This window comes from Hemibagrus wyckioides, linkage group LG20 (assembly GCF_019097595.1).
Source record: "Hemibagrus wyckioides isolate EC202008001 linkage group LG20, SWU_Hwy_1.0, whole genome shotgun sequence".
NCBI classification, from domain to species: Eukaryota; Metazoa; Chordata; class Actinopteri; order Siluriformes; family Bagridae; genus Hemibagrus; species Hemibagrus wyckioides.
In genome coordinates this window covers 9,205,509-9,349,687 of record NC_080729.1, presented here as the reverse complement: position 1 = coordinate 9,349,687, position 144,179 = coordinate 9,205,509, and the positions used below count along the sequence as shown (strand labels likewise).

General features: G+C 39.0%; 3 protein-coding genes across 6 annotated transcripts in view; 1 reads left to right on the top strand and 2 right to left on the bottom strand.

Moving 5' to 3' along the window:
* adcy8 (adenylate cyclase 8 (brain)) overlaps positions 1-36,721 on the bottom strand; it is a 58,600-nt gene extending 21,879 nt beyond the window's left edge. Inside the window, exons 1-7 of one of the 2 annotated variants that reach the window (XM_058372690.1) lie at positions 34,872-36,721; positions 16,421-16,570; positions 13,821-13,951; positions 9,946-10,057; positions 6,053-6,180; positions 1,391-1,549; positions 938-1,208 (exon numbers count right to left, since the gene is read on the bottom strand). In XM_058372690.1, coding sequence (XP_058228673.1) covers positions 938-1,208; positions 1,391-1,549; positions 6,053-6,180; positions 9,946-10,057; positions 13,821-13,951; positions 16,421-16,570; positions 34,872-35,741 — 1,821 coding nt within the window. In that variant the 5' untranslated portion in view covers positions 35,742-36,721. The remainder of the gene's footprint in view (positions 1-937; positions 1,209-1,390; positions 1,550-6,052; positions 6,181-9,945; positions 10,058-13,820; positions 13,952-16,420; positions 16,571-34,871) is intronic. The other variant, XM_058372689.1, reaches the window with a different exon arrangement.
* Positions 36,722-71,996: 35,275 nt separating this feature from the next.
* On the top strand, positions 71,997-135,750 carry efr3a (EFR3 homolog A (S. cerevisiae)). 3 transcript variants are annotated; one of them, XM_058418328.1, is made up of 24 exons: positions 71,997-72,083; positions 72,466-72,577; positions 91,578-91,654; positions 94,400-94,527; positions 94,634-94,784; positions 97,322-97,443; positions 97,669-97,818; positions 104,882-104,989; positions 110,777-110,855; positions 111,172-111,307; positions 116,165-116,332; positions 116,563-116,677; positions 117,373-117,424; positions 118,381-118,553; positions 118,682-118,757; positions 125,422-125,583; positions 125,700-125,831; positions 126,807-126,874; positions 128,088-128,215; positions 129,414-129,499; positions 129,759-129,807; positions 129,935-130,038; positions 130,377-130,426; positions 131,215-135,750. In XM_058418328.1, the coding sequence occupies exons 2-24, from the start codon at positions 72,568-72,570 to the stop codon at positions 131,318-131,320; spliced, it is 2,430 nt and encodes an 809-aa protein (XP_058274311.1). In that variant the 5' UTR covers positions 71,997-72,083; positions 72,466-72,567; the 3' UTR covers positions 131,321-135,750. The 3 variants fall into 3 exon arrangements, with proteins under 3 accessions (XP_058274311.1, XP_058274313.1, XP_058274312.1); XM_058418330.1 differs by lacking the exon at positions 71,997-72,083 and adding an exon at positions 72,250-72,269; XM_058418329.1 differs by lacking the exon at positions 71,997-72,083 and adding an exon at positions 72,304-72,324.
* Positions 135,751-136,223: 473 nt separating this feature from the next.
* oc90 (otoconin 90) lies at positions 136,224-137,025 on the bottom strand. The gene has a single exon (XM_058418331.1). It carries the CDS (start codon positions 136,745-136,747, stop codon positions 136,337-136,339), a length of 411 nt encoding a protein of 136 aa, XP_058274314.1. The 5' UTR covers positions 136,748-137,025; the 3' UTR covers positions 136,224-136,336.
* Positions 137,026-144,179: the final 7,154 nt, after the last annotated feature.

Sequence of the window (144,179 nt, the reverse complement as noted above, 5' to 3'; positions counted from 1 at the left end):
AGTCAATGGTTGTTCCATTATTTTCTTCAATTTAATACAGACAAATCTGAGCTACTTGTAAGGCTATAAGCACAGAAATATAACCGCATCCAGCTACAATGTCTTTTAAACATGTCAAAAGACTATTATTGCTGTTGCTGATCTTTCTTTCCAAAATTATACTATGAATTACAGATATATTTTTAATCATCTTAAGAATCTCCAAATAGCTCCAAAAAGCTTTCTTGCAAGTCTGATGCTGAAAAACTAATCCATGTATTAGAGCAGACAGTAATGCTCTTTTTTACTAGAGTGCCACAAAATCAATAAAAAAAACCCCATAAAGCTCCAACTTATCCAAAATTCTACTGCAAGGTTGTTTACCCATCACAGTTGGATCACTACACTAACTTCCAATCAGTTACAGTATTGATTTTAAAGTGCTTTTTTCTTGTTTACAAGGACTTTAATGGCAATGCTACCAAGACTTGCTCACTGTACATACACCCAGCAGAAAGCTCAGATCATCAGCCACTGATCTTTTTCACTCAATCCCAGTATTACAACAAGAATAAAGTGCTTTTATTCGTTATAGTATATTCTGCAGAAGATGCTGACACTACTGTATCCTAGTCAAATAAAATGTATGTAACCAACTTGCTTTTATTACGGCTAGGCTACTGTAAATCTGATGTCATAACTCCAGTCTTCATTTGCATTGTCCTTTTAAATATCGGCTTTAAACAGCAGTGCCTCTCAAAATATAAAATAAGCACTACACTCTTCAACACTTACATGAGTGACCTCTGTGACCTTCACTATACTAACAAGTTTAACAACTTATTTAGACTATGGAGATTATTTTAAAATCAGAATCACTGTGTGTGTGTGTGTGTGTTTGCATGTCTGTGTGTGTGTGTTTCTGTTCCTGTCTCTGGAGAATATAGAGGTCACTCACATTCTGCTTGCCCACTATATTGTGGAATGGTAGTTCTGGACTCCATGTGCCCTCAGTAAATGTGGTGGTGGATGCTCTGTGATCTGATTGGTTGGTGGCCTCCTTCATGATATCCTCAGGTAGTGTGAGGAGGCTTTCCTCAGGCTGCTTGATCAGGAACGTCTCGATGTTGTGTCGCCGCAAGAAATCGTTCCGGTCTTTGCCGTGGCCTGCCTCAACTTCATAGTCTCCATTTAGACAGTCCAGTGCTGCTTTAGAGATGTGGATCCGCCTATCATACAACACACAGCCAGAAATTAAGCCAGGCATAACCGTAATAAATTGAAAATTTTCTGAAGTGCTTTTTATTTGATGTTTATTTGATTTTGTCATGAACTATCTCTCATGTCTATTAAAAAAGATATTACACGGACAAGAATTTTGTTTAACAATGTGAGTATATGTGTGTCTCACCCTGGTATGCCTCCAGACTCAAGTTTATTGGCGATATCGACATCCCAGGACCAGACATCAAACTGCCACTTCCTCAGTCCCAGAACCCCGCATAAGACTGAGCCAGAGTGAATACCAATGCGCATGTCGATGTCGTGCTTCGTACGTGATCGCACATACCTACACACACAAATAATGCAATCACACATACACCATATACACAAAATAAGTATGTACACGCAGGTGCACATATTCATTTACACATGTTTTTCACTCTTTGATTATTTTACTAAATCAGCAGTACAACTTCTTCCTTCTAATTATTCTGAATTATACACAGAAATAAAAAATATTCACATCACATGCATCAGCAGCAAATTACTGTACAGGAAAGATGGTAGCATACATATGGAGCATTAGGTTTTTGACAGCTTCTGGACATTCTTTTGTGATTTATGTCCAAGTTATTAATACATAACATTGTTGACACCCTCAAATCTGTGTGCGATTTGTTCATTAAACACAATAAAACACCAACACACAAAGTCTGGCCTACAAAATCACCAGATATAAATCAATCCCTGAGAGAAACAGTGGAATTATTTGAAATAACAGCTGAAACACCAGAATAAGCAGCATAGAAGACCAGTGAAATGGTCACCCAAGTCACACTGGTATCATCATTACCTGAAAGAAATGGTGCTGTTATTATGACAAGACATGTTAAGACTAGTATTAGAAAAGTACTGAGATGTGAGAAATATTTTGTCTGGAGAGCTAGCTGAATTTATTAATCTATTATATGCTGGATTTATTGTGATTTTACTGTGTTACTAAACACTGTGTACAGTGTATTGCTGAACACACACACGCACACACACACACACACACACAGGGACATTGTCCTTGCCATGGTCCAGCTCAACCTCTTAATCTCATTTAGACAGTCCAGAGCTATGGCTGAAATACTGCATGAATGTTTTAAAAGCCTTATGGTGATGTTCCAGATGTTAACATCATTGTGTGTTGTGAATGGTGCAGTATTTGTAGGTTATGACAACCCAGTCTGGCTGACAACTGAAGAGTGGGAGTAATGCAGGAACACAAGCACAGCTCCACCAGGAGTCTGCCAAATGACGACATTTCATATGGCTCACATCTGTACAGCCAGAGCGATGGCACAACACAGCCACATCTCTGCCAAAAGTGAAACATATTAAGAATCTGATATTTGGGCAGAATGATCTTTGGCACTTGTGTGGCCATCGTATGGCTGACCAATCGAAAGCTTATTATTAAATCTTATTTAAAATTACACAAAGGCTACACACATATTTAATTTGACCAACTCATACTAACAAAACTATGTTTATTTTCGATATATAATATTATACATAAAAATATACTTAGAAATAGGAATAAGTGAACAAAGGAATGTTTTTGACTTTTTATTTTATTGGAAAAAATCTAGATAATTAAATAATATCTATCTATCTATCTATCTATCTATCTATCTATCTATCTATCTATCTATCTATCTATCTATCTATCTATCTATCTATAATCTATATCTGGATTATTAGATTGTCTTTCTTCATAATAATACTGTCTAGTACCAACTATAGAGCAAATATATAATCTTACAGTATTGAGCTTATAGTAGCATACAATAATCTAGTTACTAGCTGATGTACTGTTCATTCCCATTAGTATCTGAGTTTAAAGAACCTAAAGAGAAATATTTAGGTATTTGATTTAGATTTTTTTTTTAAATAACTATATAATAATTATTAAACTGCCAACAGTGGGGAAAGTATAAAAAAAAACAGAAAAGAAAGAAAGAAGCAAAAGCATGCAATGAATCCCAAAAAAACCTCTATTCACATTGTGATTTTTTGTGTACAATAATTAGTATTATTAAATATTATTACATATTCAAATGCAGCCACAGTTCACAGTCACCTGACCTCACACACCTGTACACAAACAACACGCCTTATATAAGGGCTTCACAAGCAATAACACATTGTGATGTAAGCTGTGAATCTGCTTGAATGTACTAAGGCTTGTTTTCGTGTATATTGTTATTTTGATTCTGACACTGTTTGTGTCTCATCTGTGATTTTAACCCTACTTTGCTGATCTCCTGACCTCTGCCTGTTTATGACCGCTGTTTTGGATTTGTCTTCCAGTCTCTTCAATAAAACCTCATACTGCACTTGAATACGGTTCAGCAATCTGTACCTGACAGTCACATGCAGTCTGAAGATTTAAATGTGTGTCAGTCGCATAATATTTTGTCATGTTGTTGTGCCAAATAATAAAATGACATTTTTTTAAAAATTTATTATACTGTTTTTTCAAAGTGAGATGAACACACATGAAATGACTGTGGCACTATGGATTTCTCTGGCTCTTGACCAGAGTTCTCTATGCTATCTGCGATTATTCTTGTTATCTTGTTAACCTGGACATTCCTAAATCTGTTTAATCTATAATGCGGGACTTGCGTCGGGTGACATGGACTCGTACAAGGCCGCGTCACACAACATTCAGAAAGCGGTGAAGGAAGCGAAGCAGCGCTACGGGAGGAAACTAGAGTCACAGCTTCAGCAGAGTGACTCTAGGAGCCTGTGGCAGGGACAATAACTGACTACAAAGCACCAACATCCTGTATGATGAACATCTCTGGCAGACGCGTATTTTATTTTATTTTATTTTATTTTATTTTATTTTATTTTATTTTATTTTATTTTATTTTATTTTATTTTATTTTATTGTAACAAAATTGCATATTTTATATTTTATATTTACTCTTCCTATTGGCATTTTGCCTCCTTATTTCCTTTTTCCTTTTCAAGGTCACAAACAGTCGTGTAAGCATTTCACTGCATATCATACTGTGTATGATTGTGTATGTGACAAATAAAATTATTGAATTTTGAATTTCCAGATCCATAAAATCATTGTTGTGTTTTTTTGGACACTGTAGTCAGTCTTTGCCTCAAAGCACAGTACATTTACATTTACACAAATAAGTAAACATTATTTACTGTTTAAAATGTATGGTCAGTTTAGTGTAATTCTCCAAACATTACCAAACTCTGTCTATAAACAAAACATCCCTTAGAAACTTTGAGTATCATAAATAAATGAAGCGATTAAACATGAACACAAGCACAATAATACACTTTACATTTTATTTAAACACATGCTTTTGCATGTATGCATAATGTACAAATTTAGTGAGTATACAGTATTTGGGAAAACAACTTTCTGATAAAATACAGATTCTAAGCAATACATTTGGTTGTAAGTTAAATCCGTTCACAAAGTAAATAAAGTGTAACCATTTTTTAATGAAGTATAACCAAAAGACATATTTACATTGCATTTCCATTGTCTTCCTTGTAATATCATATCATCTATAATATCTTAACATTTCTCAAAATTCTATTTTAAAATATGTCAACACACACATTGTAACACAGATTTACCCAACTGAGGATAACGGCAGGTCACTCTTCTCGCCCTCGCACTCGTCCTCCACCATCATCTTCATCATCCTCATCATAGTCATCATCATACAGTTCCTCATTTTAGATATAAAAGAGCACAAAAGCATCAGAAGTATAATAATAATAATAATAATAATAATAATAATAATAATAATAATAAAATGTAGTAATAGTCAGTAATAACAATACTCACCTCTCTTTTTTGACATTTTGTTTCTCAGGGGGTGTAAAAACGAATCCATTCTCGTCAGTCTCCTCCAGGTGCAGTGTGACATGTGAAGGCTGAACTTCTCCCATTAACAATATTTTCCATTTTAAAAAACAATTCCTTAACCACTGACATTAATTTCGCTAAAGTGAAGTCAGTGAATTGACAGAAATAAAGGACCTTATTAACAGATAACAGAAATGGATATCCACCCACCATCCTCAATTACTGTGGGCCAGAGTAATGTACTGAGTTCTGAACTGCAATTCTCATGCTCAGCTCCAGACTACATGTGGCTTTCCAGCATTAAGCAAAATATAGCCGTATACACACACTATATACACTATACACACTTTTAACTGTGTGCCATATCCACACCACATGACCACCCCATAGCTATGTGTTCTTATCTCAGCCATACCCCTCAACACCAGCAGTGATCCTAAAGAGAAATTCTCACCACTTTGCCAAAACAATGGAACTCAAATTTGGCCAAACGTATATAGACATATATATACGTATATAAACATATACATAAGCATATAAACAATTACACCCATATGTGGCTTTTGAACATCTCATTCCAGCTTTGCTGCTATAACCTCCACTCTTCTGGGAAGGCTCTCCACTAGATTTTGAAGTGTGCATATTTTGGAGTGTGTTCATTCAGCCACAAGAGCTTTAGTGAGATCAGGCACTGGTATCTAGTGAGGAGACTGGTGTGCAGTCAGAGTTCAAATTCATCCCAAAGATGCTCAGAAGGGTTGAATGCAGGTCTCTGTGAAGGCCACTCAAGTACTTTCACTCCAACCTTAGCAAACAAAGACCTCGCTCTGTTCACAAGGGCAATTTGTCAGTGAATGTCCACTTATCACTGGCCATAAAGTGTACCTTGGCCAAAAGTACAAGATAAGAGCCACATGTGGGCTGAATATACATGCATCCCAGGAACATTACCTGATAGTTTTGATCATGCTGAGACCCATTTCAACACAGCAGTGGGCATGATCTGGTCTGGGTTCAGGAAGGCCTGAGACACAGTAATAACAATCTCCAAGAATCTTTATCCTCAAACAGTGGTGTTCCTAAAAGAGAGGAAGAAAGAGAATTCAAGAAATTCAATGGCAAGTGAAAGCAAATACATTCAGATTTATGCTTAAAAAACAAACAAACAATATGACGATGTTGCACAAACTAGCACTCTTCCTCTATTGCCTGAGAGACGTGAGCCTGACCACATTTTTTTAAACAGTATGTTAACATTCTTGACAGGAACAGACAAGGCATTAAAGATAATGTCACTTAGTTGCACTCATATCGATTACTCATGCTTGCTGTGCTGTTTACATGCTCTCACGACTCTGTAAACAACTGTGCCGAAACAAAAGACCAGTTAGCACTGCTCATCACGGCTAAACACTACACACTGCCACAATTAGCCATGCTATGAGTCATAATTGCATGCTTCAGCTGCTAGCACTAAATGATATAGTACAAGAGCAGACTGAGATCAGTGCTCAAGTGTAGAAGCTACAAGGGTTAAAAAGAGATTTAATCACAATAATATTACAGTATTACACACATGCAATTATTATCTTTTTAAATGCTAATTTGTCTTTATTTTATGACTTCTGCTGTATTACTGGGTCAGTAAAAGAAATTAGCTTTCCAAACATTACTTTTTGTACATGACTACTATTTAGACACAGAAGGAAGAGTCTTCAGAGGAACCGTAACAGTTTCTCCAATCTGTTCAGAACAACTTATCAGCCAATTTCCTAATACAAGTACACACCAAATATCCCTGAGACCACTGATGCTTTTTTATGATGCCAAATGTTGGCTTTGCTTTTTTATATTAATAATGTCTACTGCTCTCAATAGAGTATTTTTTTATTGAAAAAATGTTTAATTTTATTATTTAAGCCATCTTTGCCTTTGCACAGTTCCTGAGGCACTAGAACTAGAAGGAAAGGGGTAAAATTCCTCTTTAGGGTATGATGACATTAGAATACAAATCTTCCACCAAATCCTATAAGAGATCTACAGTATTTGCTATTTAATCATCTTAACAGAAACACTAATAAACATTTTTATTCCTCAGTGTGCCACCCAGACTCAATCCTTTCCCTTATAAGAAATAATTCCTTCTGATGCCAAATAGAATTCATTAGCATCTTAGCTCAAACACACTAATGAGCTCATGCAGTAATACAGTACTAATGGCTCATTGCAGCAACCTACAATTGTTCCAAATAATTTTCAGGATATATTAGGCATGATTTAGGCTAATTTGAAATAATATGAACACTTCATTGTTTCATCCAAGTCGAACCCTTCAACACTGTTTAGTCAACCAACGCATTCAAGGTCATTACAGTTTTCTATAAATGTCCTATAAATCCTATAAATAAAAAAAAGTAGTTTCACATTTCAGGATAGTTGAGGATTGATTTAAGATTACCAAATTAGTATGAACATCAGTTATTACTGTGCATCATATCCACTATGCAGCAGTGGACCATCTCTACATAATGTCATGCTCTATGATTTCAGGTAATAAGTAAATTTGGTTTAAACCCTTTTCTGGAATAATAATAATAATAATAATAATAATAATAATAATAATAAAACCCCTGGATGAGATGCTGTGGCCTCTTCCATGTATCCATAGTCATATAGGACTCATATGTTTGACTGACAGGTTCCTTTTTTCTTTTCACAAACACTCATATTGAGTTTTAAAATTCACATTCTAAGGATAGTTTAGCCTGACATCTCTAGCTGCGATATTGAAGCTCATCTTTGGTGCCTGAACACTACCATAAATATCAAATGAAGCTTATTTCAGGCTCATGTGAGTGCTGCAGCAGCTGCTGATTGAATTACTGGCTCCATCTCTGAATCTGTCCTCACAGGTTTGTGCAGAAACAGAAGGCTGCTTATTTCTCTGAGCCATATTCAGAGTTACGTACAGGGAGTGAAGGGTTGTTCATACTGGTATTCAGAGTATGATTTGACAAAAAACAGAGGTGGATGTCAATTATGTATGATACTGACCCTGAATTAAAGCTGATTTTTCTTGCAGCATATAGGCTAGAGCCAGAAACTATGAATAGATATGATTCATTAATCCACAAAAGTCAACAAAGGTTTTCTTTTGCCCAGAGGAAATAACATCTGAAGGAGACATTATCTAGAGGATCGAATTTTATGTAGAATTTGTTCGTGAGCATCACATACTTAAATTTAGATGAAAGCGTAGCAGAGTCTTTGGTCGACTTTAAAGCATGGACACATCAAATTTGATAAAATAGATTACATAATATAATGACCTTGATTTAATATCTTGTGGTCACATTAAAACTTGGGCACACTCTCGCAGTCGACTCAAAGTTTTAAATATTAAAATAACAGCAGATATTTTCATGAACATACTCATTAACTCAAAAGCACACAGAAAATTATTATTTTTTCCCCATTGACAGAAAAAAACTATGACAGGAATATTTCAATAAATGCAATGACTACCCTTGGACAATTAAACCAAACATGACATTACCATATCCGTATCCGAGGAACACAATTCAAATGCAAGCCATCTGCCTGGGACACATGCAGGAAAAAAGCCAGACCGATCCTAGAGCTAATAGATTCCACTGATCAGCTACATGAGTGTACAGATGCCCAAGTGCACTGGCAACAAGTGGAATGTCCAAGAAGAAGAGGACCTGGCAACCAGCAATCTCCACAACACCAAGAAGACATTGGCAGGGTCCAGGCAGGATGCACCAGGCTAGGATAGAGACAAGCTTTGCAGCTCTATTCCAAAGCCAAAAGGAAACAGAGGAAGGAATTGGCAAGGTTAAAGTGGCAGGATATGAAAATAGCAGTATAAGTGCAAATCTCTGTCTCAAGGCCAGTTGTTGGTCTGACCTGTAAGCCTGACTTGGTTTCCTGACTAAATCCACTTATGGTACCCTAGGGTGTCATAGCAACCTCCACCCATAGTTTAGCACAGAGGAGCATTGCACTCTCTCTCAATCTCTCCAAGACATTCTTACAGGCTACAAGACCATGCTAGCTCAGGGCCGGTGCAGGTGGTGACACAATCAAGTTCTGAGGAAGCTGGCAGAAGCGTTGGAGATTGCTGGTAAGTGCAGGGTGGCCAGCTGGAAAGCTGTCATATATCCTGTGGAGGTTGGCTTCATCTGCACATCAACATCACGCCTCCTCAGAGACAAGGGGGTTCTGTGAGCCAAGCTGCTAAAAGCTGGAAGAAAGCTGGCAAAGGAACTAGAAAAGGTCTGCTTTTGGTTATGGATCAGGAGAAAGGATTGAAATCCGAGAATTCACATTTGATCTGAAAGCCAGCTGCAGGGGAGGCAGGGAGACACCCCACTGTTCCACAAACAGGAGATGTACTGTGGTAAGGAGTGAAACATCAGTGGTCTCCTGGCTGAGGACCATGAATCTGGCATCACTGGTGGAGGTGTCAAGCAGAGATGGCCAGCAGGTAGCAACATCTGTCTGTACACTGCAGGGATTATGACTGAGTGACGTTTAACTCAAAGCACAGACTGGATGCGATTCACACCATTTAACTTACTATAAAAGCAGTAGTAGCTATAATAAGCATAGGTCTATTAACGTTTTTTTTTTTGTTTTTTTTTTACAAAATTGGTCATTAAAACATGAAACACCAATTAATATTACAGTTTCAGTGGGTATTTTTTCCTTCCCTTTCTATAACACTGAGCTAGACACACACATATGAGACAGTCTACTACAGTTAGAAAGTATGTGTGTGTGTGTGTGTGTGTGTGTGCGCGCGTGTTTTGGTTACTCACATGTGCGAGACGATCAAAGCGGGCAAAGAGCTCGTTGAGCATCCGGACGAGCTCTTGAGCCGAGAGGGTGGTAGACAGGTTTGTGAATCCTTTCACATCAGCAAAAAGAATACTGCAGGCAGGAGACACACACATCACACACATAAACACACAGATTATCCGGTTTTATGCACCTAAACAATTATGTACTAGGTAAAGATGTAACTGGTAGTACAACACACTGACAAACTGCCAGTAATTGATTTGTTCTCCAAATTGCAGCCTATTTGACCTCTTCTATAAACCCCACTGTAATGTAACTGATCATGCTTTATTCAATAATTCCCTGATGTGCCTCACCCTCTCAGTGTTCATCATCGAACAGGATCTCAGCTGACAAGCAGCCCTTTTTGTCACAGCAGCATCAACAGGATGTCTGATGCCAAAGTAAAACAATTAGAGAATTTTTAGAGAATATTAAAATAGTATATGTTGACTGTATATTTCTTTTAAAACAAAGTGATGCGTAAGTTGTGATTTGTTCATTCATTTTCCTTCATTATGCTCTTTTAAGTGAATCAGACAAATTGATTCATAAACATGAGGAAATTAAAAGATACTGTTAGAGCAGCAAGAAAAAAAAAAGAAAAATGTGCAAATATGCAGCAAAGATAAAGAAATCTATATAAATACAGAAGAAAAATAAAATAACAATAATAATTTCACAAACAAACAAAAAACAGTTCAATTCAATTCAATTTATTTTGTATAGCGCCTTTTACAATGAACATTGTCTCAAAGCAGCTTTACAAAAGACGAAAACAGAGAAAGGGGAGGGAAAAATGAAAATTAATAATAAAAAATAAAAAATAACTAATTAACTAGAAATAAGAATAAATTATTAAATTCTATAATTAGACTATTTTATCCCTAATGAGCAAGCCTGTAGCAATGGTGGCAAGGAAAAACTCCCTGGGATGGAAACAATTGCACTTGGTAACTATTATATTATTATTATATATATTATATTATTATAACTATTATTTAACTATTATTGCACAATATCTTTTTTTCTCTGTAATGTCCTCCCAAGGTCATCACTGCAACAAAGTTTCAACACATACTGTTCTCTAAATTACTGTAACATGGCCAGTCCAGCCAGCAAGCTGACCTTTTCCAACAGCTCACAACACCACACCCTCAGCAGTGCGAACCCAGTGCAGAGGATTTCACTTCAACATCATTTCCCACTTAGCACGAGTTCCATAAAATATTCACCATTCCATCAGTTCCCTGTACAGCATTTCACTTACCCGTGTGCTCTTACTCCATCATGTCCTCCATATACAGAGGATATAAAAAGTCAACACATCCCTGTTAAAATGGCAGGTTTTTGTGATGAAAAAATATTAAAAATAAATGAATAGGCCAAGATTTTTTTTGCAAGATGTCAGACCTCAGTGTAAAACTGCAACATATAAAAATTAAGTGAACCACAATCAGAAATCTTATGGGAAAAAATAAGAAATCTAAAACTTACAGTAACCTAATTTCATAAGTAACCTAATTGCACACCCCTGAACTAATATATTGTTATGATTTCATTCTACATCTTTTTTAAGAGTCTATCAGCATGGAACATCTTGACTCCTGGCATTATTTTCCCATTCTTTCTTGTAAAATCGTTCTAGATCCATCAAAATGTACAGGTATCTCCTGTGCATAGCTTGCTTCGGGACACAGATTATAAGTTGGATTCAGGTCTGAGCTCTGACTACATCATTCATAAACATCGATCTTCTTTTGGTTGAGCCATTTCCTTGCTGATTTGGATGCATGCTTTGGGTTATTGTTCTGCTGTAATATGAAATTCCTTTTCATCTTCAGCTTACTAGCAGATACTGGAAGGTTTTGTGCTAAAAATGACTGGTATTTGTAGTTATTGATGATTCCTTTCACCTTCATCACAGTTTTGGCTGGAGTAAAGCAGCCCTAAAGCATGATACTGCCACCACCATGCTGCACTGTGGGCTTTTATTGCACCAAACAAACAAACCGTTTGGAATTATATAATTAATATAACTATTGGATTTGGTCTCCTCAAACAACATGGTTTGGGTGATTTAGTTGAGCTCTGATGTGTCTTTTTTTTGTTAGAAAGAGCTTCTGGCTATCCATGATACCCCATAGCCCATGCATCTGAAGAACATGAGAGGTTGTTGTCACATTCAAAGAGTAATCAATACTTGTCAGATATTCCTGCAGTTCCTTTAATAGGTTTTCGTCTTGCCCTTTAATAAACATTGGAGGGCTGTCCTGATGGCCTTTACAGAGTTTCATTGCACATCTAATGTTTTGGAAATTCTTTTATATCTCTCTGCTGATTGATACTTCCAACAAGTGAGATACCATGCATGCTTTGTAAAGCTCTTTGGAGACCATGGCTTCAGCATGTATCCATGAAAATTATTTATACATGGTACATTTTCATGAGGATGGAAAAAATTCTAAAATGATTTATCTTTTTCATCACAAATACCAGCCAGTTTTACAGGGTTGTATAGACATTTAATATCCAATTTAAGTTCTTGCCTGTATCATGTTGTTCTTTGATAAGATTCATAGCCATCTATTGTTCAGCTATGCTCTCTCTTTTTAAATCTTTTTTTTAATTATTATCATTATTATTTGTTGTGTCCATTCAAGTTTGCTATGTTTCCCTTTCTGCCGTAGCTAAGAGTTATTTTGTTTAATATGAGAATGTTTTTCCTAATAAAAACTTGACTCATGATCCTTACACATTCTCTCAGTCACTGTTTAAGAGCGTAGTATCAATGGAAATTTAAAATCATATTATGTGAATAAAGTATAGTATTATAGTAAAGTAAAATGTTTTGTGAATAAAGAAACAAAGACTAAATGCCCTGCCTGCTGAGTTAAACGGATCAACACAGCAACAATTGTTTAACAGATTATAATCCAAAGGGTCTGAATCATTGCAATGAGTCATAAAGCTCATCACACACATGTGTGTAATATACAATGAGTTCAGTGCAGGGTTAGTCAAGGTGTGTGTGTGTGTGTGTGCAGTGGCAGGCCATGCATTTCACACCTTGGCCTTCACCGGTGTCCTTCCTGAATTAATCCACCTCTATACCCTCATTATGACGCCACGGCAATAGATACTAATCAACCATTAAATAGCAAAGTAAAAAAGAAATTAGGCTGCAGTATTTTACACCTCACAAGGAATAGTCACTTTTATTACAGTCCGCCTTGAAAATGCATTTGTAAGGATGTCTGCAACTAAATCAATTTCTTCTCCTCTGTCAGCCATTGTGAGTTAAAATATATATATATTTTATTTAGTTTCTGCAGTTTCTGCCTCTGACTACTCCAATTATCCAATCAAAGGACGGGAAATTGCTGACATAATCGTATGCCTGCTAGATGGCCCCAGTGACGCCAACTCGAAATCTGTTTGGTTAATGTAACAATTTCATTGCCACTTATTTTAAACTACGGATGCCTGCACTATTTATTCTAAAGGCCTTAAGGCAGATTTCTTTCACCCTGGCAACACATGATGTCAGCCACTGGCTGAAATATGATTGGATAAATACTCTTAACATAAATATACACTACTGGAAGCAGCGCAACCAAGAGAAAAGCTATGAAATGTAGAGAATAGACTATTGGGAATAATTTAATACACATTCATAAGAAAATATATTAAATATATTAATATGTAAGTCAGTGATTCAGATCACTGCTGTTTAGGCCAGCAGAGAAGTCCTTGTTGGCCCTGACGGTCCACCACTGTGTGTGTGTGTGTGTGTGTAAGAACACTGGAAAGGCAGGGTCTGCTGTTTGACCTGATGGCCTGTTGGAATTACCTGACGTTCTCATAGCGGTGGATGTAAATGCGGTGAAATTGATGCTGGAGATTCTCGTCTTCTACATTACTCATGTCATTAATCATCTCCAGAACCACGAACCGTGGCAACACTGACAACACCAGACGCTCCTGGCACAGGGGAACATGGGTAATCAAGTTCAGTAGCCTTCATTATTCACATGCACATAATAGCCCTTATTCATCAAAGTTGCACAAATATAAGCATAAATTTGAGCACACATGAATAGATCTACAACAATGATTCATGAAACTACATTCAAATGAGCACTGGTTTGAGAACAAATGATTAATCAGTCTCAACAAGCCTCTGCACCCTTCTCCCTTATTTACCTGTCATATGCATACACCACACCCTAATTTAGCCCATTATACTTCATACAAAAGTGCCTGTTACTCACGTGAAGGTCTAAGACCTTGATAAAGATTCACATCTGAGGATTCTGATTCCAACTAAGCCCCATCACCTACATTTTAATTTGAGATTCCTGCATATGCAAATTGTCTCTATCATTGTTAAAGTTTATTCTTATTGTTAGAACTTGCACTAGTCTACTAAATTATTATTATTATTATTATTATTATTATTATTATTATTATTATTATTACTGATTTTGTTTAGGTGTTTAATATGGTGTACTCAAATATAAATTATCATCATCCTACAGGGGGCACAGTGGCTTAGTGGTTTGCCTCACAATGCCAGGGTTGGGGCAAGATTCCTGCCATCATCCTGTGTGCATAAACAGTTTGCATGTTCTCCCTGTAGGGAGGGAGGGTGATCGACATCTTTAGATAGTCTTTAAATGGTCTAATGATTGGAAGGTTGTGAGTTTGAATCCCAGGCCCACCAAACTGCCACTGCTGGGCCCCTGAGCAAGGCCCTTAACACTCAGTTGCTCAGTTGTGTAAAATGAGATTAAAATTTCCCTTAAGGCCCTTAACACTCAGTTGCTCTGGATAAGGGCATCTGCTAAATAACAGAAATGTAAATGTTGTCTGTAAGTTAATTTGTCTTTATTTGTCACATATGCATTACTGCAAAGTGAACTTTTTTCTTCACATATACCATCCATGTGGGTTGGAGTCAGAGCACAGGGTCAGCCTTGATGCAGTGCCCCTGAAGCAGGGTGGGTTGGGAGCCTTGCTCAAGGGCCCAACAGTGGCAGCTTGGCGGTGCTTGGGCTTGAACCCACATCCTGCAGTCAATGACCTAGAGCCTTAACCCCTTGAAGCACCACCACCCCTGAAGAGTGTGTGTGTGTGTGTGTTTGTGTTTGCTCCTGCAATGGGTTTGCACCCTGTCCAGGGTTTCCCCCACTTTGTGCCCTAAAGATGGTAAGTGCTCGAGGTCTCCCATGACCCTGTGTAGGATAAGCAGTACAGAAAATAGATGGATTGATAGATGGATTATTCTACAGATATGGAGAATAAAAATTTTTTATTGTTTTTTTGTCATTTCAAGTGTTTAAGGCTCTGGGTTGTTAATCGAAAAGATCAGGGTTCAAGCCCCAGCACTGCCAAGCTGCCACTGTTGGCCCCCTGATCAAGACCCGTTGTGCTCTGACCCCAACATCAAAAGTTGGGATATGTTTGGATTTGTGCTTTCTTGATCTTTAGCTGTCTAATAGAGTCCTTTAATTTTTGTGCCTAAAAGCTCTATCTTCAAGAGAACCCCAGACCCAGGTGAATAGATAACACTATTCCTACAACATGATGCTGCCACCACCATGCTTCACTATGGGTATGTTCTTGGCTGCTAAGCTGTTGTATTTTTGCCCAAAATGTTCTATTATGGTCTCATCAGTCCATAACACTTGGTTTTAAGAAAGCAGATATGTGAAGAATATGAGGGTTTAATGTTGCATAAGGAATCTTGGCTCTCTGATCATTTTTCATGTTGTCCTTTCATCAAAGTCACTCTGGTGCCCAATTCTTTCCACTAGTTAATAATGACCTTCACAATGTTCCAGAATACTAATGTTTAGAAAATGATTTTGTACCCCTCTCTTAATACAGACCTTCCAACATTGAGAAAGGTTGAGAATACACACACACACAAACACACACACACACACACACAAGCATCTAGCTATATCCTCTCTCTTCTAGGAATTCCTGGCCCAGGGGAGGGAGAAAAAGTAATTGATTTAAAGATGAGAGAAGTAATCTCATGAGAAAGTCAGACAAAAAGAAAAGGTACTCAGACTCCTAAGGGAATATTTACCTTCCCTTTCTCACCGTGTTTCTCCTTTTCTCTCTGTCTCTTCCCCTCCCTCTGTCTTACAGAGAGCTCTCAGGTGATTTGTTGAAGGGGGTTCTATTTGCCAGTCAAGTGTGGCCTGTGTAAGTGTGTGTGTTTGAGTGTGTGTTTGAGTGTGTGTGTGTGTGTGTTTGTGTTTGTGTTGTTGCCCCAAGAGTGTTCTTGTATGATAATCTTACTGATTTTGTGAATATCAGCAATAGATACATACACAGAGTGATTTTCTGGTCTAGAGGGTCACATGAACAGTTATCTGTCAGGATGCTTTCCATTCTGTTCAAACACGTAAACACACAGCTTCATGCAGACAAACTAACCTGTCTCTGATTCTCAGTCTCCAGGCGGAGGCGAGCTTCAATGCACCTGCGTGTCTCCAAAAAGGCCTGCCGTTGAGCACGGTCTGCCAGGTAACTGATAAACACACCCGCAGTGTTCATACACAGGAACAACAACACCTGGGCACAGAGCTAGAGAGAGAGAGAGAGAGAGAGAGAGAGAGAGAGAGAGAGACCAAGAGAGGGACACAGAGACATATTTATAGCTTATATATATATATGCTAGCATTGAGCAATAAGAATCAGCCACAAACATCCATGTGTCTATGAGAATTAGTGTATGCATGACTGTGTATGTTTTTGTTTTGACAACCAAGCTGTACAAAGATAGAAATATCAGACATTGTCCATACACTTGGTCTCCTCATGGTAAAATAATGCTAAATTAAAAATTATGTAAATGGAAGGCCTTGACAATGACAGTAATATGTGTGTGTGTGTGTGTGTTAGTTTGTTTGATAAAGAGGGACAGATGCTTGTGTATTCCGATGTGTACTGTGTAATGATAGAAATCTTAATTAAATATTTAATTTGGAAGCTTCTCTCATCAAAACATTATAGTTGCTTGCAGATCCTATGAGCTAGACTATTTTTATTATTTATTTATTTATTTATTTACAGTATTTCATTATTTCATTTTTTTCTGGGTTACATCATAAGATGTTCATCACAGGGAAAGTCCATGTTCAAGCAGTATCAGGGTGACCCACTTCAAAAAGCACCAAAGAGTGTCTTGGGATTTCTACCAAAAATTCGCCTGAAATGTCAGCATCCATGCAACTCCACTCTCTTCTAAACAACCTCGATCTAAGTTCATTCTTCCAACAGCGGAAGAATGGTGACATCGGTTGATGTGAGCCAAACACCCATTCATTTTCTACAACAACAAGAACCTCAAATACCTCAAATGTCACTCACCCTAAGATGAGCTTGATGGACACTCTTCTTTACTAGATTAGAAAGGTAAGAAATTAGACAACTATAACTCTTTTATTAGCCAATTTCCAATGATTCCATCCCATCCCACCCATCTGTCCATCCATCCATCCATCCATTCTCTACATTGCTTATCCTGCTGGGTCATGGGGAACCTGGAGCCTATCCCAGAAGACTTGGGGCACAGGAAAGAGTACACCCTGGACAGGATGCAAGTCTATCATGGGGCACAATTGCACATTCTGATTTACACACTAGAGACAATTTAGAGATGCCAATCAGCCCACAATGCATGACTTTGGACAGGAGGAGGAAGCCAGAGTGCCTGGAGGAAACCCCTAAGGCACAGGGAGAACACAAAACTCCACACACACATGGCAGAGATGAAAATCAAACCCCTAGACCAGGAGGTATGCTAACCACCAAACCACCAGGAACCACAAAGAACCCAATTATTTTCAAATTATTCTTGTTACAATGGTCTTAGCAAACAATGTATCTTGCATGTGCTCCACTAACCCCAAACCTTCCTAACAACACCGTCTTGTCAGAGTTGTGGTTCATCACTGACAAAACTCAGGACACTGACTGCTAGTTCACCTAGGCTCTGCCAGATGTCCCTTTCAATCCTTGCTATGCTTTGAAAAACCTGGATGAATCACATTCTGCATTAATTGTCCAGAGGAATTCCTCCCATGGGGTAAATATGCCACAAACTCTCTGAGTCATTCAACCACCTGGCTCATACCTTTCCATTGTGTACTGAGCAACAACCCATCTTTGTTTCTCTGGATAGCCACACCCATTAATGCACCAGTTGTTGAGAACTGGTTTTGAAATGAACTCCAGTTTATGAACTGGCTGACTCTGTAAAGATGTTGACAAAGGAAATGAGATTTCTCAAGTATGGAATGAAACTCTTGCCCTGTGAAATCAGTCCTTCCACAATAATTCTGTTCTACTTCACCCATGTTATTAACATATCCCCAAGCTTCCGTGTTTCCTTTCTTAAGTCTTTTATTCCTAGAACACCCACTCTACCCACAACCTCATCCCATGTGTTTCAGTCAAATTCATATACTCATTTATGGTCTTCTGATTTCTAATGAAAATCAGTCATTTTACATACTTTACATAACCCAGAACCAGTGTCACTTCTGCTCACTCTGGCAAAGTATCCAAGTCTCATCTCCCTGTCATAATTTGTGTTTTGTCCATATCCTGTTTTAATAAAAACAGAAATACAGTCTGAAATTTTTAACGCAGTTTCTTATTTATCTTTGAGCCTATTTTGACAGATCACACACATTTCCCCCAAATATATTACATTATGTATGCTGCCTAAAATGTAAAATTCAGTGTTACACTAAGATTTTTATACAGCTGACTGCATCCATTCCTTACTCTGTGGTGTGTGACTGTTCACTGGAAACATGCCCTGTCTCACATCCATAGCCTTCCCAAAAAAAATGGCACTGGAACTTACAGAGAATTAAGCCCTCAGTCTCCTCTCCAATCACTCATCGGTTCACTGGAAAATAACAGACTTGCATCCAATTCCAAGCAGATTTAGCAAACAATATGCTCTGAAATCTGTTACAGTGAACAGCATTAGTGATCACAGTTTATGTGGAGAAGATCCATGAATTTTTTAAAGGATCCCTTTAGTCTGCAGTATAGTCTCTATAGTGTGAAATATGTAGCTGGCAGAATGACCAAGCATCATAAATGAAATTGTAGCAAAGGCTGGGATTTAATCCAAAAGTGAAAAGCTATTTATATGTATTTATATGTCATTAATTATTGATAAGCTTTTTAAAGATGCCATGCTACTGGTCCTGTTTCTTACAGACTTGGCTTGAAGGCTATTTTATCCAGTGTAACTTCCTCCAGTGGGTTTGCACCTGGAGCTAGGTATTTGGTAACATGTCAGAGGGGTAGTGAATACATAAGCTCTGTCCCTCCCCCACGTATATGTGTGTGTTTGTGTGTGTGTGCGTGTGTGTGATCCATCGCTCTGTGCAAGAAACTGATTGCACTGTTGCAGTAGGCAAAGTAAAAGTAAAATGTGTAAAAGCTAAGCAGGCAGTGGCAAGCAAACTGTAATACTACAATATTTGTTATGAAAGTTTTTTGTTACTGTTTTTCTATTCTGCACAAAAAACCCTGGGGTTTTACCCTGATTCTACTGTATTCTCTGAATGGCATACTGTTGGGCTTGTCACAGTATTGTTGTGGTCTAAAAACATTGTGGCCCCTCTTCATTGGAGTGACTTCATCTGAATGGCAGTGCTTCACTGCTTCTCAGTGCTGAACAATCAGTTCTGGTGCTTGCTGTACATCATCAACATAGAAATTATGCTTTTTTTCGAGTAGAGTTTGGGACAAAACTTTTCTATGATTCCATCTGATTTAACCAGACTATGCTTTAACTGTAGGAGGAATATAAGAAACATATAATCTTGAGACTTCTTCTTTGGGCTTTTCCCTTCAGGGGTCGCCACAGTGAATCATCTCTCTCCATCTATCCCTATCTTCTGCATCCTCAACACTTGCACCCACTATCTTCATATCCTCATTTATTACATCCATATACCTCCTCTTTGGCCTTCCTCTTTGCCTCCTGCCTGGCAGCTCCATGTCCAACATTCCTACCAATATACTCACTCTCCCTCCTCTGAACATGTCCAGACCACCTTAATCTGGCCTCCCTAACTTTGTCCCCCAACATGAGCTGTCCCTCTGATGTACTCGTTCCTAATCCTGTCCAACCTTGTCACTCCCAAAGAGAACCTCAACATCTTCAGCTCTGCTACCTCCAGCTCTGACTCCTGTCTCTGTCTCAGTGACACTGCCTCTAAACCATACAGCATGGCCAGTCTCACCACTGTCTTGCACACCTTCCCCTTGATTCTCGCCGATATTTTTCTATCACACAGAATCCCAGACACCTTTCTCCACCCATTCCAACCTGCCTGCACTCACTTCTTTACCTCTTTCCCACACTCTCCATTACTTAAGACCAAGTATGGTGTGACAAACTGAGGCAGAAAATCCTGTGGTCTCCCTTACAAAAGTGCCATTATGTCAAAAAATCTTTTTAGCATCAATTTGCCTGCAGCTTTCTATGAATCAAGACCTCAGTCAAGTGGATCCGTCATGGTCTGTGAGTGAATATCAACAAATGACGTCATATAACAGGTCAGCTGATGTGACCTTACCGTGAACTTACCAAGAATCATGAAATTTTTGTTTTGTTTTTGTTTTGAGTTTCTAAAAATGAAAATTAATAATAATTAAAAAAAAAAACATTGAAAGACCTTGGTGTGATTATCAACTTGTATTCGAAACACATTAAGTGGTATTAAATGTGACAGCATTTTTCCAGATCAGAAATAAACAAGCTCCAATGCAGAATGTAGAAGCCAAACTCCAGGAGAACCAGAAACTTTAAGCATATTACCCTCAATCTACCAACATTACAATGACTTCCAGTGAAATATCACGGTCATTATAAAACCTTATTTACTCCTCACAGGGTACCAAAGGAAACTTTCAGTCTATTCTGATCCAACAATCTGTGTGAATGTAAAGGTTTTCCTAAATATGGGATATCCTTCCTGGTAATGTTTTGGACCCAGACACACTCCCAGTCTGAAAACCTACTTGTTTAGTCATATAAATAATTCTTCTCTCAGATAAAGATGCAGATCTGGGCATTAATGAGTATTCAGGTCATCATTTAGGAGTATATGGAGTTTTAATATTGGGTGTGAACCTAAACTACAATATCATTGGGAGGTCTGGAATATATTTGATGTTATACGTGAACTTTTATAGCACTTGATTTAAATACGACTTGTGTGCTTTCAATCAAAATTAGGTCTAATAACATTATCAAGGCTCAAATATGCTGTTTGAGCATGATGAAGAGGTTTTAGACTGGAAAACAGCCGTGTGAGTGATAAACTGGTTTGCATAAAAAGGAGATTTTGTTCATAAGTGTTGATTGTGATTTAAAAAAAAAAAAAATAAATAAATAAATATATATATATATATATATATATATATATATATATATATATATATATATATATACACACTATATTACCAAAAGTATTCGCTCACCTGCCTTGAATCGCATATGAACTTAAGTGACATCCCATTCCTAATCCATAGGGTTCAATATGATGTCGGTCCACCCTTTGCAGCTATAACAGCTTCAACTCTTCTGGGAAGGCTGTCCACAAGGTTTAGGAGTGTGTTTATGGGAATTTTTGACCATTCTTCCAGAAGCGCATTTGTGAGGTCACACACTGATGTTGGACGAGAAGGCCTGGCTCTCAGTCTCCGCTCTAATTCATCCCAAAGGTGTTCTATCGGGTTGAGGTCAGGACTCTGTGCAGGCCAGTCAAGTTCATCCACACCAGACTCTGTCATCCATGTCTTTATGGACCTTGCTTTGTGCACTGGTGCACAGTCATGTTGGAAGAGGAAGGGGCCAGCTCCAAACTATTCCCACAAATTTGGGAGCATGGAATTGCCCAAAATGTCTTGGTATGCTGAAGCATTCAGAGTTCCTTTCACTGGAACTAAGGGGCCAAGCCCAGCTCCTGAAAAACAACCCCACACCATAATCCCCCCTCCACCAAACTTTACACTTGGCACAATGCAGTCAGACAAGTACCATTCTCCTGGCTCGTCCATCAGATTGCCAGATGGAGAAGCGCAATTCGTCACTCCAGAGAACGCGTCTCCACTGCTCTAGAGTCCAGTGGCGGCGTGCTTTACACCACTGCATCCGACGCTTTGCATTGCACTTGGTGATGTATGGCTTGGATGCAGCTGCTCGGCCATGGAAACCCATTCCATGAAGCTCTCTGCGCACTGTTCTTGAGCTAATCTGAAGGCCACATGAAGTTTGGAGGTCTGTAGCGATTGACTCTGCAGAAAGTTGGCGACCTCTTCGCACTATGCGCCTCAGCATCTGCTGACCCCGCTCCGTCAGTTTACGTGGCCTTGCTGTCGTTCCCAAACACTTCCACGTTCTTATAATACAGCTGACAGTTGACTGTGGAATATTTAGGAGCGAGGAAATTTCACGACTGGATTTGTTGCACAGGTGGCATCCTATCACAGTTCCACGCTGGAATTCACTGAGCTCCTGAGAGCGACCCATTCTTTCACAAATGTTTGTAAAAACAGTCTGCATGCCTAGGTGCTTGATTTTATACACCTGTGACCATGGAAGTGATTGGAACACCTGGTTCTGATTATTTGGATGGGTGAGCGAATACTTTTGGCAATATATATATATATATATATATATATATATATATATATATATATATATATATATATATATATATATACATATATATAAAATCAGCATGAAACATATGTGATGAAGTTTGGTCAAAACAAGTTTCATCTAAGAATAAATAGTTTTCTTTTTATATTAATTATTATTATTATACAATTATATGACAATATGGGGAAATAATTGTGGTGAGAGATCAAGGTATGACCAAAAGCAAGGGGACATCATTTTAAGACTGTATAAAAGGCTGCTTCATAACTGTATTGATTCAGATGATCTGCAGATGTCTCGGCTTTGTTGCTTCTCAATAAAGCCAGATTTTTTGCCATCCTAAACCCCTTGTCTTCAAAATGATTTATTTTTCTTTAGAAACATTTTCCACAACAAGGAATGCGAAAGAGAAAGCAACACAAGCCAGAAGGAAAAAAAACTTTCCAAACTGGAACATTACCTGGAAATGCTTTGGTCCTAACGGAATTGATGTTGCTTACTATTACATCAGTAAACTGGTTTATACAGCATGTGTCATAGATGTAATCTCTAGTACAAATTCATAAAAGCTCTTGGCATGAACTGGCCTTTAGTAGTCACCACCGTTGCTGTCACATTTTTGGAAATAGGTTTTAATACTTCACTGCTCTGGGAGATAATGTCACACCACCTTTTGCTCTGCTCCATGGTGCAGCATTAATTTAGAACCAAAATAGCAACAGCATAAAGATGTGAAGAAAAACCACGACCAACCAAAATGGCAAGATGTGAGAGTTAATTAACATTTAGTGACATGAAAATAAAGTCCTGCTTTTGTTTGTACATACTGAGCTTAATATCAGGTCATGTCAACTGATATTAGAAAAGTAATAAAGCAGTTTTCAATTAGTTCAAGTGTGATCTTTGCTATTTAGATTAATGAATGCTAATTGGTCTTCGTAGTTAGTAATGAGTAGTTGATTAGTAGAACGGTATCGCCGGCTCTAAAGTACTCCTACTTATTGTTCTAAGCTCATTATTTCACACTCATATCCAAGGAGGTCTCAGTGCTTTTAGAGACTGTGCTTTCAATCTGAGATTTCGATATCAGTCATATGGCAGATGATGTTAATTGTAAGTGAAAAGTGTTTGAGTACAAGCAAAAAAAAAAATTCTGGAATGACCTAATTGGTTAAATGACATGCTTGGTCATTAGTTGTTAATACAAACATCAGTTTATGGTGGAAAACATTTATATATAAATAGATCTTATGTGTTGGGTTAAGCAACCATGTTTTGGGTTTAAATAAATCAGCTGAAATAAACAGATAGGTCCATGTTCCCAATTATTATTTTTTTGTTACATCTATGGTACATTCAGATTAGATGTTGGTGAAGCTATTGCTCCTGCAGGCATGACTGATCAATGGTCTTGCCCCATATGTTACACACTTAGTCATGTGCCTCAAGAGATCTCCTAAAAATATGCCTCGACTCGAAAACAGCATGCATTTTCTTCAGGGATTATTTTGTAACCAGCTGCAATCATTACCTACTGAAACAATTACATCTTACAGAGCAACAGGTCCACAGATACACATGCTCCAAGACACTGGATAAACAAGTCCGAACGTGCCTCAGCACCTGCTACTCTAAAAGCCCCATAGGATGTGTGTGTGTGTGTGTGTGTGTTAAATAATTCCCTGGTGAGGAGATCCAAAAGATAACACACACACACACACAAACGAGCAGAAATAGTAGAATCGAAATTCCACAATGTATCCCTTTCTGCACCATATCTTCCTTTATGTTTTTATCTTCCTCCTCTTCCTCTTTCTCTATCTTTCTATCTTTAATTCTCTCCCTATTCCTCACTTCCTCTCCATGTCTCTTTCTCTCTCCTACCCTCCGTCTCTCTCATTCCACATCCATCCATCTAAACGTAATAAATAAAAGGGAACACTGCGTTCCAGACAGCTTGATAGATCAAGTCACATAATGGATGAAATGAGCCAGGAGCATGATGTTACCATTGATGGAAAGAGATACAGTTACTGTTGTATGTGTACGTGATGCATGATGGGAAGAGAGATGATTTGAGCTTTGTTGCTTTACAGCAAACAGCACTGACACATGACGTCCATCGATTAGAACAATCATAGTATCTGTCATACTCATAGATGCATCACAGGAATGTATTACATTGGATCATATTCAGAGTTGGTGTTTATAGCATGTCAGTATATGACATCATATGTCAGCAAACTAAAACACAACATTATTTATTCAGACGATGTGCACCTTGGTGCTTATCTTTACTTACTAGGCAGCTCATTCAGATTATTAACAATAAGGTGACTCATAAACACACAATGAAGCCAGGAGATCTGTTCTTGATTTGATTGATTTGTAAAGCAAAAATAAAACCGAGTCAGTTCTAGATTACCACAGAGGGCCACTTACCACTAATTCTCACATTAGAGCGGGTGTAGACAGTTCTGCTAGATTCAGTATCAGTATGAGAAGAACACAAGCACAAGCCATTCACTGATAGCTGGGTGAAGAGAGCACATAAAATTATCCAGTTGCCTGATTTATTTATTTATTTATTTATTTTTATAAACACTCATGCAGGTAGGCAAAATTCAGATACTTTTTACTTTCTTGGAACATTACTCACAAGAAAGAAGACACACAATCTGACCAGGGACAGAGAGAGAGAGGGAGAGTTACCCTGAACAAAATAATTTTGATTTCAGTTTTTCAATCATGAAGCCTGTTTTTCGAATCAGTTGTGTTTAGACCCTTTAATTTCTATAAATTTCTACAAAGTTAGCACTTGATTCTTTTGTAGCATACAGCAGGCTTGAATATTAAACTTGAATGAAGCATCAAGTTTAACATTCCTAGCCTATATACTGTATCTCTTTGTAAGTCTTTATCCAAAGATTCAATCAAACCCCCAACTCTACACTTTCCTATTCTGTTATTTCGAGGCACATAGAATTTGTTGTCCTGCCACTGACATCTAAAGGTGCAGCAATAAGTTAAAGACTGCCCAAATGTCACTTTATGAAACACAAGACACTGATTCACCACCTAGGGAACTAGGGAGCTGAGTGAGACGCACCCAGTTTATTATTTTGAGTGCAGTCCTGGATTTAGGGTATACACAATGAAACCAGAAGTATATCAAGAATATCAATATCTAAAGATTTAAGAATATCAAACCTAAAGATTTAAAAATAAATAAATAAAAAGCAATAAAATGAACAGCTACCTCTTGGTGAGCAGCCCATTACACTCACACAAACAAATACAACAGTGCAGTGTATAATTCATGAATTCCAGTGAACTCCAAACACACAACCACAACAGCTTGTACAACTTAGAGATCTCAGGACAGATCTATATTCAGCAGAATAAATGCAAAGTATTATAACAAGCCAGAGTCTGGTTTAAAAACAGTTCTGACCTATATTAAAGACAGATCCTAAAACTACATCGAAGATCTAAAGACACCATACACCAAACTCCATCTCCTGATGAGTTCAAATGGGACTGATTAATTGTCAGATTTATCCACTCTGATGAGTGCATCCCAGATGAAGTGATCAGAAGAAAAAAAAAAAAGACAGCTATGATTGCTGATCCATAAATGACATTTAATCACTTCAGCATCAGATGTAATCACTCCCGTCATTAATCCAAGCCAGAAGACAGCTTCACACAATGACAGGAAATTATCAGCTAGAAAGGCAAGCACAAAAATAGACTTTCGAAAGGTTTAACAACACTGGCTTCAAAATAGCTCTTTTATGAAGAACATTCCATGGCAGAAAATCACATAATGACACCAGTCAAATAAGGTCAGATACAATACAGACACTAGAGGTTTTTTATTTATGACATGCAGAAAACATGTAACACTGAAAAGAAAAACCATTGTTATTACGCCGTTTAATTCTATTTTAGATAGAAAATCACCTGGCGAAAAATGTTTAATACAATACACTATACAAATCAGATTAATGACATGCAAAATTAAACACTCTGAGCTAACCATTCAATACAAAAAGTGTCCTTTTTTTCTCCCAGAAATGAATGTAATTCACGTTGCACACACACGCTTTTAAGGGGTTTGTATGTGGACAATCTGACATCTGCATTTCATTGTAGCACAACGTCCATTCTTCTCAAACCATGAAGATGTGACCAAACGCTAATCAAATACTGTGTGTGTTTGAACCGAACAAGTGTGGTTTTGGATTGTGATCGGACAATCTCACAATCGCATTTCATATTCGCATACGCAACATTCACAACTTCCTCCCACTGACAGCAGGGAAATGCAATGCAGCTAAGAATAACATCTGCCTCTGACATGAAGTGAACCTTTATTTAAAAAGCAATATTCCTCACATAAGAGCTCAACTGGCATATGAGCAATGCATGTTACAAAGAAAAGCAATGCTGTGTGTTTATTAGTGCGTTATTCCACATTATTTGACCAGTGTGATTTCTTCTGACTCTGGCACAGAATTCTCCATACAGGTCAATTGGGTTCTTTTGATTATTTTCTACTATCCATTTATTTGACAATAAATTCCAATACCGCTCTTGGGAGTTTCCAAACATATAATTTACTTACTGGACAAAAAGCAACCACATCAGAGACAAGTTACCCCGTGCACTGAGTTTCTAAATATACGCGAAACCTCACAATGCACATCTCACATTGCCTGATACTGTTACAACTTTATTATTACTGTTGTTGTTATTGTTGTCCTTCAGCTGCTCCCTAGGATTGCCACAAAAGATCATCCGATTCACATATTTGATTTTTGCACAGGGTTTATGGCCCTTTCTGATGCAACCATCCTATTTTATCTGGGTTTAGGACTGATACTGAGAGTTAACCCCTCAGTGTCCAGGAATTGAACCCTGACTGTGGCTAAAGCATGGGTTCCTGCCACTGGACACCAGTCTTACAGAATTAAATTATGCTTCAAACTTACATTTAGGCTTGCTTATTCTTTTGAAATGACAACACTTTCTTTTTTAGATTCATTTAATGAAATACTCTTGTTACTGGACATGTCTTATTAAATATATTTCTTGCATTTTTACAGTGTGTTATAAGCAATAACGCACAGTATTGCATTTAAGTACACAAGACAGCAGACCTATATACCATTTTATTTCAATTGTTATTTTAATTGACATATTTTTGTAATTGCCCTCACACTGTACACGTTTGAATTGAATGCTATTTGTTGCATTTAAAAAGGTTGTGTTGGTTTTGGACCCAGTTATAGTTTTCTACTAAAAAACACAAACTCTGAAAGTTGCATTAATACCAAGTAGTGATGGACACAACAATCACTAAAAACTCTACAAAGTGTTGCTCATAGATGTGAACATTTAAAAACACTACTGAGGTCGGTTCATGTAATATTAGTGAGTTAGATATTTGTTAGAATTACAGAGTAATATCTACTGCATATGCTTTAACCACTAAAGTCTTCATTTCAATGTTTTATAGTCATGTGGGTGATGACTTGTCATGTGAGAGCTTTCGATCACCAGCATTTCAGAGACTTTAAGGAGATAACATTAAGCATAATTAACCATACATTCATGCTATCAAGCAACAGCTAATATTTCCCTTTCTATTTAAGCACTTGATGTGGATTTCCCTGATTTTCTCAGATGAATCCTGTAGCACAGGTTGCCTGCTGTCCCCAAAAACTCAACTTTTACTACAGTACCTGCTCTTAGTCCCCTTACAATGGCGATAGATGCTCACAACTGAGATTAAAACAGCGTGAAATCCATTTACGCATTTGTAACACCGTGATATACACAGTGTATACAGTTTAGTTATTACTTTCTCATGTCAGAAGCTAGGCAGTCTTACACACACAAGTGTCTGTGAGAGCAGTAACCATACACACCCACAGGAGACAAACTGCAGGTGGCCTTATCTTTCACAATAAGACCTTCAAATTGTAATTAATTTCCTGCTCCTTTATTGCTTGGTGGCCTAGAGACTTTCGCTAAGTCGTATCTTGCTATTGTTAAGGAGATATGTGCAATAAACATGTAATAAACCTTTTAGCTGGTTAAATGTTTAGAAGTTAATAGCTTTGTATTTAAAGACTCGTGACAGGTTGTTGATTTTGAAGGTAAATTTTATGTTTGCAGGATAAGGTATTAATGAAATCACGAGAGAGAGAGAGAGAGAGAGAGAGAGAGAGAGAGACAGAGAGAGAAGGTAAAGAAGATGATGTAAAGAATAGGATGGAAAGGAGGAGGGATGCAGTGTGAGTCAGAGAAAGCTTTTTCCATATCATCTTCCCACGCATGCTATTTTTACAGTCTCACCTACACACACACACATACATACACACATATGTATATATATATAAGACATCTTTGTGCCACCCAGCTGCTTTCACAAAAAATCCAATGACTTCCACTGGGCATCAGGGTCAGAAATTCATATCTTCCTAAAATGAAAAAGAAAATCTGCAAAAAAATAAAGATTTCATTCACTGCAGTGCAGGGGTTATGTACATGCTACACAAAGGTAGTGAAGGGCATACATGTGTGTGTGTGTGTGTGTGTGTGTGTGGAGTTTTCAAGTTCTACCTGTGCCTCTGGGGTTTCCTCCGGGTTCCCCGGTTTCCACCCTTTCATCCGGTTTATGAATGGATAATACTACTCCTCAGACATAGTATAAACAATTAAACTTAAACCAAACACTGCTGCCCTGCACTATAAACCACTTTCATATGTGCCACACATGTTGGCCTCTCAAATATCTATAGACACACATGTACATATGATGTTTGCTCAACCTCCATATCTGCCTTATGCAGCCTTTTGTACATTTGACTCACTCTCTGCTGCTGAAGGTCCCACATGGATTCCCTGAAGACTGATGATCCAACATGGACAAACTAAAGGCTGCACTTCCTGAAAACCAGGTTTACACCCATGTGAATTCTTATACCCAAGTGAAGCTTTTCTTCAGTGAATAATCTCACTTTGATACTGTAGACTTTTACTTCAAGATTCAAGATTCAAGAAGCTTTTATTGTCATTTCAACCACATATAGCTGGCACAGTACATAGTGAAATGAAACAACGTTTCTCCAGGACCTGGTGCTACATAAACATACAACAACAAGTTCAACACAAAACAACACTACAGAGCTAGGACAGAAGTTTGTCTTAGCCACGTAAAGTGCACAGTGTGCAGCTAGGTGCAAACAGAGCATAGACAAGACAGTGCAAAAGACAATAAATACAAGAAAGACAACACAAAAGAACACAGGACACTTAGCACAGAAAAGAAATAAAAGAACGTGTACTGGAATGTAAGTGAAATAAAACAGATAAAGTGAAATGATGTAAAAAATAAAAAAAAGTATTGTGCAAAAATATTGTGCAAAAATACACAGCAGCGGTTGAGGTAGTGCAAATAGAATAAACATAAATATAACTTACAGTAGAAATTTAAAAAAGTCTATATAACCCTTAAAGGTTTTTGTGATATAAAAAAGAAACCATGATAAATCATCAGATCTTTTTCCAAATTTAATGTTATACACATTAGCAAGCAACAAAATTCCAGTGAAACATAAATATAGAATTTATTTAGAATTGATATGTTTCAGGAAAACATAAAATACAAGAACCTGGTTGCATAAAAGTGTAAACTTTTCTAATGGAGAATGTGACCTACCCAATGACATTCAAACTCATGTTCACACCATCGTCAGTGGAGTGATTCATATTAACCCCAAATAAAGATCAGCTCATGCTATAGGATTTTCATCCTTTTTGTTCTACATTTCTCTAACTGCTGAAGCAATGGTCCCCAAGCAGCTCACAAATCATGAATAGGATCTTATTGCTGAAAAGTATCGATCAGGAGAGGGGGTAGAAAAGATTTTCCAAAACATTAGCTGTACCATGGAACACTGGAACAGCCGCCATTAACGAGTGGATAAAATGTGGCACCACAGAGACATTGCCAAGAACAGGACATCTCTCCAGATTTGTCAAAAGAACAAGAAGAAATCTAATCAGGGAGGCTGCCAAGAGACTTACAGCAAAATTAAAGGAGATGACGAAATAGCTGGGAAGTGACGGTCACTCCCTGCATGTGACAACAATCTCATTTATTTATTTATTTATTTATTTATTTATTTATTTATTTATTTATTTATTTATTTATTTATTTATTTATTGTCGGGGACAAATAAAGTTTTTTGAATGGAATATTCTGTCTGGCTATTCAGCCTTTTCTCATGAAGTAAAAAGCATACAGATCTGCTTACAATCAGCCCAAACCATGCAGTAAAATGTGTTATGCTCTGATAAGACCAAGGTAGAACATTTTTTTAGCATTATTTAAAAAAAATCTACTGAGTATTTTGGTGCAAAATCAAGATATTTTAATGCCCAAAGAGCACCATACCCATGGTGAAGGACGGTGTTGGCAGCATGCTATGGGCTGCTTCTCTTCACCTGACACTGAGGCTCTAGTCAAGATAGAAGGAATCATGAATAGCACAAAACACCAGTCTATTTTGTCATAAAAACCTGCAGGCTCCTGTTAGACAGCTGACTATTAAAAAAATTCTATATTTCTAGCAAAGTAATGATCCAAAGACCAATACCAAGTCAAGAAAGTAAGGTCAACATTTTGGATTGGACAAGCCCAGATCAAAATATTGTCAAAAACCTGTGTAATGACCCTCTCCCAATAGGATCGATCTGAAAATCAAAATTAACACCATAATTATAAAAATTCATTAACAAAGTATTTTTTAAAAGGCTGTGCACAATTATGCAACTAGATTATTGCAATGTTTCACTATTGCTTTTTTCCTCTAAAACATTTCTGTTTTTCACTATATTGTTGCTTGCTATATCACATAGAATGCGAAAAAAAGATCTGATTTAACTAGTTTACAATTGCTTTAATTACAAAAACCTGCTATTTTAATTAGGGGTGTATAGACTTTTCATACCCACTGTAAAAACTGCTGCTGTAATTGATGAACATCAGAACCACTGAACTTTCCTTTTTTTTATTTCGAGTTTGCTTCCTTTCAGTGTTTCTTCCTCATGCTATTTTAGGGAATTTTTACTTGCCGCTGTCACCTTTGGGATCTAAATATAATTCCCCTCGCCCCCTCATAAATACAAATCTGCATATGGTGTTCTCCTCTGTGACAGTTTCTATTGTTAAAAGTGTTATATTGTACAAACACAGCTAAATTGAATTGAACACACCAACCATTACTGCATTATCCAAAGCGCCTCCCAACCAACCTCATAACCGCACACTAATTTAAATACACACAAAGTATAATTAATACACAAATCATGTAAATTCAGTACTGGCCCAGCCAGACTAAATACACTTTATAGCCAAAAGTATGTGGACACCTGACTTTCGTCCTGTATGAGTTTAAACAAACAGGCATGAGCATCTCATTTCCAAACCATAAATATGGAATATTTTGCATTTTGCATAGTTGGCACAGTCATGCTGGAAAAAGTGTTATCTTAAATGTCTTTGTATGTTTATCTATGTCTTTGTATGGAGCATTAACAATACTCGTCAGTGGAAGTAAAGAGTAAAGTCCCAGAAAAACAGCCCTGGACCATTATCCATCCACCACCTAATTTACTATTGACACTCTGCATTTTCCCTTGACTGTGTGGTTTATTGTATGCACTTGTTATCATTTTGATAGTGATTGATTTTCTAAGCTTTGAAATATCTGTCAATAATTGTGTTATAGATCTCGTGATAGCTACCTTCCTGATCAGATCAACTCTTGAGTGTTTGAGCTAGTTTGAACTTTGTATTTGTTAAATGACTTTATATTGACTGTATTGACTGTTTAAGATATTGCACACCATTTATATTCATGTAAATGAACTAGGAACTAAAAATTCAGTCTGCTAATAAAGAGACACGTGTCATAAGAGGCCATTTTACATCAAGCCTGGTTTGCCAGTGTGTATCTGTGACCATGTCATGGTGCTGTGAGAGGACACTTGCATAGGTGTCTACTTTCATACTTAAATGTCATGTTTATAAAGCGGGGCAGTGATGCATGACCCAAACCAGAATGTACAGAAAAGAGAATGGGGAAAAAGAGCAGTGGGTGTAGCTGAAACACCTGAACTCAGTAATTATGAGGGGTGTCCACATACTTTTGGCTATATAGTGTATTTCTTTACTACCCATATAACAAACAGCAGCCCAATAAAACACTAACCTAACTCATTTAATCTGCACAGTTTGTCTGTTATTTGTCTCAGAATACATTAAGTTACCGTTGTATTAGGATACACTCATTGGTCACTTTGATCAGGTACACATACCTAAGCTGTATTAATCAAGTCATAGATTCAGCACACCAGTGACACTGACATGGTAGTGCCCTGTCACTGTGTGAGGTGCTGATGCCAGTGTCGCAGGTGCAACAGCGTTGCTGCGGTTTTTAAATAGACATGCCCTGTAGATTTACAATTTGAACCATTTCTGTGTACTGCCTGTGTTGCCAGTGTCCTCGAGCCCTTAATCATCACTACTTTTTTGTAGTGCTTGGCTTAGATAATATCCGGTTAGATTCAGAACAATATACAATATGAAAATGAATGTAAAAATGGCCAGCATCTCAATTTATTTGACCTGTTATTTCTCCCTCCAGAGGGTTTGTTGCTCAGTAATGTGAACAGATCTACCACTATGCTGATCTCCTTATACATTTTTAACTATACTTAAAACCTTGCCACGCTTACCTTACAATCCAGCCACACATGTCTCCTAACTTGGGAACTTAACACTACATCTTCCAGTCACTTTTTTACCTAACACTGGCCTAGTCTGACACAAGTGAATGGCTGAATGGCTCAAATACATCTATCTATCTAAAATAATTGAGGTTTTGTTTAAGTGGAGAGTTGCTAAGAATGAATAAGATAGATTTATTTAAATGCATTTAATGTGCTTTCAATTATTGTAATAAGCAGGTGTATAAGAAAAACTGGAAATATAGACCTCTGCTTAGGTATGTATAACATTTTTATGTAGTGTACTTAATGGAATTTTAGAGTTTTTAATGTTTATTTCAATATACTATATGTATTTTATTCTGTGTTATGCTGCTACCACAAGAAATAATTTATAATGTTACTTACCTTAAAATTATCATTTTCAATTAATCTGTGCATACTGAATTTTAGAAACTATTAGGTATAGTCGTTTGGAAAATATGGAAGATATTTCTAAACCCTTAATATTGTTATTGCTGTAAGAAACTGTAAGTAACAAATTATAAAATGTTACTTAAAAAAGCCGACATCTTAATGAGACGTCAGTTTTACTGATTTTACTGTGTTCATACAATACTTGAATATGTTAATGAAGAATTTGAAGTCATGTTATTGACATTTTTATATTAAAGTCATGTTATTGAAATTTGGTCAATAAAAGGAGTTAAGAACTGTTATTGATAAATTGATTGATTAAATCTAAATAACATTTTAACGTTGTAACCGAGGATTAAAATAAAACCTAAATCAATTAAAATACTGAATGGCCAAACATGTTATTAAAAGAGATTACAGTAAGTTTTGAAAAAAGGCTAAGCCAAGCTTCTTTAAAAAAAGAAATAAATACGTTCCTTTACGTAAAGATGATCAACACGTTCAGGACTTTAGATATTTTCTATATATTTTTTATTTATTTACGCATTTATTTTATCTAACTAAGTGCATGAATTCATCTGAATTCACCCTATAAATTGGATGACTCACAAAAGACAAATGAATTGGTATTTGATGCTGGTGGTTCGAGGTTACAAAAGCAGATGGAAATACTGAGATCACGGTTTCAGCACGTGGACAGCGACCTGAGTGTCCGGTTATAGCACGAGACAGCAACAATATTTGAAAGAAGTGCTTATTATAAGCACAGCAATGACCTGAACACTTTTCCCAAACTATGCAAAGATTTTTATATATTTCCAAACAGTTTAAAGTTATATAATATGACTATATTATGCTATAGACCACACACCAGTGCGCGCGCATTTTATTTTTTAATCTCTACATTGTTTCATTACCGTGAAGTTTAAGAATGTGGAAATTCCAAACTATTTCCAGTATTACCTGATTGGTAGAAAGCTGCACATGGGGCGCCACGAGCAGCTGGAGTGCTATGTGCAGCGCGGAGGTCAGCACTCCCGCCACGATGGCCCACGTGAGCGGCAGCGGCAACATGCTGTAGGTCGCGAAGAGCGTGAAGAGCACGTAGCCCACACCGTCTCCAAGCAGCCCGTAGCCAAGTCCCGTGGCCAGGATCTGCGTGGCCATAGCCGCCCACGTAACAGCGCCGCTGTACTGCAGGTAGCCGTGAGAGCTCGCGTCCTTACGCACCACGACCAGCGCACAAATCACCACCTCGACGCCGGCAAAGAAGCCGAGCAGTGCGCCCTTTATTGGATCCACGGGCGTGGCGCCAAGAGTCAGGTGCAGCACGAGGAGCGTCAGCTTGGTCACCACGTCCAGGACGTTCATCACCGCAACAGATTTGCGCCGCTGACCCAAGAAATAGCGCTGGTACAGGCGCTCGAGTTCGCGCGATTTGAACGCGTAACGCAGGGTGGGGAATATCACGCCCCGGTACGCGCAGCCCCAGCTCACGAAGAAGTCCGAGTTGCTGGGCGGGCAGTCGAGTTGCAGGAAGCCCAGGTCACTACTCGAGCGCTCCGGGAACACTTTCGTGCCGCAGTTGTTGTGCCGCTCGCTCACAGATGTCCTCCCAGTAGACTGTTTGCGCAAGTCCTGTCCTGGTGTTTCATCCGCAGAAGCGACCTTGGGGTTGTTGTGTTCGTGGATGAATCGCTGTTCGGTGATGTGGCGCACTGCGTTCTGCCACAGCAGCCGCTTCGGTCTCCCGCCACTGTTATTCGTGGGGGTTTTGTTGATAGTGTACAGCTCCTCGCTCTCGCTGGAACACCGGACTTCGGATAATTCCATAGTTCCCGCACTCTATACTATTCTCTGTGACTAGGTATGTGTGCGTATGTAGGTATGCGGATGCGAGTAGGGGCTAATTAAACATGTTCAGTGCAGCGAGTGGGGTTTTGACTCCGCAGTGAGTCAGGCGTGCGCCTGGAACAGACAGGCTCGTGAGAAAACAATAGCAGTGCATGATCAGTGGCTCACCTATAGTGACCTTTGTCCTCGGGCGGTGTCGTTTTTGAACATCTACCCATCAGCTCGGGATTCCTCGAAGTCAGAAGGGCTGGCTCTTAGTGGCCCTGCCATGCGGCTCTGACGCTAGTGGATGTGTAGTCCTATAACGGGGTGCCGTTATTTTTCACCGCGCGACCCAAGTACATAGGCAAGAATCTGCAAGAGGCGCGGCGCCATTCCGCCTCCCACGCGCCGCATGAAGAGAGCACCCTGTCACTTTACGTTATGCGCGCGTGCGTGGGTGCGTGGCGTCCTGGGAAGTAAAGACAGATCGGGTCTGCTGAATGCACCTGCAGCATAAACTCCAGGTATTCTCAGAATCCTCAACTTAATGCTGAGTGGAAATCTGGTGCCGCCGGCATCTTCAGCCGCAGTGACGAGAACGTATGAACGTCGCCAGCGCAGTAACCCCAGGCGACGTGTCAGCCCCTTGTTTTGGGGGACAGGACCACCATGCAAGGAGGGAAAGCCTACAGAAGGCGCAGTATAGCGCTGATCCCGTTCTTCAATCAGTAGACAAACACAGCATGAAACACAGCCTCGCGCGGAGAGTCAGTATCAGCACAGAGCCAGTCGCGTGGAGCGCTCGACCTGGTACAGAGACGTCTTCACACTGAAATGACAACGTGTCAGCGAGAAGGATGTATGTCTGTGTTGTCTGTGTCTGTGTATGTGTGTGTGTGTGTCCCGGCTACATGAGGCATGGGGCGAGCTGTGTAAATATGACGTCACACAGCCCTAGCCTTGTCCGCCCTCCCCGCCCTACGCGCTCCTTTTGTCTCTCCGCTTTATGCACCGGCAGACAGCGAGCGCGTGCGCATGTGCGCGAGCGCGCGTCTGTCAGTCATATTTATTGCCCTGCGAGTTTTGTAGCTATTCAGGGTTGAGTATATCACAGGATCACAGCGAATAATACTGATAAAACCGTACGGTTATTGGTCAACCGCAATTTATTAAAATGATTAAAGCGCGACCACATCATCATGATCATGCTGCTGTATGTGTGAAGACAGAGTTGTGTTGGACAGCGGGAGTGGGTGTTTAAGTCAGTCGGAACTTTGCCGGTGCACTGACTCACCGACTTTTCGTCTTTTTCAGATATTTTAGACCGCGAGACTCAGACTGCGGCAGATCAGAGCTGATCGACGCCTCTCCGGTGACTCATCACGTCCCCCGCACGCGCTGCGCTTCTTACTTAGCCTATTTATTAATTTGTGTGTCTATCTGTCTCTTTGTTTTTCCGTCCGTTCTTTTTTAGAGTGAACGAGTTTTGTCCGGTGTCAGTGTAGTATTTCATGCCATGGTGTGATGGTGTGGAAAATAAAACGGAACTGAGCCGACAGACATCTTGTGCCCTAATATATGTATCACCTTGTCTCATTAATACTGCAGTAAACACACACACACACACACACACACACACACACACACGCTTTGTTGGACTAAATAATTTACTAGTCTACACGGTACCTTAACCCCAGTTAGCAAAAGGAGGGTAAAAATTATTATACATATTCATAAATATATAATATATGTAGACTACATAAATAGATCATTAATATCTCAAGCAAAATATTATTTTTTATTATACCGGATGCATCATTTTTCATGGTTCTGTAGAAGCCAACATTACAGCTGAATTTTTTTTCTTTGCATATCCCAGCTGCGGAAGTTGGGGTCAGAACACAGGGGCAGTTATGATAAAGCACCCCTGGAGCAGGGAGAGTTAAGAGCCTTGCTCAATTGCCCAACAATGGCAGCTTGGTGGTGCTGGGGCTTGAACCCCAATCCTCCGATCAACAACCCAGAGCCTTAACCACTTGAACTGTAATGTCAGTTATCAGTTACATCACGTATCTTTACTGTGAAAGTAAGTGTCTATTCTGGCTGAGTTGCCTAAGGTTATATTTGTCCTTCCTGTTCATTCTGGAGGATCTGAATACTCAATCAGAAGAGTTACACTCAGGAGTAATTACAACAGCCAATCAAAACTGAGGAGCATGAAGGTGGTGATAGAAGGGTGAGAGATGATCAACCAAGTTACTGTTGGGAATCTGTGTGATTAGGCGCGTTACCAGATTCCTTTGACTAATTGGGCTTTATATTAAAGTATCCTTCCTATGGGGTGCCAATTCAAGAAATAACTCATGTTTACTGTGTGCATTTAACTTGGTGTAATGCGAAACTAACGGGCTTAATGGTATATATTTTAAATTGGTTTCTGTCGATCCACACAGAATTTTTGCCATCATTTTGTTTTTAATTGAGTTTGTAACAGGTTTTGAAAGCAGTGTGTTAGCATTTGGAGAAGGTGCTGTGTTTTGCAGGTGGTGGAGTGTGAATGACAGAGGAAGAGGTGGTCATGGCATGTATTTTCTGTGAAAGCAGTGAAAAATGATTCACAGTTTGGACTCTGCCTAGACTTCATAGACTGTGTGAAGAGTTTTGAATAATGTGACTTCAGGTTTTTTTTTTTTTAAATGCATGATTTTGGGGAAATAAACCTTGCATTTCAGTGTATCTTTACAATACACTGAGAAGTCTGTATCTGAAAAATACCACATCAGCCAAATAAGCCATACACAAAGAAGACCGATTATTAAGTAAGAATTCCAATGCTTTTTAATGTCAATATGTAAAAAAGCAACCACAACAATATATATGATCAGAATCCAATAAATAAGTTCAAAAGCAAGTATACATGGATCAAATTCATTATGTGTTCTACAGTATAGTTCAAAACCAATGTATCTACCTTTTACACCATTAGCTTCCTATTAAAATGAGATATATGCACACAGTAAGTACAAATTATACCCTGCACAGCACTAAATACCCTCTCTCCTCAGACAACTGCACTTCTTAGGTCCAAGCTTCTCCATGGATCTTGTGAGCATCTCGCTTTTCATAATCATGTCATAAAAAGAGCTTTTAGCCCTTGTAATCCCTCTGCAAATAAGAAGACTCCAGTGTTTTCTTTTACTTAATCTCTATTTTTGCATCTGCTTAACATAGACAAAATGTCAGATTTACTATTTCTTTGGCAAGAAAAAAGAACAGAAACAGCCTGATATCTGTGAGATATATAATATATGTAGATTTATAACGTATTTGAGTGTAATCTTTGAAGGAAGAATTTTTCATTCATGCTTTGAGTGAATAAGTCTCTGGACTAGCTGGACAATCAATCTGATACAAACTTTTAATTCAATAGATTTAATTCATTGTCCCTCATCCAGAATGCTGTTTGCAGGTTTTTAATATACCAGCTTACTCTTATGGATACACATGAATTGAGACCATGTCATTCTCAATTCACAGCATTGTGTGTGTGTTTGTGTGTGTGTGTGTGTGTGTGTGTTCATGTGCATCTTGGCTGTATTCCAAAGCCCTGAGTGAAGTGTGTGAAGTGTATTTGAGGAAAGGAAGTGGGTTTGGAGATATATAATATATGTAGATTTATAATGTATTTGAGTGTAATCTTTGAAGGAAGAATTTTTCATTCATGCTTTGAGTGAATAAGTCTCTGGACTAGCTGGACAATCAATCTGATACAAACTTTTAATTCAATAGATTTAATTCATTGTCCCTCATCCAGAATGCTGTTTGCAGGTTTTTAATATACCAGCTTGCTCTTGTGGATACACATGAATTGAGACCATGTCATTCTCAATTCACAGCATTGTGTGTGTGTTTGTGTGTGTGTGTGTGTGTGTGTGTGTGTTCATGCGCATCTTGGCTGTATTCCAAAGCCCTGAGTGAAGTGTGTGAAGTGTATTTGAGGAAAGGAAGTGGGTTTGGAGGTAAGAGGATAACAGAGAGGGCTTGATGATCTGAATCTCCAGCTTTTAAATGATACACAGACACAGAACCCTTGAGAAAGCAAACAGTGGAGAAAGAGAGAGAGAGAGAGAGAGAGAGAGAGAGAGAACAAGGGAATGGAGGAGATTTGACACGGAACCCTTGAGATAGCAAACAGTGGAGAGAGAGAGAGAGAGAGAGAACAAGGGAATGGAGGAGATTTGACACTTGTTCTTCTATGGCTCCATCTCAGATGTCACTTTAATTGGAAGCCCTGCCCATGAACACACTCAGTGCAGCTGGTTCAAGCCAGTTTATACAATCTGTATAGTGGAATCCAAGACCCAGTCAGACAGAAGAAGATAACGACAGAGAGAGAGAGAGAGAGAGAGAGAGAGAGAGCGATCAGCAATTTTACTTTTCTAAAACAGCTCTTAAGACATTGCATTGGAAGTGAATAAAGACATTAGGCTAGATCATTACCTGCATATGCATGCACATACACACCCACAACCCCCCAACCACCCACACACACACACACACACACCACACACACACACACACACACACACACCACACACACGGTTGTCTTACTTGTGAGAACCTTCTATTAACATTATTAAAACAGCTCTGCAAAGTGCTTTGAGAGACTCATCATGAGACACATCAAGACCCCGCTGGCCCCTCACTGGACCACTTGCAGCTTGCATATCGTCCCATTTAATTACATCATCTCCACCCCCAGCCATCTGGTCCTCACCTACCTGGACAAATTCTGCTCATAGACTTCAGTTCAACATTTGACACAATCATTCTTCAGCACCTGACTGGAAAGCTGAGCCTGCTGGGCCTGAACACCTTCCTCTGCAACTGGACCTTGGACTTCTATCTCTGTGACAAATCTCTGCCGAGCATCAGTGGATCCTCCATGGAGATTGTCAAGAGCATCAGATTCCTTGATGTTGACCTGGTAGAGAACCTCACCTGGTCCCTCAACACTAGTTTGAACCGTCTTGGATCACATCACCCTGCAGCGGATAGTAAGGACAGATCATCAGTGCCTCTCTTCTCTCCATCAGAGACATTTAAACCACACTGCTGCATCCACAAAGTCAACAGGATGGTGGAAGACTCCCTCATACACACTCTTTTGCTGTCTGGCAATAGGTACCAAAGCATTCAGGCTCTTACAACCAGACTGTGTATTTCCCAAGCCATCAGACTCCTCAACACCCAGAGACTAGTCTGACATCACCCCCCCCCCCCCCCAACACACACACACACACACACACAAAGAGACATTCACATGCCACTACTTTGCAAAGTATATGCTCATTTTTTTCTCTGTACACCTTCGCTGTCCTGCTTTTGTCCTTGCTATGTCTCTTTCTTCACATTTGTTGTCTTTGCTCAATTAACCCTGTTTACCAATCACATAACCTCTGCCTGTTGTGTGACCTTGATGTTGCCTAACGCTTTGAATTTGTTACACTGTTTCTCAGCAAAGCTAAATGACCTGCAATTGTATTCATCTCAGCCTCTTTACAAGGCAGGGGGAACAGCTGTTCAGGTCTTCACGGTCTTCACAAGGTCAAAACTGCCAGATATTTCAAGGAAGCTGGAAGTTGGGGTGCCTTCTGGATTCATTCATCTGTGAATGCAGCTGCTACATTACTAATACTACATAGATAAATTAAAAAACAAATAAAATACCTTTTTGGGTATTTTTAAATAGTTTTTGATTTGATTTGATTTGATTTGATTTGATTTGATTTATTTATTTATTTATTTATTTATTTATTTATTTATTCATTCATTCATTCATTCATTCATTCATTCATTCATTTATTTATTTATTTATTTATTTATTTATTTATTTATTTATTCATTCATTCATTCATTCATTCATTCACAAAACATCATGATGTAACATCATAGCAGATGTCACATGTATGCGGCTTAAAATTCCAGCACCCCCAGTGTAACACAACCACCAAGATATAATAATATACAATATCTCATAGACACACATGGATGATTTATATTGTATATATTTGTATTATATTTTTAGGTTTGGTCCAGATCAAATATTTGAGTTAGTTTAACATGTTTCACTGACGAAACTACACAGCAAAAAAAGAAATCTTAGCAAATATCTTGAATTAAGTCACATTTTTCTAGCTTTTACTATTACAATACTACAATAAGGGGCATGGTGGCTTAGTGGTTTGCATCATGCCTCTGCCCTTTGTGCATAGAGTTTGCATCTTCTCCCTTTTTCTTTGGGTGTTTCTTCCCCCAGTCCAAATACATGCATTGTAGACTGAATGGCATCACTAAATTGTTCCATAATGTGTGAGATTGTGCTCTGTGATGGGTTGGCACCCTGTCCAGCATGTCCTCTGCACTGTGCCCTGAGTAACCTGGGATAGAGTTCCGGTTCCCTGTGAGCCTGTGTAGGATAAGCGCTATAGAAAAGAGATGGAATATTACAACAAACCAAATATAAGATTATTAAAGCTATTGTATATCTAAACATGTTTTACTGATTTCATGCTTGAAATAGTCTTGTTCTATTGGAAGCTCATTTTTATTCATTTTATGCATATATTTCCAGAAAGAAACAAAGATATACACCAGTATAATAAGAAGCTTGAAAAGAATTGTGTTATGTAGTACATGGAATAGTTGCACTAATGATGTTCCTGATTTTAGTGTTGCATCTGAGAGTGTGTGCCTTGTGAATCGCTGCAGAGTGTAAAATGCTTCTCTCTGTCAAGGAGCTTTCTCTAAATTAACATTTATTAAATCAAATAAGCAGCTTTTATCAACTCTTGCATCATTGTGACTTTAAATGTGTGTGCAAACCGGTCAAATATCTGCCTGAATAGGTTTTAAACTGGTATCCAAAGGTATTTTTCAGTATTCAAAGCCCTAAGACACAAGCTTGAGCCAAATAAGTGTAACTGTATAATAGACATCAATGAACTTGTCTAAGGAAATTTGTGATGCTGTCTGGACGTTTTCCACCTTTTCAGTCTCTGCTAGAAAACGACTTGCTTGTGTTGATACAAGTATTTTCACATGTTCTTCCTGTGTTTGTCTGTGTTTCATATCACCTCCAAAAAACATGCCTATAGATGGATTAGCTACACTAAATAGGCCTATAGGAACTATCACAAACAACACAGTTACTGAAGTTGTAAGAAATAATGTATATAAGCGCTCCATATTCTACCGCAGTCATATGGTCTATTGATTTGATGGACCATCTGCCCAGAAACCACGGCTGCTCACTGCTTAAATTGGCAACACTGAGTTATACCGAAGGGAAGACACGACTACTGCAGATATGGAACTGCAGTAACCCATGTGGGTTATATGACTGGTTTATGTAATATGAGATATTCTTATAAAGGGCAACTCCTCTGGGAGAGCTTGAACACTGATACCAAAACATTCTCAGCACTCTTCCTCTGAGTGTGTGTTCTTTTTTCTTGCTTTTGTGGTGATTGTTGAGCATTCTCCTAGGTTTGAATAGACTCGTAAGACTGTATCTTTGATATTCTGAATGTTTTATGACTGCAATACATATATTGCAGCTGCTTGTATTATCAGCTCACAGCTCCAGGGTCCCTGATTTGATTTAATAAGCTCATTTTACAGTTTGTGTGGCTTCACATGTTCCCATGTTTGCATGTGATTCTTTCAGGTTCTCCAGATTTCTTCCAACTCCCAAAAACATACTGGTATGTGGATTGTTGGCTCCATATTGATCATAATTTAAATGAGTGAAAGTGTATGATGCTCTGAGATGGACTGGTGTCCGATACATTTTTTCTGGAACAGGCTGCAGGTCCACTGTGAATCTTAGCAGTTAATGAAGATGAATGAATGAATGATTTAATTTATTCTTAGCACTTACTCCAATCACTTAGATTTGTTTGAAGATCTATCTATGTGTATATCTATATATGTGTAAGTATGACGTTGTGACTATTCATCGATTGTATCTTCCAATCGTTTCAGTTTAATTGGTGAAGGAAAGTATAGGAACATTTATATAACTGTTGAGTAGATTGTTTGTTTAGACTGAATTCTGCTTAGTTGCCTTTGAATAAATGTGTCTGCTCAATAAAGACATAAAAATGTTCAAGTGCAAAAAGCTCAGAATTAGATTTCTTGTCTTCATTAACAAAGTCTGTGCTGCTGGTGCAGGGCAGCAGAGTGCAATGGACAAACTTACAGACCTTGCACACAATGAGAGCAAAAGCTTTTTAAGTTAATTTATATGCACTTCAAGCTAAACAGATTATAAGCATTTAGTCATCCATACAAACTACCGTATGGAACTGCCGCAGCCATCAGGACGGTTTCATTACTAAAGCAAAATGCAAAAACTTTAAAGTAGCATGGCCTTAAGTAAAACATGGGATGCTTTAATTGTATAAATGTTGTGGAAATGCTGTGTGTGTGTGTGTGTGTTGGGGTGGTGCTCAGTTGGAGATCTCAATCTCTTGTGCTTTCAAAATTTGCTCCAATTAATCTCGTCTCCTAAGAAAAAGTTCAAGAGGTTTGGATCAGACAGAGAAGAGACAAAGAGAGAAAAGAGGACAGATGGAGAGAGACAGACAGGCAGATGGAAGAGATTGCTTGTTTTTTGGACAGAAGCCTTTTAGGTTATTTCTCCAAATTTGTCCCACTCTCCTTCTGTTGTGTGTGTTTGTGTGTGTTGTGTCATCCTGCCATTCTACAAGTTTTCAGCTCATTTTACTGTTGATGAGTTGAGAATCCACAAGGGTGCACCAACAGACACACACACACACACTAATGTTTATTATCTACATGGAACTGTAAGATTGTAGAGGTACTATAGAGGTCTATAGTTATTCTACATAGTGTCTAATGTACTTCAACAACTTCATTAAGCTGGTTGCTGAAATTTGCTCAAATATCAAACATGTGTCCGCAGCCTAGCATTAATACCATATGAATACCTACCACAAAATCCTGTGGAATACCAACCTTTAAGTTTGTATGCATAGAAAAACTTTATCATTTACAATAAAGAACTGTTAGGGGTCATTCAAACCACTACTGACTGACCACAACCAGTCTTTGACTTGCACGATTCAAATGCACTCACTCATGTCACTGGATATATTTACACATATTGTATGTACACTGAAGTCCAAAAGTCTGAAACCACTAGTGAAAATGCTTCAAATTCTATAACAAATTCTTTTATTGCCAATTTGACCAGAAAATCTGACCTTTTGTACAAAGCAGATAACATGGTCAATTTCACAAATTTCTTCACATTGATAAATTTAAAAGCTTTCGATTATTGAACCCCACTTTATTTTCAGTTGTACTGTACTGGACAAGACAGAAAGTGATGTTGACCTGGACTCCATTTAGCCGCGTCTCCGGCCTCATTTTCATGCATATATCGTTGCATAACATTTGCACTTTACCGCCATCTTACCTGATTTGTCTCTTTCTTGCACTACATCACTTGATACTACATTGCAGTTAGTACTTCTGGTTCATTTTATTGCCCTTGTACTTGTACTCTACACAATGAGAATATTGGTGAATCTATTTTTTATCTAATAAATGATAATTTATGATGATATATGATAATACAATATGTCATTTAAGACCTAAATGAGGAAAGGACTGTCTTAACAATCCACCTGAATGGACACTGTGATCAGTGGTCAATTTTTTTAACTATGGGAATGGAATTATATTATTCTGGTTTTCTAATACTCCTAGATATCTTTCTGGCTAGATCTTCCAGTAGGTGCATAAACAAAAGGTCTAGGTCTATTACTATTTGCCACAGAAGCTTTGATTAAAGATTCATGTTTTAGCTTGTGCTAAACATTTTCAAGTTTTCATTGTATAGTCTTCCTGTTAATTCTTTGGTCTGAGACACAGCCTCAATGTCAAGGATGAAAACAAATTTGTTTAGTCATTTTTTTTTTGCTAGGTAATGGTGCAGAGATCTAAAGATACTAGATAGTTTTGGAAACTGAGATGCTTGGATGCTGTGTCTCCCCCCTTATGTGGATCACTCAGATTTGTTGACAGTGGATCAGCAGGACACTTTATGTCCCAGGGTGCCTCCCATATCTTCTGGTTTCCCTTTCAGTTATGCAGTTATAGCCAGACCTGCTGGATTCCTTGCTTTCACTCTGGGCACAGTATGTACCCTTTGAAGTCACTGATCAGAATTTATCTCTCTCTCTAACAGTATGTACTCTCCTGGTTCATGTTGTGATGCCGGTACAAGATCCTGGCAAATGCCACTCTCACTCTCTCGACCTACCTGATTATTTCGATACTCTGCTCCTCTCTTCCTCTCGGTCTTGGTTGTTCTGCACTTGTTACTCACCTGCAGTCTTAGAGTCTGATTCCTCTGAAGGCTTCTTCCTCATGCTGTCTCAGGGAGTTTTTCCTTGTCATATCTGGCTTACTGATTAGAAACCTACAATTACATTTTTGTATTCATGTGAGTTGAATTATATTAGGAACAATAAATCGTGCTAACATATCGCCATAGCATAATGTCATACATAATTAAAAAACACATTAATTACAACAAATCATAAAGTACATGTCTCTTTAGTATAATTTGTAATTCTGTAAATATTACATTATTTGCATACTTTCTCCATCTGAGGATCATTATTAAATCATTCATAATCTGTATACATGTTAACATATTGCAGATGTGGCCCTATAGAAAACTCTGAAACTCAAAACTGAAGCCGAAATCAAAATCCCTATTTTACCGCAAAATATCACACTAATTAACTAGAGGCACTGTGAAAAAAAGAGGAGATGCTCTGTTTTAAAAAAAAAAACAATTATGAAATAGCACGTTGAAAAGCCATCTTCATTATCAACCTTCCTGGCTGAAGAAGGTTACTGAAAAGATTAATTTAATAGAAAACACATTGTATAACTTTCATATATAATGGAAACATGGTACAAAATATAGAAGACAGAAACACAAACAAAAAGCATTGAAGAACAGCAAACACACACACACACAAACACACACACACACACACACACAGGTGTAATATGACAGTAGAAGGCTTAATGAGAGAGCGTGCTCATTCCACTCTTGATGAAAGGAAACAGTATAAAGTATAAAAATCCACAGTGTGGGAGTGGTATTAAGTCTCTTCAACTAAATCTTATATGTGATCCAGAGCAGTGGTGTGATGCAGTGACACTAATGGCATAATGTAAAGCACCGTGACATGAACCTAGCGGTTAGCAAGGATTAGTGAACCTTCTAAATAAAGCAACCAACATTCATGTTACTGGCAAGTTTTCGAAATTAAAAGAACTGTAACTGATTTGTTTTACACTACCTGATTTCACACCTATCAACATTCCTAAAGCTGTTTTTCTGAGAATGGTTCTTTGATTTGCTGACCATTCTTCAGTGATTTTTGCTGATCTCTACTTATTTATAATAATCAGTTTGCTGTTTTTATCCTCTGCATGTTTTTCTATTTCAGTTGTGGCTTATGGTCTGTTTTCTGCCACCAAAGATTCAGACTTTATACTGAAAATCCACATTTTGTAAGTTCTAGGTGAGACCTTGAACATGGGCCCCAACTCAAAAACTTATAGTACACACAGAGAGATGAAGACTACAGTGCATTTCTCTAAATCACTCTGGATAAGGGCTTAATGCTTAAATGCTGAAAATATACGGTAGGACAGTATAATTGCTGAAGATGCGGGCTATGATAGAAAGGAGTCAGAGCACACATTGCATCGCAGTTTGATGTGTATGGAGCTATGTAGTTGAAGGCCAGTCAGTGTGCCCATGCTGACCCCTGTTCATCGCCAAAAGCACTACAATGAGCTTGTGAGCTTCAGAACTGGACCTTGGCACACCGGAAAAAGGTGGCCTGGTCTGATGAATCATGCTTTCTTTTACATCATGTGGCCGGCCACCTACCTAAACACTGCTGCAGAACAAGTACATACCTTCATGGCAACCGTATTCCCTAATGGCGGTGGCCTCTTTCAGCAGAATAATGTGACCTGAAACAGGGTTAACATTGTTCAGGAGTGCAAGATATTGACTTGGCCTCTAAATTGCCCAGATCTTCATCCAATCAAGCATCTGTGGGATGTGCTGGACAAACAAGTCCAATCCCTGGGGGCACCATACATCTCAAAGCTATTTCAGAGAATTGTGGTGAGTTGGCATAATCTAAAGACTTGAACATTCCTAAGCAAAATTCCTGCCACCATCATGTTACAATAGTGACATGGAGTTGGCCAGGTGATGAATGATGCCTGGATTTCTCTGGATATAATACTTTTCATTTAGGATAAAGAGTTTAATCTTGGGTTCACCAGACTGCAGAATCCTTTCAGTACTTTAAGGCAAACTCCACATGAGCCATAAGTCATGATGGTGAGTGGCTTCAGTCTGGCTACTTTATGGTAAAGGCTTGATTAGTGTAGTACTGCAGAGATTTCTACCTCTCCACATCAGACCTCTGAAAATCAATCAATGTGACCTTTGTGTTCTTGGACAGGTTTCAGATTGGCAGGTGGCCTGATCGCTTCTTCTGTTAACATTGATGGATGCCGCTGTCCAATAATCTAAATTTGCCAGAAGTGAACTTTATCAACATCTTGAGTAGCAACATCTGACCAATGACATGATCAGCTGAAATGGGATGTAAATTAATTAACAATTAACAAACAATTATGAGTGTTAAATGTTATTAATAAATGCTTGAAGGTAGGTAAAAAGACAGTTTATGCTGCCCTACATGCATTTGCATTTCTCTCAGCCTTTAGCTTGTGACATTAATAATTTCTCAACCTATGAGATGCAGAGGAAATCATGACTGAAATCTTGACTGAATACTGCCAGCTCAATTTATATAAAATTGCCTTCCATAAAAATGTAAATCTGTGACTATATATTAAATTAATACTATAATTTTAGCCTTCATTATCCCTGACAAGAAAGAGGATAAAGGGTTCCTTAAGACCTTCTTGATTAAGAGCTCTTGAGTGGTGTAGTGTTAATTCATTGACTTTTAATCAAGTGATCAAGGTTTGAATCCTTCCAGAGCCTTTGTATGGGGGAATAGAAAGCTTAGTGATTAAGGCTCTGAACTACTTTTCAGAATGTCATTAGATCAAGTCTCAGCCCTCCACTGTTGGGCTCCTGGGCAAGGATATTAACCCTCTCTACTCTATAGGAGCTGTATAATGGCTGACCCCATACTCTGACCTCTGATATCCTATAAGCCTGAAAAAGAGAAATGAACTGGACTTGTATATACAGTGCAGTCTAAAAGTCTGAGACCACATTCTAATTCTGGGATACTTTTCCATCTTAAAATTGAAATAAACTGAATGTTATAGAATTTTGAAATATTGTAAACAAAAAAGTAAATGTTCATTATCATGAATATTTAATATGCCTCATGCTTGATCTCTTCTATTGAAGCATGCATTCAAACAAAACTCCAATGGATTTGAATGCCATGTCTAACCAAAAATTATAACTATACCACAATCATGCATTTAACAACTAAATTGATTTACACTTTTCTAGCATAATTCTCAGTTAAACTCTGGCATCTGTGAAAGTGCACAGAAAAGATACTAACCAATCAGCGCAGTGCACCTAACAATTCACCCTCTTCGAGAGAGAGAGCTGTGTCAGATGCAGCACTGAGTTCGGCCATGTTGTAATGATTCTTTGTCTCCCCACAGAGCTTCCTGGAGCAACTGAAGAGGAAAATGCTGTATTTTGAGCCTGCCAGACGCTGCCAGCCTCCTGGGTCCGCCTTCTCCCTGTTCATTTCTTGGACGGCACCACCACTCCATGCCACCGAGAGCTTCTCCAGACTACTGCTAAGGCTGCTTACATTTCCTCCTGTCACTTCCCACATAAGAGCACTTATTTTTGCCTCTCTTTGAGCATTTATTTTTGCGCACTTAAGACTGCTGATTCACTGCCTCATTCCTAAATAAAACTTACAATTGTGCCATTGCAATCTTTCTCTGTGTCTGTGTTCTGCCTCTTGCAGCCCTGAGTTTCCACACTGGTGGAGAATGTGGGCATGAACACAGCACCCATGCCAGTGATCACCATGGACCAAGTGCTAAAAACACCTAATGGAGACCAGCCTGCAGTAGCAAGCGGTGACCCAGGAGCTGTCTACACTGCAACTACTCAACTGACGGTTCTAAAAAACTCAATGCCTGATGCCAGCTCACCAAACTAAGCTCCAAGGACGACATCTAAGCCTACCCCCTAACATTTGAGAGGGTCGCTGGCCAGGAGGAATCGCCCAAGGATGAATGGGCCCAGATACTGGCTCCCTTCCTCTTCCGAGAAACTCAGCTGGCCTACTGTAGTGGAGAGGTTGGTGATGGACCATTTCTTAAATGCCCTGCCCATAGAAGAATGGATGGCCATTGGGCTCAGTGGCCCCGCTATTCCCAAAGAAATGCTTGAGGCCCCCCTGGCAACCTTAAAGATTAGCTGGAGTGAGCAAAGGGAGGGCCTAACTCCCCTACAACGGCCCCCGTCCTTCAATTGCCCCAAAGCCAGCCTTCACGGAGAGAGGAGCCACCCACTTCAGAAAGCCATCAAATGCTTCAACCAGTCACTGAAGGGGATGCTCCAGAGGGTGTAAATTGGAACCTCCTCCTGCCTTACATCCTCTTCACCATCTGAGAGTCTCCCCAGGCATCTACAGACTTTTTGGGAGCCGACCTTGAGGACTGCTGGATGTACATGTCTGAAATTGAATGTCCAAGATATGCAAAACTGAATTGACTAAGTGACTCCTATTGTTAGAGCTCATATGAAAGCCACCAAGAGGGAACTGTCCAGCTCAGCCCAGAGAGTTCGCATTGGGGGACAAATGGCCTGCCAGACACCTTCTACACACCGCAGAGAGCTAATATGCATTCAATTCAAACATTTAGCTGATTGTTTTAATCGATTGGGTAAGCTGTCATTTTATAATTTAGGGACCCTTCATCACCTGGCCAGCTCCACGCCAGCAGTGAAGCATGATGGTGGCAGCATCAAGCTGTGCTCATGGTTTTCAGCAGGAGGGACTGGGAAGCCTTTCAGGATAGGAGAGATAGAGGAATGCACAAGAGTTGCTTATAATAAAGGTTAAGATGTCTTGAAGACTAAGTAATTGCTGGTTTATTCTTCTATAAAGAGTACTATAAAAACGAGAGCTGATGACTTGAGCCATGAGCTGATTTCTGAGAAAGAGACATAGAAAAAGAGGCATCGTCTCTGATCTCTATCATTTTTATTTCATGAGTTAGTCTCTAGCAATAACCATGGCTCTTTGCAACAAGGTGTGTGTATGTACTTTACAACAGTGATGCAACCACATGGGACAAAGTATTTTTCTCATTTACAGTTGAAAGAACTGAAAGAAAATCTCTGTGTTCAAACAAGCACAAAGCCAAAGCAGAAGGAAGTATAACAAGCAAGTGGTATATAAAAATACAAGCTTTTATGTAATTAATAAAACTACAGTATTTGATTGTTAAGGGAAGGTTTTTAATGTTTTCAAGGATGACTAATGTCTTCTATACCCGATGAATTGTATTGAAATTGTTATTTTTTTCTCTTTCTTTCACGATACAGTTAACCTCAATATCAAAACCATTCATGTTAATTATCTTTTATCTGTTAATTAGCTTTAATTCAACATGGCATTGATTCTACAAGATACTGAAAACTTTCCTTAGAGATTCTGGTCCATGTTGACATGCCAGCATGAAACAATTCCTGCATATTTATCATACTGAGAATCCCTTGTTCTACCACATCCCAAAGGTCTTCTACTGGATACAGACCCAGTGACTTTGAAGGTCACTGAAGATCCCTGAACTCATTGTCATGTTCACGAATCCAGATTGCAACAAAGTTTGCTTTGTGACATGGTGCATCATCGTTCTGGAAGTAGCCATTAGATGGTAAATATTGGCCATGAAGAGATGCACTTGGTCAGCAACAATAATCAAATAGGCTGTGGTGTTCAGCTAGGTTGGCAGGTTGGGTCCATGGTGTGCCTCTGCTGATCTTGAGGTTCATCAAATCAGAATATATTTGCAACTATCTAGTTTTGGTGAGCCTGTGCCCACAGCAGCCTCAGATTTCTGGCTGACAAAAGTGGAACCCAATTTAGTCTTCTGCTATTACAGCCCATCTACCTCAAAGTTTGACATGCATTGTGGATTCTGGGATGCTTTTCTGCTGGCCATAATTGTACAGAGTGATTATCTGAGTTAGTGTATACTCTATATTATAGAAATAAAACCAGCCTATCTGCCACTAACATACCTGCCACAGTCCAAGTCACTGAGATTACATTTTTTCCCCCATTCTGATGGTTGATGTGAACATTGCCCAAAGCTGCTGGCCCGTACCTGCGTGATTTAATTGATTGCACTTTAGCCACATGACTGGCTGATTAGATAATTGCATGAATGTGTAGGCCATTTCATTATCACATCATTACACTTGTGGCCTGTACTGGTTACAGAAGGAACCCAAATTCTTCCAACACATCATGTTATGACGCTGTTTGCTGCTCGAAAAAGTCTACCTAGCTTGTGTTAGTAAGTTAGTTCACTGCTGTAAGTTGCTCTGTGATGTGTTAGTTGTTAGAATGAATACACAAATACAGCATAAACAGCTGGTAGCAAGCTAAGTAGCTAACAATAATTCACTATTTAAAAGACAGTCTTGTTGAAGGAAAGAAAGTTTGTTTATTCACCTTCTTTCACACTCACTAACACACTGATGTGCTCAATATGGTTTTTTTTTTTTATTATTCTCAATACTGTAACATCACTGTAATACTGAAAAGGTGGCCATAAATGCAGAAAACAATTTAAGCCTCCAATTTAGGCAGTGTCCCAAACACTACATGTCCATGCTAAACAGTATACCAATACAGTAATGCTTTTATTGTTATTTAAGTTTCCTGTGGATTGGGATACAGCCCTGATTTCTCATAGAATATATATTACTCACCAGTGGAGAAGTATGCCAAATTTTTAAATGTTCCCCTGCAAATCATCAAATTACTGAAAAAACACAATTGTACACATTTAATTACAGAAATCTGCTTGAAATGTGAGCTAAATATTTAACTGAGAATCACCTAGGACACATATGACACACTACAGTATTTGCAATAAATGCTGCTGTCATACTGTCATCTTTTTTTAGAAACCTTCTGAATAACAAGTGGCCTGGGTTGTTATCTGGGATTCCTTTACAGTTAAAGACAAAACAAGCATTCTACTTCACAGAGTTATTAACATTCACCTGGGCAACATGACAAAACTGAACAAACTGAAATAGAGGGGCAATCGTGTGGAGCTAAGTCAAGTCAAGAAGCTTTTATTGTCATTTTAACTGTATATATAGCTGATGCAGTACATAGTGAAATGAAAGAATGTTCCTCCAGGACCATGGTGCTACAAAAAATAACACAGAGCTAAGGACTAAAAGTAAGTTATCCAAGCCACATAAAGTGCATACTGTGCAACCTACTGCAAACAGTGCAAGACAATACAGTGTAGTCAGACAAACGCTACAGGACAGATATAAAAAATGTCAGCAGAAGGTGCACAATGGGGCCCCGATTGCATCTGTGCATACCTCTAAGTAATGAAGAAGAGTAGTGTGGTACAGTAAGGCCTGGGCATCAAGCCCATGAATAGGCCATGTTTATGATGGTCTCCACCCAGTGTATGCCTGTCATCCAGCCCCAGTTGTTAAGTTGGCCTTAGTGAGGCTAACTGTGGATAATCTGATCTGAAGAAATTCTGTGAGGGATGCATGTCATCCTGATGGCTGGGATAGTCCCTTCACAGCTGTCTGAACCAACACATTTTGATGTCTCAGATGGACTCCCCTCAACTGTAGTTGATTGATTCATGTTGATTTACACCAAGAGCCTACACTCCCTGTGGCACTAGAACCTTGTTTGAACTTTGGGGTCTGCCTTTTCAAATGCATCTCTGTCCAAGAGAAAACAAACTTCTTCTGTCAGCGCAACGACCTTGTTAGATTACAGACGAGGACCTGACATAATCACTACCCAACAGACAATATTTTGGCTATAAAGCATTCTGTCTCTAGCCCCTGGATGTCATAGGGGCCACTCAGACAGACAATAGGTGCCTGGAGGTATGACTCTCCCTGCCCAAGGTAACAAAGGTAATGGAACCTTTGTTTGCATTTCAACAAGGAAATGGTTGTGATGGCATGAGGACACTTTATTTGAAACCCGCTATATCCTGTCCTGGGCTTCTTTGGTTGCTGGCCAACAGAGCAACTCTAGCACACAGGGCAGGTTTGATTTCCAACATTCAGCAGTATGGATTGTGCTAAGCACACTTTGTGCTGTGAAGGTTGGCAGAGAATTGCCCCATATTCTGCCCTAGATGTCCCATCAACTACCCACAAACTACCATAGATTGGTTTGCTTTTTCCAATGCTAGTGCATTTCTAGGTTGTGGCACACATGATGCAATTTTGTAAGTTCTCAGTAGAACATCATTACTATGTCTGCATTTACTGCTTGGACAGTTTACATTTTTGTGCTTCATCACACAGAGCTGGGGCATGGTTATGCTGTCCTCCTTTAAAGAGCTAAAAAAAACCCAAACACTTAAATTTCATTCTGTTCCAGTGAATTCCATTATGGCCATTGTGCTGTGTGAAAGAGTGCATACAGTGATATGAACTGTATAGCATTATCTAATTCCACTCAGTCCACCATTTTAAAGGCACCTGACTAATTTTGTAGGAAATGCACCTGCTAGCAGACAGAGGCTGAAACATAGGTCAGAGGTTTGGCTCATAGGCCATTAAACAATAATCTCTCAGATGTTGCTTAAACATATTTGTTGTGCTTCTCAGACATTGGTCTACAACTGACCTCTGTTGAAGGACATGAGCCTCCACGTTACATGGTCTCAGTGATCCTCATTAATTCACCTAGAATATAACTGAGCCCTTGTCAAATCTGGGTCTTTGTGACTAGTGATGCATAGACTGTAGTGTTTGGGTCAGGTTTAACTCTGTATCAAGGCCTGATTGTGCCAATCAGACATGTCTTGTTGACATCAGTCGCTGCCGGTAACATCCAAGCCCTTAAGGTGATACATGCCAGGAGGAAGCTGGTGTGAAAAAAGGTGAAACACAAAGTTAGTGTGAGATGTGATTATCAGATGCGCAAATGCTGTAGTCTGTCAGCAACCATGTTTTACCCTATGCATGGTTAAATAAATTGATTTGTTAGTTTTTAAATAATGGTATACAGTGTTATAGTATTCGATATTCATTTGAATTAATAATTTTCAGGACTGCGGCTTACATCTCTTCACAATGGTATTTAAGATAACATTAACTATGCTAATTACACATGAAGAGGAATAAGAGGCTTTTATTATGTAACTGTAGTTCACTAAGCCCAGGACATAACTTCTTATCTTCAGAGACCCTGCAGATAAACTTCACTGAACACTGCAATGTAAGTCTTGCAAAACTGGGTGATTTGACCTTTGGCAGAAATCCTGATTTCAATCACAAGATCAGACCAGAGTCCTATGGCCACCAATTGAGCTCACTAGAATAGCATGCAGACTCTCCAAGTCCTTTTCTTGAAGTAATCATTAGAAAAAAAAGACACCTGTTTCAATTTGTCCCATGCCTACAATTTGCTGTAACATGTTTATGAGCCCCCTAGGACATGGTGCTGTGATGTGGTGTAATCACACACACACACACCTTTCTGCTCCTCAGAAATCCCTGAAGAAGAATTTATATTTTGGGAAGCAAGGAAATGAACCAGATTTAATGAAAAAGGTGCACACTATTCACTGCAAGCGCCTCCACCTATGGGCATATAAGGCCAATGTACTAGTGGCCTATGCATTCAGGAGTGTTTCAGTTGCTCTGCAGCTACCATCAACAATCCTAGAACCCTCAACAGCAACAAGTACTGCACATAATGGCCTAGCTGGATCTGAATGACAAGCATAATGATGTCAACTACAAGCTGGGGTAATAGGGTGGCTAGCAACGTCAATGAATCCACCTTCACTTCATCAATGAATTGTGTGATTCTGCAATGTATAGCCACAGGGAGTCTGTGTCCCAAATGCTCTGTCCCTCAGAGATTGTTCCAATTATTTATATTTTAATAATAATTATAATTGCTGCCATGCAATGTTATAGTGAAAGTTTTCACTACACTAGGGGTCAACTCAGATGCATTTTCCTATGCTTCTGAGACCAAAGCATGATGGTTCCAATCATTATCAACCTGGAAGAGATTCTCAGAGGTGGCTGCAGACAAAGTATTTTTGCACTGCTTAGATGAGGAATGGGAAAGAAGATCAGTCATTTGACTATAAGGAGGACCATGAGCTGTCTCCAGCTTCCAGACTGCTTAAACACTGACTGCACAAGTGTGAGTTTTGTGACTAAACCACTAAACAGAAAACAGTGCATTTTATGGTGGGGAAAAGCCACTCAGATGCAGTAGTAGCTTGTAGCCACAGGCCTTCTAGTCAGTGAAATGGTGGGGGATGAGCAAAAATCATCAGAGTGAAGAAAATGCCAGGGAAGAAAATGACTTGTACAGAGAATGAGCAGTGGAAGGGTCCAGCCAGCAACGGATTATAATAATCTATATTAGAGGCACCAACTGCAACAAATTTTTGTGTAGCAGCTAAAATATCATCACATTATACAGAAAAACTTGTCATGGTCTTGTATCTCTTTTTGTATCTCTTTTTGTAACTCTAGTACTGTACATAGAATAATGAGAAATACAACAAGGGAGAAATACAAAGACCACCTGAATTGAATTAGTATTTCTAGATTTAAATTTAGGCCTGAAATCCCTGTGAAATGCCTTGAAATGTGCAGCAATATTCAAAATGTTGACATAATTCTGAAACAGGAAGTCAGGGAAGGACATACTGAGTAGCTCCTCTCCCTTTTTAAATAGCCAATAGTGTTTTCCCTACCACACAACCCAGGCTAAGACATACCTGACAGCTAGTACCATGGATACAAGCCAGAGCACTAACAATGTGTTGGATTCTCTTTTTTCCACCTATACTCCATTGTGAAAATGCCTGTCACAATGCCGTGAGTTTTATATACATTCTTCAACAAAAAAATTCAATTCAATGCAGCCATGCTTGCTGATGTGATTTCTCACGCTCAACAATGGCAACTTCACCAAGTTGGGGCTGGACACTCTCTAGATTCTAGAGAGCATGTGATTGGACAGAACATCTGATGAGTGCAGTATGATGTCATCAAAATTGTTGATCCGTATTAGTGTTAGAGAGAGACAAGAGGCGCTGTTTTCAGTCAGGTTTAGAGGTTCATGAGCATACAGATTTATGGTAACCTGTAACGAATTGATTATATCTCCTCTCTCACATAGTCAGTGGCTATCATTTTTAGTTATGATGTCATTGCTTGCAGATTCCAATGTATACTTCAAAAACACTCTAGAATAAGAGCATATCTAATAATTTGTTCTCTCTCTGTCAGGTTGTATGTGCAGATCTGCCAGATCCAGGCATGCTACTACAGTGGCTCACCTTGCCCTCTGGACATGCCTGATTCACCCTATGCTCTGGCTCTACTTGGAGTTTTCTTCTGCTGCACATGTATAGCTTATGATAAAATATGCACTTTCCAAAAACAGATTATGTTCAACACTCGCCTTTGCTTCAGGGGTTAATCTCACTTAGATATTGATTGATTGTTGATTTGTACCCTATCTATAAACTTCCTCTGTATTTAAAGACTCTCTTGCACTCATCTCACAGAGCCCATTCACAATATGCTCAAACTGAACACACTTTCAACATGAACTTTACTGCCATTTTTACTTATTTAATACTGTGTGCTTTTATTCTTCTACAGTTGTATACTACAATGATTTATAAGCCAAGTCTTGCCCAGAACAGAATGGTTTCCTTTTCTATTCAAGGTTTCTCTCATGGCTTAGCCTGCACTCAGACCCATTTATATTTACATTTACTTTAATGGCATTTGGTAGAGATTCTATACAAATAAAATTGATTTGATTTGAAGTCAGGCAGTGTGGTGGTGCAGACGCTAGTGTTGCTACATCATAGCCCTAAGATCCCTGGTTTGATCCATTCAGCTCCCATAAATATGCCACTACGTGGACTGGCTATGCAAAATTGCCTCTATGTGTGAAAGAGTGTGTGGATGTGTGTATTCATGGATGATCTGAAAGCCTGGCTTCTCATCCAGGGTTTGTTTCTGCCTTATGCTAGAGTTCTCAGAAAGGGCTCCAGATCCCCTGTAACTCTGACCAGAATAAAGCAACAGTGAATGACTACATGATTGAATGGTAAACCAGTATCTGTGTTAGAGAAAGAGGAAAATAGGTAAATGTTTTGTGCAGGTACATACAGTACACATCATGGCTTACCATGACACCCACATGTGCTTTTTGAACATCCTATTCAAAAACCATTTATATTATTATGAGTTGCCCGTCTCCAGTGATATTACAGCATCATTTTTGGAACATATCTGGGAGATTCATGATCGTTCAGCCACAAAAGAAAAAAGTCTAGACACTGGTTTGGTAAAAGTATGTATTTATCACAGAGGTGTTCAGTTGGGTGGAGTTCAGGGCTGTGTTCAGGCCACATTTCGAATCAACATACGATGTCTTTATGGACCTCACTTTGTATATGGGGTATTGCCATGCTGAAACAGGTTTGGGCTCAGCCCCTTAGTTCCAGCGATGATAAGTCACATTGTTATTGCATACAAAGTCATTCTAGACAATTATGTGCTTCTAACTTTTTGACAGCAGTTTGGGGAGGGCCACATATGAGTTTAAAAGTCAGGTGTTAGCATACCTTTGGCCTTATACTATAGTTTTTAACCAGTCCTGTGGCTGCATTTGTGGGCTTGAAGAATGGGTACAAAGCTTTATTGTAGTTAGTATCCCTGCAATTTTTTATCCATTCATCAGGTGTGTGTGATCTGTGATATGCTTTTAGCAGTAGGGGATACTATTTAGGGCCCTCCTCATGGGATAGATGTGGGACACTCAAAGGGTTACCAGAATCTGGGAGTTATCCATCCCACCCCCATGCACCTGGCCACCAAGAAGTCTGAAAACACTGTATGCTCCCATCTAGGACTTCTTTTTCAGCAGGCCCAAAGAATGCATATATTAGATGGAGGGAATTAAAGCACCACACCTGACAAACCCAGCCACAGGCCAACCAATTTGTAGGTCATTGTCTAACCTGGGTATGTCTAACCAGCAAGCTGTTTATACTGAGAGACAACAATGTGGATTTTGGGGGCAAATGTAAATTAAATGAACATGGGAGTAGATAAATTGACCATTGTGTGAAGGTATAGCGCTATGAATTACTGGGAACGCAAGTAAAGTCAATGGAATACCCACTTCCACTTTACAGAAGGAGAAATTAAGCATTTTGTGATGTATCCTGTTACAGTGAATAAAATGCTGATGAAGTCACTGAGACTGAGCCTGAAGAGAGCCCATTAACATTCTATAAATAGTGGACCTCATTAATCAAGCTGGATGTGAACCAATACTATATTTGTCAATCATTTACAGAGGAATTTAACTGAATGCCCAGTTAGTTCCAAAAATATTTTTGAGAGTGTCTGATTTTATGCAAATGCATGTAAATGTATTAATTGGCAGGCTACAAATTTAGTCTTTCAATTAAAGACAAAGAAATATCTCATACAATCCTCATAAAAGGAGGAAAAGTTAGTCTGTGCCTGTGGAAAACAACACAATCAACAATGGCAGAGACTTCCTTGATTTGGTTTTTTTTTTGGTGCTTTTGCCTAAATGTCAGGAAAGTTTAATTTTTTTTATTTATTTTGTTTTTTGTTGTATTGGTTATGCCCAGTGCTTATGCAATGGTAGAATTTGAGAGCTATTATTTGTTTAAATAATAAATCCAACATGGCATGCCTGGGCAACAAGAGTCATCTGTCAGTCCCATGTTCCTATATTTGTGACACTTGAAAATGAGGTGGGATCAAACAAGATGTAAATAACAGAAAATGAAAGTTGTCTTAGATATTGTCTTAGAGGTTGTCTTATATATATATATATATATATATATATATATATATATATATATATATATATACACTATATTGCCAAAAGTATTCGCTCACCTGCCTTGACTCGCATATGAACTTAAGTGACATCCCATTCCTAATCCATAGGGTTCAATATGACGTCGGTCCACCCTTTGCAGCTATAACAGCTTCAACTCTTCAGGGAAGGCTGTCCACAAGGTTTAGGAGTGTGTTTATGGGAATTTTTGACCATTCTTCCAGAAGCGCATTTGTGAGGTCACACACTGATGTTGGACGAGAAGGCCTGGCTCTCAGTCTCCGCTCTAATTCATCCCAAAGGTGTTCTATGGGGTTGAGGTCAGGACTCTGTGCAGGCCAGTCAAGTTCATCCACACCAGACTCTGTCATCCATGTCTTTATGGACCTTGCTTTGTGCACTGGTGCACAGTCATGTTGGAAGAGGAAGGGGCCAGCTCCAAACTGTTCCCACAAAGTTGGGAGCATGGAATTGTCCAAAATGTCTTGGTATGCTGAAGCATTCAGAGTTCCTTTCACTGGAACTAAGGGGCCAAGCCCAGCTCCTGAAAAAACAACCCCACACCATAATCCCCCCTCCACCAAACTTTACACTTGACACAATGCAGACAGACAAGTACCGCTTCTCCTGGCAACCGCCAAACCCAGACTCGTCCATCAGATTGCCAGATGGAGAAGCGCGATTCGTCCCTCTCCAGAGAACGCTGTCTCCACTGCTCTAGAGTCCAGTGGCGGCGTGCTTTACACCACTGCATCCGACGCTTTGCATTGCACTTGGTGATGTATGGCTTGGATGCAGCTGCTCGGCCATGGAAACCCATTCCATGAAGCTCTCTGCGCACTGTTCTTGAGCTAATCTGAAGGCCACATGAAGTTTGGAGGTCTGTAGTGATTGACTCTGCAGAAAGTTGGCGACCTCTTCGCACTATGCGCCTCAGCATCCGCTGACCCCGCCCCGTCAGTTTACGTGGCCTACCACTTCGTGGCTGAGTTGCTGTCGTTCCCAAACACTTCCACGTTCTTATAATACAGCTGACAGTTGACTGTGGAATATTTAGGAGCGAGGAAATTTCACGACTGGATTTGTTGCACAGGTGGCATCCTATCACAGTTCCACGCTGGAATTCACTGAGCTCCTGAGAGCGACCCATTCTTTCACAAATGTTTGTAAAAACAGTCTGCATGCCTAGGTGCTTGATTTTATACACCTGTGGCCATGGAAGTGATTGGAACACCTGATTCTGATTATTTGGATGGGTGAGCGAATACTTTTGGCAATATAGTGTATATATATATATATATATATATATATATATATATATATATATATATATATATATATATATATATATATATACAGGTGAACTTAATTTGACCTTCTCTACACTTTGGAATGCACATCTCCAACTGTTCAGTGTTTCAGTACTTTTTGCATAACTTGCTGTTCTCTAACAAGGTGCTTAACGGCAAAACTGGTGTTTGATCCATGAATTGAATACATTTTCTGGTTCAATTAGAATTGGTATTTAAACAGTCCTCTTCATCATGCTGTTCACATTTTGACATCATGAGACCAAGACCACACCTAACAATTGATCAACAGTACCTCGCCATTGCGAGGCTTCAAACAGGATGTTCTCAGAGGGAAGTGGCCACTGAGCTTAGAGTGTCACAGAGTGTCATCAGCAGGTTGCGACAGAGATACAGAGAGACTGGAAGAGTCACAGAAAGGCATAGAAGTGGACAACCTTTGGCCACATCCCACGTCCCATGACCGCTTCATTGTGAACAGTGCCCTGTGGAACCGGATGATGAATGCTACTCAACTCCAGGCACAATTAAGGGAGGTGAGAGGCACCCAAGTGTCACATCAGACCATTCGAAACCATTTACGTCAGCGTGAATGCTGTGGTCGGGTAGACAGGAGTGTTTGCTTAACCAGTTTGCATTTCTTTTCTACGATACTAACTTTCTATCATACAATTAATGCAGTATTTAAGTTAAAATGCATACATGGCTTAGGTGAACAATGGGCCAGAACAAACTCAATCATTTGGCTGTTCTGTCAATTGAAAAAGGAATTCTCAGCACTATTAATACTAGTATGGTAATTGACCATTTTGCTCAAGTCAAGTCTCTGATGATTCCACCCTACATACAGTATAATACATACAGTAGTGCCAGCATAAATTAGGAATGAAATAAGAGGTGCAAGTATAATATAGATTTTTGTTAAATAATAATAATAAAGGATCTACATGACACTGCTTCTCATACACGCTGTAAAAGAGATAATACCTGTGAGAGAGAAAATGTAATGAATTTAATGAACTCCTTTTTAGTAGCAATGATGGGAGGAGTCAGAAAAAAGATTTTTACAAAACGTGTTATTCTTGCTTACCCCCTCTCCCTAATTAGCCCCTGATGTTTCGTGCTTAGCCCCTGATGTTTTCAAATCCTAGAAACACCCCTGAGGTGGAGGAAGGGTCTCGGCTTGGGCTTGCGTGGCTGCTTTTGGAACTGGAGTCTATTTACAGAAAGATGCATCCAATCGTGAGGAACTTCATCATGCAGCAAACAATGACCCAAAACACACTGCCAACACAACAAAAGACTTCATCAGGGGAAGTGGAAGGTTTCAGATTGACCAAGTCTCTAGACCTTTTATGCCAGACTAATCACCAGTCCAAACCTCAACCCCCCGATCCCTGACCCATGACCCCTCACACCACAATAAATAACCACTAAAAGAAACTGCAGTAAAAAGCCTGGATAAGCATACATAAAGCAAGGTACACTGAACAAAATTATGAACGCAACACTTTCGTTTTTGCCCCCATTTTTCATGAGGTTAACTCAAAGATCTAAGACTTTTTCTATGTACACAAAAGGCCTATTTCTCTCAAATATTGTTCACAAATCTGTCTAAATCTGTGTTAGTGAGCACTTCTCCTTTGCCGAGGTAATCCATCCACCTCACGTGTCGTATATATCCAGATGCTGATTAGACAGCATGATTATTGCACAGGTGTGCCTGAGGATGGCCACAATAAAAGGCCACTCTAAAATGTGCAGTTTTATCACATAGCACAATGCCACAGATGTCGCAAGTTTTGAGGGCGCGTGCAATTGGCATGATGACTGCAGAAATGTCCACCAGAGCTGTTGCCCGTGAATTGAATGTTCATTTCTCTACCATAAGCCATCTCCAAAGGCGTTTCAGAGAATTTGGCAGTACATCCAACCAGCCTCACAACCGCAGACCACATGTAACCACACCAGCCCAGGACCTCCACATCCAGCATCTTCACCTCCAAGATCGTCTGAGACCAGTTTGCATAACCAAAGAATTTCTGCACAAACTGTCAGAAACCATCTCAGGGAAGCTCATCTGCATGCTCGTCGTCCTCGTCGTGGTCTCGACCTGACTGCAGTTCGTCGTCGTAACCGACTTGAGTGGGCAAATGCTCACATTCGATGGCGTCTGGCACTTTGGAGAGGTGTTCTCTTCACGGATGAATCCCGGTTTTCACTGTACAGGACAGATGGCAGACAGCGTGTATGGCGTCATGTAGGTGAGCGGTTTGCTGATGTCAAGGTTGTGGATCGAGTGGCCCATGGTGGCGGTGGGGTTATGGTATGGGCAGGTGTATGTTATGGACAACAAACACAGTGGCATTTGAATGCACAGAGATACCGTGACGAGATCCTGAGGCCCATTGTTGTGCCATTCATCACCTCATGTTGCAGCATGATAATGTACGGCCTCATGTTGCAAGGATCTGTACACAATTCCTGGAAGCTGAAAACATCCCAGTTCTTGCATGGCCAGCATACTCACTGGACATGTCACCCATTGAGCATGTTTGGGATGCTCTGGATCGGCGTATACGATAGCGTGTTCCAGTTCCTGCCAATATCCAGCAGCTCTGCACAGCCATTGAAGAGGACTGGACCAACATTCCACAGGCCACAATCAATAACCTGATCAACTCTATTCAAAGGAGATGTGTTGCACTGCGTGAGGCAAGTGGTGGTCACACCAGATACTGACTAGTTTTTAATTTTATTCAGTGTATTTTGTTCAGTGTATATATGACCAAATATTAAATGTTAAGACTATCTGTTCCATTACGTTTGTAATGGTAATAGCTTTTACTGTTATGCTGCCGACACACAGCTAAATCTTTTAGCAAAGCCGGATGCCAGCTTAATAAGGTTCAGAAATGTATAAAGGACATTGGATGCTTAGTAACTTTCTATTTAAACCTGACTTAAACCTAAACCGAAGACAGAGGTGTCTACAAAGATCCCAGACAGTTACTGTAGAAGAAAGTTCTCTCTGGCCTTTCAGTTACAGGAACCAGAAGAATAGACCACATCACCCCTATCTTATACACATTGCATTGGCTCCCCGTAAAATTTCACACTGATTATAAAATTCTACTATTGTCTTGAATAAAGCATTGAATGGTCTCCTGCCTCAATACCTGAGTGAACATTTGGTCTTAAGATCCACAATGCTTACCTTGATCAAAAGGTGTTGGCTCTTTCTTTGTACATCAAATAATAAAGGCTACAGCAACAGGCAGATCTTTCTCTTACAAAGCCCCAGAGTTGCCTTCCCAGCTGAAGGGCCATGAACTCCACTTCCCATAACACACTGTGGCAGAATACAAACATGGCCGCTCCAGACTACAATTCCCAGATACCACAGCAGTTACACCGTTATCACATCAGTTACACCAGTTACACCATCAGTACACCATCACCAGACTTTTAGCTATGCACACCTGTTCACAATTACACCTGCAGCTATAAACAGACAGCAAACATTCAGCCAATTGTGAAGTAACCCTGAATGTGTGTTTTCACTACTGACATTAACAAGCCTTTTTGCAGTGGATGCTATTCTGGTTTTGATTGTGTGCCTGTCTTTGTTTTTACATGTGTGGTTTGCCTAGTGTTTCCTGTTTGCTCATCGCATGACCCTTGCTCATGTTTTGACTTCCACTTTGCCTAATGTTTTGGATACCTCTGCCTTGATCTTCATTAAAACTGTTGAACTGCATGTGCATCTGTCTCGACAGACACAGTCTCAGTCTCCAAGACTACAGTAGGTCGAAAATGCTGCACTGTAATATCAATTCAATATAAAACTGAAACAGAATGAAATAAAAAAATCACAATAGACCAAATAAAACAATAGGCAGTAAAAAATAAATACTGATAACGAAAACAAACAGATATTTGGATGTTGGACATAATCATCTCACAGATGATCACATCACAAGAGCTGTGTTGTGGAGGATGACCTGATTAAAAATGGTGATCTAGTGCACAATTTTAGGGCAGAATCGGAAAAAACCCAGTCACCTTTGAACATCTACATCTGTTGTATAGTTAAATGATGCTGTTTAGAAGATCTGGAAAGGTTCTGGAAATGGAAATGTGTCAAAAGAGTTTAGAAATGTTGCTTGGTGCAATAATAAAATAAATGTTTTTCCTGGATACAGATTAAGAAAGCTGAAAGAAAATATACCAAAAACAATAAAAAGAAAAAAAAAATAGTTTTTTCTAAATCGTCTAAATTGGTTAAGAACCGAAGGATCCAGGCCAGGCTGTTTTTTATGAGAGGTTGTGCATGTTTAAAACAGGACAGAACAGTGCCACTGGCTAAGCAACTGTTTAGAATAGAAAAAAAATATTAGGTCTGACAGTACACAAGACATTTTAAGATGTGCGATCAAGTAGCAGGCCTCATATGCAGGATTAAATCTGTCAAGTAGGACAGTGACACTGATTTACACTGGTTTAGGAGGGCAGAACATTCTGCTAAAATTTTTCTAGTGTCCTTTGGGATAGCTGTATAAGAGCAAGACTCATTACTGCATTTGTTAATAATATTAAAAACAAACTTGAATTCATGAGAATTTGAAAATATCTATGAAATATTTTGCTGTGGTTAATGTGTATTTCTTGCATTTTTGATCTGTCCTCTTCAGAAGTGGAATTAGTATTAGAAATGTAAACAGAAATATGTGCTGCTGTTCAGCCAGGGCTAAGCTGTAATTTTGGTCTTCCGAGTGGAACAACTGTTGTGAATTGACCCAAGCAGACCAGGGGACTCGGAAGTGGTGTTCAGCAGGAATGTTTTATTGTAGATCAGAACACACTGCAGTGGTACTGTAGTCACCAAGTCCAGTGAAAAGAAGCTTGTGTTACAGTTTTAAAGGCCTTGAGTGGGCAGGCCTTGATGATATGACAATACAAAAGCCTTGAGGTGATACTCTTTAAGAAAACAGTGAAGTCCTCAGAGTCGACCACCAACTGTGAGTTGGTTCAAAGTTCCTGATAACCATTTGCTTTGATCCCCATTTGGTGGTGAAACCTGGGATATGTAAATGATTATTCAAAGAGAAATGTATGTTACAATAGATTCTAGAGTGACCTCAAAATATGTTTTCCTACACAACAGAGTCAAGGATGGATTAAATAACACAACTAGCTCATCTAAACTGATGCACAGTGGTAAATTCTCTATGATGCTAGCAAAAGGGCCAGCTGCAAAAATATCTGAGAATCTAAAATCAGTGTAGGTTTATGAGTAAACCTATCATAAACTTATTATCAGTTTATGAGGTGGGCAGGGGATTGGTAGGGGATAATTACAAAAACACATATCTGCTATCTCTATGTTACAAACAGGGAAACCAAATAATAACACAAGGTCAAGCGTATGTCCATATTTATGTGTAGGGCTGATAACAGACTGAGAGAGATTGACAGTAGTGATAAGTTGTAGCAATTCAACAGGTAAATTCTTCCAGAGAATCATCACAGTTTTGAGTCCAATATTCTTTACAGCACATCTATAATTCCAGACTATATTCACACAGTCTGATGTAGCACAAGGAAGAAGGAGAAAATAACTAACTAACTAAATGATGGTTGTGTTTATGGTGGATAGGTCATCACACTTCAATATATGACCTGTGCATGTGTGCACACAAGATAGTAGGATACCGGGTTTACCTAATTACTTACACCTTGCAGTATCTGGGAGGATTATTTATCACACATCATGCTGTGAGGTTCTTCAACCAACAGGCATTCTTGGCCACAATAATCATAAAAGTTTTCCCCAGAGCATGGTTTAATCCTTCTATAATCCTGCTATTGTGCCTCAAACTTAAAAGAAATTCAGAAATGTAAGTCTTCCATACCCCATACTCCTCTCTACACACCAGTCTTTCAGCTCATATATCTTGGGATCTTTCAAACACCTTTGTAATAACATTTATTTTTTAAAATCATTTTTAGTTCACGTTCTCAGACTATACACAACAGGTAAATTCATGCTGGTTGTAAGATTGGTGTAGGACTCTTCTCAGGGTTTCTATAATTCCCTTAAGATTCCTTCACAAGAGACCCTTAACATTATGATGCCTTCGACAAATCTGCTCCCTGTGAGACGAGACAGTTGCTGGTCTTGTTAAACTGATGCACAGGGGGGCCAGACTTGATGCTGTCTGCTAGTTTTCCCGATAACACGAAGCAAAGCTGGATGTGTGAGTGATTATTTGTGTTGCTGTATGTCTATACATTGATTCTGTCTGGACACTGTAGGTTGAGCAGTGACTCAAATACCAACAGGCTGTTAAAAATGTCAAACACCCCAAGACAGCAATCAAACAGTACACCTATGTCGGCTACACATGAACCCCTCCCTGTGTCTCAACACACACACACAAGGGACAAAATTGATCTGGATCTTGGCAGGAAGCTGGAAGAAATGTGAAAATAGCAAAAGTTAAATGAGTCAGTCTGCGAGGGATCTCAGTAGGCTCAGGATAGGATTAAAGATCAGAAGCTGCGGTCAAAACACCAACTTTAACAAGAAACAGAGGAGACAAAATTTTTGCCCCTTTATTACTTTAAATCAGTGTCTATTTTGATGAGTCATAAATCACCAGAAGAAAAGTAAAGATCAGTATATAAAGTTCCTTTAAATGGTCTGTCCATTCAGTGTGCACTTATACCAAAAGGAAATAAAATTCTGAAGTTTATCCAATCCGGAATCCATGTTCAATCCCGTGGGTGGCTCGCCATCTGTCCCTCTCATTCCATGACTCAGTGGTCTCCCATCAAACGACTGACATCCAGAGTAAAAACAGTAATAACAAAAAATCTGACCTGCACATAACAGAACAGTAAACTTAATTTTCTCACAATAAATTGTCACAATATTAAATTGCTTAATTAAATCCTTATTCTAGCACAAGGTCAATCGTTAACAAACATACGCATGGCATTAATCACGTACCGGGGGAAAATACATCATCAAAATATCAATTAATAAATCGAATCAAACACATAACACAAGACATTCTCACATTCTCACAAGTCTCTTCTGAAACAAAAGTTAATATGCTAATTTCTTCCATGTGTATGATGCAGTTGATGAAGTTAAGTAGTAAGTGTGTAGTAAACTTTTTTCTTCAATGCTGGTCATGTGATTATTAAGCAATCTCTTGTCCCCACTCTGATGACCCTCGATGTAGTTTACTTGTATCACAGAATCAACCTAATTGGTCGGTCAATGAGTTAGCAGTGCTACCCTTGACTGGGCAAAAGCCACTGCAATATTTTTCAAAATATTTTGGGGTATAAAATATATATTAATTCAATTATTAAACTTTGACTCTTAATTATATCTTAATTTAGTCATCGTCCACACCAGTAAGAGTTCATACACTCAAAATAAAAATAATTAAAAAAGTGTGACTTTACACACTATAACAGAGACAAAACTTTGCATAGTCTTAAGGGCATGGCATGCATATACAGTATAAACAATTAAAAAGAAGTAAACAAGAGGATGAGAACTGTGACCTCTGCTGACAGGAAGGTTATGGGCCATGGTTACATTGGTTCAGTGCATTCAAACAGCAGTGTTGAGCTTATTTAGCCAAACAAAACTGATCAGAAATGTACATTTATGGATTTCCCCCAGGTTCTCTGGTTTCCTCCCATCAAGCAGGCCATGCCAGGAGGTCAGCTGGAGAAGATAAACTTATGGATATGATTAAATCTTACATATGAACTTTTCCAGATCTACTGCAACCCTGACCAGGATAAAATGGTCACTAAATGTTTTAGTTAGTGAGTTTTTCCATAAAACATGTTTGCTGCTTCTTCCCATAACTTCAAGCTAATTTGCAAACAGTGGACATCTTGTAAGTTCATATAGTGATGTGAAAAACCATGTGATTATTAGTTCATCTGCAGACAGGGAAAATGAATGAAAACATACAGTATTTAGAAGTTAACTGATCAGCCATAATGTTTGCATCATCTGCCTAATACAGTGTAGTACACCTTCGGCTGCCAGCTCAGCTTTGACCCATCCAGACATGGACTCCACAAGACCTCTGAACGTGTGCTGTGGTATCTGGCACCAAGATGTTAGCAACAGGCCCTTTAAGTCCAGTAGGTTCAGAAAAACTGGGAACCTCTTGACAGATACAGGAAGGTTATTTGTCAAATAAAGGTGCTTCAAATGATAGGTGTTATCTTGTGGTCTCGGATGGGGAGTTGTTGCAGAATGAAAAGAACATTCACCAATTTTGAATAATTTGTTAAAGAATGGAATGAGTTGATGGATCATACTTGCTTGTCCCGTACATCCGAGAGATACTCAATTGGATAACTCCTGAACAATTTTTGCAGTGTGGCAGGGTGCATTATCCTGCTGAATGAGGCCACTAGCTTTGGGAATACTGATGCCATGCACAATGTGTAGGTAGGTGGTTCTTGCCAAAGTAACATCCCTGTCAATGCCAGGACCCAAGGTTTCCCAACAGATCATTACCCAGGCTTCTCCCCATAGTGCATCCTGGTGCCATCTCTTACTAGGGTAAGTGATACATATCAGTCCAGATGATGTACAAGATAATGTGATTCATCAGACCAGGCCACCAGTTCTGATGCTTACATACCTGTTGTAGTGCTTTTGCCAGTCTACAGGAATCAACATGAGCATTCTGTGTGTCCTCATACACAGCAAGCTGTAATGCACTCTGTGTTCTGACACCTTTCTATCATAAAACTTTTTGAATTCATTTCTTTTAACAGCAATTTGCACTAAAGTAGCTCTTCTATGGAAATGAGTATGGCCATCTAGCCATCACAATTTGGCCCTTGTCAATGTCAAACAGATCCTAATGCTTACCCATTTTTCCTGCTTCCAACACATCAACTTAGAGAACTGACTGTTCACTCGCGGCCTAACATATCCCAACATTTGACAGGATGTAACAAAATAATCCATGTTATTCACTTCATCTCTAAGTGGTTTTAATGTTACAGTTGATAAATATATCTTCAGTCTTCTCTAAAAACTTTGCCAGGCTACAATGAATCTGCTGTTCACTCACACTCACACACTCCACGTTGGTAAACCACAGTGAACATGACATAAAGTTGTGGCTGCAGTGCAATGCCAAATCTCATGAACTGTAAACTGGCATAAAGAGTATTAAATTTAAAGCAAAATCCAATGCCTCAAATGTCCACAGTGGATTATTCAGAGAGTGTGAGACAGAATTCATGCAGCTTTATGAAAGATTATTTAAGGGAATAGGATTAGAGTTTAGTCTGACAGTTTAGTGCTCATTATGTCAGGTCAGAGTGCAGACTATACTTCTGCTTGAACTGCCAGCTGGAGAACAAAATCACATAATGACATACAGTATAATTCTACTGAGCTCCAATTTCTGAAGCTTAACACTGCACCTCCTTCTTTCCCAGCATTTAACACACACAACAAAATGTAGCCTCTCTGATGGGGGCTGCTTTATTTGATTAAGAATCTCAAATTCTCAATTATTTATGTTTATTATTAATAAGATTAATGTTAATGGTGAAGGTAAGCAAGTTCAGTACAGGGTAGACTGTGTCCTGTCTCATGTCTTGTGCCCAGTGTGATGGGGTTTGCGACTGGATCCACTGTGAGGGAGCACATAGTGAAGATGAAGAAGAATGAATGAACGAATGAATGAATGATGAGAGTATCATTTTAATTTGCTCTTAGAAGTGGATTCTTTACAGATACACTGATAACATTTTACATGTCTTCATTTTGGAATTTCAGAGCTTGGAGCAAGACTTTTCATTGATACTGGGAGTCAGGAATCTGATGGCTATGCCATTCAAGCATTCAAGATTATTATTTGATTTGAATATATATTGATGAGAATATATAACTACACTGATTGTTTTTTATTCCAAGAACAGGTCAGCTGGTTGAACCACCAGTCTTGTTTATACACCTGTTAACATGTACGCATGTACACGAATACTGACTGCAACCTAATTGTTATGCTTTGTCAGTCACATATACCCTGTCAGTGTGATCAAGTCTTCTGTGCTGGAATTTGTTCACTAGCCATGCACGTGGCAGGCCACTGACGGCCACTGAAGAAAATTCTTCCTAGCAATAGCTGGGCTGGCACAGGGGGTAAGGTTGCTGCCTCCTTGTGCCAGGGTCTTTGGTTTGATTCTGAGCACAGGTTACTGCCAGTGTGGAGTTTCGCATGTTCTCCATAGGTTCATATGGATTTCCTCTGCACTCAAAAGCATGTAAATGGATTGGCTTGTGATGGACTGGTGTCCTGTCCTGTGTGTTTCCAACTCACTGAAACTCTGAGCAGAAGCTGTTAGTGGACATAAATGAAAGAATAAACAGGATGGCCAGTTATATCTACAAAGAGCATAATTTAGGTGTACTTTGTAAACAAGCAACCTGATGAATTGAAACGAGATGCTGGTCAAAAAGGCACCAAATGGTCACTGTTTACTATAATAATAGCTAGTCGAGATTTATTGTGCCCTTACCCTTATTTCAATGTTATCAGGACACGTGTTGTAAATAAAACAGTTTGGGTGAAAAAAAGTACTGGGCTGCGTGTTTTACTGAGAGAGCAACGCCCACATCCGCGTTGTTCAGTGACGTAACGCCAGTCTAAAACAGGAAGCGCTAATCTCAAGGGGTTATCTCCGCTCGTCCACAGGTATTTATGGTCAACTTTCAGTTTATAGCCTTGTTTGTTTGTGTGTGTGTGTGTGTGTGGTCTGTCTATTTAAATCTGCAGCGTCACACAGCTATATCCCCTGCATGTGTCTCAAATCCTCCGATGGGTGTTGTTATTGTCATGCTAAGCTATGAAGCTAGCCGCGGACACTGTGTCAGAATGCAGGTGATATGGATGATGACATGTCTCTGAACGCTCGCTGTATCTCTCCGATGTGTGTGTGAGTGTGAGTGTGAGTGTGAGTGTGTGTGTGTGTGTGTGTGTGTGTGTGTGTGTGAGTGTGAGTGTGTGAGTGTGTGTGAACATATCGATCATCACGGTTTATTATTCTTTATTAATTATTCAACGTTTTCCCTTTTAGTGTCCCAGGCGATCGGGCTAAAGACGTGGCTTGTGTACATTCGGCGAAACTAATCGCTCCAATCGCAGCGAGTCAGAAGATCTCCGCTGTTTTAACACAAGAATGCCTGCCGGTAAGCAGAGTACCGATTAATGGGATATTTTTATTTTTATTATTATTATTATTATTATTATTATTATTATTATTATTATTATTATTACAGTCAGTCAGAAATAAAGCATGGTCACTATCCCTCACACAACGAAGAACTGTTACTGGACACTAAACTTTATCTTTGTAGACTGCACTGTAGACCTCTGATGTGTAATAGTAACAGCCTAGCCCTGCTCTTGTGGTTTGAAACACACACACACACACACACACACACACACAGCCCCACCTCTTAAGCAAATGTGAAAGAAATGCCTAAAGTTTACTCCAAGTCACTATATATAATACAAGTCACTGATAGATCCAGACGTTTCAGAAAAATCCAGAATATCTGTATTTGCTCTGTATGACTTTTCTTTAAAACTGGGACCTTTTTTGATAAGACTCGCTTTTATAAATGTGAGGTAAGGTATTAATAACGATAATTAAAATGCGATAACATTTTACAGCAATTGTACATGTTTGGATGAAGCACAGTAACATGTTCATGGTCATCCTCACCGTTACTCTACATAGTGCTTTTTCCATTTGTCTCTGTGGTCCTATATAATATACTAATGTTATAAAAATTCTTATGTAACTGTTACTAACAGTCGATTGAGCTCACACGTTATATAATAAAAAGTATGTGCACACCCATATGTGGTTCTTCCTCATAACTATTACCACAAACTTGGAAGGACACCGTTGTCTAAAATGTCTCTGTATGCTGTAGCATTAAAATTTCCCTTCACTGAAACGAAGAGGCTTGAACATGTTCTAATGTCACAATGCCCCTGTGCACAAAGCCATCTGGAGTGGAAGAACTTGAGTGGCCTTCACAGATCCCTGACCTCAACCCCACTGAAAACCTTTGGGATGAACTGCACACCAGACCTCCTCACCTAACATCAGTGTCTGATCTCACTAATGCTGCTCCTCGAGACAGACTGAACACAAATCCCTACAGCCATGCTCTAAAAACTAGTGGAAAGCCTTTCCAGAACAGTGGAGCTTATTATAACTACACAATGAGGACTAAATCATTTTTAAAGGATATATGGGTGTGTTACTGAGGTGTCCACATACTTTTGACCATATAGTGTTTATAACGATGGACTTATAGGAGGAAAATATACTCACCCGCTCATAAATACTTGAATTGTCCATCATTCTTGTTAAAAGACTTTTGCTGTGTAGAACTATGTAGAAAAGTGTTTTTAATGATGTTTTCACCCAATGTTTATTTATTCTGATAATCTAATAATAAGTTAAGTACTGGGAAACAACAAGAAAAAATATGTATTGACAGATGAGGCTGAAGGATTGCATCTTTTTCTATGGTTTTCGAATGGTAGAAAAAACGTACCTCTTTTACAATTTACCAGCATAAAAAAAAATAGAATTAAAAATCTTAAAAATGAAATGTAGGTATAGATTTAGTCAAGGCTAAACATGTTACAAATCAGCGTCATTGTTATTCCTCTCAGCACAGACAGCCGCACTGTTGTAATGATAACCAGTGAACACCTGTAACATCTAGCACACTAACCCTGTAGTCGTTATAACGCTTTAATTTGAGTCTTTATCACCTCTTAGAGGAATGAAATCTTGATCCCCTGAGTATGTCTGTGAGAAATAAAGTCTTGACCTCCTGATGGAGCCATACACAGTATTTTCAATTCTAGGCTTTATTAAATAGAACTCAAATGCATTGCTTATTTAAGAAACAGTTTAACCAAAAGTATTTTTCTAAATATTCCTTTATTTATCTGTGTTATACCTCAGTGGTGTTTGGTTTTGAATTCAGATGATTTGAATGCATCAGATAATATTGAATAACCGTATTAGTTTCAATACGAGAGCCTCCTGATGGTCCAGCGGCAGGATCTCATTGCCGCGGCCCGGGTTCGATCCCTGGGCAGGGTGCTCACCCGGCCACTGAAGAGTTAACTCTCAGTGCCGGTCCCAAGGCCGGATTAAATAGGAGGGTTGCGTCAGGAAGGGCATCCGGTGTAAAACCTGTGCCAAATCCAAACATGCGGACCAAATGATCTGCTGTGGTGAACCCAAACAGGGAGCAGCCGAAAGAACAACATCAACTACTGTATTGGTTTCAATATGAGACTAAAATCCGGGTCCGGGTTTGGATCCGATTTCTCATGTGATCTGCTTCCATATTTCACCACAGATGTTGACTGACACAGCCCAGGTCTTGCACATGAACGTATATTATAGCATGGTGCATTTATACCTTCGGTCCTTTGCATTACTTAGCAACAGAAGCTTGCAGAGAGGCGGCTCGGTTACTAAGAGCGTGCTTTCTGTAGTACTTTTCCATCATTTTGCCTGATGCTGAGTGCCATCCTCAGTAACAACTCCATTACTGAATGGCTGTTTTTATATATACTACTGGACTAAATTGTCAAGTGAATGAGGTGCATTGATGGTGAAAAGCAGGTCTGCAGTGCGCTGGTGTAGCACTTAAACATGTGACATGTGAAGGTCAGAGCTTTAGATTTGACATGTTAGCACTGCTGGCACTTAACAGCATCTGCTTTTCACCTTGCAGCATCATGTTTTTGTAGCTATAGCTTGCACTTGGGAGGTTGAAGTGCTGCACAAACGGATGTAAGCCAAACATTTTCATTTCTGTCGGTCATCCAGTAGATGTTTTAGTGAAACAAATCAAGGCTGTGGATATTTGAGTAGCAATTGCTGACATTTCAACTCAAATTGGACTCATGGAATTTCTTCATATCTCCATATAAATCATGATAGGACAAGCTGTTATGGTAAAATTATCCACAATGTGGTGGTGTGATTCAGCCATACATGAAGCGGAGGGTTTTATTCCCCTTATACTGCAGTGATTTACCAAGGGATATACTTTTTAATGTATTATGATCATCATGTCATGGTTTTAATACATTTCTATTTAGGGGTTAATGTTATGGAACATCCGTAAGACAAGTTAGTTCCTGTTTTCACTTTTGAACAGTTGTTTGCTCACCATCTTCCTTTTTTTTTAGTTTAAGTTAAAAAGACAACAAAAGCACATCATGTCATATTACCTGAGTCCTCTGTGCCCATGGCAGAAAACTTACTGACTAGAAAGAGCTGTACTATACTATTAACCATAACCGTCTGTTATGGTTAGTGTTAAATAATGCGGATAAGCTGTTACTGTATATATCCTACTGTCATACCATACTGAAGATTAATCCTCCTCCTGGCAGATTTGATCATTCAGATTAGAAAATACAGTATTGATTTTAATTCCAGTTCATGCCCACTCATATCCTTCCTGAGCAGCATGTAGTGCCTGGTTCTGTGTATTTGCAGGTATGATACGTGGTCTACATATTTACATGGATGAGTGTGAACACTAGCAGTGTAACGAAGTCTTAGAGAAGGGAAGATTTACAGAAAATGGGGGAAAAAAAGAAAAATGTTTTCAGACTAGAAAGAATAAAGAGAATACAGCATGGGGTATCTTTTGTTTTGCCGGGTAATAAATGATAAAATCACTTCAAGTCATACTGGGAGAACTTAGAATTCACAACTGGACATGCTTCTTGCTCCAGCCAATCAGTGTACACCTGCAGACATGTGGATGGACAGCTCTCTATACAGAAACAAACCACTTTTAGCTGTTAGGACGTTTTGATCAACATTTTAATCGACGTTTTGATATGAGAGCAGTTGAGTATGTCCATAACCTTACAGTAATTTAGGGACTGATTGGATGTGTACACAAAAAAAACCTGATGTTTCTGCTATTAATGAATTGTAATGAATATTAATGAATATTTTTTGAATTTCATACATACTGTGTATTAATCTGCTTCAGTGTAACATGAGGTGCATATGTGTGCAAGCTGGAGGGAAAGAAATGGCCACATACCTTACAGACACAAGAGGGAACCTACAAATCATTGCTGTGTTCATCTTGTTCTCTCTCTCTCTCTCTCTCTCTCTCTCTCTCTCTCACTCTCTCTCTCTCCTCTTTTAAAAACACACACAGATACAGAGAGAGCACTTTGACATGTTAATGTCTTTGGTTGGAAAGCGGTTTTTAAGCCTTCTTGCTTTTGGAACTTGTGTGTGTGTGTGTGTGGGAAGCGAGCAAGTGAGCTACAGGGAGTTTGATCTCCAAGGTCTGTTCAGTGTGTGTTTGATCTACCCTCTGATTTGTGTTCCTGTCGGTCCTTCGTTTGCCCCTTTGGCATCACCTCATTCATATGCGTTATGGAAAACTCGCTCTAAAGATGGATTGTGAGCAAAAAAAAAAAAATAATAATAATAATAACATGAAAGCTTGGAGCTTTGTTTTTATAAATACATCACACACATATCTGCCTCCTTATTGCGCAATATCCTTGTGCTGGTGTTCTTCCTGAGTTAAAAATAGTCCTGTGTGTGGTTTTTAAATGCATAGATGAGTGCAGCAGTGTTTATATACCACGCCTCGTGAGAGTATTCAGCCACTTCTAATTAAAATAATACTTTATATATATTTAAACCTCTGTTTTCTCAAACTATCTGCTTGATAGATTTGCAGCTGGTTGTTTGGAGCTGGATGAAATTTTTTAAAAATGACCACAGAATCTGTATATAAGCAGAAGTGACTCGGTGGTTAAGACGCTGGGCTACTGATCAAAAGGTTATGAGTTCAAATCCCAGGACGACCAAGCTGCCCCTGCTGGGCCCTTTGAGCAAGGCCCCGAACCCACAATTGCTGGGTTGTATAAGTGAGATAAATGTAAATTGCTCTGCATAAGGGCATCTGCCAAGTTTTTTTTTTTTACTGCTAGTCCAGTGTTGCTTTGACTTTGAGATCATTGTCCAGCTAGAAGTTTAACTCCAGGCCTTCTAGCTTCAGATTCCTGGCAGACTGAAGCAGCTTTTTTTTAAAAATGTTACTGTCTTTCTCAGGCGCAGATTTTGTTAGGTTTATGCCACACATGCTGCTTTGAGTTGTGGCCAAAAGGCCATAAGGCTTCAAAGGTTCTCACAAAACATTTCACACGTCTTAGTTGAGTCATGCTTTCCGGCAATTCCAGATGGTTCTTCTTGAGCGATGGCTTCTTTCAGTTTTAGGCAGAATTGATATGTCGATATTGTGCACATTTATTACCACTGAACTTATTTATTACCATCCATTATTCTAAATGAAGTTCTTGTGGCTTTTCTATGTTTTTCATCACAAGTCTGTGTCTTGTGTGCTTTGTGTAGACCGTGTGATGTTTACACTGGGAGCGCTAACCTGAAAGAGCATTCATTTATTTTGTACCTTCTTTCGGAAGTGTTCATCAGTGACTTGTGTATTATGATGTTAAGTCTTAATTCTCATACTGTTTCTTCATGCTTATCGTGGAATCAGTTTTTAGGCAGTGTTGTTATCTCGTCACTCCTGGGTCCTGAGCTCAATCCTGAGTTCAGGTTTTACTGACCATTTCTCTCATTTTCCCATTTTTTCAGTGTTTTCCTCCACATTCTCTGGTTTTCCTTCAGTTTCCAGACTCCTCCTTAAAACCTAGTGATATGTGAACTGGCTGTTTCCAACTTGTGCCCAGTATTGCTGGGATATGCTCCGGATCCATCATGTTCTATCCCTGACTAGGAGAATGTGGTTAATGAAGAGGAACAGTTCGTGCATGAGTTTTGCATGTTTGTCCTTGTGTGTTTACAACAAGTTGGATGTTTTAGTGTCAGCTGGAAAATTTGCTGCGTTCATATTTGGCTGCTCCTGCAGAGAGAGAAACACCCCCCCCCTTTCTCTTTCCTTTTTTCCTCTCCAAAATATCTGGGCAAAAAAATGCCTCGTCATACCACCATGTTTTAAAAAATTTGACCTCAGCTCACACATAACATCTCATAAGCAATGTAGAGGAAAACAATAGAAACAAAGCTATTATAGAAAAATGTATTATTTTGAAAATGCTATGAGTTTGTGTTTTGGAAGTCTAAGTTCATTGGGATCATTCACATATGGTCCTCTCCAAAAGTATTGGAAAGGCAAGGCTACTTCTAATACTGTGCCGTGAAGTTGATGTGTTTTTGGTTGTAAAATCAAAGCATGAATATGAGGAGAATAGAGCAGGAATTGAGCTTTTATTTTCATTCTATTTATTCTATAACACATCCTTTGTGTTAAAAAAAGTGTTTGTTTGTGTTTGAAAGACGTTGAGGTTCTCTTTGGGAGTGACAAGGTTGGACAGGATTAGGAACGAGTACATCAGAGGGACAGCACATTTTGGACGTTTGGGGGACAAAGTTAGGGAGGCCAGATTAAGATGGTTTGATTTTAATGTTTTTAACAGCTCGTAAAGCTCTTAACCTTTGGACTGACCTGGGTTTTGCAAATAAATACTACATTTGTTGTCAACAATGATAAACTAACATGAACATGAAGCCCAGAGGGCTGTCTATGGGAGAAAAGCGTCCTTGCATAAGCATTGGGCATAGCCAATACAACAACTTGTAATGTACTGAAAAAGAAAGAAACAGCTGGTGTACTAACAACCAGACGCCAAACAAGTCGACCAAGGAAAACAACAGCATTTGTTGACTGTAACATTATGAGACTTGTGAAGATAAATGCTAAAACAACTCTCAGTGAAATCACCAACATCCTCCCGGTGTAGTGAAGGTGTCTAAATCCACTGTTTGAAGAAGAGTTTGAGAGGAAATGCAAGATGCTACCCTGTCATCAGCAGTAAGAATCAGAAGACTGGATTCACAAAGAAATACAGAAATGAGCAGCAAACCAAGATTGCCCTCTAGCAAACTGATAAAAGGCAAGTGGAGAAAGAAAGGATCTGCTCATGAGCCACAGTGTACAGAGGAGGTAACATCATGACTTGAGCTTGCAAGGCTGCTTCTCTTATAGGATCACTAAACTTTATTGTTGATGTAACTTGTGAATGAATTCAGAAGAATCTACAGAAACATGGGTTTACAGAAAAAGCTGTGATAAAAACCAAATGCAAGAAAAGAAACTGCAACAGTTTGGTGATGCCAGTAGGTCACTGGGTTGATGCAGGGTGCAGCAAGGGATATGCAACCAACTCTCACTCACAGACACTCAGACACACACAGAGACTTGAGGTTATAGGGTTATTATTAGCTGCAAGACAAGAGACCTACACTGGAAACAGTAATGGAATTTATAATAACATTAGTGTTACTAATATTTGCCAGATTGTCTGTGTGTGTGTGTAAGGGCTAGACTAGCTCCAACATATAACCTCTGTTTAGAGAGGGAGATGGGAAAAGAGGAGTAGAAAGGGAGGGAGGCAGGGAGGGAGGCAGGGACAGCATGTACAGAAGACCTGCAAGGTCAGAGAGACAGCAGGATAGAGCCATTTGTGAAGGTAGTAGACTGAGAGATAAAGAGACCACTGAACAGCTATGGACGCCGAGAGCCATTATCCTGGTAAGAGTATGCTGTGTGTGTGTGTGTGTGTGTGTGTGTGTGTGAGAGAGAGAGAGAGAGAGAGAGAGAGAGAGAGTGTGTGTGTGTGAGGGAGAGCGAGAGAGGGAGAGTGAGTGCGAGAAGGGGGGAGAGAGAAAGAGGAAGGAAGATGGAGACAGACTTGGGTTATTATTGTAGTTATTTAGTAGTTATTGGAGGGCTAAGAGAATTATAGATAAGATAATCTGCACATGGCAAGAAAAAGGAAATGAATCTCTCCCTCCTATTGTGGAAGACTAACATGAGAGGGAAGTGGAGAGAAAGAATGGCTTCTCTCTGGTCACTCTTGTTAGTGATATAAAATGTATACTATAGTGTAACTTACAAAGCTGATTATTTAGTTGAGTAACACGTCATCGTTCACAGGCTGCGGGTGTGACTGGCCAGTTCCTGTCAGTCTCAGAGTGGGGGCATGTGACTTGCTAGGTGTGCACTTGATCTTGTTGTGCTTCATAAGCAGCAAGCTGCTGATGCACAGGTTTTACCTCTGGACACATGTGTAGTCACTCAAGCTAGAAACAAATACAAACACATTACAAACCATTTTATGAAGAAAGCTTGCCAGCTTCAGACTACTGGTGTGCATCAGGGTCAGCTTGAAGGCTAGCCCAGAATATTCAGACATGGCAAAAATTAGACTCTCTTCTCTTCTCTTCTCTTCTCTTCTCTTCTCTTCTCTTCTCTTCTCTTCTCTTCTCTTCTCTTCTCTTCTCTTCTCTTCTCTTCTCTTCTCTTCTCCTTCATTTTCTCTTCTCTTCTCTTCTCCTTCATTTTCTCTTCTCTTCTCTTCTCCTTCATCTTCTCTTCTCTTCTCTTCTCTTCTCTTCTCTTCTCTTCTCTTCTCTTCTCTTCTCCTTCATCTTCTCTTCTCTTTCATTTTCTCTTCTTCTCTTCTCTTCTCTTCTCCTTCATTTTCTCTTCTTCTCTTCTATTCTCTTCTCTTCTCTTCTCCTTCATCTTCTCTTCTTCTCTTCTCTTGTCTTCTCCTTCATCTTCTCTTCTTCTCTTCTCTTGTCTTCTCCTTCATCTTCTCTTCTTCTCTTCTCTTCTCTTCTCCTTCATTTTCTCTTCTTCTCTTCTCTTCTCTTCTCCTTCATTTTCTCTTCTTCTCTTCTCTTCTCTTCTCCTTCATTTTCTCTTCTTCTCTTCTCTTCTCTTCTCCTTCATTTTCTCTTCTCTTCTCTTCTCTTCTCTTCTCTTCTCTTCTCTTCTCTTCTCTTCTCTTCTCTTCTCTTCTCTTCTCTTCTCTTCTCCTTCAATCTCTTCTCTTCTCCTTCATTTTCTCTTCTCTTCTCTTCTCCTTCATCTTCTCTTCTCCTTCATCTTCTCTTCTCCTTCATCTTCTCTTCTCTTCTCTTCTCCTTCATCTTCTCTTCTCCTTCATCTTCTCTTCTCTTCTCTTCTCTTCTCTTCTCCTTCATCTTCTCTTCTCTTCTCTTCTCTTCTCCTTCATTTTCTCTTCTCTTCTCTTCTCCTTCATTTTCTCTTCTCTTCTCTTCTCCTTCATTTTCTCTTCTCTTCTCTTCTCCTTCTCTTCTCTTCTCTTCTCTTCTCTTTTCTTCTCTTCTCTTCTCTTCTCTTCTCTTCTCTTCTGCTTCATTTTCTCTTGCTCTCTTCTGTTCTCCTTCATTTTCTCTTCTTCTCTTCTCCTTCATTTTCTCTTCTTCTCTTCTCCTTCATTTTCTCTTCTTCTCTTCTCCTTCATTTTCTCTTCTCTTCTCTTCTCTTCTCTTCTCCTTCATTTTCTCTTCTCTTCTCTTCTCTTCTCTTCTCTTCTCCTTTCTTTTCTTCTCCTTCATTTTCTCTTCTCTTCTCTTGTCTTCTCTTCTCCTTCATTTTCTCTTCTCTTCTCCTTCATTTTCTCTTCTCTTCTCTTCTCTTCTCTTCTCCTTCATTTTCTCTTCTTCTCTTCTCTTCTCCTTCATTTTCTCTTCTCTTCTCTTCTCTTCTCTTTTCTTCTCTTCTCTTCTCCTTCATTTTCTCTTCTTCTCTTCTCTTCTCTTCTCCTTCATTTTCTCTTCTCCTTCATTTTCTCTTCTCTTCTCTTCTCTTCTCTTCTCCTTCATTTTCTCTTCTCTTCTCTTCTCCTTCATTTTCCCTTCTCTTCTCTTCTCTTCTCTTCTCTTCTCTTCTCTTCTCTTCTCTTCTCTTCTCTTCTCTTCTCTTCTCTTCTCCTTCATTTTCTCTTCTCTTCTCCTTCATCTTCTCTTCTCTTCTCTTCTCTTCTCTTCTCTTCTCTTCTCTTCTCTTCTCTTCTCTTCTCTTCTCCTTCATTTTCTCTTCTCTTCTCTTGTCTTCTCTTGTCTTCTCTTCTCCTTCATTTTCTCTTCTTCTCTTGTCTTCTCTTGTCTTCTCTTCTCTTCTCTTCTCCTTCATTTCCTCTTCTCTTGTCTTCTCTTGTCTTCTCTTGTCTTCTCTTGTCTTCTCTTCTCTTCTCTTCTCCTTCATTTCCTCTTCTCTTGTCTTCTCTTGTCTTCTCTTGTCTTCTCTTGTCTTCTCTTCTCCCCTCCCATTTTCCCTCTTTCCTTTCCTTCCCCCTTTTCCCTTCCCTTCCTATACTATTTGTGATTTGGACTCTCATCACTTGGTGGTGCTCACTGATGCTGGGGATGGCCCCTTGTGGACTATCTGGAGATGTATGGGTCTGCTGAATAGAATCATTTGAGAGTCTGTCTCTGAACTGCTGTTGCCTCAGTTAGATTTCAGCAGGAAAGAAATTAGTGCTAAGTCAATAATGAGCTCAGAAACTGTGCTGACTTATTAGTTCCTCATGAGCTCTTGGTTGCACAATTCTTCGTGACTATAAACTGTTGAAGAAAGGACATTATCAGCATTTACATTATTTACTCTCCAGTGTCACTCAGATGAGGCTGGTTTTCCTTTTTGAGTTCCTGATTCCTCACAAGGTTTCTTCCTCATTTCGCCTCAGGAAGTGTTTCTTGCCGCTGCTGCCTGCTCATTAGGAATAAATCTACATTTCATTTTAAACTCCGTAATTTTATTATGGATTTTTATATTTCTATAAAGCTGCTTTGAGACAATGTCCATTGTTAACAGTGTCCGCTATATAAAATTGAATTGAATTTGCAGTATTTGTTATACATTAAACTTGTCACAGGAAAAAAAATATCATTGACATGAATGAACATGAATCAGAGATACACTGTTTGTTTTGTTTTTTGTCAGTGGTTTGCTCCAGTAGTCGGACATAAACTCTGCCTTACTGAACTCTATAATAAAAAACACATTTCTACCATATTTCTATAAAACATTAGAAGTTCCTTTATTTATAGAGCTGCTGCTGAGTTTAGGGTTAAAGCTCATACAGAGTGTATGTCATATCACAGGGCATTGTGTCTATGCTGGGCTCTTCAATACATAATCATTTAATTAGAATTCATATATTAATTTCTGTCTTCATTAAAGGTTTTTCACTATTGTAAATGATTGTTTTCCTGAAAATCCTACAGCCTTTATGATAAAAATGTTGCTTAAGGAACCACATGGCTTTTGCTAAAAATAAGTTGCTTGCTTTGGGACAGACAGTGTTGTTTTGAAGCACATTAATCTTGCTTACTCACTAATAAACTCTACTCAGATACAGGAGGCAAAGCTGAATAAACTTATCAGGGGCTCTTCTTCTTCTTTGTCGTCTTCTTGTCGTTGTCTTCGTCGTCTTCTTCATCATCGCTGTCTTCGTCATCTTTGTCTTCTTCTTCGTCATGTTCTTCTTTGTCGTCTTCTGCTTCACTGTCTTCGTCGTCTTCTTTGTCGTCGTCTTCTTCTTCATCTTCTTTGTCTTCTTCTTTGTTGTCTTCTCTTCTTCTTCTTTGTCATCTTCGTCTTCTTTGTCTTCTTCGTTGTCTTTGTCTTCATCTTCTTCGTCTTCTTCTTCTTTGTCGTTGTCTTTGTTGTCTTCTTCGTCTTCTCCTTCTTTGTCGTTTTCTTTGTCTTCTTCGTTGTCTTTGTCTTCATCTTCTTCGTCTTCTTCTTCTTTGTCGTTGTCTTCGTCTTCTCCTTCTTTGTTGTCTTCTTTGTCGTTGTCTTTGTCGTCTTTGTCGTCTCCATCTTCTTCTTCTTCTTTGTTGTCTTCTTTGTCGCTGCATTCGTCGTCCACGTCATTGTCTTCTTTGTCTTCTTCGCCATCGTTGCCGTCAAACCCTGTCTTCTTCTTCGTCGTCTTCTTTGTTGTCTTCTTCTTCGTCGTCATCTTCTTCATTGTCTTCTTCTTCTTCTTCTTCTTCTTCTCCTTCTTCTTCTTCTCCTTCTCACTAGGGTGCCTACAGCATGCCATAGAAACGTCTGGAGAAACCTTTGTGAAATTTGGCACATTTGGCATTGTGGAAAGTTAAGGGACATACTGAATAGATTTGGGTCAAGAGCTGCCAGTGTTCTAGCACCACAGCTGGGTCAAATTTGGGCCTAAGTGGGTGAATTATGGACATAAATGTGAGCCATGTCTCCAAAATTAAAAACTAGATTCCCTGGGATGAGACGAGTATAATGCACGCACTCGCATCAATTTCCTCCATCTTGGGTTTTCTGTCGTCTTGGTTTTTTTTTTGTCAAAAACTTTTTTCTCTAGTCCTCATATTTTTTCCAGTTGTCACCAAATTTGGCACGTTTGTTGCCAAAAGTTGGCAAAACTATTTTGAATACTCTAAATGGTTTGCCCCTTAATGGACAATGACTATAAAATTTGGTAGGAATCTTTAGGACTGACCTAAAGCTATGCAACAAGTTTCTTGTTAGCGCAACCTAAGTTTCAATAACTCATAATGATCAAAAAGGCTTACTTAAAAACAAAATAATAATAAAAACCATCCAAATTTTGTCCCAATCTTCACCAGCTTTATCTCGTATCTTATTATTATATATTTCATTTAATTATGGCCCGAGCACCGAAGGAGCAAGGCCAGAGGCCTTGCACCGTAGGTGCGGAAGCCCTCTTGTTTTCGTTGGAATTTATGTTTTATTTTTTATTTTATTTTTTTTCAACCTTTCGGGGCATTTTGGACCCCTTAACATGCTCAAAAACTCTTGAAAATCAGCAGACAGGTTGGAATCTGCGGCCATTAGGACGTCACCGTGGCTCGGCCCTGGGCGTGGCACACACCCGTTACAGCGCCCCCTGGAAAATCTTGCTGCCTAGCTAAAACCCAGGCTAAAATGAGGTGAAGACATTGATACAACCGCCACCAAGCCCAGGCTAAAATGATCTCAAGATATTGATAATGCAAAATTGCGAAGGGATTTTTGATATCTCAAACGGTTCAGCTGTGAGAAGCCCTTAAACTTATGGCGAATAAAACGAAACAGGAAGTGGCTTATAACTTCTGTGTACGTTAAGTGATCTACATGAAACCTTAGGATTATGTTAAGCATTGAAAGCAGATCACACTGATATGACAACTGTGAGTCTCGGTCATAGCGCCACCAACTGTCAGCAGGAAGTGTGTCACTTTTTGAAATCTCTAATATTTTCTCCCTTACTTTCACCTGATTTGGTTCAAAATCAGTCAGAATAATGACAAGACATGGCTGATGTGAAACTGTGAAGGAATTTTTGATACCTTGAATCGTGTTACTATGGTGACGATTTACATGAGAACATAATAGAAGAAAATGAATCTTCTCATATCTTACGAGTGGAAAGGCCTAATGTTCCAAAATATTTCCCATAGAGAGTGTACATGTTTCTGAGAGAGGCCAGTGTGGCTGGTCACCGGGCGTGGCACAGGGCTGTCACAGCGCCCCCTGGAACTTTGTCAGAAATATAGCTGCACAGCTCATATTCACTTGGACGTATATGCATGAGAGCCGGTATACATTTAGATCTCATTGAGCTAAATGACATTCATCCACCTGTCATGGGATCTGCTTAACAGGAAGTCAGTTATTTTGGGATGTTTGAAAAACGCACCCAATGGAATTTGATATTCTCCTCCTAGGGGATTTGTATGATTTTGACCAAACAGGGTCCAATATGATCTGAAGACATTGAGGATCTAAAGTTGATGAGGGATTTCAGACGGTTCAGCCGTGAGGAGCCCTTAAACTTCCCTTAAAAGCCCTTAAAAGGAAACAGGAAGTGGCTAATAACTTCAGTGTATATTGTGTGATGTACATCAAACCTCAATTTTATGTTAAGAGAAGAAAGCTGATCACACGGACATGACTACTGTCAGTGTCAGTCATAGCGCCACCAACTGGCAACAGGAAGTGTGTCACTTTTAGAAATCTCTAATGTTTTCCCTTACTTTCATCTGATTTGGTTGCAAATCAGTCAGAATAATGTCAGGACATGGCTGATTTGAAACTGTGAAGGAATTTGTGATATTTTGAATGATGTTGCTATTGTGAGGACATAATAGAAAAATATTAATGTTCTTATATCTCAACAGCGGAAAGCCCTAATGTTTTCAAAAATTTTAAATAGAATGAACAACTGGTTGTGAGTGATTCTGCTTAGTTTCATGATTTTGTGATGCTCAAACGGCTCACAACAAATTTTTACATTTATCAGTACATTGACTAGTCCATTTTCACCTGACTCCTGCAGTACTAGACTATGTCTACTAGAGGCTCTTATCCCGTTATTTTAATTTTTTTTACAGTATTGCTCCATTTTCACAATTCATATATACAGAGTCAACCAAAAAATGTATATACACTTCAGGAAAAGAAAAATAGTATGATGTAAATAATATTAATAATATTATGATAATATCATCATATAAATCAATCTATAACGTATAGCAATAAATTTAGTAATACAATATTTATACAAATTTTTGTATAAAAAAAATTTAATTAAATTAAATTAAATTAAATTAAATCCTGAAATGTGTATACATTGCATACAAATGTATACATGTGTATACATTTTTCTGAGTGACTCTCTCTCTCTCTCTCTCTCTCCATATATATATATATATATATATATATATATATATATATATATATATATATATATATATATATATATATATATATATATATATATATATATATATATATATATATATATATATATATAATGTAAACTGATATAGTAATATAGTTTAGAGGGAGAGTCATTGTCCCTTTGGACATCACTGGACATATATGATATATTTCATTATTTCATTTCATATGATATATTTCATTTCACCCAAACTGTCCCTTTTGTCCTTATATAGTTTAGAAGGAAAGTCAGTTTTTGTTTTGCCATCAGTGGACTTTGCTGTGATCACTTTCAGTACACCTGAATTGTCACTCTAGTCCTTTTGGTATTTCCCCTTTTAATGCATGTACCCACTGTGCTCACTGTGTCTGGTGTGCCTGGGCGGCGATGGCACCATGTAGTGATGGCCCATAGTGCAAGGGCCCGTCATTGCTGCTTGCAGCTATATTTTTATATTTGTATTTTTTAAGAAACATGAAAGAATACATTAAATATAAGGGTGTTACGAATGGAAAAGTCCATTCTCTTTCAGCCCATATCTGGTTTAGGTTTTGATATGAATATTTTGAGCACTAAACAGATAGAAATACAGATAAAGGCATTGTGTTACACTATAAATAAGCAACTGAACTGTTTTAGACTAATACAAGTGCTTTATTTATCTTACATGTTAACATGGTTTTGTGTAGCTAAGTCCAGAAAAACTGTTTCATTATCATTTACACCGTAGCCTTTGTAGCATTGTAATGATCATTATTATTATTGAGCTTATGATGATGAATGAGTTTTATTTGTTTTTGCTTTTCTTGTTTGAAAAACAAAACGACTAAATACAAAAAAAGGACACAAATTTTAGAGAAGACTAAAATTTGGGTTCTTTAGTAATGAAATACATGTAGAGTGGTTTTACTATGGGAATTTTTTGTCCCATAGTTTTCTATGGTATCAGTTTTCGCACACACACACACGCACACACATGCGTGCGTCAGGAAACGGTCAGGAAAACCGTTTCTGCATGACTGCTTTGACCTCACAGGGCCTGATGGATGAAGCAGTGGTGGCATTGGTCAGTGGGACTGTCAATCACAGTGGAAGGTGGGAATAAGGAGGTGTGGCATATGTGTACAAATGTGTTCCAGGTGCACAGGTGTGTGTCAGTCTGGTCAGTACAGAGTTTGAGCTTGTAGGATAAGCGTTCAAAGACATTTGCTGTGTCGTTCGCGGGAGAGGTCAGAGGTCATCATGAGGAGGTACAGGCAGGTGCCGCGTTCGGATGCAGATGGAACCTTCAGATACAGAAGTACTAGGGACAGGACCACCTTCTTCTCCACACTGGGTACTCCGTGTGTGTGTGTGTGTGTGTGTGTGTAATTGCTGCCTAAAAGTGTGTGATGTTTAATTGTTGATTCAAATTCTTGGATTTCTCCTAGACAAAACTGTTTATAGTCAGAATACACAGATGTAGACTTGGGCTGTGTGTGTGTGTGTGTGTGTATTGAGGTAATCCTGCATAAATAGGATAAAAGCATATCTCTGTATGAATAGTACTATAAATAATGCAATGCACATTCTCTCTCTCTCTCTCTCTCTCTCTCTCTCTCTCTCAATCTCCTTCTCTCTTTCAACCTCTCAATGAGGGTATCATATGCTTGATAATGATCAACCTTATTTCCACTTCTCATCTTACAATACCACACACACACACACACACACACAAACACACACAGCCCATGTGGAAATGCTGAAATGGGATTTTGTGTGGCTATTGCAGTTACATTAACATATGCCTCAATTGACCTGCGCTATTAATACAATGTCATCTGCTCATGTGTATCATAAAAAAAAGGCCGTAAATCCGCTTTCACACAAAGTTAGTGCAGGTGGCATGTGACTAGAGGGTCTGCGATATTTGAAATATTTAGATTATTGTCAAATCCTGGTTCAAGTTCATGAATCCCTGGATTCAGGTATTTGCATGTTGTAGCTTTGTGCCATGTCAGAGTTTCACATTCCAACAGTGTAATAGTCTCAGCGATGGAAACGAAATTGTTCATGTCATCTTAGTGTAGAAGTGAAGCTGCTCTGGCACGCTGTTCCCAATCACCTCTCCCTACACCTCAGCAAGTGAACTAGAGACTGCACCACAGACCATTGTTTATGCATATGTCATTCAAATGGTCTCTTCCTGGTGCTTCCTGGCCAGACTGACTAATGGAAAAAAGCAAGACTCTGGAAGTCTGGTCTGTGAGATTAAAACTGTCATACCAAATGGTGTGTGTGTGTGATGCATCATTTGTGTGTGTTTAGTGAGGGAGAGAGATGTGTTAAATATGAGAGGAGCCTGGTGGCTAGTTGGATACTCTCAGATTTCTTCTTTTCTCTTAATTATTAATTAATCATTCAACACACACACACACACACACACACAAACCTGACGAACTCTTATCAATCTTGTCACTAGTGCTAGTTATTTGTCCAAATAAGCAGTCATAATTTTTATTCATGTATGTGATTGTTATTTAGTTTCAGTATCAGTCTTCTGACAATTTAAAAGCTTGTTACTGATGAAACTCGGTCTTTCAGTCCCAGATAATCCCACACATATGCCGAGACCTTGCGAGAAGTCCCAAAGTGGCACAGTATTTGCTATAAATACCACAGTCTTACAGCCATCTTTCCATGTTGCCATGTTCTGAAGAATCGACACACTGTAGGATTAAACAGAAGAGCGGTCAGAGATGAAGGGGCAGTCTGAAAACTACCATAAACCACATACCGGGCATAACAGTGAACGTTTTACAGGCTCACCTTCATGGTGCACTGCTAGGTTAATGGGTTTTACAAAAATCAGTTGATATTTTTTTCCTGGGTTCAACTCTTTGGTCAACTCTGAGTCATCTGACCATGCATGCATGCACAGTACACTTTTTTATTTTTTAGAGCAAACAGTTCTCCAAATCTTTTTACTAAGTGATTGTGAGCAAAAAGAGTTTTCAGAGACATCTATTTCAGTTCAGTATCTAGCTGAGGGTCATGAAAAGGGGACTTAATGCGGGTGTTTTAATGCTAACGCTAGTGAAATGTTTATAAACCCCCCAGAGTGATGCCATCTACAATGCTGTAACATGCTGTTTTATAGTGTTTTGGGAATTGGGCAATGCACTGGTTCCAGTCAAGTCGAGCACTTTTTCCACAAGAAAGGCACATTGTCTTCTATTTTTAATTAATTAATTGATTTATTGATTTAATTGGCATTCCGGATCCAGTTGTGGGTCAAGCGCAAGCTTCTCCTGTGGCTGCCGTTAACATGTCTAAGATTTTAAACAGGAGCTGGTACAACACACAGCGATCTGACTTATTCTGGTTTGCAGGCGTAACAATGTCAGCCATGGGTTTTGTGACAAGATGGCTAGAATCAATCTGAATCGAGCTTCCCACTGATTAACTTGTGTGGCTTTGTTCAGCATTAAGGACTTCTCAGTGAGAATAAGAACTTCACTGTGTAGTGTGTCCCAAATGGCTTGCTTCTTGGTGAGGGCCCATATGAGCCAGAAGTATCCTAATCCTTCTGGACACCAGAGTGGAAAAAGTCACTTGCATAAATCTCACAAATACCATGGCACTACAGAAAGTGTAACAAAGACAGCTGACAGCTTGAGAGACCACGGGGTTAATCTTAGGAGAATAAACGTCATGCATCAGTGACAACTTTGTTGGGGTTGTATAGTAATGAGGCTCTGAACCTCAAGATAGTTGGGGATCAGTGATACTGTCTTCAAGGCTCACTGATCTGATGTAGTTGCTGTCCACATTTGTAAAGCATCCCGTCATGCAAGTCACTTACAATTGTGAATCTGAATATGCAGTCAGGGCAGAAGATGGAGACAGATAGGACCTAATTCTGATCCTGATTCTCCACCTTGCTTGCTTTTCTTTGTGAAGCTCTTTAGGCAACATTTCCAATAGACACTTGTATTTGTGAATAAGCAATTTCTTAGTGTTTAAGGGACCCTTAGTGTTTGCATTTTGTTGTGAGAGCAGATTTGTGTACAAGGTTCCCTGCATATCTGAGCACATTGCCTGTAACTGACTTTTTCCATCTCAGTCAAAAGTTATATACAAAAAAGCTGGTCTCTCTCTCTCTCTCTCTCTCTCTCTCTCTCTCTCTTTCTCTTACACACACACACACACTCTTACACTTAAAAAAAAAAAAAAAAGTATGCTTGCCATTACTGATGAATATAATTCTTCTTCTCTCTTCGCTGTATCCTCTCTCCTCTCTTCCTTCATTAATTGGTTAACAGATTAGCATTTTATTCAAGAAAACAATCCAATCCAATTAAAGCAGTATATAAGGTATCTTAAAATAGTTATACACATTCACCTGAGTTTTTTTTTTCTATACAAACTAAAGCGTATATCTGTATCGGTACAGTACATGTGCTGAGCTTGCTTTGAGGTGCAGGTAATCCAGACTGGTATGAAGTTCAGGGTCTGAATAATACGTCATGGTTGTCACATGGCTTCATGTACACTGAAAGCTGTCTCTTGCTACAGGTGTGTGTGGATGTTGTGGGCGGTGTCGTCCCCGATACAAGCGCCTGGTGGATAACATTTTCCCGGAGGACCCTAAGGTACACACATACATGCACACACACATACACACACAGAGTTCAAAATCATATATAACAATTATTTATGCCTCAAAAAATCATATATAACAATTATTTATGCCTCAAAAAAATCATATATAACAATTATTTATGCCTCTAAAAGTATTTAACTTTATGTAGGTTTATGAGATGAGCTCTCATCATCATATTAAAATTCAGAGTGTTTTTTAAGGCGAGTCATTTCCCAACAGTTAATACACCAGGACTGAAAGATATGTCCCCTCCTTTACTGCCTAAATAATCCACAGGACTTCTCATGTCCTGTAAATTATGTGGGACTCTTGGATTATATATTATATGGAAAAATCACCAGTAAATACGAGGGCTGAAGTTAGGAAGAGAAGCTCATTCTGTGATGAGGATTTTGTACAAACTACTTTGTACATAGTTCTGGCAGTAAGTATAAGTATCTAACTATATAAAATGTTGGTAACAAACATTCTAGTACCAAAAGTTCTGATAATAAAATTAGTGACAATTCTTTTGTGGATTAAAGGAGACCATTTGTATTGCTTTGTGATGTTACTGAAACCATTGTTTATGAAGTGGCAGGCTTACTTTTCTTTGCATTTTTGGTGCAGGATGAATTCACAGAGAAATAAATAACTCAGAATAAAATAACACTCAGCTGATCCAAAGCCATCTGTCCACGACTGATTAGGATGACTTTATAATGGCTGCTGTGAAGCAGATGGGAGAGATTGAACTGCCAATTGTTCAGTTATAATTAGAAGAGTTACAGTTTTGAAATTCGGTAAGAAATGAAGCAATTGTCTATTCTTTTATGCTGTTTCAGCGGCTGGTCCTGTCGTGCAAACCTACATTCCGGCTAAAGTCAAGCTAGCTGTAGGCCGTATAGATTTTGCTTATAGCTCACTTACTCTAGTTAGATAAAACCTAAACAAAGTCAGTGGCACCAGATGTCTTTAGATCTTTAGAATTAGATCAATGATCCAAAATTACAAGACAAACACAGATGTTTGTTTTGTTTTGGCCTTAAACAAATTGTGGCACAGGCCCGAGATGAAATATATGATGATTAACTGTCTTTTGACTTTATGCCATTATTAAAATATGGGCATAATGTAGTCTAATAACACACGTGTATCTTATTAACAGCAGCCAATTATTATTAATTGAGAGAAATGTGGCATTGTTGGGAAACTCAGTGGATTTCCCTGAATTCTGGAAAAGTCTGGTTTTGACCAAAATGTAATATTGGGGTCAGTAATATTTGACATTTATCCTTTATGCTTTATAAACCAGCCACTGAGGGGTTGAATCTCAGTGCCAGTCCCAAGCCTGGATAAATGTGGGGTTAAAAAAATAAAATAAAATGAATAATAATAATAATTAAAAAATGCATCAGGAAGGTCATCCAGCAGCAAACCTGTGCCGAAACCTGTGCCAAAAAAGAGGAAGCAACCAAAGGGCATCATCAACAACTTTAAGAAAGCATGAAGTATATTTTAGCAAAACAGGAAATAATTTGATTAGCTTCGTTATTACTTTCAGCTCACAAAGATCACGTTCGGAAAGGAGACAGTTTATTAAACATGGAGCTGAATGCAGTCTCTCTGTCTAAAAGCTCACTGTGCTTTTGTCAAGCAGTGAGTGTCATCATCTGACAGTTCTTATGGAGTAGCTGCATAGATCTGACCATGAGCCCAGTCAGTTCAGTTTGTAATCAGGTCCTGATGTCCGACGCACATGAAAAGAGCACTCATGGATTCTGTTCAGATGATGTCAGAGTACGCTTTAAGAGATTAGGAAATTATATAATAATTGTCAAAGGTGTGTATTGGAGGATTTAGGTTTTTCCATTGAATTTAACTTCATTAAAAATGTTTTTCCTCAATATTTCCAGTCCAAGTTTTCATTACCGCAGATTTACAGACACACACACACACAGGCAGACACATGCACACACAACCACTTCCTTTCACTTGAGCACACCTTTTACAGTATGAATGATATGGGACATGCTGCTTACACTACGCTAATGCGCACTTTCACACCTTCACCCGATTGCTCATGGGAGTGACATGTAGAGTTGGTCAGAGGTTCATTAATTAAATTAGCAGCTGCAGAGCTGTGGGATGGAAGTGCTCTGGGGTGATGTGGGTAAACGCTGCTCTAGCTGATTTACACCAACAGGCCTGGTAGCTACTGCTACAGTGAGAATGACTCATCTCCTTAGTGGACATCCCACAGCTTAAAGGCATGCTTTAGCCAAAGAAAACAAAGCACATATTGATGCATCTTTTTTTAACCTGGGGAGTAGCCTTTACCAAAAATAAAAACTTGCTGTGGTTTCTAGAATAAGATTTCCCTAGTTAGAAAATGGAGATCCTCTGTCTTTGTATGATTTAAGGCAGACACCTGTGCTACACTGTTGTTATGTTTATTGTTTTACACACTTCCCTGGTTAGCAGTGTGGACTGTTACCACAGCAAGGATTCTCAGTATTTACAGTATTTACTTACATACATATGCTCCAGACCCTTTATCTGCAAAAACCAAAAAAGGCTGAGAGCTGTAACACTGTGCAAAAAAAACCATTATGACAATATTACATGACCAACAACATATCAAATGCTAGGTTTATGCCTGAATTTCTTGTGATACCTCTTCGTTTTACCTTCACTCACTTACTTTGCTTTAACTCTGTGCTTTTTCTCCTCTTCCCTTTTTTTTTCTTTTAAGGATGGATTGGTGAAGTCAGACATGGAGAAGTTGACATTCTTTGCTGTGTCTGCTCCGGAGAAGCTTGACCGTATAGGAGAGTATCTTGCCGAACGCCTCAGCAGGGACGTGGTCAGACACCGCTATGGGTGCGACACATAGACACACACACGTGCATGCAAAATCAGTATATACTGTGCTGTTATACACTGTTTATGGAGCTTTATGACTAAGTTTGTGAGTGTGTATGTGTAGGTATGTGGTGATTGCAATGGAAGCGCTGGATCAGTTGCTGATGGCATGTCACTCACAGAGCATTAAACCCTTTGTGGAGAGCTTTTTGCACATGGTGGCCAAGTTGCTGGAATCCAAGGAACCAGACCTGCAAGTGCTGGGGACCAACTCTGTAAGTGTTAAGATGTGGTGTTTGAGCTAAAAGTATCAAGAGAAGAGAATCTATTTAAACAGAATTATAACTACAATTTACTGCGCTTTCTAGAATGAAATTCCCAGTTTGAAAATGGGAACCATTTGCTTGCTGACCTGTGTTGGAGGTGGTAATTAATTTGTACAAAGTAGGTCATATACCTGAAATATATAAATCTAAATACTATTATTCTTATTATCCTGTACATCATTGGCTAGCACTCAGCATCAGTCGATCACAGTAGGGATTCTCAATGGTTGATTAATGCACACAGGTATTTTAGCACCAGGATGTTAATCAGCAAAAAACCGTCAACACTGAAAACTCCTTCATTTGAATCGCTGATTAGTGTCAAGCTTAAGTAAAGTAACATTAATTAAATAAATATTAATCAGAGCAGTAACAAAATTGTAGTTATTGCTTCCAATTTTGCAGACACAGAGAACAGTGATGTTTAAAGCCACACAATTGGCCTGTGGGTTGGAAGAGAAATGTCTTTGTGGAAAAAAAAAAATAATGAGCCTGAAATTCATCCTGAGTCAAGACTCAAGTATTTTAGATATTGTGTTAAAGAGAATCTCCAGTCATGGACTGATTGTATATATCACAGCTAGCTAAAAAATGTGCCTTGTGTTCCCGAACATGGCCACATAACTAACGTGGTTGTGTGACAAACAGGAAGGCAGCTATTGAAGAAAAAAATATTTCAGGCACTTGATCTTGCTTGACCCTGTTTGGATCGATTCCAAAATCTAATCTGCTGGTTCCAATGATAATTCCACATAAATCCTACAAACATTCAACCACTCCATCCTGAGATATTGCTCTCACGATAATCTCCAATGGATGGATATAAAAGGCACTCTGAGTAGAGACCGGGAGAGATAGGGAGAGGCATCGCGAGACAAAAAGAGGCAGATCATTCTACATTAATGCCCTTCACCTTCAGCAAGTGTTTTCTTGGTCAGACTTAGTTAAGATGGATCTAAAATAGTGCTCCTAGATGGGGAAACAAGCTGCATAATTTAACGGTGAATGGAAGGTTGAGAGAGAGAGAGAGAGAGAGAGAGAGAGTAAAAGAGGTGGGGGGGGAGGCTAGAGATAGAGCTGCTGTAAAGTGCTATACAAATGAAACAGCAGAAAGGAAAGAAGCAGAGGAAAGAACGGAAGGACTAAAGGTATTAGGTGGGTGGATGGTGTGAAATGCGCCACTGTGAGAATTCTGAAGCACTGATGTGTTTACCCTTTCCTTCTTTCTGAGAAGTTCTACACTTTAGAGCTTTTTGATCCTCCAGTTTTTCTACAGTAATGACAGAAGAGCTTGGAGACATTTTCTCTCAGGGTCATTTGGAAAATTAAAGGAAATCTAAAGGCTGCAATCTGAGTAAAGGAAAACATATCAATTATAAATAAACATCATCAATTATAAATGGCATTCTAAATAGAACTGGGTGGAAAATAAAATCTCAAGCGGTAGCTCTTGGAGGTCCAGTCCTTAAAGCAGGGTGTATAAGTTATCTTGAGTCAAGATTTTTTTCCAAGCAAATACAGATTAGACAGAATTGTGGTAAAATGACGGGTTGAATGAAGCGAAGCCGTTTTAAGTATTAGATAAACTGATCATATGTTTCATCAGTGACGTGAACTGACTGTTGGTCGACCTCTGAAAAATATCTATGAATATAATATATAATACAGAAATATTTATTAAATGTCAGTCAAATTATATCCCAGTGTCTAGATGTGTCTGGTGGAATATCATTTAGTGTATATTAGTGAATAATTCTTTATAGAGAGTTGATGTAAATTGCATGACTTTACTAATTTGCAGAAGAAATTCCTTCAGGGTTAGCAGTTTCAGTGGCATGTTTTAATAATAAACTGATCGTGTCATTTTAGTTTTAGTTGCCCGTACAGCTTCGAGTTTAATATATGTATTCATAAATGTATTAAAATATATCGTCAGTATCATCTCTGCACCTCTGCCCTCTCTAATCATTTGTGTGAATGAAGGCTTCAGATTGCTTTAATATTTTTTTCATATACAGTATTATTCAAAATAAACAGCTTTAGAGTGATGTAAAAAAAAAAATGTAACATGCAGTACTGTAATAATAAAGTTATCAGACAAAAAACATTTAAAAGAAAATATTACAGCAGTGTTGTTATTGTGAGATGTAATACACACACACACACACACACACACACACAGACAGACACAGACAGACAGAGCAAAGCCTTTTAGCAACAGAGACAGCATGAAGGAATAAAGAATCTTGGGAATTCATGAATTTCTAAGCACACATCCTCACACAACCTCACACACTCTTGTGAATCACATGTTGGCTCTGCTGTGAGATCTCACCTCTTCTCTGTCTGCTAGAAAGAATTTCCTCTCACTAATCACTTCTTTTCTTTTCTTTTTTTTTCTTATCCTCTCTGTGTGTATGTGTGAGCTGGAATGTGTTGAGTTTTAATTGTTTGTGTTTTTTGGTTTGTTTGTTTTTTTGCCACAGTTTGTGAAGTTTGCGAACATTGAGGAGGACACGCCTTCGTATCATCGGCGTTACGATTTCTTCGTCTCTCAGTTCAGTGCCATGTGCCACTCCACGCACGAAGACCCTGAGACACGTACCAGGTTCGTGTGTGCGTGTACGGTGTGTGTATGGTGTATATTGTGTGTATGTGGTTTGGTATGCAAGGAAATACCTCTCCTAGCATCATTTTGAGGTTTTCTGGTTCATTTTATTTTCAGGAAGCACATGTGGAAATTTGGCTTTGAAGTGAATGCCAAACGCAACCTGTTTGTCTAATGGTGTCTGTATTTGTGTGTGTGTGTGTGTGTGTGTTTGTGTGTGTGTAGGATTCGTGTAGCAGGTATCAAAGGGCTGCAGGGAGTCGTAAGGAAGACGGTGAATGATGAATTGCAGGCAATCATCTGGGAACCTCAACACATGGACAAACTTATTCCCTCCATGCTTTTCAACATGCAGGACAATGACGACTTAGATAGGTACACACACACGCGCACGCACACACACACACTAGAGGTGTGCAGTGGGTTTCTGATTTTACAAGACCCCAAAAAAATTGCATTTAGTAATGGCTGGGCTTGTTAAGGAATGTCTGAGGGTCAAAAACTTAGATTTTAGGGAAAAGTAACTTAGATTGTCCTGGGTCTTGGTGTCAGAACACAGTGCATCTCAGTGCATGGATAAATGTGGAACATAAAATGATCTTTCCAACTCTAATTAATATACTTTAACAGATAGTGAGTTTTTCTTATGGGTTCAGTGTGCTTTAGCTAGGAAATTAATTGCTAACTAATTAACATTTTTAAGGTACACTTCCCAAAGCATTTTATTAGGAAGACCTGTACATCCACTCATTCATGCACTAATCAGCTGGCAGCAATGTAATGCATGTAATATTGCAGATTCCTCCAGCAACTTCGAGTTCACATCAACCATCAGATCAATTCAGTGATTCAGTGATTTTAACTGTGGCTGGTACCAGACAGTTCGGTTTAATTATTTCTATAAAGCATCATAATTGAGTAGCAGTTCTGTGGATGGCAGTACCTTTTTATTAGTTTAATGGAGAATCGCCAGTCTGATTCCAGCTGATAGAAGGGCTACAGATAACCACTCTGTACAACAGTGGTGAACAGAAAAGCATTTCAGAGTGCACAACATGTCAAATCTTGAAGCAGATTGGCTACAAGAGCAGAAGATCATATCGGGTTCCTCTTCTGTCAACAAAGAACAGAAAGCTAAGGCTGCAGTGGGTAGAGGTTCAGCAAAACTGGACAGCTGAAGACTGGAAAACATGGCCTGGTCTGATGAATCCTGATTTCAGAATATTTTGCCTACAACATGAATCCATGGACCCAACCTGCCTTCTGACAACAGTCTAGGTAGTGTGATGGTGTGGGGAATGTTTTCTTGACACACTTTGGATTTGTTAATACCAATTTATCTTTTTTTCTGCGAATTAAAGAGAGGCTGCAATATTAGTGTAGTCTTCTTAATAAAGTGCACAGTATGTGTATGTTGCAGATTTAGATTATAATATGTGACAAGTTGGAGTAGAGTCATATCGACTGCATTACATAAAGTTTCAAGTGAATGATTCTCCTCAGATGATGCCGCAGCAAAAACATCTCAGCTGAAGCAGCTTTTTTCTTTTTTTAATTTTTTATTGGTTAAAAATAAAACGGACACATTCACATGTTCACAGCAAACTTGCCTGCAAAAGACTTGAGTCACACTTCATTCACATGTTGAGTGACTCGTGACTTGACTCAGACTCCAGACTGAAGACTCGTGAAATGACTGGTCTGTATACAAACAAAAAAAATGAATAAATTAGGACCACCAACATGTTGCAATAAATGAACAAATTTACTCGATTCTGATCTTCCACTTCCAACCAGGACTGAATTTGTTGGGTGTTTTGGTTTGTTTCATAAAGTGGGATAAGAGGCATATGCAGTGAATGCAACATTATAAGAAAGCACATTGCATAACATAGCAGTTTACTAAATCAATAGTACAAGCCATAGTTTACATTTAAATGGTTACTACACTTACAACAGGCTGTCAGTGAGTCTGTACACAGTGCTCAACCCGGCTGTGGCATCTTAAAGATACTATTTTAGTTTCTTATAGAGCAAAAATAAACTAAATATTTGCCCATGTTGGCTAGCTTGGTATCAGGTCTGTTGTCTTTCTAGCCCTGTAGCTAGCACATGAGCTTATGGTACATTTGTATTACATTTTTATTAAATGTGCATGGGCTTGTGAACTTAGAAAGTCTTAGATGTTACGTGTGTTCTGAAGACTAATAATGTCGTCATTAAAACACTAAACGACTAAAACATGCTCAGGTTAATTTACTTCCTGAACCAGTGCAGACCCGAGTACCGGTTGCGTCCGCATTCACAGGAATCACATCACAGTTCCAGCGCAACTGATTTCACACCACCTCCTACAGGCAGCCTCGGGTTCTGTCCCGCTTTGTGCTTCCAGGTCCACATGACAGCTCTCATATTACCAGCGTTTCATGCACAGCATGCTTTGTTTCAGACTAAATGGCTCGTGTGAAAGCCTCCTTAATGTTTCGAAAGACTGACTTCTTAAGGCTTTGAAAAATTCTACAATCTGTGCACAGTTTTATGAGTTTCCTCTCCAGCGCTCCAGTTTCCTCCCACTTTCCATAAAGTTTGTGTTGCCCTTTGAAATAATTGAACGTTTTATTTATTTTTATATATCCATATTTGTATTTTGTGTTGACTGTATAAACTTCCTCTTCTTCAACTTGCAAGACATGAATGAGTCATAGATACACTCACGCAGTCTTTCTAGCTGTGTCTGCACCCACATATATATTCCCTTTTTTAACATCCTGTTTTTCTGAGATGTGACTGATGCTTCGGGAGATCAATGAAAGATCAGTGAAGGTTTAGAAGTAAATTAATTTTAATTGTCTTGATTTCAGATGATTCAGTCAATTGAACTTGGATAGCAATTTAATATTTTCTTTTTTATAAGCATACTGTGGTACGAATACGAGTATTATACAAATATTTATGCTAGCTTCGGTTATAGTCTTCTTACAGGTGTATTACAGGTGTATCGGAGGCCAAAGAGCTCAGATTTGGCAAACCTAGAACAAGTTGAGTAAACCTTCTCATTGTCTGTGTAGTTTTTCCAAAAAACTCATCTTCCTTCACTGTAATCATTACCTTAGAAAGGACGACACAAGAAAGTGTTTATCTCTGGGGTTGCTTGAAAGACCTTTAGGTAAGATTAATCAAAATTCCTCAAGTGTACCCATGTAAACAAAGCTCCGCCCCCAGGATCTGTGTTGCTCTTTAGTGATAACTTTAACACAGACGATCCTGACTTCGCTTTCTCTTTCAACATCCCATTCCAGATTTACTTTCCCTTTGCTGTTATAGTAACCTCATAATACACTTTTATATAACACTTATAAAAAGTGTTTATTCTGGTCTTACTTCATTTTTTGTCATTATTCATTCACATTTTTTAAGCACAGCTTTTTTTTTTCCCCAACGCTCCCTGGAAACATATTGGGTTTTGCTAGGCAACAGTATGATATGGAGGCGGAGTAAAGCACTGTTGTGGGTGTGTTTGTTAAAAAACGAACTTTTGTAAACATAAACAAGCAAACCGTCCCAACCTACACTGTGCTTACCACACAGGCTTTTTCTGCCTCATAATACACCTCTGCCGAGGCCAGAGCTTGAAATTTTTTTAATTCATGTTCTACTTATTTTCCAGGTATTTCATACTATTTATTAATTAATTAATTAATAAATTTAAATTTTTTATTTTATTTTATTTAATAGTTTTAAATTCTTGGTGATAACATTCATGGTTCAGCCAAAAATCAGCAAGTGTCTGAGCTGTAAATAGCCACAGAATTTACTCAAGGATACCAGATTGGTGGCGTGGGTGGTCTGTTCTATTTTTAGACCAAGCTTGGTGGCACGACTTCCAGTGAGGACCTTTGACATGGAATGCTTGGCTTGGGTAGGTTCTTTGTAAGCAACCATACAGCTTCGTATTGATAATATTGGTCATTGATTTGGGTGGCTTAAATGGATTCTCTGCGTTTACGTTATTTCTTGTGGGAAAATTTGCTTTGCAATACAAATTTTCACCTAAGAACTCGCCCCCAGAACTAATTTGTATGACAAGGTTCCACTGTACTGGCACCTCTAAGAAGGTTTGCCTTCTTAAACCTAAAGAAAAGTAGCCTCTCATTCTCCACTGTTTTCTTTTTCCTGAAGTACAAATAAATCTAAAATCATTTTGTCATATATTTTTCGATGGAGAATATCAAGCTGTATGTACGAAAAAATACATCTGGTTGTTGAGTTGACCTTCATAGATCAGATAATGGATATAAAAAGCTATGAAAAGTACCACTCATTTGTATTGAAAGCCTGTTCCTCCAGACCTGAACTGGATGATCCTCACGTGTAGATCTAAGTAATATGGTAATCATGGACTGTTTTCAGATCCTTCTGACTTTGCAAGACATTACAAGAGCTACTCTGCTCTATTTTTATAGACTTGGGATTTTACAATAAATAAATTGTCATTCCAGTTTCACACGCATCATTGCAGTTTTATTCCATCAACTCCTTGTTTCATTCCACTTGAGTGATGTGTGTGTTTGCGATGCACATGGTTAGAATGCTGATGTGTCCCTGATGATGCTTGCATCTGTGTGGCGGTTCAGGGGAATGTGTATGTGTGCAGATTATGAGCTGGGTGGGTGGTTTCGAGGGCATATCGATACTGTTGTTGCTTATGATAAGGGACTGCAAGCTAATCAGGCGTATTGATCTGGCTGTATCGATGATGCACATGTCAGCATCCACATAATCCACCCACCTGTCTGACATTCTCCTTGGCGTGATAGTTCAAGAAAAAGTGGTTGAATTGCTTGTAGGATTTATTTGGATATATTATTGTAACCCACAAATTAGATTTTGGAATGAATCCGAACAGGGTCAAGGTCACAGCAAGTGTCTGAAGTAGATTTTGTTTAACCTTCCTGTTATACAGAGTTGTTATTTACATGTTCCTGGTCAGGTTCTCAAAGCCTGCATTGTGGTTATTTAAGATTTTTTGCCAGATTTTTACCCAATTCATCCATCTGCCCTTCTGTTCATACATTAAAGATAAAGATAGATGAATTGATTGGATTTTGGAATTGATCCTAACAGGGTAGGATTTCCTAAATACATTTACATTTCTGGCATCTGGCAGGTGCCCTTATCCAGAGCGACTTGCAATTTATCTTTGAGCAATTGAGGGTAAGGGCCTTGCTCAGGGGCGCAGCAGTGGCAGCTTGGTGGACCTGGGATTTGAACTCACAACCTTCCGGTCAGTAGTACATAAATATTTTTTTCAATGGGTGCAGTGAGTGCTAGGAGGTTTGGTCTGTTTTATGCTCCACATTGTTGGGGAACCGGTAAAAATTAGCTTTATTCAGCTGCTGTCTGGTTGAGCGAATTTTGGCAGCACAGTCGGAATCAAGTTCTGATCGTGAAAATCTATTTTGGAGATAAACAGGAAACACACATTTTCAGAGGGAGTATATTTCTTAAAATATAGAAATACACAGTACCTCAAAATACCATGAAGTGCAGTAATGGAAACTGGAGGTGTGTCTTTGTGTTTTTGCACTTGTGGCTCTGGTGTCGGCTGCTTAAATGAATCTGATGATAGTAATTGCTTTTTCAGGGGCTAAATGGGAGCTGAAAGCCTTTGACTGTGAGAGAGGGAAATGGAGTAAAAGGACAAAAATAACAGTACTCTCTATCAAAATATTTAAGTCCCACAACCACACGTTTTAGTCCGTGTCTGGTGTTCAAATGGCTTTTTGTAATTTGAGAGATGTTGGATGGCTTTTCTGTATTTAGTGTCTTTCTGATGTTACCTGAAGCTCTTTTGAATGACCTCCTGTTAAATATAGACTGCCGGCTCATGCATTTTGTATTTCACAGCCCGGTCCTTCATTGATCCATGAAGGGTTGTGTGTGCGTGTGTGTGTGTGTGTGTGTTGGACCATTTAATTGTGTAGCTCTGTTCGTGTTGTACATGTGTTTAGATCTGTGTGGGGACCTAATGATTATAGGAACACAGGAAGACATATCAGTTTGACCTTTTGGGAACATTTGCCTGGTTCTTAACACACTTAAACGTGTGGGCAGCAATCAGTCAAACACATCTTGGGGTGTTGTTGACCAACATCGAAGTCCCAAGATGATGCTATACACTCACTGTCCAGTTTATTAGGAACATCACTCCGAGGAACATGCTGTTTCAGACCCTCTGCACACAGGATGTTTTTTGTTTTTTGTACCATGCTGAGTTAACTTTAGAGATTGCTGTGTGTGGAATTTCCCTGGAGAACAGCAGTTTATGAAATACTCGAACCAGCTCTTCTGGTAATCATGCCACGATTAAAGTCACAGAGATCAAATCCTGTAGTTTTAAAAGTGCTTTATAAATAAACTTGATCTGACTTGATGAATGAGCAGGTGTACTTATAAATATAAATTCCTAATAAAGTGGATGGTGAGTATGATACAGACAATAACAAAACACAAACAAAAACAATATGGTTTTATATTTTGTCACTCATTTGTTTACTCCTTAAGACCATCCTGTGCTCATCCCAAGACTCTTATTCATAACATGCTTCTACAGCCATAAGTCTGGTTCCTCTCATAGTTCCTTCCTCATGTGTGGTGTCCATGCCACTGTTGCTTAAGCTTATCAGAGATATAAATTAAATTCTACATACAGATATCTCTGACACTGCTCTGATACAGTCTGATGTTAAAAGTGTTATTCACATACTGAAAACAGCTAATACATATTTTACTTTGTTACAGAATGTGGTTACTATCTACATCTTTCCATATATTTTCCCACATACTATGGTTATCAAACATGAAGGATATTTTGTAGTCAGGAGTTGTTGTATATATTAATCTTTTGTCCATGAATTGTTGCTTTTTACAGATCACAAATTATTACAAAATTACTTCTTAAAATATTTTTTAAAACATGCTTCTACAGCATGTTAAAATATTTTTAAAAAGCCCAAATTATTTGGTGGAGGGATGAAATTAGTTCTTGGGTCTGTAGAGATGTGAGGTCCGTGTTTAGCTCAGATACTCAGTTCCAGTCCTGGAGGGCTGAATTCCAGCATACTTTGGCGTTAGCTCTAACACGCTTACTAAACTTGTTAATTAGTTGGAGAACAAAATCTGAGCACTGCTGCACTCCAGGACTGCTGCTTGATTTAAGAGTTAAAAGGAATGAGTTCTGACTCAGGGGGCAGCACTTGGTGGTAAAGCCTTGTTTCTTTGACCTCCTTAATGGCACCAAGCACAATCCTGCATTTCTTCGAAGCAAAAACATGTAAATGCTGTGACTCATTTTCTTACATGAGCGTTTTCTCTTACTTTTAGTACTATAATAATAGAATAATTCAACATCTTTACATTTCTGCTTTCTCTGTCTCAGGGGCGGAGGAGAGGAGAACCCTGCTTCCCTGGCTGAGAGCTGCTTTCGGGAGTTGCTCGGTCGTGCCGCATATGGAAACATGAACAACGCCGTTCAGCCCGTACTGGTGTAAGTCCAGTTTCCATAGCAGCGTGTGAACTCTATAGAAACACCTCTGTACAAACCCACCATTATGTGATCATTTCAACTGCCTTTGGAAGTCTAGCATTGGCATGAATGATTCATTCAGATGCTTGCAAGTTCTAAAAAATACTTAGATTTTCATCTCAAGTGAACTATAGTAAAAAACAAACAAAAGCACTTTGTAGCGATTGGCATTTTGGAGTGCTGTCTGTGCCTGTACTGACTAATAACTTCTCTTAATGGAGTAGACTGTAATGTCAGCACTTAGCCTCTTTAAACTGATCTTAACACTGGATTTAAAGCTTAATGGCAGGTAGCAGGAGGAAGGGCTGAAAAGTTACTTAACCTTCTGTAAGCACATACATAAATCGAATTTGGCCCAAGTAGCTCACAAAGGCCTCATAACACTTTAACATTAAAACAAAAAAAAATTTCTTCAGTTCCCTCAAGCTGGAGATCAACATGCTGCCTTTTCTTTAAACTCTTTCCCTTATTGTCATGTGATGTATAATTTAATCTCCACTGTGCTGATCTGCCATGAACGTGTTGGAAAAATGCATGAATTTTCTTTCAGGTTTTCCCAGTGTCTTCATAATACCCACCTTTTCCTTGACTAACATTATTGTATAGTTTTTGCCTCTTTTCTATGTGAGTAGATTTACAGTAAAAAGAAGAAGAAGAAAGAAACATGGTGCATATGTAAACTCTACATGTATATACATTCACATCATCTTAATTTACAGAGTCCAAGCATCTGTGATAGCATCAAAGAAATAAAGCTATGTTCTTGCATCCAAATTATCCTGAAACCTAAACATTCAGCCGAAAGCATACAAAAGAAACAGGAGGCTAGATATCGGATGTTTATTGATCAGGAAAGATTCAGTAATATTTGTAAATGTTTGCATAAACACTGAACTTCTCATAATCATAAAGACGTGACTCCACTCATTCGTATGCTTTTATTAATTGCCTTCGTTTTTAGAACGATTAGAAAGTAATCTAAAGAAACACATGGATAGTGGAAAGCTATGAATGGGAAGCAAATAAATGGGAAGCAAATAAATGGGAAGATTAATCAGTTGTTTAATGTAGGATTGCTCTGTGGATCCATGAGCTGTTCATACAAACTAGATAATTGTTTAGTTTGTGCATCAATGTTTGTAATTAGCTTGTAGGAAAGATTTCTCCACACAGATCTTATTGCTGAAGAATCCATTTTCCTAACAGTGCTATGGTGTGGTCCCAGTAAGAGTCTGAATAAGGTACTGGGCTTGCTTTGAACTCCGCATGCACATGCACAAGATGGCTGCCACATGTATCCTGCGGCTGCTTGGCATGTTGCTTGTGCACATCCTCCTGGCCGTGGAATGAGAATCCAGCGTAAAAAGTGGCAGCAGTACAACGCTGTGGACGAACGTGTGCACAGCTGACTTTACAAACATGTGTCTCAAATCAATGTTCATATACTGTTCAAGATTTACTTACTAGGAGTAGTGTTTGAACTTTGACTTATCATGTGGCCTTTAAAGCTACCAAAAGGTCTGTCTTGTCGACCAGTTTACTGGATCTTCTGATGAATGAATTATTTTTTATATTTCAATTTGAGATCATGACAACAATCAAGACAATGGCAGACTGATTGGCTGACTGAAGTGTGTTTTACACTTTTTTTTTTTTTAAAGCATAGTTCACAGTTTCAACTGGCAACCTGACAAACAGGATCTGATCTACTGGCTGTTGCTTTTTTCATCCCCTAGATGTATATAAAATATGAAGTTGAGTGTGTGAACAATGCTGCTAGCATTACCCTGTTTCTGCAAGCGCTTTCAAAGTCACACATCAAGTATAAACCAGGCCTTCATGTGGAGAACAAGTGAGAGCAACAGGGAAATCTCTGGTCTTTAATCCTTTCAGTGCGCTCATGGATCTGCTGCCAGAATGTTGGCAATAACGCACAGCTCCAGTAAGCGTATCGCTTCTGCATGGCATTTCCAGGAATCTCTCAATTTGGCCTTTATAATTCTCAGATTCCAGAGTCATCTCATGAGGATTTTAAGTCGCAGTTAACTGCATAATTTTGGAGTTTGATATGGTTTCAGTAATTCATTATCTGTAAATAAGTTATAGGATCAAATTCCTATAATGTAGACATATCTGTTTATTTAGTTCACATAATTATTCAGACAGTGAGGCAGTGAACACCAAAGCTCTTAATCATTCTCTTAGCTAATATACAGCCTGTATACAGAGCTGCCAATAGGACATCTTATCTATCTGCTGCTCATGCTCCTTCACGTGGCAGGAAAGAGCTATCTGCCCTCTTTTGCTTACATGAGCTGGCAGATGCCTAGGATTGGCCAGTGTTGCTGTGATTGACCAGGACGGGTAGACCATGGCCAGTTTTGCTTCCTTGGCTCCTGGCTGTGGATTTTTTCAGTTATGCAGCACAGGAGCCTCTGTTATCAGTTACATTATAGCAGCTTCACCAGTATCTCTTTCCTTCACCAGTTTCTCGTTCCTTCACCAGTGTCTCGTTCCTTCACCAGTGTCTCGTTCCTTCACCAGTGTCTCGTTCCTTCACCAGTGTCTCGTTCCTTCACCAGTCTCTCGTTCTTTCACCAGTCTCTGTTTTATTTCTTTTGAACTTAATAATTCTTTCATGTTACAGAAAAGCCAAGAAATCTCCTGAAGAATCTCCAGTGACAGAAAACTTACTAACTGTTGCAAAGAAAATATATGCATCCTTACAAAAGGATCTACCCTCATCCACTATATCACTCTTGTTAAATAACAAAACCATTTTTCCTTTATCTGTTTTTGCCCTGTAAATGAGTGAATGACTTTTACTGTTTCTATAGAAACAATAACCGGTTAGAATGAGCACATGAACATAAAGCCATCATATTGTGCTGTGGTATAAGGGAACTGTTTCCTTTTCATAACCTGAGAGAGGTAGTTGAGTTAATGAAGGAAAAAATCACTTTATATACCGTCAGTTCTCTATTGTCTAATGGACGGAGAGAGATGTCCTACTTTGGATTTTTATTTACCTTGTGGCTATAAATTTGCCGCTAATCTCTCAAAGGTCACCCACTAAATCAAATAAAAATCATCGTCTTCCTCTTATTATTATTATTTTTATTATATAATTGATGTATCAATTATATTATTATTATATTGAATATTCAAGATCTAAACGCATCTCTTTAACTTCCAACAGCAGACACATTGCCGATTTAATGTATGGCATATTAGCAGATCTGTGACCCAGAAGACACTTCTTCCATCAGGGATTTTTAGCACCCGGATCTGACAGATAATGCCGGAGCTAATGTGCTCTGTTTGTGCTGTCGAGGCTCGCTAATGAGATTCTTTTGTCTCTGCTTAGTTATCAGCCAATTAGAACTGAGCTGGATGACTGTGGGAAGCGAATATCAAAGCATTGCATTCAGCCTTTCTGGCACGTTCCACACATCTCCTTTTCAGCAAATTGTGTAATTTCACACACACCTTCTTCTGTATTCATTTAACTCTGAGTTTTGTTTGTTCCTCTCTGTTTATATGCTGATTCGTGTATTGGTTAGTTAACATCGGCACAGTGAGGGGTTTATGTGAACAGCTTGTTCAGATCGAGCGTTTGAGCTTTTGTGCTGCTTGTGTGTATGTGTGTGTGTGTCAAGGAAGGTTTTAAAGTGCACAAAAAGAAGAGAGGTTTAATCTTTAGGGGACAGATTTGTATCTTTGATAAGGAATAAAGGTGATGGAGAGAGAGAGAGGTTTGGAAGGAAGGATTGGGGAGGCTTTCTTCCAGGCGTTCTAAAAATAGCTCTGATTGGGGGCAGATTGACGTCACCATGGCGACTACAGGCAGGCAAGAGAGGAAAAAGAGAGGATGATGGGAGGAAAAAGAGGAAAGTAGGAAAAGCAAGGAGACAGATATGTACAGGATTTGAAATAAAGCAGATAACGTCAATTAATAAATTAACAGACCATTCTAAATATATTCTTAGAACACCTAAGGTGTTCAGTGTGTAGCTCTAGCATATTTTACATGTGTCCATGTGTGGGAATTATTATTAATTATTCATTGGTCCATTAAATGTGCAGTAGGTATTGTTCTATTATTGCTTATAATAGGTACAAAGGTACAATGACCTTGGGGGGAAAAAGTAGAACACTAAAGACTAATTGTTAAAATGGCTTCAGCACAGCTGTATTATGTGGCTGAGGAAACCTGTTTGGAAAAGCCCACCCCTGGCTGAGCTGCTTGGCTGCGTGTGTTTACATGAGCTTCCTGTCATGCTTCCAAATAAACTTAATGACAAGAAATGTAGTAAAAGACGCATACACACCAATAATGCTCTTTTTCAAGTTATTTCTGGTAACTGGGAGGAAGTATTTCATGGAATTTCTGACATTCCTTCTGGATATGGATATAAATGCGATCTGCGATCTGTAGTCTGTTTGGCCAACTTTGCATAAATCAATTGGATGGGTTTTTACCACTTAAGCCCTGTTCAGATTGGACAAGTTTTACATAAGGAGGCTGAGGTAATGGCATTCTCCCCTTAACACTGGAATTTTATCCATCACCTATATGTGCGTGTACATGCTTCTTGAAAGGTTTAGACGTAGTTTATCTTTTATTATGCGACCAAAAACAATGTCATGTAATGTATTTTATAGTTCTTCAGTATATAGACGTTACATATCGACAGAGTTTATAATTCAGAACATAAAACATAATAAAATATAGACAAAAGGACTAAATGATTCTGGGAGTTTTCTAGGATTACAGCGTTTAGCTCAGATTTTTAGTGTGACAGCATTATGAAGCTCCTCCCATCTGTATGCTTTACACAGAACTCTCTTGTCCCGTGTGAATCCATACTGATACCATACTGATGTCCTTACATGCATATGTCTGAAAATCGTATCCTGTCCGAATAGCAATCTCCAAACACACCTTCACAAAAACCACTAACTTCTGGAAACTAGCCTAGAACTGATAGTGATGGTCAGCTGAAAAACTCATGAGAGTTCATTACAAAGATAAACAGGCACTCTGGACCATTCCTGCAGCAGCAAATCAAAATGAGCCGAGTTTCACATATGGCTATATCAAACAGTCGAATGGCAAGCGGGCAAAATCACAGAACACTTCACCTATCTAACTGAATTCCAGTCGACACTGTAGATTATGGCAGCCTGCTATTAAATCGTTCTGCTTAACTACTTGAGCTCTAAGCTTGACTAATCTTCCCTAATGCACCTTTAATTTGGCCTGATAGTTTTCGATTTCTTATGTGTTCAGATAAAGCGAATACACCACACACTCCAATTAATAAATTATTTTATCCTGATTAGTGTGCTATATGAAAAATTCTCTGCTTCGTAAAGCACACGTGCCTGATTCACTGCTGATGTGCAAATGCCATGTTCATAATCATGTTCCTGGTGATAAATATTAATCTGACTTAAAGGTCATGCTAAAAATGGAACGTTCCCTGAATAGCTGTAGAAGATTTAGAATAAGGAATTAGAGGAAGAATTTTAGTCTTTCTGACATTCACCATGTTGTAACTATTAAATTGTTAATAAAGATGGTGTCAAAGACAGTCGAGAAATATATATATATATATATATATATATAATATAAACATAAGAGAGCTGAAAATACTTCTTAATTCTAAAATATAACACAAATTGAATTTCCAAGTCTGTGTGTGTGTGTGTGAGACTGACACTCTCTCTTTCTCTCTGTTCCAGGCATTTGGATAATCATCATTTGTGGGATCCAAATGAGTTTGCAGTATCCTGCTTCAAAATCATCATGTACTCCATACAGGCAAGATACACACACACACACACACGCAAATTCTCTCCTCCCTCTATCTCTTTCTGCTCTACTCCATCCTATCTTTGATTTTCTTGCCTGGTGATCCCAGGTGTTCAGCATCCACTATTAAAGATAAGAGGCAATCAATTCACATCTAGAAGTGATGTTTGAAGGTCTTTGTTTGAGTGTTTTTGTGTGACGCTAACATGCACATCAGTGCACACCAGCCACGCATGTGTGTAGAGAGTTATGCAAAAATGTTCAGTGTCAGCGAATAATAATGGCTTGTTCAAGAAGTGGGTGTGTGAATGTGTGTTTTTTTCAGGCTCAGCACTCACATCACGTGATCCAGCAAGTTTTGAATCACCTGGACATGCACAGTAAGAACACGCCTCGGGTACGAGCAGGTATCGTCCAGGTGCTGCTGGAGACTGTCGCCATAGCAGCTAAGGGTTCCGTTGGTAAGAAATGCGTGTGCGTGTATTTTTGTGTTTGTTTGTGTGTGCGTGTGTTTTTGTGTGTGTGTTTGAAACCGACTGATGTAACATGACAATCTGAGTCTTCCATTTTTCATCGTGGATTCAGTATTGGACTTGAACTTTTGATTGAAACATTACATGCTTTTTTGTTCACAAGTCAGTTTCCCTTTGTTCTTCCTGTCACTCTTTCATTGTTCTCTTGTCTTCTGCCTTCTCTATTTGTCAGTGCCGCTGTCTGAACTGATGATAAATATGATTTACATGTCTCGACTAACTAATTCAAGTCCATTTCGTTCATTGTGTTCCGTCTCTCCCTTGTGTTTCTGTTTGTTCTCTTTGAATCTCACTCTTTCCACTTTTCTCCTGTCCCTCCCCTCTTTCTTTTCTTAAATTCTTTTGTCTCGCAGGTCTTACTGCTCCTAAAAATCTAAACGCTTACACGTTTCTCAATCCTCCCTGCTCGCCACCTAATCTCTGGTTGGGTAGGTTAAATAGCAAAGACGCTTAGCCAGTAGAGAGTCTTATCAGGTTGTAACTGCTGTGTTTTGTCATAAGATAGCTTATCTGCTTATTTTCTAATAATAAGTATTGATGTACAGTTTAATTACTTGCCATTCCCATATGCCTGGTTGGAATTCTCAATCTATATTCATTTGGTGCATAAACAGACAGATGGCCAAATAATGGGGGGAAAAAACTGAATAAAAGATTGGAGAAAGATAAAGAGTGCAGATGCTTCCAGGTTTACTTCAAAACAGTTTACCTCACTAACATCTCACTGGGCTCTGTGTAGAAAAATGCAGAACAGTCCGGTTGACCTTGATTTCAAATCAAGATGGCGAGAAGATAAATGAAAATGGGTTGATTATTGGTGAATGGAGCTTCATTCACACAGACTTCTCAAGTGTCTAGTGTATGAACAGGGGCAGTGATTAGATGTATGGGAAAGACATCTGGTGGAAAGTGGGGAATTCATGTTTATTAAAGAACACCGTTCAATCAATGTGATCGCAAATATGGGACTAGCCTTTGACCATTTCCTTGAAAGCAATCAGGGATAATCATAACAGTCATAAACAGACCACATGGCACACACAAGCAGTGTGCTTCCCCCAAAGCCAGAGAATCACACCAATATATTCTATATATAGCTCTGGAAATAAATAAGAGACCACAGTTTCTTATGTTTTTTTCTTACAGGTCATGTATTGGTGAGATGAAGAGTTTCGTTTCATTTTTTATTTTTAACTGCTGACAATATTTCTCCTAAATTCAAAATATAACTATTGTTATTTCGAGTGTATATTTAAAGGAAATGACAACAAATCAAAATAACCCAAGATCATGCAGTATTTGCAGAGCTTTAATAACTCAAATAAAACAAAATGCAAATTATTTGTAAACAAATTGTGTTAATGCTTTGGCTAAATAACATTAAGAAATCAGTATTTGGTGGAATAACCCCGATTTGCATGCGTTTTGGCTCCATGCTCTCTACCAGTTTTTCACATTGGGAAACTTTACACCACTCTTTTTGCAAAAAAGCAAACAGCTCAGCTTTGCTTGATGGTTTGTGACCATCCATCTTCCTCTTGATGACATTCCAGAGGTTTTCAATAGGGTTCAAATCTGGAGATTGGGCAGTGCTCTCTTATTTTTCCAGAGCTGTACATATAGAGAAAGTGAGTAGCCTATATATATATATATATATATATATATATATATATATATATATATATATATATATATATATATATATATATATATATATATATATATATAAGATGTTAATGAATAATGCATGTTTTTATAGTTTGCTATTTCTGAGATTGAACGGTGTTCTTTATAATTCAAGAAATATAGGTTTAATACATTTTGATTTATGTAGCCCTTTATAAAAAGTCATACTTGTGTCCATTTTCTATGAATGGGTAGAGTCGATTCTAGGCAAAACCTGGGCTGATATCTTGTTAAGTTTGAAGACACCTTGCTGGACACATGGACCATCACCTGACAATATCTTTCAAACATATTTCACACAATTCTACTGGTGAATAAACATCACCATCTGGGCATCTCAATATAGCGCATCTTTTTAAACTTCTCTTGTAATTTCCTCAATATCTTGGATCCTGTTGTTTATTCAGACCTCAGATTGCAGCAAAAAATATAATGATGTATTGTAGCATTTGTGTCTATTAAAGGCAGAATAATATTTTAGAGATATTAAATCCTAAACATAGCTTCATAGATTAGATGCTTTTTTTCTTTTTCTTTTTTTTGATTAATGTGGAAAAATGTGGGAAATATTTTGTGGAAAAAGATATTAAAATTGACCTTTACAGACTTTAAGTCCATGCAGAGTGAACAAAATCTGCTTCATGCAGCAGCAGCCTTATCTGGACTGACCTGGAATGACGGAATTGTGCGTTTGTGTGATATGAATAGTGGCTGTTCTTTAGTGTTCTTGCAGGAGGTGTTCAGGATGTGTGTGTCAGCAGGAACACCACATGGAGAGGAATATTGCTGTAGGATTGCAGAAACCCTTCAGTACAAAGACAGATTAACATTTGAGAGTTCAGTGGAGCTAAAAAAAAACAAAAAAACATACAGATATGGAAGAAAGTGATATTGGTCATATGAATCATTCTTTAGCGTATTATCGACGGGTGAGCCGGTGCATGTTTTTCGCTGAACACCAAGAGAACAGTACAAGCCTGAATGCTTTACCCGCATGCCGAGGAGGACCGGGATCACCGGCTGCTCTGTTATGCGACGGGGAGACATTTAGCTGTCACGGTTTGCGCCCATTTGTCTCCTTAAAGGGGAAGCGTCACAGCAGCCATAAATTAGACAGCACTTTACACCACTTACGCCAACTGAGGGAACATGTTTTGGAAAAATGCAGAGGTGCCAACATTATGGTTAACAATAATAATTCACAAAGAGCACAAAAAGTTCAGTGAAGGGGAAGAGACACAGGACATGAATAACATTTTACGTCTGCTATCACTATGCGGCGCACACGGCCCTTTTGCTGGCAGTAGTTGCATTGTTTTGTTCATAAACCTGTTGATCAGTAGGAACAGCTCTTAAAATATTTCCTTCTTCCATTTTTTGTACCAATTTCGGCCCAGACAAGTAATTGTTGCGTTCAATATCTGTGCATCATCGTTAATGCTGTTAGTCAGCTCGTCCAACATGCACTAGGGTTTCTGTGTTAAAAATCTGTTTTCTCCATCTTCTTCTCTGTTCTAGAGAGGTTTTTTTTTCTCTTGCTAGCAATGTTTGCACCTCTGTGAATAATATTGTGTTTCTCCAGTTCCAAAGACAAAGGGACTCTGAAGCTGTTCTGGTGGCTCTTGATCGCACAAAGAATTTTTTTTTTTATTTCTCAGTATATATTTTACCACCATCTTAAATGTGCCTGTGCTATTAAGCAGAGTGAAGGCCTAATTATCAACATCAAAAGCTTTATTGAAAAATAATAACGCATCACTCTGTAGCACTGTGGATGGATATACAATGAGAAATTTTCTCCCGAAGTCTTTTTTTTTCCCTCAGCTATAAAGACGAAAATGAATCAATGCTTGTCCCCAAGTAATTTGTTTTTGTTTCAAAGCTGAGACATAACGGCGACCTTATATTCTCCAAGAAAATCTTTCAATTCTGACCGCTAGTCTCCTTCCCCTGATGGAGTTTTTATTTATTTATTTGCTTTTGTATCCCAATCACAAGGAGGAAGCTGTTAATACAAAATTTAATTTATACGTATTCTTTCAGAGGCAGCTGGAAAAATATTCAGATACTATTGCTTATGGCAAGGAATGGCTTTAATTGTTATTCTTTATGGTTATTTATCTCGTGTAATTCTGTATTTCGCAGTCCTTATAATATAGTGAATAATGTGGCTGTCACTCAGATGTCAGTGTCTTCTCATTGCCATTGTCTCCACTGATCCACTGCACATGTCATGCAAAAAGAAAGACACAAGTTAGACAACACCAGCTGTGTTACACATTTAACAGCAGAATGAATGAGCGGAAAAGAAAATAGAGAAATAATAAAAAACTTATAAGAAAAAGGAAAATGTATAAAGAAGCAATGCTGAAAATTAATGATGTAAATAAAATTAGTCATACTAAAGGTTGCTTTTTTAATACTGGATTTAATATAGTCAGATATTGTCTCATTTATTATCATTTTGTTCGATGCTCAGAAATGGAGGTCAGGGCTGGAGGTCAGAAATGCAGCATAAGCCATTTTGCTCTTGGATGAAGAACTGAAGCGCTTGCTGTGTAGCTGCCACTTGTCTCCCCCTAGCTGTACTGCATAGTAACTACATGCAGCTGCTTCATTCATGTGTTTATTTCCTATAGTGCTGCTGGCAGTTGTGGGTGTCCAGTCATTTGCTTCCTGAAGAATAATAGAAATATTATACCTGCACACGTGGAATATTAAATATGAATTTTGGTATGAATTAAATTCATATCCTTCAGTTCATATTGTTCAATGCTTCTTTTGTGGGAAAGCACTTGCCAGGAGCTTCTTAGTAGAAGATGGGTATCAGTAGTGAGGTTTATATATATATATATATATATATATGTGTGTGTGTGTGTGTGTGTGTGTGTGTGTGTGTGTGTGTATATATATATATATATATGTATATATGTATGTATATGTATATATATATATATGTATATATATATATGTATATATATATATGTATATGTGTGTGTGTGTCTATATGTGTGTGTGTAACTGTAGCTGTAAAGTTATAAAGTAATATAGATGCATGTGCATGTGTCTAATTGTGTGTGTGTGTGTGTGTGTACTCAGGTCCGACAGTGTTGGAGGTTTTTAACACCTTGCTCAAGCACCTCCGTATGAGTGTGGATTTCGAGCTGGGTGAAGGCTCTCGCAGAAACTCTGGAACGAGTGTGTCTTCCGGTCGTGGCAGAGAGAACGAGGAGCGAGTTGTCCAGAATGCCATCATTCAGACTATTGGTGAGTTGATCTTGGACACTTCCAATCTGACTCCTATCATCATCAATAGGTCAAAGCAGTGAACTAATGAACAGAAGATTGACTGATTGATATGCGGCACATTGTTAGCTTTATATTCAGAATTCTTCAGGCGACCTCCTAATGAACTGAGATAGTATGTATCATATTTTATCATCTGCATACGATTCTGAATGCTTTTCTGTGTATGCTTTGTGATTGTGTGTGCACAGGGTTCTTTGGAGGCAATCTGCCAGATTATCAGCGGGCAGAAGTCATGATGTTTATTATGGGAAAAGTTCCAGTATATGGTACACCTTGCCATTCTCTGGACACCGTCAAAATTGGGTAAGTGATTCTGTGTCTCTGCCTCTGCGTTTGCTTCTGCCTCTGCCTGTGTCTCTGTCTGTGTCTCTGCCTCTCGTCGTGTATCTGTCTGTGTCTGTTTGTACCTGCCTCTGTATCTGTGCCTCTGTGTGTTTCTGTGCCTCTGTTTGTGTCTCTGCCTGTGTCCTTGCCTGTGTCCTTGCCTCTGTCTGTGTCTCTGTACGTGCTTCTGCCTCTGGATGTGTATCTGTCTGTGCCTCTGTGTGTTTCTGTGCCTCTGTTTGTGTCCTTGCCTGTGTCCTCGCCTGTGTCTCTGCCTGTGCCACAGGTTTGTGTATGTCTTTGTGAGTGTGTATACTGTGTATGTATCTGAAGTTCGTGTGGCATTTCTGTGTCTATGCCTGTGATTGTGTCTGTGAATAACAGTTTTCTGTGTGTGTGCATGTATGTATACCTGTCTGTACATTTTTTTTGTACTTTTGTGTATCTGTATTTTACAGGTTTATGGTACATTTATAGACACTTGAGCTCTTACATGTTCCGGTTATGGTTTATGTGGCACATCACACTCTTTACACTGAGCGTGGAAGAAATTCTGCTGCTAGCAAAGCTCCACAGCCAAACATCTGGGATTCAGTTTTGTGTGTTTGCTGCACTACAAATTCTAACATTATTCCTATTTTATTCTTCTGTGTCTCACACTCTGTCCCTCTCAGACCCCAGGGTACTAAGAGGATTCAAACAATGCTCCTCAGTTCTCTCATTATGGTAAGTTACTTTTCTTGTATCCATTCACTATACAGTTGTGTTGTTAACACTTGAGGAGTTCACTACGCAGCATGTCCTGCAGTGTCTGCTGGATGAGGTGCTCTTTTGTAGGTGTGGTGCATTGTGTCCACAATCTGTTTTTATTTGTGCTTTCAGTGTGCGTGATTGTGTGTGTGCGTGAGTGATTGTGATTGTGCGTGTATGAGTGTGTGTGCATGCACATGTTTGAGTTGAGAGAGGGGACAGGACGAGCAGATGAGACGGACGCAGGTGTGTAAATGGTTGATATTGCCTATGACATTGCAGCCACCCTGAGTGAGTGTGTGTGAGAGAGAGAGAGAGAAAAAGAAAGAGAAAACAATCACGTGAGCAAGCGCACAGCTGCAGCTGGGTCTCATAATGAATGGCAAAAAGCTGTCAGTCAACCAATTAGGGCTACAGAATGGCTGGTTGTGTTTGTGTGTGGTTGTGTGAGACAGAGAGTGAGAAGGAAAGTAAACAGGCCTATGCATTTGCGTGAACTCACCTAGAACTTGCTTTCCAGTACTTCCAGTTCTACTTTGTGCCCATTTGCTATGACCTTACCACTAAGGCCCTAATTTAGACTTCCGTTGCCATAGACACAAAATTGTGTTAATTGTTCTCTGGCAGAAAGGCCTCATTTGCATATTTCCCCATGGTGATTAGTATGAAATGATTTAGCTTTCATTTCTGTATTGATACATGATTATCTGTGTTTATGCCGTCACTGGTGCATTACTGAATGACTCACACTGAACATGATGGAAAAATTTTAATGTGAGCTTCTAGAGAAGGAATAAGGTGAATATCACTTTTCATAAAAACAGCACTACAGTTGTGGGGAATGTTAAAATGCACCTGTTCTCATAGCCCCATTCTGCTTTTTCCTTCATACATGGATTACCTGATTTCATGTTTTGTGTATGTGTGTGAAGGTAACATCTGGCTTTAAGTGCAAAACAATGAGTGCGGGTTTGCCGGCCGCATTTCTGGAGCCTCTCTGCTCCATCTCTCTGATGGAAGACAGTGAGCTACGCCAACTAGTCCTTGAGATCCTACACAACATCATTGATCGCCACGACAACAGGGCTAAACTCCGTGGCATCCGGTGTGTATCTCATATAAATACATTTTCTCTGTCGTGTGTGTATCTATGTGTCTGGCTGTGCATATGTGACATTTTGCTTGAGGAAGGTATAATAGGTATGTTATGGGAATAATTTCTCCTCTTCTCAGAATAATTCCTAATGTTGCAGCTCTCAAAATAAAGAGAGAGAAGATCTCCAAACAGGATGTCATTTTCATGAAAAAGGTAAGACAACACACATGATTAAGTGATCAGATCATGTAGTTATTTATAGAAAATCGTTAAAACATTTGGTCCTGCAAAACAATATAGTACACCCTCCTTCAGTCTGTGCTTTTTGACAATGTGTGGTCCTCATCAACGTCTATACACAAAGAAATAACCTCAGGTGACGACATCAAAATAAATAAAAGATTTCAATATGTTAAAAAAAAGTAAACCAGCATTTATATACCAGGTGCAAAAACGTAAGTGCACTCTAAAATTCAGTGATACGAAACCAGCTGTAACAATGACTTGAAGTAAACATTCTCTCAAAGAGTTTCATCAGTCTCTCACATCCTTTTAGAGTAATTTTGGCTCACCATTCTTTACAACATTGCGTCCATTTATTAATGTTTGAGGGCATTTATTTATGCATGGCTTATATCCTTTTACAGCATCTCAGAGGGGTTGGGGTCTGGACTTTGACTTGGAGGGTACTTGTTTATTTAAACAGAGAATTGAAGCAGCGTGTGTTTGTGTGTGTACACACACACACACACCCTGATGCTGATGATTTTATTTGTTTTTCAATAAAAAACTATACATACAATGAGGGGAAAAAATTATTTGATCCCCTGCTGATTTTGTACGTTTGCCCACTGACAAAGGAATGATCAGTCTGTAATTTTAATGGTAGGTTTATCTGAACAGTGAGAGACAGAATAACAACAAAAAAATCCAGAAAAACACATTTCAAAAAAGTTATACATTGATTTGCATTTCATTGAGTGAAATAAGTATTTGACCCCTTTGCAAAACATGACTTAGTACTTGGTGGCAAACCCTTTTGGCAATCGTCGTCAGATATTTCTTGTAGTTGGCCAGCAGGTTTGCACACATCTCACATCTCAAGGAATTTGGGCCCACTCCTCTTTGCAGATCCTCTCCAAGTCATTAAGGGTTTGTGGCTGACCCTTCAGCTCCCTCCACAGATTTTCTATGGGATTAAGGTCTGGGGACTGGCTAGGCCACTACAGGACCTTAATGTGCTTCTTTTTGAACCACTCCTTTGTTGCCTTGGCCGTGTGTTTTGGGTCATTGTCAGGCTGGAATATCCATCCATGACCCATTTTCAATGCCCTGGCTGAGGGAAGGAGGTTCTCATCCAAGATTTGACGGTACATGGCTCCGTCCCTTTGATGCAGTGCGGTTGTCCTGTCCCCTTAGCACAAAAACACCCCCAAAGCATAATGTTTCCACCTCCATGTTTGACGGTGGGGATGGTCTTCTTGGAGTCATAGGCAGCATTCCTCCTCCTCCAAACACGGCGAGTTGAGTTGATGCCAAAGAGCTGGATTTTGGTCTCATTTGACCACAACACTTTCACCCAGTTCTCCTCTGAATCATTCAGATGTTCACTGGCAAACTTCAGATGAGCCTGTACATGTGCTTTCTTTAGCAGGGGGACCTTGCGGGCGCTATTGGATTTCAGTCTTTCACGGCGTAGTGTGTTACCAATTGTTTTCTTGGTGACTATGGTCCCAGCTGCCTTGAGATCATTGACAAAATCCTCCAGTGTAATTCTGGGCTGATTCCTCGCCGTTCTCATGATCATTGAAACTCCATGAGGTGAGATCTTGCATGGAGCTCCAGACTGAGGAAGATTGACAGTCATTTTGTGTTTCTTCCATTTGGGAATAATCACACCAACTGTTGTCACCTTCTCACCAAGCTACTTGATGATGGTCTTGTAGCTCATTCCAGCCTTGTGTAGGTCTACAATCTTGTCCCTGACATCCATGGACAGCTCTTTGGTCTTGACCATGATGGAGAGTTTGGAATCTGATTGATTGCTTCCTTCTGTGGACAGGTGTCTTTCATACAGTTAACGAGCTGAGATTAAGAGCACTCCCCGAGAGTGCTCCTGCTGTAATCTCAGCTCATTACCTGTATAAAAGACACCTGGGAGCCAGGAATCTTTCTGATTGATAGGGGATCAAATACTTATTTCACTCATTAAAATGCAAATCAATGTAGAACTTTTCTGAAATGTGTTTTTCTGGATTTTTTGTTGTTATTCTGTCTCTCACTGTTCAGATAAACGTACCATTAAAATTACAGACTGATCATTTCTTTGTCAGTGGGCAAATGTACAAAATCAGCAGGGGATCAAATAATTTTTTCCCTCACTGTATATAGAGGCAAATAAATAGAGTGCAAGAAAATATAAGAACATACAGGAAATGGCAAAAGCAGGACTGTGTGTGTGTATATGTGTATATATATATATACGTGTGTGTGTGTGTATATATATACACTATATTGCCAAAAGTATTCGCTCACCTGCCTTGACTCGCATATGAACTTAAGTGACATCCCATTCCTAATCCATAGGGTGCAATATGACGTTGGTCCACCCTTTGCAGCTATAACAGCTTCAACTCTTCTGGGAAGGCTGTCCACAAGGTTTAGGAGTGTGTTTATGGGAATTTTTGACCATTCTTCCAGAAGCGCATTTGTGAGGTCACACTGATGTTGGACGAGAAGGCCTGGCTCTCAGTCTCCGCTCTAATTCATCCCAAAGGTGTTCTATCGGGTTGAGGTCAGGACTCTGTGCAGGCCAGTCAAGTTCATCCACACCAGACTCTGTCATCCATGTCTTTATGGACCTTGCTTTGTGCACTGGTGCACAGTCATGTTGGAAGAGGAAGGGGCCAGCTCCAAACTGTTCCCACAAAGTTGGGAGCATGGAATTGTCCAAAATGTCTTGGTATGCTGAAGCATTCAGAGTTCCTTTCACTGGAACTAAGGGGCCAAGCCCAGCTCCTGAAAAACAACCCCACACCATAATCCCCCCTCCACCAAACTTTACACTTGGCACAATGCAGTCAGACAAGTACCGTTCTCCTGGCAACCGCCAAACCCAGACTCGTCCATCAGATTGCCAGATGGAGAAGCGCGATTCGTCACTCCAGAGAACACGTCTCCACTGCTCTAGAGTCCAGTGGCGGCGTGCTTTACACCACTGCATCCAACGCTTTGCATTGCACTTGGTGATGTATGGCTTGGATGCAGCTGCTCGGCCATGGAAACCCATTCCATGAAGCTCTCTGCGCACTGTTCTTGAGCTAATTTGAAGGCCACATGAAGTTTGGAGGTCTGTAGCGATTGACTCTGCAGAAAGTTGGCGACCTCTTCGCACTATGCGCCTCAGCATCCGCTGACCCCGCTCCGTCAGTTTACGTGGCCTACCACTTCGTGGCTGAGTTGCTGTCGTTCCCAAACACTTCCATGTTCTTATAATACAGCTGACAGTTGACTGTGGAATATTTAGGAGCGAGGAAATTTCACGACTGGATTTGTTGCACAGGTGGCATCCTATCACAGTTCCACGCTGGAATTCACTGAGCTCCTGAGAGCGACCCATTCTTTCACAAATGTTTGTAAAAACAATCTGCATGCCTAGGTGCTTGATTTTATACACCTGTGACCATGGAAGTGATTGGAACACCTGATTCTGATTATTTGGATGGGTGAGCGAATACTTTTGGCAATATAGTGTGTGTATATATGTATGTATATATATATATATATATATATATATATATAATATTAAAAACTGTATATAAAAATGCATATGTTCACCATTTTCCAGACCAGTGTTGTCCTTGTGTTACTGACTGTCCTCGATGTTAATGTGTGTTGTGACTGGGTAAGATCAGGACAGACACTGCTGGAGGAGACATTTTACAGTCTGATGGCCACTGACAAAAGAAATTTCATAAATAACACTTCCTTGCACAGCATGGTGGAATAGATCAGTAACTCCAGGATAATGGATTGGAGATGATGGGTAGCACTGAGCCTGATGGCTGAAATCCTTTTTTTAGCCACTATTCAGGGCTGTATGAAATAGCGCTGTCCTACTTGTCTAGCTTGTTCAGGCACCTGGGATCTTCTGAGCTGTTACTGTCTCACTAGACTGCAGCATTAAGGAATACATTTTCCACAGAAAAAAAAATAGCCCAGTAGTCTGCCTTACACACACTGAACTGCCCGAGACTTCTGAGCTTGCACTTCCAGTCCAGTCTGGTTTCAGGTTTGAACCACCTTCACTTTCTGTCCCTGTGCTGTCGAGCAGGTGTCTTTTTCTTTTCTAGGTCCAATACTATAATAATAACTAGGTGGTTTTTACACTGGTCACATTTGCCGTGGTCCAAATCAGAATGTGTTCGTTCCTGATGCCATTGCAGTGATGGACGGTTTCAGACTCACTTGATTACATCAAATCTTGATGCATTTGTGTTCTTGCTTCATTACAAACACGCATGGAGAACCCAACGTGACTCAGCTTGCTACATGTGTTGAGATATCGAAATGATGTTGACTAAAACATGCGGAGGTTTTCGAACAAGCATGAGTTGCGTTCACATTCACAGGAAACCCGGCACCATTCCAGCGCAACCGAATTCACACCTCCTCCTCCAGGTACTCTGGGGTGCGGTAATGCAGCGTGCTTCCTGTGTGGAGCTTTCTTGTCTTTTTCCTCACCTAATCAGCGGCGCTAGATCTAGGGAAAAGAGGAGCTAAGTGAATTAGTCAGAACTGCCAGCTCTGTTAGAAACACATTTAGCTCATTAGCCCTGTCCCAGTTCCGTTATACTATCAGATTACTAGTTTCACACGCTACTACATATTGTTCCTCACAAAGTGGAACGCAAAGTACTCGCATTGTTACCTGTAAGCTGAATACAAGTGATTCTAACCATCAATATTTCATTTATAATATCCGCTGTATTATTAAGGCCGGTATTAAGTCAGCGCCATTATCAGTTGTTTTGTTATAACCACAAGATATCATCTTGATACACAGTACACAACACCTAACAAACAAAACCTTTGAAATATTCAGTGCAATTCAATTTATTTGTATAGCGCCTTTTACAATGGACATTGTCTCAAAGGAGCTTTACAAAAGAAGAGAAACAGAGAAAGGAGAGAAAAAAAAAATATTAAATTAAATGATTAAACTATTTTTTCCCTATTTTATTTTATCCCTAATGAGCAAGCCTGTGGCGACGATGGCAAGGAAAAACTCCCTGTGATGATATGAGGAAGAAACCTTGAGAGGAACCAGGCTCAGAAGGGAACCCATCCTCATTTGGGTGACATTTGACAGTAAATAATGTAACTGTAGCTGATTAATGTCCTTTCTACAACAACAATCAATGGCCCATGAGGAATTATTAGGTCAGTGTAGTTTGTGAGGTCACTATAGACACTTATTCTTTGCTGTCACAAGCTGACAGATGTAATGGCAGATCTGTGACGGTGTGATAGTCTCCAAAGTGGGTCTGTCCACTGTTGTCTCCCGGTCACAGGCTATCCACACAGATCTATCCACAGCATCAGTGAGCACAACCAAGTGACGAGACTCCGACCAGGGGTAGAGGCAGTGGTCGCACTGAAAACTCAGGAGTGGGGTGTATAGCTCAACAGAGAAAGAGAGAGAAAGATATTAAGTATGCTTGTGATCATGTGATGTTTAAAGGCAATTTAGATTATGTGTAAAGAGCAGGCAGGGACTCTGGCAAGACTAGCTATGACAGCATAACTAAAAGGGAGAGCCAGATGGTGACAGACATGAAGGATTCCCGGGACATAAAGTGTCCAACCACCTCACAGTAAGCAAACCTGAGCAACTTGTGAGGGTGGTAAGGCGACAGCATCCAAAGATCCCAGTACACCAAACACTCTGTGCCCATGAACCTTCCAGATCTGCTCCATTACCTAAGAAAAACTATGCATTAAAAGCTTGACTAAACAAATGTGTCTTCTGCCTAGACTTAAACATTGAGACTGTGTCTGAATCCCGAACACTAATTGTAAGGCTGTTCCATAACTGTGCTGCTTTGAAAGGAAAAGCTCTGCCCCCTACTGTAGCCTTTGCTACTTGAGGTACTACCAAATAACCTGTCTTGTCAGAGTTAAGCAGGAGGAAGTTAGTGACCATCCACTGTCTAATGTCCTTTACACATCTCAATAAGCTAGTGTCTCTCATCTGACTTAGCTGTGTGTCATCTGCAACCGTGGAAGCTAATACCATGTTTAAGAATAATTGCACCAAGGAGTAGCACCTTGTGGAACACTGAACATAACCTTGGTATGCACAGAGAATTTATCATTCTAGCATAATATTAAATTCAAAACAATGTTGACGTTTTATGATTTTTTTTCATCGCTGTTTGAGGAATGTTGCTTAGAGGAGCTATTAAAATGTCGACAGATCTTTATATGGATAAAATTATTACCAAACAATCAGTAACCCAAGCTCAGGATTGAACCCAGGACCATGCAGCTGTTCCATTATGCCAGGAACTGTGACCTTTATTTTGCTTGCGCTACCAAGATGAGTTTCTCTGTCATCTTCCTTAGATAAGGTCAAACTGAAAATGACTATTTGCTGTTTACTGTTTAATACCCAGACATCCTTATTTGATGCAAATTGCAAAGAACCAACTATCCTGAAAGTGTTCTAAACATTCTCAGAAATGCTTCTGGCCAAACATAAACAAGGCATACAGGTCCAAATAATTTATTCAGTCAACAAGTTTGGAAGGTATTGAAGCTGAAGTGTTGATCTGCCTGCCTGTCTTCTGTCTTCCTCCTGTCTCTGTCTCTGTAGCATGGGCAGCAGTTGTACAGGCATATCTATCTGGGCTGTAAGGAGGAGGACAACGTGCAGAAGAATTTTGAGCTTCTCTTCACTGCTCTTGCTCTGCTCACAATAGAGCTAGCTAATGAGGATGTGGTCATAGACCTTATACGCCTCTCCCTCGCTCTGCAGGTACACACACACACACAGACACAGACAATAATCAGTTCACTACCTTGGTGTACTTAAATGATTTCCTGTCTATATTGGGTTATCTGTTTTGTAACTGCTTTTGTGACCGGATGCAGGATATGGCCCTAGATAATGAGGAGAACATGCCGATGTTTATTCGCTGTGGTATCATGGCACTGATTGCAGCCTACCTGAACTTCCTCAGCCAAATGATTGCCAACTCTGCCTTTTGCCAGCATGTCAGCAAGGTACATACACACACACACACACACACATACCCACAGCTGAATATATCTTTATTTTTTACTCGACTAATTACAGACTCCAGTTACATACTAACAAAAATATTCCTAAAACCTAAGTTTAACTACTAGAAAAACAAATACCATTCTGAGAGAGCTTCAGAGACTGGATGCTTTTTTTGTAAAGTCTATGGCTTATAGGTAGATACTGAACCTCAAAACCAACACTGCTAAGTTTCTGCCATCAGCATGGACCCAAGATAGAGAAAAATGAGACGCACAAATGCAGTGCTCTCAGTGTGTATCCGAATCCTTTAAACCATATGATTTTCGGCTGCAGGCAGATTTCGGAGAGAAGCTGGAGGACACAGCATTTATTTCCCAACTGTCATTGAGCAGGATTGTTGCTGCAGTGTTTGATCATTTCTCTTGCCATGACCTTTAGCCAGTTCCACAACACTGATGCACAACAGGACCACATGCAGTCACTGGCCTTCCTGAGTGCAGTTGGAGTGTGCATTTGTTAATGATCAGTAAAGTTTAAATATCTCTGCATAAAAAGCTTTTTCTTCTCGTTTTGTGTTTCTCCATGGCACTAGCAAATAGCCTGAATGTCCCTTTGTGGTTTCCCTTTAAAACTATGCTTTACATATCAAATATAGTTATTTGTAGGCATAGTTCATCCATAGTTCAGTGTTGTATCACATGCAAGCTGACTACAAACAGATGTTAATGTAACTTCATTGTTTATTGAAGTGCACATTTATTGAATCCCAATTTTACTGAGGAAAAAAGCCATCTGAAGTGAATTTTCAAAAGAATAGAAAAAGTCCTTGTGAGAATACTTTTGTTGGTCATTTCTCTAGTTTACTGGACATTTAAATCATTGTGTATAAAGTTTATGCACCGATGATCCCCATCATCGGGAGCACCAGGAATTTTAAAGCTGTCTGTTCCAGCTGACGTCTCCTCTCCTTGTAGGTTATTGAGTTGAGGAATATGGATGCTCCATACTTGCTGCCTGAGCATGTGTTTCGAGAGAAATGTGTGTAAGTATGCATTAGGGATGTATTAGAAAATGTATTGCCATGTATTTTTTGTTTTATTTTCTATACCAAAAAACCTTGCCAGAGAGAATTTCAGGACATTTGGTTGTGACTCGTAGCAGGTTGGAGGTTTTTGCTTTCATCTGGATGAGCAAAGATATATTTGTGGCTTGTGGTCATGAGTGAGCCACCAGATATGAAGCTCTGGAGAGAAGGAACACACTCATTAACATGAACTTGAGTTATTGTGTGATACACAGGTCAGTGGGTGTGTAAGAAGAAACCTAATAACTCCATTAGCAAGACTGAAAAAATTGTCCTGCACACATTTCTCACTGAGCTTGAAGAACCATCAGAGCCGCAATCCACAGATCATCCTGACAGTGCTGGCTAAAAGCTTTCTAGCCATCTGTATATTTTTCTACCCAATGTTTCAGGGACATAGTGGCCTAAACTTGCCAGTTTCCAAATGTACCTGTAATTAGTGGATGTGGACTGGAATGTTTAGGTCACGCCCATTAATTACAGCTACATATATATTCCTAACACCACTTCCATTGTATATTGCATCTTATACACCATCAGTCAGAAGTTTGGACACAACTTCTAATTCAATGTTTTTTGTTTAGGGATTTATTTTCTACATTCTAGAACAATACTGGAGATTTCAAAACTATGAAATAACACACATGGACTTAAGTAATCCATATGTAATGACAACAAAAAACAGTCAGTTGTTATTTTAAGACACGAAGGTCAGGTGTTCTGGAATAGTTCTTGCAAGAACAGTATTGTTAAGTGCATTTGCAAAACCCATCAAGCACCATGATGAAACTGGCTCACATGAAGACCATCCCAGTAAAGCAAGACCAAAACTGACCTCTGCTGCAGAGGAGAAGTTCATTTACAGTTACCAGCCTCAGAAATCACCAATTAACAGCACCTCAGATTAGAGCCGTTATGAAGGCTTTACAGAGCATTAGTAGCAGACATATCTTAATATCAACTGTTCAAAGGACATTATTGTGTATTTCGGCCACCTTCAGCATTGTTTTACAATGTAGAAAGAAATAAACATCAGGAAAGACCATGGAATTAGAAGGTGTGTCCAAACTTTTGACTGGTAGTGTATATTGTATCTGTCTATCGTATATTTTTGTGGAAATGCTTGTGTGTTCATTTCATGACAATTTCTACATATTTCACTTTGTTTCAGGTTGCCTAGTGCTCTGGACCGTGAGGCCAGTGGCATGTATTTTCAGACAGCTGACCTCGCTGATGCACTTTCTGGATCGGGATACAATGCTGAAAGGCTTGCTGTGCCATATATACCACAAGTTACAGGTATATACACACACACAACAACCACACACAGTTTTTCACATACATACAGTCTTCATCATTGCTTACACTGTCTCTGATTGGTTGTGTGTTCTTACAAAGTGCTCAAGTTTAGCATCTTACTAAATGAATAGCTATCATATACCTATAGATAGTATCATGGTGAGAAAAAAAAAACAGATCAGTATACCAGTCAGATTGTTGTCATGCTGCAAGGCTTAAACACGAGTGAAAAGTAACTATAGCTCCAAACTGACAGCAATTCTTTACTAATGTTATTTAGTGAAAGTATGATTTGTGTATGATTGTGGAAATTATTTGGCTTTGTTCTTATTGCTCTTTAGCTAACTAAATATACCAGGATATAAACATTTATCATTTTCAATAGTTCATATTTTTGTAACATAGCAGACTATTATAAATCTCTTTGTGTGTGTGTGTGTGTAGTGCTGTATACAGTAGGGAAGATTCTGAACAGATGCAAACAAGCATCCAGAGGTACATGTAGCACTGTAGAGAGTGTGTGTGTGTTCGTGTGTGTGTGTGTACATGTAGGATTTATATGCTTCTGTAGGTCAGTAGTTTGCACAGCCTCAGTGATCTAAACCAGCAGTATCCCCTGTGACCATGTGACCCTGATCTCAGACTTCCTGTTCTACCCCACCATAGCTGGTGCTCTGTAGTAAAACCACACAGTGCCCATTATTAATGCTTTAAACATAAATATTGAAATATGGCAATTATTACGGAAATGTATGTGTTGCATAATAAATCTGGTGTTCTGTAATTACTGTGCTCTCAACTGGATGGAATACTTGGTGAGTTTCCTCAGGCTTATACAGGCTCAGACTTCAGGCTTATACAGCAGTCTTCTTTTTTACTTTACACTGCATTGTAGTGTTGATGTGAAAAATCTGCAGAATTGTGTTTACAGTTTCTCGCTCTTAATGTCAGTCCTAACGTGTTTCTGATGTTCTATAGACTCTACAGGCGCTATAGATTGATTTGTTTTTTCCAGATGTTGCTGTTGTAAATGTAATGTTATCTTATAGATTGTAGTAGAGGTAAACAGTTGTCCTCTGGAATGTTTGTAACCATTAAGAACAATTCTTCATTTGCATCAACCCTATTTATAATTCTGGAAACTGTATAAAATTAACATTAGGTTTGAGGTACTGATAATCATACTGATGTTCCACAGATGAAGACCGATTGACTCGGAGGAAGAGTTTTGTGGACACTATCTCACTCCAGGTGGATATCCTGTCCAACAGCCTTCCTGACCAGGTAATATAAAAAAATCATATTTATTATATATCTGGTAAATTCTAGTTGTGCTCACCAACTTACTATTTGTCCTGTCTGTGTCAGTGTAGGTGTGTTGGAATAGGATAAATACACTAAACTGAACTACAGGAGTCTAGAACTGGAGTTGTATGAACTATATATCCACCATTTATGTTTAGTGTCGTATGTTCTATATGTACCATTGTTATTTTCAAAAGCTACCATACTAAAGTGTGTATGCTTGTGTGTTTTTCTCTAGTCACAGTTAGCAGAAGAGATTACCTACGAGACTCTGAAGAAGGCCATTGGTAAGAAGTTCATCTCTCAAATTTTCCTCTCTCTTTGTGCACCTATGGGTTAGGGATGGGCTTGGATATATATATTTGTGTGTGTCTGTGGTGCATTGTTTTTTTTTTTGTCCTGACTGTGTCCCAGACACCACTGGTTTGGAAGAGCAGGAGAGAGAAAAGAGGAGGCAGGTGATGGAGAAATTCCAGAAAGCTCCGTTTGAGGAAATTGCAGCACATTGCGAATCAAAGGTACAAAACTGTGTGTGTGCAGGTGTACGAGTGTGTACAACACAGACAATTAACCAGATCAGCAAAGGATTAGAAATATTAAAATTAAAAGCAAGCGACATTCACCTGGTTTTCAGGAAGACTTGGTTGCACATAAATAGTCTTTGTGAAATGTCCAACAGCTAACTGGTCACTGGCAAAGAGCAGCCTTAGTACCTGGATTGTTCCTGGCCAGAAAGCACACTGCAGAACTTTAAAGGATGTAAGAATGAAGTGTGTAAATGAAGTGTACAAACTGCTGGGTTTAAAAACACTGTTGGTGCTATAAACAAACTCTGGGTGTGTCTCACTGTGTTTAGGCGAACATGCTGCATGATCGTTTGGCTCAGATCTTTGAGCTGACCATCCGGTGAGTCCCAGTTTCATCTTGCACTTTTCCACTCCATACTTTTATAGGGAAATAATCCTTCCACATTTTAAGTATTTATTTATGAAAAAAAAGCAATTATCTATTATCTAAAGCTATTAGAATGCAAACATTTCAAGCTTGAGAAGCATCTACAAAAAAGTTAAATAAATATATATTTGATTTAGCTCTTTATGAAATAAGAAGAAATATTAGTTCCCTTTCCAATATTCCAGATATTTTCAGTTGCTGTTATAGTGTTGCAGAGGAACAGCCACAAAAAAAGTTCCTCTTATCACTTACAGGTTTCTCTCTCCCTCTTATCACAACAACCATTCCCCTATTATCTTTTTCCCCTCTCTCTTGAAGTTAATCATAAAAAAAAAAATATATCACAGCTTGTCGTATTACTGAGTAACTGGAATGCATGAAGTTAAGAAAGACTCTGCTGTGGTGGGAAAACTTCAGGCCGTTACAAAGCGCTGACACTCGAGACTCACTTCATAAATGTGTCCTTACAGTAAAAAAATCACCATATCGACAGTAATAATAATAATTTCATATGTTTATTATCAGGCTTATTTAGGCCCCAGTGAACAAGCTGTCACTATAGAGACGATAATGCATTGGAGTTACAGCCTGCACCACTGTCTGGGGAAGAAAATGAATCAACATCCTTGAATAATGATTAGCAGCGCTGTGCTTAAATGAGGTTTAATTTCCTTATTGTCATCCTTACATCACAATAGTGCAAAGTTGGATGTCTTTTCTTCTTTCGTGTCTCTTCACAGCCCGCCGCCGAGTCCATCTGGTACCGTGACGGTGACTTCAGGCCACGCCCAGTACCAGTCTGTTCCCGTCTACGAGATGAAGTTTCCTGACCTCTGTGTCTACTAAGCCTCAAGCTTAGCTGTCTCACTGTCACCTTTGCCCTTTACCAGATCACCACAACATTGTGTAATTGCATCCATGCACCTTTACATGCTAAGCGTTCACCTTTAAGCAGACCAGCACTGTAAACTTTGACACCCAAAAAATCTACTTAATCCCAAGCACCAAATTGTCACTTGCTTTTAAACAGTTATTTAAATTCACACCAAGAAATAATGCAATAATCAATTATCCCAATTACTGTCAGCAGCTATGGAATTATTATGTCATTATACACCTAGTCATGTAGTGTATGATGTGTGTGTGTGTGTGTGTGTGGCTGTGCTGGTTCAGAGGCCTTTGTCTCTGTGAATCATAGACTTGAAACAAAATGTTTACATCTAATATCTCAAAAACGTGCCCTTGAGACTCAGCACTCCTGTATGACATGGCTTTAGCATGCAGGAATCTCCTCTATCTGAATGTATGACTGTTTGAGCCTCAGTAGAACATGCCTCTCGGAGTAAATGTTCAGCACCCTCCCTTCATTTGCCACAGTTTGCTTTGTGTGAGCTCATATGCCACAAAGTTTCAATGGTTTCTGGGCTATATGAACTTCCAGCCTTTTTTTTTTTTTTATAAAATTGTCCCAATTCCTAAAACACTTGAGCCAACCCTCGATTGCCACATGATTACTGAGCCCTGAAAATGTGGACTGGGTGAATGTATCTATCTGAAATGTTCTGTAACATATCCATATGTTTTATTATGTATAATCTTATACAGAGTTTGTTACTTTTTTTGGCTGGATGTGCACTTTAGAGACGCAAATAAGAGCACAAACTGTGATTGTGACAGTCATGTCACCAAAGAGCCCCCAAACACACACACACACACACACACAAAATTGCTATCTGCAGCTTGTAATTCATCCAGAGGTTGTGTTGAAACCTTCTGAAACATTTGGACCATTGTTTTTCTGCACATTTTTGCAGAATGCGTTGTAATGTTGGACAAATTTAGAAAGTTAGCAGCTTCAGACTTCAAGAACATGCCACTCATCTATATTCTTATAGATAGTTATATGACTCATATAACGTTAGGCTAAAGGGTTCTAAGTATAAAGCGAGCTTCTTAGTGACTTTATTCTTCTAGCTAAGCAAAAGTACATACAAGTAGAATGTTGAAGCTTAAAATGTGACTGTTAAAAGCTTAAATACTATGCTGTAAATCTCTGAAATCTTATGCTGTAAATGTAGGCCTCAGTGAGCTTTTTTTAATCCACTGTTATTATCACACAGTTTTGGGGGTTTTTTTTGTTGTTGTTTTTGGAAACTGTTCTGCCTGTGTGATGGTGTAATAGGGTTAGGAGATTTCAGGAAAATTTGTAGAGTCAGAGCTTGATAATCTTAGCGCTGTCAGAGTAGTCTAATACAGATCATCTTAAATCTTCCCTCTTCTGTTCCAGGGCTTCACAAAAGAGCCATCTGTGTAAATGAGCAGTGTTATGAAAGCTGTTCTCATACAAATTAGACTGAAAATCCGCCAGAAAAGCTGTTTGCATTGGCTGGATTTGTAGCGCAAAAGGATTCAGGATGGTTTTGTCAGGATAACATTAGAGTGTTGAGGAAGTCAGCACACATTTTACCTGCTTACAGTTAATTAGATTTGATCCTACTGCATTGAACAGACATTGAGTTGCTCACGTTTGGACACTGAAATGTTTAGTAGAAGAACTGACGGGTATAAAACGGTGTAAAGAAATCAATTAGTGTGAATAAGAATGAAGATCCAGCAGTTTGTTGGTTTGTTAGCGTTTGGTTCTGGTGAAGATTTTCTCGTGTCCGATTTCAGACAGGATTATTGAAAGTGACTTGATTGGAGCTGCACTGTGACTATAATCACTATGCTTTGTGTCTTGGAGTAAAATGTTCTGTGAATCCCAGATTCATAAACTATGAAATGTAAAATATTGTATACTACATCATTGATGAATTCTCAAGTTTGTTATAAGGTGTTGATTCATTTCCTATAACAGCCGCTCTGACAGTAATGTCTGCTTTAGTACAAATCTAGGTAATTATTCATGCGCTTGTTTTAACAAGTTCTCACTTTTGTAGTAAAAACACACGACTTAAACCTGTAGCAGACACTTCACATCATCTAACCAGCAGCCTACCGAGAGATTGAATCAATTAGTTCTTTTAAAAAGATGTATAATCACTGATATGGTGAAACATTCTGTAAGGAGTTTATTTAACATGTATAGGACCAGTCTCATGTGAAACAGTGCATTTTCTCTGTGGGAGAGTCTTACTGACAGAGGAATTTGCATTTTCCAGTTTCTTGTTCACATGACCAACTGGAGGTTTTCTTGGTCTCATTTTGGTCTCTTTCCGAAACATTCCTCACCATTAAATATCACTTTAAACTAAGAAAATAAGAATAGGAATTTTTTTTAAATAACTGATGGTATCTAAGGAATAAGCGACCAAGGAACACAGTTAATGAACAATGATGTATTCTTTCAAATTCTTTGATTATTTATTGGATTGATTGTGTTTCTTTTGTTAGTAGAGTTATTTAGAGACTATAGCACACTGTAGAGATTTTAGGTTTGAAGATTATCTCCAGGTATATTTTCCTGTTCAGATTTTGATAGAAACAGACTTGTGTAAAATGCACAATTTTTACTCATGCATACAAAATCATTGATAAGAATTGTGAACTGTGATAAGAATTTATTATAGTACTTTCCTGCGACTGTGCTATGAAAACTTGATTTAAAAAATATATATATATATTTTTTTTTTGAGGAGTTGCATGCATAGTGATGATGAGTGAATATGGGCTTCACAGAATGTAGTATTGATGCTTTATGTTGGTGCAGTGACTCACTGGACTCTCTGTGTGTTTCGGTTCTCAGGCCACTGGATGCCATGCACAGTGTTTGGTGTTTTGTGTTTTCACTCGGTTATATACACCTCACTGATAAACACACACACACACAGTTCACTGGTCTGTCTATGTATCCATTCATCCATCAACAAATTTTATTCTTCTGGATGATCTTTTACTTTAGTCACTTTCGATCTTTAGGGCCAGGCGGTTTATTACTTGCTAAATGTCAGTGCACAAATGACAAATGTTTAAATATTACCATAAATTAATAAAACAGGCAAATTTCGGTAACACTGTGAATAGGTCAGTAATTGAAAATGTGACATATCTTTTATTTGTGTGATGATGAGAGAAGTACAGGAACATTTCCAGTGGTGCAAGAGGACCACTTTTTAATTGTCAAACATTGTCAGTATTGATGATTTGTTGAAGAAGTGAAAACACAAACGGAATAGTACAGAGAACTACTACACACACAGACAGGCACAGTGGAGCGCTGTGGAAACTGTAGCTGTGACTTTGTGCATGTAGGGAAAAGTCATGAGGTGAAAAGTGCAGGAGAGCCAGAAGCTGTTATTGATCCGATTCTTCGGTCGAGTGAATGAAGTGATTAGTTGACCAGGTCAGTCTTTGACAGAAAGCCAGCAGTCCTACTTTGCAGGAAAAGGTGAGCAGACAGGAAATGAGCTCATGGCCATTAGACGACTTTGACCTTTTTGGGCTAAGATGCTGCATTACAGCCTGTTGCTTAGCTTTCGTTCTGCTTAATGAGCTAATAGAAAGAGACCTTTAATTCTACACAGATTTCTGTGTTTATACGTTCTAGTCTGTAATAATGATCTATTTTGTAATATTAGTGCAATATATTTTTGTCTTAATAGCAAATGTGTATTTTTCCTGTTGCAGTAGTATGTGTCTGTGGGTGTGTAGAGCTTGAATCAGACTCTTGCATGCTGGGCTTTTATATTATTGTAATCATTAGGCAGTAGGAAAAGGGTAAACAAATCCTATTCTTATAATTGCAGTGGCAAGAACGTTGCTGTTATCTTGAACGGACAACTGTTGAGCCAATGGTGTATTTTTTGTGTGGGGGGGGTTCCGTCTTTACTGGTACTTGAATCATGGCTTAATAGTAATGTGTGTAAATGTGTCTCTTTAAGGCTGTGCTTCTACACGCACTTTTATAGGGTTTACCTGTATGACTGAGTTCTAGACTGCCTTGAACAGTTACTGGGTCCACTGAACAACCACTCAGTGTTTATCCTGATAGGCAACCTTGAGTTTTCAATACATTGACGTGTGTGTGTGTGTGTTTGTGTGTGTGTGTTATGAAAAGCAATGCAGCCTTCAATTTGTACAATCATGATCACCAGCTATGGCATTCACATTTCAATGTAAATGTTTAAATGTAAAAAATAAGAATAAAAAAAACACTAAGACGCTATAAACTTTGCTGCCAAATTTCTGTCTAGCAGGACGTTTGATGCTCAACCACTTTCCTTTGCACAGCAACATCAAACAATATCAATAAAGATTTTATATTTAAAGCAATACTATCTGTTAAGTGTGATTAATTCTTTTTTAATTAATTTTTTTTTTCTGTGTGAATATTTGTTATTCATTTTATTTTAATATAAGGAAGAAGTTGGGAATAGGAATACACAATGATTTATTATGCTCAAGTTCTCAGGTTAATCAAGCATCCTCTTTCCATGCAAAAGATTTTTAAAATAAGGGTCTTCTACTGACTACCTGACAGATGCATCTATAACAGAGCAAACAGGGATCTTTACTTAATGCTCTTAATTTACTTAATAGTCTCTATTTCCCTGAAATAACTCAAATCCTCGACTTCAGTTGTAATTTCAGAAATGAATATCTTTCCAGAATTGATTGAGGCTCTTACACTGTATAATTACATTTATTAAAAACATAAAACACTAAATAATACATATAACTGGCAAGTAGTTCATGTAGTAGTGTTTAACTGAGGCTAACGTTAGCTACCTGCCATTTGAATGCACCTTGATGGTATGGATAGTGTAGTCTTGTCTTTTACTTTCTGACAGGATGTGTGAGCATCCATCAGTATTGTTTATTTGGTGCACTAGATACTTTGGGATGTGATTTTGACTCATATTTCTAGCTTTCTTCATCTTCTCCTCCTTCCTCTTCATCTTTTCCTTTTTCTTTGTCTTCTTTCTCTTCTTCTTCTTTGTCTTCTTTCTCTTCTTCTTCTTCGTCTTTCTCTTCTTCTTCTTTGTCTTCTTTCTCTTCTTCTTCTTCTTTCTCTTCATCTTCTTCTTCTTCTTTCTCTCTTTCCGTTTTTCCTGCATTTTCCCTTTCTTGCTGCTTAGTGTTTCCAGGTTTGCCATGTGTTTGCGGACGTTGCAGTGGCTGTGAATGTGTTTGTAGATCTGATTTAGTTTCTGAACTCTCCTGGCTGGAGTCAGCATTGGTGGATTGTGGATCTGGGTGTGGTCTGCCCATGCAGGAGGGTCGGGGACCAGAACATTGCGAGGTGACCGAGTGGTTGAAATGAGATGCTGCCATGCATTCGGCTGTGGTGCGATCACACGCACACCGCAGCCGATCACACACACTTACTCCCAGACCTAAATCGGAGAAACACAACAGATTATGGTGAGTTGTTATATTTAAAGTAAATTTCTTAACTACCTTAACTAGGGGCCAGACATTACACAAGCTGCCTCCTAAGCGTAACTCTGTGTACTCTCTCAGCAGCTCCAGTATTTATTCAGAATATTCTGTATTCAGACCTGTGACATAACTACAGATGTGCACACCGCTTGGGTTGCAAGGATGCACTGCGGGTGGCATGTCTCAGTTAAGCCCAGACCAGAAACCCATATTTGTGTTCTGGTTTGATTCTTTTTCCACAGACATCCCCTTTTAGAAATAGAGGTGGTGTTACTTCATTGGCTGAAAAACCGAGCATTGGTGTTCCAAATCACTGACTAATTAGCAAAGAGGAAACTGATTTGGTGCACCCTGCAGTGGCAGCTTGGCATGGGATTGGCATGGCATGGGATTTAAATTCCCAAATTCCAACCTTTCAATAGTAGCGGTCTAATGTCTTATCTACAGACATTTTCCTGCAGGAAGAAAAGGGAATTACTCTTGGTTGTTCATCAGAAGGTTCAAGCCCCAGTTCCTCAAGCTACCAGTGCTGGGCCCTTGAGCAAAGCCCTTAACCCTCTTAGCTCCAGGAGTGCTGCATCATGGCTGATCCAGCATTCTGACACAAACCTCTGCTTATACGAAGAAAGAATTCCACTATGCTGTAAAGTCTCTTTTTCTACTGTGGCAGTATTATGAGCAAGACAGACATTATAGATTAAATAGAATTGGATGTGACACTCAGGATGCTGGCCAGCCTATGGTACCGCCAAGGGCCAGTTTTAATATTGCTAAAATAAGGTATATTTAGAATACAGTATGTTTGTCTTATTTCTTCTGGAAACTGCACCTGTCATGGCCAAGGACTTGGTTGTAATCCTGCCTTCTTGATTTGTAATTATCTTTGCCAAGAGCAGATCACACATATCCAAATGGAGAAGAATCATGTGACTACATGGCAAATTTACTGCTGCTGATTGCTTGTATTTTTCCACAAATATACCATACTTAAAAGATCTTGCATGAATGTGGGTCAGGAATATAGATGCTGTCTTCAGGTTGCAGTTTCCACTGGAGGTGTGGCTCTAAATCCCATTTCTGATCTGCTTACCCCTCAGTGCAACATTACCCAACTTTTGAAATTACACTTTATTTGCTGCCAAAGGCGAATGAGAGTTGTGTATATATCCAAGACTAAAAGCCCAGTGAGGCACCTGCAGTACTTTTGCCCACAAAGTAACATCTGTTTTGGTTATTTTTGCCTTTCCCTTTCCACAGAGATATATATGGCACATTTGTCTTGTTCAGTCTTGAAAAGTGTCGCTTTATACAAGGCTAGTTGTCAAGAGAGCTGAGCATAAGGGCAGATAGGTTTCCACTAAACAGGTTCTCTGTAGTGGAGATTAGGATTAGGGTTTTGATGCATTCTCATGCATTAGTAAACATTGGTTTATAATGGACACTTATAGTGGGTTTCACTTAGTAGCCTGGTCTGATGAATCTCGATTTCTTCTAAGGCACACAGATGGCAGGGTCAGAATTTTGCACCAACAGCATGAATCCATGGGCCCACCCTGCCTTGAGTCAACAGTTCTGGCTGGTGGAGGTGGTGTGATGAAGTAGGGGAAGTTTTTATGGCCCACAATGGGCCTGTAAATACCACAATCATTGCTTGAATGCCACGGCTTATTTGAGTATTGTTGATGATCATTGCACATTCCTTCATTGCCACAGGTTACCCATCTTCTAATGGCTACATTCAGCATGATGATGTACCATTTCACAAAGCAAAAGTCATCTCAAACTGTTTTCATGAACATGACAATGAGTTCTTTAGTAGGCTTCCCAGTCACCGAAGAATCCACTAAAATACCTTTGGGTTGTGGTAGAACAGGAGATTTACAGAAAGAAAGTGCACCTGCAAAATCTGCAGGAATTCTTTCATGCAATCATGTCAAAATGGACCAGATTCAGTGTTTCATCATCTATATGAATAGAATAGAATAGAATAGATGTTTTTTTTTGTTTTGTTTTTTGAAAGCGAAGGGAGACCCTACCAAGTATTAGTATAGATTATTTAATAAAGTTAATAAAGTCTGTGAGTATAGATCATTTTATATACCTACAAGATAAGTAAACTCACATTGAGGTTTGCTGTTGTGGCAGGTGGTGTGAATATTGAGTTTCCGGTCTCTCCTGCAGCCTAGCAGTGTGAGCTGCTCCAGACAACACTGATGCAGAAAACAACACCTAAAGAATAGCATAAGGCATAAAAGTCAAAGGCAGTTCTCACACATATGGGGGTGGGAGCTACTGTGCTAATGTGCAACTCTGTGTGTGTGTGTGTGTGTGTGTGTGTGAGTGTGTGTTTACCGATCCATGTTGTCTTGAGGGATTCCACTACCCTGCTGTCCACAGTAGCAGCCATAGTGCTCATACTCTTGAGGACAACGTCCGGTTAGGCAGTACAACATTTCCCCCAAAGCTGTAAACTCCCTTATTACCTCTCCAGTGGAGCTGTACTGCATAAATGTCATGCTGCACTCTGAATATACACAGAAAACATACAGTATACTCAATATTCTAGCTCTACACTATACACACAACTGCAAAAATGGCAGATAATAATAATAATAATAATAATAATAATAATAATAATAAACAAAATTATTAGTAGTAGTAGTAGCAGCAGTAGTAGTAATAATTATAATATATATATATATATATATATATATATAAATAAATAGTTTTATTAAATGTAAAAAATAAATGTTTTATTTGTGTTACTTGTGGGTTGAGTTCTTTCTGTCTGTCTGTCTGTCAGTGGTGGAAATCATAACCCACTTTGACCAAAGTTTTTACTGAGTTCTTACAGTTGTAAGTGTTTGACTGGTCACTTGGCTTCAATAAACCTCACTGTCACAGCTAAATATGTAACACACCTATGTACATATTAGCATTAATTCAGCCAGGTTCACAGTCAAACACATCAGCACTACATCACCCAAGAGCTGTTGCTGATACTTTTAGTTGATATTAACTTAGTTTTAAGCATTATATCCACTCCTTTCAAAGTAAATGTGTAGGTTCAGGATTGTTGGCTAGCTAGCTGTGGCTCTGTGTGTCAGGCTATGCTTGAAAAATGGTACACAGACATAAAATCTAAACATAAAGCATTCAAACAAAAATCATCTGTGGCTGGAAGCAGAAGGAGCAGGATTGACTGCTGTCTAGGTGGGAGGAATGACATATTCTCCCTTTCCTGTCAATCACAGAGACACTCATGTATGGACTCAAGGGTTTTTTAGGTTGTCTTGGAGGAAGCATGTGCTAGCCTTCATCTCTTGATTAACAGCTGTTGTAGTCTTGCTTGTGTTTGGAATTGGCATGTGATCTGAACTTATAAACATAATAAACAACACATATATATATATATATATATATATATATATATATATATACATACCTAATAAAATGTGATTTAGTAAGATAAAAATGTTTCTATAAACAGATTATAAATTTTAGGTTACACTTCTTTAACTAACCACCAGGATAGCGGTTTAGAGTTGATTTCATTTCAGTTTAATATAGTTTATTGACATAAATAGTTTAAATTCTTTACATTGGAAGAAAATATATTTTTAATAGAATGAACAATTCAATATCTATATACCAGTTGTAGTTTTATATCTACACTGCAAATAATGACCAAACAAATAAAAGTACCTTTAATATAAGCAAATTAGCTTAGCTTCAATTAACCAAATATAAGATTATTACTATTCCTAGACGATTTCAAGCTTGAAATAGTCTTGTTCTTGGGTTGTAACATTTTTCTTTCTAAAAGAAAATACTCTCCACTGTAAGATGTTCCAGTAGCATTCAGACCAGTTTCTCTCACCGTCTGATTGTGAGTCTAGCAGAATCTCTGACAGACCCGCTGCCTCCAGCAGTGGCCAGGAGAAGAGTGGCATCATTCGCTTTCTTCTCTTAAGAGGCTCTGGAACAAGCATATGCAAGTTAGACATTATTAAAATACTATGATATATATTAGTTTTTTAGAATTGGAAATTGTGAGATATCATGCTTATTAAAGAAAATAAATAATATGTATGCCATTTGTATTAGAAGCATTGACGCCCTCTGAATTGACCTGATTCTTGTCATAGCATCTGTCTTCTATAATAAAACTAGTAGCAGAAAAAAGGCAACTGACGTAAGCTGTCATAACATTACACATGATGGCAGCGATCATGTTACTTACACGCAACTGCAATATGGCACTCTTTTCACTGGACATAAACTGACGTGGCAACTGCAGACAATGTGCTAAGACATGTTTATGGTATGTCTGTGTATCTTTCTTTTAGTCTTACTTTTTGCCTCCTGGGAACTGTCCACTAGCTCTCTCTTCATCTCTTCATATCTCTCTTCTCCCTCTTCTTCTACTTCTTCTTTGTCTTCTTCTTCTCCCTCTTCCTCTTTAGAATAGCTGTGTGTAGTGGTAGACGGGGTGTTATTGGGTTTGAGTGTGTGAGGAAACCTGGGTGGTGGTGTGTGTAGCAGATGTGGCTCAATTTTATGGCTGTGTGTAACCGGGACTCTCCATATGCCGCCAGGGTTTTGTTGAAGTGTCACCGAGGTTTTTTGGGTGATTGTAGGCTTTGTATGTAGTGTATGTGAGGTGTGTGGTGATGTTGTGAAAGTTTGTAATGGTGTGAATGTTCTGGAAAGTGAAGTGTGTGTGGTGTGACTGTGTGAGGTATGGTGTGTTACGGGCATACTTGTCAGCGTTTTCGGGGATAATGTTGAGGTGGTTTGTGATGGGGTGTCTGCTCTGACTTCTGTGTGTTGCTTAGGATTTGTAGGTAAGAGGTTGGAGGTTATGGGTGTGAGGGTGATGGCATTCAGTTTAGTTGTGTGACCAGCAGTGCTATCCTGTATTTCTGCGCTCATATGTAGATTGTCTTCATCACTATGGTCTTCATCCTGACTCTCTGAGTCTGTCACCTCCTCGTTTTCTGAGAGATGCTGTGTGGTGGTGAGTGTGTGTGTATTAGCTGGTGTGTGTATCTCAAGCAATTTGCCCTGATCTTCAGTGATCTTGGTTGGGGTGGTAGCCTGCAACCTTTCTGCTATCTGTTCATCCTTGCTGTTTATCTCTTCCCTGCTTTCATCTCTATTATCCTCAGGAGACAGCTGTGTAGGAGTGGGCGTGGCCTCCTTGTTTTGTTTGACTGGCAGGGTCAGGGTTACTGTGTGAAACAGTATTTGATTGGTTGCTGTCTCAGATGGAGTGGATACCAAAGAGATATGAATGCCTTGAGACATTTTAGCTTCTTCCTGTTCTTCCTGCGATCTCTCCACACTCTCCCCACCTTCATCCATCTCCCTCATCTCTTTTGACTCGTCTTTGCTCTCCATCTCTTTGTTCTCCATCCCTGAAGTGTTCGGGTCCAATTTTGCAGTGTTGTTATCAGGGTACCCTGACGTGTGTGGCACTGTAAAGTCAAAGGTCACTGCGGTAGTTTGAAGAAGCATTTTGTCCTTCAGGAGGGCTTCATCTTCACCTTCATCTTTTTCCAGCTCTCTTGTTAAATCATTTGTCCAGGTGTGTGACAGTGCAGGTGGAACTGCAGTGATGGAGTCCAGTGGATGTGTGTGCACACTCTCTGTCTCTGAGTCAGGGGTGTATGTTTGTGTTTCAGGATACACTCCATGGTATGGTTGTGTCACTGGTGTTAAATCTAAATTCTCGTTGTCTGTCAATAACAAAAATAGCAAACCATGTAAAATGTATGAAGCATAAGGCATAGTGCACCAAACACAATGAAACAAAATTTTGAACCAAAATCTCATTCAAGAAATGACTGTAATAATGAATTTTTCTTCAGTCACATGATTACAGTCGTCCTGGCAATGTGGTGATATTAGCCTTTTCTTTTCTTTTCTTTTTTTTTTTTGCAAATATGTGCCAACTATCATGAAAACCTAGTGAAGCAGAAGCCTTCTGTGACTTCTGCTCAATAATTAGCATTTCCTCTGCTTTACTTTTAACAGAAAGGTCACAGCCCCATTCTTTTTGTTGTGTATTAGCTAACACTTCTAAGATTTGTGAATGTGCAGGTCATAGATCAGCTTGAGGAACCTGACATTACTATTTCCTTTCAATTTCCCACGCATATGAATTGTTTTTCTCCAGGTTTCTGATGCAATTACATTTTAAAAGCACACATTTGCATAACATTCTGATGAACGCTGACACACACACATTTGCATTTTTTTTTCCAGCACCACAACTACACATCATTTTGGCATTTTCTGCTATGCTTTCTGACCCGAATATATATGAATGCATGCAAACTCAGTTTGAAGGCTGCACTGAAAAATGTGCTGGGTTTAAGATTTATATTCTGTATAGTTTACATAAACATTTAGTTTTTCATCAAAAACGTCATTTCATTCTTATATTACATGTAATTTAAACAGGTTTTAAATTATTAGTTTGAATTATGCAGCCAATGTGATCAGTTCACAGTGATAATAACATGATCCATTTGGCTTTGGGTTGTTGAGTTGTATGGTTCTGGGTTGTTAGTTTGGATAGCTCTGGGTTGTTGGGTTGGATAGCTCTGAGTTGTATGGCTCTGGGTTGTTGGGTTGGATAGCTCTGAGTTGTATGGCTCTGGGTTGTTGGGTTGGATAGCTCTGAGTTGTATGGCTCTGCGTTGTTGGGTTGTATAGCTCTGGGTTGTATGGCTCTGTGTTGTTGGGTTGTATGGCTCTGGGTTGTAAGGCTCTGGGTTGTATTGCTCTGGGTTGTTGGGTTGTATGGTTCTGGGTTGTTGGGTTATATGGCTCTGGGTTGTTGGGTTGGATAGCTCTGAGTTGTATGGCTCAGGTTTGTATGGCTCTGGGCTGTTTGGTTGGAAAGCTCTGGGTTGTATGGCTCTGGGTTGTTGGGTTGTATGGTTCTGAGTTGTTGGGTTGTATGGCTCTGGGTTGTTGGGTTGGATAGCTCTGAGTTGTATGGCTCAGGGTTCTATGGCTCTGGGTTGTTTGGTTGGAAAGCTCTGAGTTGTATGGCTCTGGGTTGTTGGGTTCTATGGCTCTGGGTTGTTGTGTTGTATGGCTCTGGGTTGTTGGGTTGTATGGCTCTGGGTTGTTGGGTTGTATAGCGTTGGGTTGTATGGCTCTGGGTTGTTGGGTTGTATGGCTCTGGGTTGTTGGGTTGGATAGCTCTGAGGTGTATGACTGGGTTGTTGGCTTGTATGGCTCTGGGTTGTATTGCTCTGGGTTGTTGGGTTGTATTGCTCTGGGTTGTTGGGTTGTATGGCTCTGGGTT

Bases quoted from the DNA above. Each gene is read 5' to 3' on its own strand.
- oc90 (XM_058418331.1), bottom strand. From the start codon at position 136,747: ATGGCAGCATCTCATTTCAACCACTCGGTCACCTCGCAATGTTCTGGT.
- efr3a (XM_058418328.1), top strand. The intron at 110,856-111,171 runs GCAAGATACACA...TGTTTTTTTCAG, and splicing joins TCATCATGTACTCCATACAG to GCTCAGCACTCACATCACGT. The intron at 129,500-129,758 runs GTAATATAAAAA...GTTTTTCTCTAG, and splicing joins CCAACAGCCTTCCTGACCAG to TCACAGTTAGCAGAAGAGAT.